Source organism: Gracilinanus agilis, chromosome 4 (genome assembly GCF_016433145.1).
Source record: "Gracilinanus agilis isolate LMUSP501 chromosome 4, AgileGrace, whole genome shotgun sequence".
Classification (NCBI taxonomy): domain Eukaryota; kingdom Metazoa; phylum Chordata; class Mammalia; order Didelphimorphia; family Didelphidae; genus Gracilinanus; species Gracilinanus agilis.
Genome location: NC_058133.1, coordinates 36,475,362 through 36,607,966, shown reverse-complemented (window position 1 = coordinate 36,607,966; position 132,605 = coordinate 36,475,362). Strand labels below are relative to the sequence as shown.

The 132,605-nt window shown below is 40.3% G+C and overlaps 2 protein-coding genes across 2 annotated transcripts; both read left to right on the top strand.

Annotated features, from left to right (window-relative positions):
- Positions 1 to 26,181: 26,181 nt before the first annotated feature.
- BRDT (bromodomain testis associated) lies at positions 26,182 to 84,421 on the top strand. The gene is made up of 19 exons (XM_044673142.1): positions 26,182 to 26,379; positions 28,244 to 28,381; positions 29,473 to 29,587; positions 31,612 to 31,787; positions 32,157 to 32,510; positions 34,472 to 34,600; positions 35,245 to 35,433; positions 36,174 to 36,352; positions 36,455 to 36,744; positions 36,831 to 36,944; positions 37,020 to 37,166; positions 46,326 to 46,387; positions 47,629 to 47,749; positions 52,116 to 52,219; positions 53,186 to 53,309; positions 54,942 to 55,033; positions 56,073 to 56,260; positions 57,376 to 57,529; positions 84,353 to 84,421. The coding sequence occupies exons 1-19, from the start codon at positions 26,191 to 26,193 to the stop codon at positions 84,419 to 84,421; spliced, it is 2,934 nt and encodes a 977-aa protein (XP_044529077.1). The 5' UTR covers positions 26,182 to 26,190.
- Positions 84,422 to 95,744: 11,323 nt separating this feature from the next.
- Positions 95,745 to 126,102, top strand: EPHX4 (epoxide hydrolase 4). The gene is made up of 7 exons (XM_044673541.1): positions 95,745 to 95,993; positions 98,196 to 98,281; positions 109,025 to 109,182; positions 109,715 to 109,843; positions 116,029 to 116,132; positions 123,925 to 124,073; positions 125,396 to 126,102. The coding sequence occupies exons 1-7, from the start codon at positions 95,745 to 95,747 to the stop codon at positions 125,625 to 125,627; spliced, it is 1,107 nt and encodes a 368-aa protein (XP_044529476.1). The 3' UTR covers positions 125,628 to 126,102.
- The last annotated feature ends 6,503 nt before the right edge of the window (positions 126,103 to 132,605 follow it).

Genomic DNA, 132,605 nt, shown 5'->3' with positions numbered 1-132,605 from the left:
GAGAGAGAGAGAGAGAGAGAGAGAGAGAGAGAGAGAGAGAGAGAGAGAGAGAGAGAGCTTCCAAGGAGCTCCCATAGATATTAATCTTAAAATTGCAGCCTAATTGTCCAGTGGCTAAACAGATGATTTGTCCTGTCTTGGGGAAAAACGTCTTCACTTAATTTTATTTTTCACTTGAGTATAATCTCCAGGCCTACCTGGTATGGTAGGTCTATGCCTTCACAATTCCAGAAACTGGAGCAAGGGTGGTTTTTTAGCATACTTTGGAGGTGGGGTGGGGTGAGGTGAAGTAAAGATGGTGAAGACAAGCAAGGCCTTCCTTCCCTTCCTCTCCCCATCTCTGAAGGCCTTGGACATGCTTCTGCCCTTTCTCTTTTAGCTAGAGGAGGTCCTTTCAAGCTTCCAATAGTCTGGAGCATGCCCCATCCTCCCATCAGTGACCTCGAAGTATCCCCAGATCAGCTGACAGCAGGTCCTTGTCATTGCCAAATGGAACCAGATAGGATTTTGTCAGTGGCAATAGCATTTCATTTTTTAAAAAATATATTCTATTTTTTCCCTTAATTACACATAAAAACAATTTTTAACATTCTTTTTAATAATTTTGAGTCTCAAATTATTTCTCTCCCTCCCTCGCCTACACTCGCCTCCCCCTGAGAATGTAAGCAATCTGATATAGATTTTACATGTTTTTACCATCTGCTTTGTGACTTCATTCTAAAGACTATGGGACATTTCCATCTAACTCGTAGCTGAAACCCTCCCTATGTGTTGTCTCCCCCATTAGAATATGAGCTTGTGAGGGGCAGGGACTATCTTCCTTTCCTATTTGTATCCCCAGCACTTTACACATAGTAAGCACTTACTAAATGTTTTTTCATTCACTCATTCAAGTAAGGTAACATGGGTTTAGGCTGCTTTAAGAGAGTCATATTTTCTAGGAATAAAGAGGTGATCATCCCTGGACCGATTCCATCTGGAGTGATTGTGTTCAGTTTTAGCATCTATGGTTAAATGAAGATGTTAATAACCTAGGGGATGTCCTGAGGAGGGCAACCAGGGAGATGAGGAACCTGGAGGAACTGGGGATGTCCAATCTAGAGAAGAGAAACTTAGGGAGATTTTTTTTCTCAAGTATTTTAAGAGTTATCATGGGGAAAAGGTATTTGGATTCCTCAACACAACCCCAAAGGACAAGCAATTGGGTGAAAATTTTCAAGAAACAAATTTAGGATTAAAATCCAGAAAGATTTCCTAAAAATTGTTGTTGTTGTTGAGTTGTTTTGGTTATGTCTGACTCTTTTGGACTCCATTTGGGCTTTTCTTGGCAGAGATAGCGGAATGGTTTGCCATTCTTTCTTCGGTTCATTTTACAGGTGAAGAAACTGAGGCAGAGTCAAATGACTTGCCCAGGGTCACATAGCTAGTTAAGCGTCTGAGACTGGATTTGAACACATGAAGATGAATCTTCCTGATTCCAGTGGAAAGAGTTTCTTTGGAAGGTAGCAGGTTCCACTTAAGCAAAAGCTAGATGGCCACTTTGGGTTTATTGCTGAGTCGCTCTAAAGTCCCTTCCAACTATTAAATTCTGTGATGATAAGACCTTAAAAGGATAGAGACTGTGCCTCATGCTTCTAGATCCTCACCAATGCCTAATGCAATACCATGCACACAGTAGGGATTCAATAAATATCTGTTGCATTGAATGTGACAAATTTGTCTTTTTTCAGTACCAAGTTACATGTTTTGCAGTTAATCTAAGTCATAAAAGTAATAATATCCAAGTGGATTGCTTTTGCAGAGCAGTGATTTTCTGCTCTCCCACTTAATGCTGTTTTCCCAGATCTATTCATCATTTATTGTGTACATACAGTTCCCACAAATACGAATGAGAATGTCATATGCAAACTCTTCAAAGAAAATACACCCCAAATGGTGAGCCACTTAAGAGAAAGACTCCGAAGAGAGTGTACATTCAGTAAGACAGTCCTTTAAGGAAGGGAGAATGATTGATCTGAAATCGAAGAAAAGGCATATTTTAAAACACCTTATTTTCTATTCTTCCCGAGACCATTGTTTCCAGTCTAAGGATGCCCTCAAAGGTACAATTGAAAGAGTTCAAGAGTCAAAGGACCTTGGGCAAGTCTCTGAACCATCTTGAGCCTCAGTACCCTTCACTTGAACACTGAAGATTAGAAGAGACAGGCTCTGAGGTCTCTAGGGCTATGATTCTATGGTTAAGTACATCAGGATCAGCCCGGTATTGACTAAGATCAGGCTGGAAAGGGTTGTTGGTTTAAAAAATAATAATAATTTAGACAATAGGGGTTAAGTGACTTGCCCAGGGTCACTGAGGCCACATTTGAACCCAGAACCTCCCATCTAAAAAAAATATTTTAAAAGATACTCAGAGCAGAAATCTGCCAGGATCCTGGGCACCCCAGGCCAAGCCCCATGAGGGATGAATCATACAATGTAGGAGAGGAGGCAGAGGACTTCCCACCATTGAGATCCCAAAGAAGTTCCCTTTGTTTTGTAGACATTCAGCCTCCAGAGACAGCAGGGTGGAACAGGAAACAGCTCCTGCTTCTGGACACTTTAGATCAGTGATTTCCAAAGTGGACACCACCGCCCCCTGGTGGGTGCTGCAGCAATCCAGGATAGCGGTGATGGCCACAGGTGCATTTATCTTTCCTATTCATTGCTATTAAAATGTTTAAAAATTAATTTCCAGGGGGCTAAGGAATATTTTTCTGGAAAGGGGGCAGAAGGCCAAAAAAGTTTGAGAACCACTGCTTAGATTCTTTTAATTATTTGATTTTCCTTTAATTCCTTCAATTCAGCCTCAGTCTCCAGTCTTGAATAATTTCCAGGAAAAAGTCTCCAAGTGCATCCTGGGCCGCTCTCTTCCCACTGCTCTGCAATTCCAGCTGCAGTGGTCAGCCCGCACTGACCAATCATGGCAGGGATCCATTGGTCTAGAAAAGAACTCATTCTCTACTTCTGAAGAGCAACATTCTGGAGAAGCAGAAAGTGTTGCGGAGACCATGAGGTTTGTTGGTCTATGCTGCCATCTAGTGGCCAAATTTAAAAAAGAATCAAATTATGTTCACCTTTCTCCAGCCAATTCAAATGGGCATGTGCCCATGAGAGGTGACCATGTCATTATTGGAAGGAGTACCCACATCAGAGAGATCACAGATCTATTGAAGGATGGAGCTCGCCGGTTTTATACTCTGCGTGTGTGTTCTCTTTACCTATTTACCAGGATCCATCCAAGAAAAGTACCTTAAAAAGAAAGAAGGGGGCATCTGGGTAGCTCAGTAGAGAGAGAGATCCTGGAGAAGGATCCTGGGTTCAAATCTAAATTCAGACCCTTCCTAGCTGTGTGACCTTGGGCAAGTCACTTAACCCCCATTGTCTGGCTCCTACTACTCTTCTGCCTTGGAACCAATATACAGTGTTGATTCTAAGATGAAAGGTAAGAGTTGTTGTTTTTTAAAGAAAGAAAAAAATTGAGCAAAACTAGCAAATACATCAATCAAATCTGAAACTATATGTGTATATATATACATACACATACCTATACATATGTGTGTTTGTCTATATCTATTTTTAGATGTAAATATATAAAATATATTATCTTCCACCCATAATCCTCCATAAATGCACAGAAGGGAACAAGGCGAATTTTCTCTACACTTTCCCAGAGCCAAACTTTAGTTATATTTATGTATACCACTTGGATTTGCCATTTCCCTCTTGATTGTTTTCTACTTTGTTCCAAGGTCTTTGCTGCTGAAAAAGAAATACTATTTAAATAGTGTTGTAAATGTAATGATCTGGGGCCATCTTGAAAGACGTAGGATGGGGAATGCTCTCCACCTCCAGAGAAAGATCTGTTGGAGTTGGATGGATGCGGATCAAAGCAGACTATCTTTCACATTCAGTGTATTTATGCTTTTATTTGGGAGGGGGGCTGCTTTTGGGGGGGGGGGTGCTCTTACAATGACAAATACAGTACTGTGTTTTGCATGATAACAAAAATAAAAGTTTTAAAAGTTTTGTAAATATGAAACCTTTTCTTAAATAAGAGATCATTGCTAACATTTTGGCCAAAAAAAATTTTTTTTAAACAGCTATCATGAGGAGTCTGGCCAATAAGAGTCCTGCCCCAAGAACATGCATAATATGCTCTACCTGCTCTGATACCATCATGGAGGCTTGGTGAACTTGTATTCAGAAATGGATAATAGTGGGGGCCTTTTCTTCTCTGCTTCAGGGGAGAAATAGGTTTTTTCTGCATCTGGAGGGCTCCGGGGTCTCAGCCACTCCTTCAGGCCAGGGGATATGGATCCAGAATCTAATGGACTCAGGAGGAAACAGAAGGTCCTTGAGCCAATGCTTAGCTTCATCTCGGCTGCCCTGTCTTGGGCACTGAACTCTAAATGATTCTGGCCCTAGCCAGGCCTTTGGGAGGGAAAAGGATGAGTAGGCTCAGCAAATGGTCCTAACTAGGAGAAGCACATCAATTCAACCCCAGCATCTCTCTGACCTTTAAACCTCTGGTCAAAGGCATCTCTCTCCTGTTTCCACTATCCTGTCATTTCCCACTTTTGCTTCCCAAATCCTTGCCACAGTTCCTAGTAGTCCATGAGGCAAAAAGCTCCAGAAAGGTACTACCCTTCTATAATGCCTTTCTTCACTTTGGACTTTCTCTCTAAACTGCCTTTTAGCAGTCCTTGAGTGTTCTTTGGTTGACAAGAAAAAAGAAAAATAATCTGGATTCAATAACAGAAACATAAGGGAGGAAAAGAGGCACCTATTTCAAACGTGCCTCATCGTCAGGACCCAGCTATTGACCTTTGGAAAGCAATTATGGCGGAGAGAAAAAAGAAAGAGCTACAAAAATGGTATGAGGTCCTTTCTATAATCACTCCTCAGCTCTCAATTAAATTTAGGTAAAATGATCACTCCTGATACACTGCAGACATCTTAGCCAACCTCGGATCTTTATACCCATCCTTCCATTTAAGTACTTCATTCTACAAGTCACACTCATAGAATATCGCTGAGAGAATATTGGTATTTAAGAGGCACACGTGTGTGTGTATTTAAGTTCTTTAAGTCCACCTGAGTCTCTCTAGATATGACTCACAGGGAGGCATAAATAGATATCTCCACTCTCCTCTGCCCACTCTGCCTCTCCAATATGCTACCCGACTATAAAACATTCTTCAATCTCCTATTCTGGTTTTCCTTTGGCATATCTGAATACAAATGATGCTTGTTAATTTTTCAATAAGTAACTCTTGAAGCTGGCTTGGATTTTTTACACGCAAATATTATAGCCATAATGTGATAAAATGGCCAAAAGAGATTATAATTTCCACTCTGTAATTGGAAAGCTTGTAGCTAGCCAATTCCACCACTAGATGACACCAATTAGGAAACTCTAGGAAATAGGATTCTTCTGCCATTTTTCTTTGATAGCTTCCCATTTGTTTTCCAGGCACCACTATCTTTCCGTTCTCCAAGGATGGAAATCCCAGGTTCATCCTGGATTCTTCACTCTCTCTTGCTCCGTTACTTGCCACATGTACTAGCAGTTGCTAGATCTTTATCATTCTAACTCCTGAAATATCCTGACCCTGCCCCACCTTCCCTCCTTTCGGGAAGCCACGTTGTATTTTCAAACCCATACCACTTTGGCCCAGGTCTGTTGCAGTGGCCTCTTAATTGGTCTCTCTGCTTTAAATTTCTCTCCACTCCAACCCATTCTCCACACTACTACAAAAGTGATTTTCCTACATTTCACCCAACAAATAGGAGGGAAAGGGAAGGAGGAAGAAGGAAAAAATTAGAGGGAGAGTAAATTAAGGCAAAGAAAGTAGATAGAGTACTGGATCTGGAGTCAGGTTACTTCCAAATTCAATTCCAGCCTTAGATTCTTTTTGGGTATGTAACTGTGAGTTAATCTCTGTATGCCTCAGTTTCTTCATCTATAAACTGGGAATGATAGCAACAAAGTTGTTGGGAAGATTAAATGAGGTATTTGTAAAAGTGCTTAGCCCAGAGCCTAGCATGTAGCAGGTACTATATATCTGTTAGCTATCATTATTATAATTTTACATTATTCATTCCCTGTACCCTTCAATCTGGCCATCCTGGCTTGTTTGCTGTTTCCTTAAATAGGACCATTAGTCTCCAGTGTGAGCATTAGCTGTCCTACTGCCTGGAATGCTTTTCCTTATCTCCTTTGACTCTAGAAATCTCTGACTGCTTCAAGACTCTGCTCAGGTGTTTCTTGCTGCATATAGTCTCTTTAAATTCTGTTCTTCATCTGCTAGTGTCCTCCCTTCCAAAATGACATTGCACTTTTTTAAAACCCTTACCTTCTGTTTTAGAATCAATACTGTGAATTGGTTCTAAGGCAGAAGAACAGTAAGGGCTGGGGGGTTAAGTAGCTTTCCTAGGGTCACATGGTGTCTGAGATCAGATCTGAACCCAGGACCTCCCATCTCTCAGCCTGACTCTTAAATCATTGTGCCACCTAGCTATCCCCTACATTGAATTTTTTTAACAATTTCCTTTTGTCATAGTTATCAGTTCTAAGACAGAAGATTGGCAAGGGGTTAAATTGACTTTCTTAGGGGCATAAAGCTAAGAAGTGTCTGAGGTCAGATTTAGACTCAAGTCTTCCAGATTCCAGGCCTGGTGCTCTATCCGTTGTGCTACCTAATGCCCCTACATTGCAATTTTTTGTTTTCTTTTTATCAAAGTGAGTATAGTGTAGGACTTGGAGTCAGGAAAACCTGAGGATGAATCTTGCCTTAGATACTTACTGGCTTTGCTACCTGGTATTACTTGAACTCTTTGTACCTCAGTTTTCTTATCTATAGAATGGGGATAATAATCATAACTTACCTCTGGGGCAGTGATGTGGCTCAGTAGATTCAGAGCTAGACCTAAAGACAGGAGGTCCTGGGTTCAAATCTGACATCAGACACTTCCTAGTTGTGTGAGGCTGGGTAACTCACAACCCCAACTGCATAGCCCTTACCATTCTTCTGCCTTGGCACCATACCTTGCAGGGATCAAACAAGATGGTATTTGTAAAGTCCTAAGCCTTGGCACATAGGAGGTGATTAAATAAATATTTTTTGATGGATTAATTGTTGACTGATAAGCTTCCTAATGGGTTTCCTCAAGCCTCTCCTACTTCAATATTTCACTCATTCTTCTGTTCTATTCCCCCTCAGGAATCTGTCCTTAAAGACAAAGCTAGCTTACAAGAGGCTGTCTCATTGGGAAGTTTTCGTTTGGGAAAGATGAAAAGAATTCAAGAGAATTTCAGTTATCTTAGGTTTTAGAGTTGTTGGATTGTTTTTGTTTGTTTGTTTTTTCAGTTTCTTTACTGAAACTTTTTGTACAATGCAACCTTCTTCCTCTTAACTCCTGGCTGTGTTATATTACCATTTTGTTATACTTGAAAGGGTCTGGGCTTCCAGGCTCGGGAAGGAGGAAGACCAGAGAAAGGGTCAAGTCCTGTTGATTCAACATTCTCTCATATACACTCCCTTCTCTCCTCTGATTCAGCCATCATCCTGGTACCTGTCTCATGCCCTCATTTTGGGGCTTCCCTATCCAGTTCATTCTCCACCCAGCCATGGAATTGATCTCCTCAAAGCACAGCTCTGACCATGTCACCCACATCCCCAATAGATGAGACAACATTATACAGAGCATATAGTAATGAATCCATGGTCCTTTGGGGAGGAGTGCGGCGGCTACCTGCTATGGTTCAAGAAAGGCTTCATAGAAAAGGTAGATTTTTGAGCTAAGTTCTGAATTCCAAGAGGCAGAGATAAGGAGAGAAGGCTTTCCATGTTTAGGACAGTCTGTTGCAAAGGCAAGGAGATGGGAGATGGAGCATGTGTGCCTCTAAAATCATAAAACACATGGAAGGGAATAATATGACTGGAAAGAAGGGAAAAAACCTGTTATGAAGATCTTTAAATACCAAACGGGCTTTTTTGTTTGTTCGTTGGTTAGTTAGTTTTGTTTTCAAATAGGCTTTTATATTTGATCCTAAAACTAAGGGGGAGCCACTGGAGTTTACTATTGGAGCATCTAGGTGGCTCAATGAATAGAGCCCAAAACCTAAAGTCAGGAAAATTTCATAATCTAGTCTCAGACACTTACTAACTGAGTAACCCTGGGCAGGTCACTTCGCCTCAGTTTCCCGATCTATAAAATGGAGATAATAATAGCACTCACTTCCCAGGGTTGTTGTGAGGACCAAATGAGAGAAAAAATGATAACGCCCTTAGCATAATGCCTGGCACTGTAAAAAGGAATTCTTTGTTCTCTTTGAGTTTGAGCTATTGTTGACTAAACCACTGCGGCAGGAGGCGGGGGCAGGGAGGGGGCTGTGTTTAATGACTTGGAACGAATGTCCTAAAATCTTGCTGACTAAGTGTTATGATTAATGTGCCCATCCCTCAACTGGCTATGATTAATGTAAAAGCCCCTCGGCCAATGGTAGAGTTTTCCCTGTTTTTAGTATTAGCCAATCATGAAATTGTACTGTTTCATTCCATTTTTTGTGTGGTCTCAAATCTACATAATTACTGGCAGTAGCAGTTATCCTGGATCAGGAGGAAGATTTGAGATCTTAATTATAGATTATTGCTCAGGTGACTCAGTTGCTCATTGTGGCTAATAGGAAATTTTGCAATAAGGAAGAGGACTTGCAAACAACTCTGTACAGATAAGTGACGGGAAGGATAAATAGAACAAAAGTCAGAAGGCACTAGAAATAAAGGGGATGGAGAAAGGCATCCGGAGGAAGGGGGAACTTTAGTCAAGACTCGAAGGAAACCAGGAGGTGGAGATGAGGAGGAAGAACATTTTAGGCTTGGGAGACAGCTGGTGAGAAAGTCAGGACCAGAAAGGACAGCCATGAAGCCAGTGGCCGTGGATGGAAAAAGACATGGAGGGTTTTTAAGTTTAAGAAGAATGGGGGAGCACTGAGAGCTGGGAGGTCCTGGGTTCGGATCTAGACTCAGATGCTTCTAAGCTCTGTGACTCTAAATAAGTCACTTAACCCCCATTGCCTAGCCCTTATCACTTTTCTGTCTTGGAACCAAGACTTAGTATTAACACTAGGACCAAAGATAAGGGTTTAAAAAGAAAAAGAATGAAAAGATTTGAGGTGGGGTAAGAGGAGGAGGTCTAGGGTATAAAGGGCTTTGAAGGAGGGTTTCATATTTAATCCTAGCTGTGCTAGGGAATCATGGAAGTTTATTGAGTAAAAGGGTGGCATGGTCAAGCTTATGCTGGAGGAAAATTGCTTTAATGGTTGAGACTGGAGTGAGAAGAGATCTAAGGCAGGGAGGAACACCCCTAAGCCCCTTAGCAATGTTGTTCAACAGTGGGGCCATGAGACGATGCTCCAAGCTGACAGCAGGGTCAGAGAGGAGGTAAATTTGAGAAATATTGCAAAGGGGTAATGGACAGATATCGGCAACTGTTTGGAGAAGGGGGCAAGAGAGAGTGAGGAACTGAGGAGGACATTTAGCCTCCATTGAGGGACCTAGAACAAGAATGAGGAAGTGTTGAAATTGGGTGGAAAGATGAGTTTAGTTTAGGACGTGATGATTTTAAGATGTATACAGGACATCCAGTTTGAGATATGGGAAAGGCAATTGGAGATACATCTGGAAAATAACATCATAACATAGTATAATAGGGGCAGCTGGGTAGCTCAGTGGATTGAGAGCCAGGCCTAGAGATGGGAGGTCCTAGGTTCAAATCCGGCCTCAGACACTTCCCAGCTGGGTGACCCTGGACAAGTCACTTGACCCCCATTACCTACCCTTACCACTCTTAAATCAATACACAGAAGTTAAGGGTTTAAAATAAAAAAAATTAAAATTTAAAAAAATAACATAGTATAACATAATATAGTATATGATATGATATGATATATGATATGATGTGATGTGACATGATGACATAATATTATATTGCATTATAGATTGTGTATAATGTATAGTATAGTATAATTAATATAATATTATTATGTTATATTATATTTTCTGTTATATAAGATATATCATGTAATAGTCTATTATGATATGATATAATATAATGTGATGTGATATCATATAATGTGATATACATCATGTGATATGATCTAAATATAATGTATGTGATGTGATATAATATAATGTGATTTGATAGATGATATAATCTATAATCTATAAATCTCATTATTGTATGTAACATAGTATAATAATTATACTATATAACACATAATAATAGTGAGGTGGAGACAGGATAGGTAGATTTGAGAATCATCTGCATATAAAGAAGGTAATTAAATTAATGGGAACTGATGTGATTACCAAGTGAAATAGTCTAGAGCAGTGATGGGAAAACTTTTTAAAGAGGGGACCAAAGGAAAGGAAATGCTCCTCTGTCAGTCTGTTTCTAAGGAGACTCTTTCGCAGTTTCACTGTATTGTATCCTACTCCTTGTATGTGTCAGATTAGGAATAATGTCCCCCAGCCAGATAGAACATTTCAGGGGGCTGCATCTGGCCCGCAGGCAGTGGTTTGCCCATCACTGCTCTAGAGGGAGAAGAGAAGGGGAGACGCCCAGGGTTAGAGGACATGGACCTAGATTGAGGTTCCAGCAAAGGAGACTGGTAGTGCCGAGACCCCCTGAGTGAGGGATCCAAAGACCCTCAGCTAGAAAGTCCCCAGCCGCATTCCCCTTCCTTCTCTCCTTCTCTGCCTGGGGCATTTGTATCGCTAGACACCCCTGAAGACGTCATGGTTGCGTGTAACGTAGGGATACCCCCCATCCTCGATGTATCTGATAGGTCACTAGATGACGGGTTCTTCTGGGATCCTCGAGGCTCTGTGGATCATTACTGGTGCTTGTTACCACGTGCATGGAAAGTCTGGAGAGAAACTCCGGCTTGGTGTAAAAGTCTCACCCCTCCCAATAAAGTTGTCATGGGTCACCATCAGCCCTCCTGAGTCCATTTACATTCTTAGCCCTCCGGACCCCGGCCAGGCGGGCCTGGCATGGAAGGAGGAGAACCAGGAGAGAGCAGCGTCCTGGAGACCCAAGAAGATGGTGATCCGATGCCAAAGACTACAAAGACGTCAAGAAAGGGAGGAAGAAGAAGATTAAACTTGGCTGCAAAGTCAGCTATTGTTTCCTAGGGCTGGCTGTACTCATTGGCAGTATATTAAGTTCAAAACCTTTGCTCAGATTTCATTACAATCTTTTCCTTAAAAATCATTATGGTTGAGGGGGCAGCTGGGTAGCTCAGTGGATGGAGAGTCAGGCCTAGAGACGGGAAGTCCTAGGTTCAAATCTGGCCTCAGACACTTCCCAGCTGTGTGACCCTGGGCAAGTCACTTGACCCCCATTGCCCACCCTTACCATTCTTCCACCTAGGAGACAATACACAGAAGTTAAGGGTTTAAAATTAAAAAAAAAAATCATTATGGTTGAGGGGGCAGCTGGGTAGCTCAGTGGATTGAGAGTCAGGCCTAGAGATGGGAGGTCCTAGGTTCAAATCTGACCTCAGACACTTCTCAGCTGTGTGACCCTGGACAAATCACTTAACCCCCATTGCCTAGCCCTATTAACTGCAAGACAGAAAGTAAGAGTTTATTTTAAAAAACTAAAAAATAATAATAAAAATGATTATGGTTGGAAACAGCTATGGGGCTCAGGGGATTGAGAGCCAGACCTAGAGATGGGAGGTTATATAGCATAGCATAATATATAATATAATGTAATATAGTATAGTGTATTATGATATGCAATATGTTAGAATATAATGTGATATGATATCTTATACTGTGATATATGATACTATGTTCGAATGTGACCTCAGACATTTCCTAGCTGTGTGACCCCCCCCTAGCTCTTACTGCCCTTCTGCCTGGAACCAATACATAGTATTGATTCTAATATGGAAGATAAGGGTTTATTTTAAAAATAAAATAAAATGAGTTCTTTAAAACAACATTACAGCTTTAAGATTTCTTCTGCTCTCTGATCCAGTGAACAAAATGTGAGTCAGAGTTGCCCACTTGCTTCAAAGAATCATCCACACCCATGTGCATGTACTAGTCAATAAACAAATATTTATTGTTTGTCATGCCAAACATTAGCCTAGATACTAGAGATAAAAATACAAAAGCGCCAAAGTGGCTAACTTACTCATCAGTGTTTGTGGAATAAATGAATGGACTTCTGGGTATTTACAGATAAGAAAGTAACAGATGAAAAAAGCAGTTATTTGGGGGACACTAATTAAAAGATGGGGTGAATCAAGAAAGTCCTTTTAAATTCTAAATCTTTTTAAAATACTTGACATTATCTCAAGGTCTGGTTTCCAATCCCACCTCTGACATTTAACACAAATAAACTGCCTATAAACGATGTAACTTAAAACTCTGTCAGGGGGCAGCTGGGTAGCTCAGTGGATTGAGAGTCAGGCCTAGAGATGGGAGGTCCTGGGTTCAAATCCGACCTCAGACACTTCACAGCTGTGTGACCCTGGGCAAGTCACTTGACCCCCATTGCCTACCCTTACCACTCTTCCACCTATAAGTATACACAGAAGTTAAGGGTTTAAAATTAAAAAAAAAACAAAACAAAACAAAACAAAAACTCTGTGAGCCCCAGTATCCTTCTATACAAAATTCAAATAATACCCTGGTTCCTACCTCATTAGCCTGTTGTGAGACTCAAATGAGATCATATCTGTGAAGTGATTTGCACAGCTTACAGTATTCTGTGAATATAAGCTATTTTTATAGTCTCCCATAAATAAGGAAACTGAGGCACCCTAGCTTCAGGGAAGTTAGGGAACTTGCTCAAGGCAAATTAGGTAGGCAATTTAGAAATTAGTTAGCAAGTAGGTAGGATCCAATTGCAGAACTTTGGGTTTCCTAATCCACAGATCTAACCACTAGCTGTAGAAGTCAGATGGCTCAGTTAGATAGAGAGCTGAGCATGAAGTCAAGGAGACTCATCTTCATGAGAATGAATCCAGTCTGAGACACTTACTAGCTGTGTGACCCTGGCTAAGTCACTTAACCCTGTTTACCTCAGTTTCCTCATCTGTCAAATGAGCCAGAGAAGGAAATGGCAAACCACTCCAAGATCTCTGCCAAGAAAACCTCAAATGGGGTCATGAAGAGTCAGACAACACCAATAAAAAGCAATTAAAAGAACAATTAAAGTAAAATGTACTATTAAAAATGTTTTAATATCATTTTATTTTCTGTAAAATATTTTATTTTCCCCCAATTACACAAGAAAGCAATTTTTAACATTTTTCCACATTCTCTCCTTCCATGCCACCCTTCCTCCCCTCTCCCTGAGATAGTAAGCAGTCTGATATAGATTTTTTTTAACCATTATTTTCTGTCCTAGAATCAATACTGTTCCAAGGCAGAAGAGCAGGAAGGGCTAGGCAATGGAGGTTAAGTGACTTGCCCAAACTCATACAGCTAAGAAGTATCTGAGACTAGATTTGAATCCATGACTTCCCAACTCTAAACTTGACTCTCTCTCCACTGAACCACCTAGCTACTCTGAAGTAAGTAATTATTATTATCCCATTCTATAAAGGAGAAAACTGAAACGCACAGAGGTTAAGTAACCCAAGATAGCAAAGCTAGTAAATGTCTGAGGTAATACATTCACCTAACCGCCCCCATGACAGAGATTTTACATGTGCAATCATGTAAAACACAAAACATGCTATTTTAATAGCATATGACAAGATGAAGATGGCAACAAGTATCCGAGTATCAAATGCATTCAAGTTTAGCTTTCCTCAAGGCTTCTCAAATGTGAGTGCTGGAGACATTTTGGGGTTGAATGAATACAGGAAAGGAAAAGTATTTGAGGGCTGGATGAGATTTTAATACAGGGCAGCTAGGTGGCACAGTGGATAGTGTCCAGCCTGGAATAAGGAAGAGATGGGGTTCATCACCACTGAAAGGACTTTACAACAAGAGGTCTTAATTGATCAGAATTCATCTTCTCTTACTATTTATTATTCATTGAGCACTTTCTAAAGCTCTGCCCCTCTGGATTTATCACAAAGAGAAAGAGACACAGACACAGACACAGACACAGAGAGACAGAGGGAGACAGAGGAAGATAGATAGATAGATAGATAGATAGATAGATAGATAGATAGATAGATAGATAGATAGATAGATGTGTACTATACCCTTTCGGTAAAAGTTAAACGAGTTCAGGAATCGTCTCGGGGGTTTTATAGTCCCAAATATTAATAGCTAATAACTAACATTTATATGGGCAGTGAACAAAGTGTGGGACCTGGAATCAGGAGGACATCTTCCTGAGTTCAAATCAAGCTTCAGACATTTACTAGCTGTGTTACCCTGGGCAAGTCACTTAATCCTGTTTGCTGCAGTTTCCCCATCTGTCACATGAGTTGGAAAAGGAAATGGCAGCCCAGAGCACCAGAAAACCCAAACGGGGTCACAAAGAGCCAGCCAGGACTGAAAATGGCAGAAAACTGGAAACATTTCCATAGCACTTGCTAGAAGCCACAGGGCTAAGCACTTAACCAGGATTAGCTCTTCGGACCCTCAGCCCAGCCCCAGGAGGTGGGCGCTATTGTCCTCCCGATGAAGGAGTGCGGCACAGAGAAAGCCCTTCCTCAGTGCTGAATTGAATGGAATTCCGTAGAACGCCTACTTTGTCTCTGCCATCCCGGGTGTCCTCTTTTCCCAGCTGCTACCTCTCGGGGCGGGGCGGGGCGGGGGTGAGAATGGAAAGGAAGGAAGGGAGAGGAGACGCAGAAAGGAGTCGAGGGAACGCTATGGAGTCCCGAGTTTCTAAGCCTGGTCTGACCGGGAAATGGCGGCGATACTGGCAGAAGGAGCTGGCGCTTGAGCTAACCATGAGCCCCCGCTTTAAATGGCTTGGTATTCAATTTACCAAACCCTCCGGCTCCCGCTAGACCCTCCAAAGTTAAGAGAGTTTCGCTGTACGCCTCAGGGGAATCCATTTCTTTCCTTCAGTAACTTGGTTAGAAGCTCCCCTCCACCCCCACCACCCAGTCGCGTTCCTTTTCTCCAGCTTCCTCCAGCTATGCTGCACGTTCAACCTTGACACAGTACCTGACAGAAGATGCTTAATAAAGGCTTGCTGAGGCATAGCGAGGTGGTTCTGTGGATAGAGCACTAAGCTTAGAGACGGGAGGTTTAAAAATCTGGCCTCAGCTGCGTGACCCTGGGCAAGTCACTTAACTCGCCTTGCTTAGCCTTTACCACTCTTCTGCCTTGGGACCGATACTTAGTATCCGTTCCAAATCAGAAGGTGAGAGTTTGTTTTTTTAAAAAAAAAAACCAAACAAACAAATATTTATTTTTTAAGTTGAATTGAACCTTTGCTTCTAGTTCGAAAAGATGGGGAAAGGGATGGCGGGACGTTGTCTCTATCGATTAACAAAACGCAGCCCTTATTTTCGATTATCCGCCTCCAGTTCCGAGATCTCTATGCTCCCCGTACCTTTAAGATTGCCGCCACTCATTTAAGAAAGGCCAAAAGACTTTGCGCAAGGATGGAGGAACTTTGTTCCTGCTGGAGGGACGCTGAATTTGGAGTCTGAGGGACCTGGTTCACATTCTGAAATATATGCACTTCATTCTGGCATTTTGTTAAAATTTGTCTTATCTGGAATTGCCGCTGCTCTCCTCTCCTCCTTTTTTAACGGTCCTAATCCCGCCTTTGGGGCTTATTGTAACACCTGGGCTTGTGCCAATTACTTAACCAGTTTCCCCTTAATTACTTAAATTTAACCCGTTTTCCGTCCATAAAATAGGGATGATTTGCACTATCTGCTTTTTTATGGGGAATTATGACTTTTTGCAAATCTTAAAATTGTTGTTGTTTTTTTTGGGGGGGGGCGGGTTGTTTTTTTTCCCCCCGAGGCGAAATTGCATGTTTTAAACTTTTGGTGTAGGTCAAACGAGGTAAGAACCAAAAGCGGGAGAAAAAGTCAAAGTCGCGGCAACTGTAACCCCCCCTTTTTGCAAAACATTTCCACCGCAATGCGACCATACCAGTTTACCCAAATTGGAGGGCAATGTTTTAACAGGAGAAATGGCCAATTTGAGTTTGAGTCAAACGCAGCCAAAATTGTCTTCTGCAATTAGCCGCCTTGTTTAAACCACCAAATCAGTGCTATACTCTGGGGTTGCAATAAAATTCGCGCCACTCCCCAGAAAACCCAGGTACTGCGAAACGACTCTTGGAGCACGTGCGCGCAGACTTCAGCTCGGGCCACAGCCCTCGGTGAGCCACGCCCTCTCGTGAGACACGTGATCCAGACAGACCAATGAACGGAGGGGAGCTGCGAGGTCGCCTATAAAAGCTCCTGCCGGAGCCCACTTACCGCCGCCATTTCGGGTGAGCGGTAACGGCGACGGGTGAGCGGCGTAAGTATCTTACCTTAGTTGGTGCCCCTCCTTCTCCCCTCCCCCACCTTCTTTATTCCCCCTCCCCCACCTCGACCTCCCGCAGTCCTTGGGGGCCCTCACAGCCGGGAGGACGCAGCCGTCGGACCCGCTCTTGGAGGGGGTAGTTGGACAGCCGCGGGAATCAGAGGGCCAGGCTGTGGCAGCGGCCGCGGCGGTTAACTGGAGCCGTTAGAGCGGGTGGCGCCGGCCGCGTGGGCCTGGACTGCTTGAGGCAGGGGGCGACCTACGCCTGCCGTCCCCGGCAAGTGCTTGTCCTCGAAGGTCGTGCTTGGGCCCGGGGTTCTGTTTGGCAGCTGCAGGCAATGGACCTCTGCCCAGGCGTCCGCGCTGGGCCTGCCCTCAGGGAGCTCCCGGTCTCTGTGTTAATTGTATACGGAACCTGACGCATTTTTTGCAATTTTTTGCCAAATGCAAAAAAAAAAAAAGAAAAAATATTGGGAAGGAGGGATGATTTTTAGCAGGTGTGGCACCCAAGCCGATTTCTGCAGAAATGTGTTTACCTCCAGGATAGACCGTTCGGGGTGTAAGGTAAAACCTCTCACTTGTTATATGTGAATTAATTGATTTGGAGCATTTTTTAATACAATTGTTTACATTATCACATACACCAAACTCTTATCAGAGTAATGTGATAGAATCCTTCCCCTCCTCCCTATTCCACTGCTTCCCTTCTAGATGCATTAATTTCATTTGTGCAGAAGCTTTCTATGTTTCATGTAATCAATTGTTTTTAAAAATTGAATTTTTTTTGTGACTTACTTTACTTTTATTTTGTTATACATTTTCATTTTATTATATTTCCTAATGTTACTAATATTTCCCAATATTAATATTATTTAAAGTGTTTAAATTTATTTTAGACTTTAAATGGTTTTGTTTACTTCATTATTTAAATATTTTAAGAATAACTTATTTGCCTTTATTTTTTGTTAAGGCTATATCCTTTCCAGAGCTTTTAAAGATAAATGATTTCTTCAATTTTTTTATGGTATCTTGAATATTAAGGCCATCTATTTTGAATTGATTGTAGAATGTGTCCCAAGATACTGGTCAAAGCCAAATTTCTGACAGTCTGCTTTTGATACAAGTAATAATTGATAAATGATTTAAGTTTTGCTTGTTTCGAATGATCTTATTTGGAATTGGCATTAACTTGGTCTATCTATTCACAAGTGAGGAGACCCAAGGTCCAGAAGGAGGCAAGAGATGGGCAAAAGAAGTAGTGGGTTTGGAGTCAAGAAATTGGGGGGGAGGGGTCAATTTAAGCTGTGTTCCTTACCTGCCCACTTGACTTTCAAACAGGCACCGACTCTAGAACTTGGTTTTCCTTTATGAAAGAAGTCAACTAGAAGATCTTTTTTCCCCACTTTTTAAGCTCTGATCCTATTATTCTTTGGTCACACACCTGGTAAGCATGGAAAGGCAAGGTTTAAACTCTGGGTTTCTCCTAATTCCAAGTCAGATATAAAAAGGACCCTCACAGGTAGGGTTTTAAATAAAATTTGGAGGCAAATTATTTCTTACCTTTGTGGTGCTACTCCACAGAATGTCTTTTGAGATGAAATAAAATTTTAATCTTTTAAACATTCATATCTTGTTGGGCTTTGGAATGTATTCACAGGAGTGACTCTTCTAATGTCTGTGATGATACAGTGCTGTTCATTAAACACTTTTAGATGATAAAAATCCACACAATACAGATAGTTTCGTAATCCATTAATGCAGGCATATTGACAACGTTAGGGAAATTGCCATCTAACTTCCGTGGCCCCAAGGTGGCAAATCAGTCAGTTCTTTATTATAAGCCAGGACCTATTAGGACTGCTAAGCTCTATGTGTCCTGTCTTCCAGGAATTTAAGTAGGTATAATATGTTTCTACAGCTACAGAAGCCCATTGATTTGGGGAGGGGCATAAACTCTTAGGGGATCAAGAAAAGCCAATGGAAGGGACACTTGAAGATGAAGAAGAAATTGAGCCCTGTAGAGACAGTTCCATGAGATGGAGAGGAGAGAAGGGAGAGCCTCTCCATGAAGATGCTACCAGTCACCCCGAAGAGTGTTAAGAAGGGCAAATACATGAAGTATGTCTGGAAAGGAGCCAGCTCCTAAAGGGCCATAACTGACATTGCCCCACCAGTAACAGTTAATGAAGAAGCACCCATTGAGTGCTGGACACTACTAGGGTGAGGTGTTGGAAAGACACAAAATTGCTGCCTACCCTTCTCCCTCCGCCCCCAAGTTGATATTCTATGGCAGGAAATGTGTAATTAAGGAAACAATTTTTATGAGCTGAATAATTGGCTAATTATTATTAGGGAACTAATAGCTTGAGGGTTGGAAAAGGCCTTGTAGTAAGCCAGCAAGTCTAGAGAATGACATTGCTGTGATTTAGGAATATCAGTTTGACTGGTCTGGTGGAGGAATTGGAGAGGATGAACCACAGAAGCAGGCACTGTGATGGTACACTCCTGCCCTCAAGCAGATGACAGTGATAGGGGAGACAAATGCACACATGTACAGATGAGTAATTTAGAGGAAGAAGGGCTGAGAAAGGCTCCCTGTAAAAGGTAGTTTTAATTGGGACTTGAAGGAATCCAGGAAAGCCTGAAGGGAACATCTGCCAGGCTTGGGGTTAGGGAACAGCTGGTGAAAATAACTACAACTGAGAGAACAACCAGGAGGCCAGTGTCGCGGGAGAGGGGGGAGGTGTATATAATGGGTTGTAAAGTTTAAGAATGAGTGGAGTGGGGTTAGGCTATAAAGGGCTTTGAGAGAAGTTTTTATAATTCATCCTAGATGTCCTAGGGAACCACTGAAATTTATTGAGAAAGGGGATAACATGGTCAGGCCTGTGCTTGAGAAAAATCACTTTAGTAGCCTCTTAGAGACTGGACTGGATTGGAGAGAGACTTGAAGGGTCAGACCTGCAATTGAAAGGAATGGAGGATGGACTAGAAGAGGGAGAACCTTGTGGCAAGTAGACAACCAGTAGGCTCTTTCACATTTAGGTGTGAAGTGATAAGAACCTGTACCAAAATCAGCGGAGAGAAGGGGAGATATCTGAGATGCAAAGGGGCAAAAGATAGATCTTGACAACAAGTTAGATTTGGGGGGGATGGGAGGAGGCATAGGGAGAAGTTGAGGGTGACTCCTAGGGTGTAAGCCTAGGGGACTGGAAGATTGGTCTTACACTCTATGAAATAAGAAAGTTAAGAAGTGGGGAGGAGTTAGAGAGAATGATAATGAGTTCAGTTTGAGACCTGTTAAGTCTACTGGATGTCTAGTTTAATAAGATAAAAAGCAGTTGAGTTTGTAAGATCGGAGGTCCACAGAGGCTTTGGAGTAGGATAGATTTGAGAATCATCTGCATAGAGATAATTAAATACAAGGGAGGTGATGGATCCCTAATGAATTGGCATAAAAGAAGAAGAGAAGAGGGTCCAGGACTAGAGCCCTGGGAGACACTCAATGTTATTGGGAATGTCCTACAGAAGGGTCCAACAGGGGAGACGAAAAGTATCAAGAAGAGTTATGCAGTTTCAAAGGCTGCGAGAGAGTAAGAAAGGTGAGGACTGAGAAAAAGCCTTTGTATCTGGCAATTAGAAGATCAGTTGTAACTTTGGAAAGTACAGCTTGGGTTGATGAGACTACAAGCATGATTATAAAGGATTGAAAAGAGTGAGAGGACAAAAGTGAGGGCACCTATTATAGGTGGCTTTTTTCAGTTTAGCGTCATAGAGCAAAAGAGAGGATGATTACGGGGGTCATTTATTAGCCAGTAGAGAAGGAGCTAGTAGAAAGGGAGAGAGTAAAGATAAAAGTGAGATCAGGGATGATGGGAATCTGTTGGAGGAGATGAGATGGAATCAGATTGCTTGTGCAAGGTAGAAAGGTTGGCGTTGGCAGTGAATAGAGCTGTTTGAGATGGGTAATGTAGGAGATAGTGGCAGATGAGGAGGGGGAAAGAAATCTAGGCAAATAGCCTCAAATTCTAGTTAAAGGTGAGGCACAAAGATCTCAACTGAGAGGATTGGGAGCCGTGTTAAGAATGGAAGAGAACTGGTAGAGAGTGGTTTATCCACTTTGTTGTTTTTATTCTTCCTTTCTTACCCCATGAAAAACTTGATTTTATTTAATTTTTACTTTCAATGAATTTCATTGTACCCATAATATATATTAGCATATTGGTGCCATTCTCAGCTCAGAGATAAAAATGTACAACCCCTTTATATTTCTATTTCATATTCTTCAGAACTTCATTTACATTTACCGTATTGTGAAGTTCTCAGAGGGAAGTAAGGAGTTGAGAATAACTTCTAGATTGTGAACCTGGGGGACTAGAAGGATGGTGACACCCTCTACGAAATAAGAAAGTTAAGAAGTGGGGAGAAGTTAGATAAGGGACCTGTTGAATCTACTGGACATCTAGTTTAAGATAAAAGGAAGTTGTCTTTGCAAGATCAGAAGTTTTGGGGAAGGATAGGTAGATTTGAGAATCATCTGCAGAGATAATTAAATCCTAGAGAGCTGATGAGATCCCTAACAGAGGGAAGGCATTGTTAGCATTGGGAGGGGGGGTTGAAGGAAGATGAAGAATGGTGACTTACAAAAGGGGAGAGTTCCACTGAATCTTGAAAAGGAAGGCAGGGATAGTTTAATTATTAGGTACTTTTTGTTTTGGTTTTTGTATCCCCAGAGCTTAGCGACATAATATGTGCTTGTTGAATGATTGCAATTTGAGGTTCATTTTCTCTTCCTGTTCAGGCCCAGCCTGGACTTTATAATTATAAAGCATTCCATTTTGAATTTGTATTTTGCCTTTACATTGCTATAGTCTTAGTATCAAAGATTTAAGAGTTGGAATGGCCCCCAGAGGGATCTAGTCCAATCCTCTAATTTTTCCAGATGAATAAACTAGCAGGTTTCAGTGTCAGATTAGCATATTGTCTTTACTGGTTCTTTGAACTTCATGTTCCATCAGTTCATATCAATTTTTCTATGTTCCTTATATTCTTCATTTCTTTGGCACAGTCTTAGTACTCCATTACAACAATGTACTCTAATTGGCCATTCCCCAAATGGAATCTACTTTGATTACATTTCTTAAACATGTTGCTATCAATATATTAAGTATATATGGGAATTTCACTGACCCTGGATATATGTCTTGTGAAAGGAAAGTCTTGGTTCTCTTTCTCTATTCTGAGTTTACACTTGTGAAAAGGGAATTCTTTATTCTCTGCCTAGTTGGAGTTAAAACTTTGGTTAACAATAACTTAAGCAAGGGGTAGCTGGGTAGCTCAGTGGATTGAGAATCAGTCCTAGAGATGGGAGGTCCTAGGTTCTAATCTGGCCTCAGACACTTCCCAGCTGTGTGACCCTGGGCAAGTCACTTGACCCCTATTGCCCACCCTTACCACTCTTCCACCAAGGAGCCAATACACAGAAGTTAAGGGTTTAAAAATAACCAATAACTTAAGCACCTCACTAGTACACCACACTTTAGTACCTCTCTAGATTGTGAAGACAGGATTAATTCGCCTTTGTCTGCCTTTTGATTGAATCAACACAAGCTTGAGCTAGGTGAGAAGGCAGTAAGATACTTGGAAAGCTACACTCTTTTTTCCAACCCAAACAACCAGAAACTTTTGAATTCTTTTAAGAGTTCACACACAGAAATGAGTGAATCCTAGGAGAGTTAACACCTTTAGAGGTGAGAAGTCAGTCCCACAGACACTGCCTCTGGGCAGTGCTGGACCATTTGGAAACTGGCCCCTGTGAAAAAGGGGCAAGGACTGGAAACCACCATAAAAGCCACAAAATCCTTGGGCTGAGGACAGTCTTGTGAAGTTGAGCCTAGTGGAGAGTGTCTCCTAGAGATAGTCTTCAAGGGAACTTCACTGGAGACTGCAGCTTGGATCATGGCTTCAACTTAAGATTCTGACTCCTGGACTACTTCTTTGTACCTATTTGTGTTTCCCCTATTAGATTGTGAGCTTCTTGAGATATAGGGACTGTCTTCTGCCTCATTTTCTATCCCCAGCACTTCTGGCCCAGAGTAGTAGATGTTTGATCAATGTTTATGGACTATACAGGCCTATGTATTCTCCCTAATTAGGTGAGATAATTTTTCCTAACCTTTCTTCCCTCAATCCCAAACTTTTATATTCTCTTTCCATGAAGTCTTTCAAAATGTAACTGCCATCAGGCCTTTCTGATTAAATGCCTTTTGTGATCCCTGATACTAGGGTTCTGAGAGTTCATGTGTATTGTTTCCCTATTTAGAATATAGAAATGCTAAACCAGGGCAATTTTATTTCAGTGCTTTTTTTATTGTTTCTTCATATTTACTTTCTTTTGTTTCCCTTAACTGCTCTTTTTGAATGTAATGATTTCTAAGGAAAATCTGATCTTTCCATCAATAATGCTTAAAAGTCCTTTTATTTCCCATGTAAGATTATCTTCAGTTTTAGTGGACAAATTATTTTTATTTATAAGCCTATCTATCCTTTGTCTTTTGGAATGTTATATTCCAAGTTCTCCACTTCTTCATAGTGGTGGCAGTTAAATTATGTGTGATCCTGACTGTGGCTCTTCAATATTTGAATTCTTTCTTTCTGGCTTCACAATTTTGTATTTGACTCAAAAGTTTCTGGATTTTCCTGCAAGTTTTCATTTTAGAGTTTCTTTCAGGAGGTAACTGGTGGATTCTATTTCCATTTTGCTCTTTGGTTCTAAGAGATCATCTAGGCAGTGTTCTTTTAAGATTTCTTGAATTATGAAATCTAGCTTCATTTTTTTTTCAGTCATGGCTTTCAGGTAGTTTAATGGTTCTTAATTTTTTTCTCTTCAGTTTCTTTTCCAGATGAGTTATTTTTGCTATGAGATACCTTGCATTGTCTTTTTAAGTGTCTTCTTGTCTTATGGAGTTATTAGCTTTTATTTGGACTATTCTGATTTTTAGAAAGTACCTTTCATGCCAAGCTATTAATCATTCCCTTTCCACTTTTTTTTTTCCAGATCTCTCATTTCTTCTCCATTTTTTTTCTTTAGTTCTTTCATCACATTTGCAAACTTTTTTAAAACTCTTTGCTTTATCTCTTCCAGGGATCCTATTTGAATTTGTGCCCAAATTTTTTCTTTGAGGACCTGTTGTAGATGTTTTAGAGTCATTTTTTTCTGGGTTCGTGGCTTGAGCATTCTTGACACCATTATAACTTTCTATGGTGGGATTCTTTTTCTGTTTGCTTATTCTTCCACAACTTACTTCCTGACTTTAGACAGTATTAAGGCTGGGCTCTGCACACATCTGGAGGGAATATTTGGGCTATTCTTGTTGCTGACATCTTGTAATATTGAGTGCTATGTTATTCCAATAGCAGGAACAGTTTAGCAGACATTCGGTGCTTCCCCTCCTTGGTGGGCTCATTGAGTGAAAAAGTATTGAAGGAGAAGAGGAGAGGCTTCAGGACAGCACTTCAGGGGATTTCTAAGCTTAGCAATATGATTGAAGCCCCATCAAAGAAGACAGAAAGGGAGAATGGTCAGACAAATAAAAGAGGAAGAGGACCAGGAGAAAGGTGTCACAAACCAAGAGAGTGAGAGCTGTGGGAATGGGAAAGGAAAAGGAAAGGAAGAAATAGGGAAGTGTGGAGGAGGGTCTAATATGTCTGTTTAGACCAGTGATTCCCAAAGTGGGAGCTACTGCCCCCTGGTGGGTTCTGCAGCAATGGGGGGGAGGGTGATGGCCACAGGTGCATTTATCTTTCCTATTAATTGCTATTAAAATTTAAAAAAAAATTAATTTCCAGGGGACTAAGTAATATTTTTTTCTGGAAAGGGGGCGATAGGCCAAAAAAGTTTGGAAACCACTGGTTTAGACATTACATTATGAGTTCCTTGATGACAGAGACTGTTTTGGGCCTCCTTTTTCATATTCCCAGCACTTATCATTGTACCTGGAACATCAGAGATGCTTAATAAATAAATGTTTATCAACTCTGACTGTTTTGTACAAGTTGAATTTCAAATGCCCATGGCCAGTTGGCAATGGAAACATGAACTTTGGAAGACAGGATAAGGTTGTAAATAAAGGGTTTGAGGGAATCTGCTGTATAGAAAAGATAATTGAACCCCTGAAAGCTAATCTTATGGTTAGCAAGAAAATGTAGAAAGGGAAAGAAGTCCAGGATACAGTTGTAGAGGACATCCAACACTGGGAAGAGAAGAGACCGGGGGGAAGGGAAGAGTTGGTAGTGTTGAGTTGCAGAAGTCAATAAGGACATGAAAACTCAGAAAAGGAGGATTTCTAATTTACCCTAGAAGTAATTTTCTAATGTTCCTGTAACTTTTTATTTCATTAAATAAACTGAAAAACTCAAGCACTGAATTTTAGGCACTTGACTGACTGAATAAAAACACTGGAGTGTTTTATGTGCAAAGCACTGGGAATACAAATAGAAGAGTAAGGAACATGCAGAACTCTTTATTACGTGTCTAGAATGTGCCAGGCACTGTGTTTGGCTCTAGGGAATAATTACCACCCTTGTGGAAGCTTACATACTGTTGGAAGAGATCATATATAATAGTAATACAAAATAAATTCAAGACTATTAAAAAAGTTTAGAGTTGAAGGAATCTGGGGACAAGCTTGTTGGGGAAATGAGACTTTTTTTTTAATGTGACCAATTGTAGGAGTTTACTTGATCATCCATATTTGTCACAATATTTTTTTGTGTGTTTTTCAAAGGAGGTTGGGGAAGGGATAGTTTTTTGTTCATTGAAGAATATTTTTTATTTTTTAAAAAGGCAGCAGTATGTCTGGGTGGCATATTTATATGAGAAATAGGAAGAAAGTTAAATTGGCTGGGCTTTAGAATAGCACATGAAGGATATAAATCTGGCATGGAATGTTAAAGCATTAAAATCTTTTTTTCTAATTCTTAATTTTTACCTGATTTGATATTGTTCAAAAGATAACCTTTTGATTACACTCACATCCATCTGGAATACATTTAAAAACTAGCACTTGTCTGAGTCTGTCTTTCTTTTTCTAGTAGGGATTCTTCCAAACACATGAACTCTGCAAATGTTTTTAGGAAAGCAGATGGAAATATTGTGAAAACTTACAATACTGAAACTCTGAAACCAAGGACTACACAATGAACAAACTTTCAGTGGCTTTATAGGAAAAAAGGTATCTATATAAAGGTGATGTGGTCTTTGAATGAATGGAACATTATTAAGTGGCTTCCTATGTGCCAAAAGCCCTGGAGATGCAAGTAGAGGAAGGTAGAAAGTCTTTGCCTTGCAAGAGCTTCCTTTCTAGTACAGAAGACCCATTTGTTGAGGGTGGGGTGCAAGTTTCTAAAGAGCAGTAGAGTCCCTGGACTGTTGATGGACTTCTGTATTCCAAAAATGGGAATTCATCAGAATCCCAGAGTTGGAGGGAGTGAGGAGGGTGACCAGTATGGTGTCCTGAGTCTGGGGTCTCAGCTCGATGTGGTCATCTCTTGCCCACTTTTTAATCTGAGGAATCTCAATTTAGTCTCAACCCATCTTATGTTTTCCCTTCCCAGGATATATGTGTAGGGAAGACAACACCTCATCAGGAAAGAGCTGATCAAAATGTCTCTGTCAAGTCGACAAATGGCTATTGTCAATCCCCCTCCACCAGAGTACATAAATGCCAAAAAGAATGGCCGTCTCACGAATCAGCTGCAGTACCTGCAGAAGGTGGTCCTGAAGGCGCTGTGGAGGCACAGCTTCTCCTGGCCCTTCCAGCAGCCTGTGGATGCTGCCAAGCTCAAGCTCCCGGTGAGTGAGGAGTGCGGGGGCCCTGCCTGTGGTGCTGCCAGGATCAGTGCAGGGAAAGGAGGTGGATGACATCTGCATTTCCAGGGCATCAGAGCTAGACTCTTACTAGTCCATAGGCTGGCGATGTTACTCAGGGATGTTCATGAGTTAATAATGTTAACTGTAAACTTGGTGCGAGCAACACACATTGCAGGCTCTCCCTAACCTGAGATTGTGTTTTTAAGCCATCATTTTGGTTTTGCCTGCTACATTCTAACTATACAGCTTTGAATTTCTAGAATTCAGGTCATAAACACTTTTCCCTAAGAGAAGTGATTAAAGTAATACTATATTAGAGGAGATAATCTAGTATAGTGCATAGAGGGCCACTGTCTGTTAGGGAGACCTGGATTCAAATTCTGATTCTGTTTATTGCCAGAGGTAACTTGCTGAACCTCTCCTCTGATCAGCTTTGACTTAGAGGCCAGTTTGCCATCAGCTTGGCTTCATGAAGCAACTTTCACACTAGAGAGTTCCCTATTATAATAACTAAATTAAATTCTGGTCCTTAATTTATATAGAATTTATTAATATTTACTTAAACAGGAGAAGGCAGACAGAAAAGAAACCTATTCTAACTAGCTAGGTAGGTGCTCACCATATGGCTCCCTCGGCCACCTTCCTTTTGCCATGTTCCTGAGAGAATAGAGATAGCCTACTTCCTGGAACCTCCCCTTTTATTCCTTCCCTTTTATTCCCAGATCAATTTCCCAATCATTTCCTGTTCAGGTGCCTACGTCACTGCCCCGTGACCTCACTGGGACACTCACAGAGTATGTGGCTCTCAGAGCACAGAGACACAGATCAGACCCAAATGCATGATCCTGGGAGGGGGTCCCCTTCACACACTATGTTGATGAAATCTGAGGTCGAGCCCACAGATGTAATAAGAATATGGTGCCTTAGGAAACTTGTCAAAGATTACTATCCCTCTCCCCCCAAAAACCCCTCTTTTCTTTTTTGAAGCCTGTAGCTCCTTTTTTTCCCCCCAGCCTTTAGATTGTAGTTATCACCAAAGTGCTGTTATAGTCATTTTATTCCTAAGAAACCTCTTTAATCAGTCCTGAAATCAGAGGTCTGAGAAGTCTTGGGTCAGTTCTCACCTCTCAGATTTCCAGGGACCTTTTTTGAATTGGCTTTGGTGTCTGGACCCTTCAGCCTTGCTTTTCTGCATGGTCAGTCAATAAATTTCTCTGATTTTAACGTCTATGATATTCCATAACTATGCTGTTTAATTATTTTCACACTCCTTTAACCTGGCCAGTTTGAACACTACTAGGAGGAAAAAGCAGAGGTTCTCTTGCCCAATTAGTAATTATGGTATTTAGGTAAGTTAGACATGAAAGATTTATGACATAGTGTGTTGAAGTTTTGCGCCCCCCCCATTCTTGCATCTAACTTCTTTCTACCTGAATGAAATCGGTTCTTTTAGAAATTTTGGTGCATATTGTTGTCTTTTGTTAATAAATATACATTGCAATTATATTCCCTTCTTGAATAGAATAGTCTAATTTCTGTTATATTTAGTATAGTACCAAATTTGTCACAAATCTGCCAGCTTTGGAATAAGGTTAGTTATGCAATTCTGTTTCTTTTTAAATTTCTGTTTTTATTATATAACTGAACCCCTTTCTATGTATAAGTTTGTTCCTGTGACAGACTCTGGATCTGTTATTACAAGGTTATTTGGTTTTCAGATCCCATCTTTACAATAAAACAAATTAAGTAGAATGAAAGTTAAATGTTTACTTATTTCATTTGTGCACAAATAATTATGGAAACTGTTCTTGTTAGAATTTACATTCTTCTCACTTAAACCCCACAGGACTATTATAGCATCATTAAGAAGCCAATGGATTTGAGTACAATTAAAAAGCGCTTGGAACATAAATACTATGTGAAATCATCAGAATGTGTAGAAGACCTGAAAACAATGTTCACCAATTGTTATTTATATAACAAGGCATGTTATTCATCTTAATCTTTGCTATGAGTAAATGGCCTGCCAAGTCCTAAAAAACGTTGTTTGTACTGTGTTATGTCTTATAAGGAGATGTGCAATTTATGATTTTAGTAAGAATACACATTCTTCAGTTTATGACTAATAATAATAACAGCTAACATTTTCTATGGTCTCCTGCTGTTCTGCCATGTTTGAGCTTTTAAAGACTAACATGAGGGTACCAATGACCACCTCCCCTGTTCATGGAGCAAACCAAGGTCCTTGTTACTTAGAACTTCCTGCCGTGGGGGAGGGGAAGAGCCATTGCCCTGCCATGGCTTATACTACACGATCTCTGGCTTCCTTTCCAGCTTCGTCATATTTTAACATTGTTAGGAGACACCTGTCCAAGGAAGGGCAGTTTACAAAAACAAAAATTTAACTTCCCACAAAATAAAATGCCCCAGACGTTCCTGCCTCCCCATCTTTGCTCAGATTCTTCCCTATCTCTAGAATGTGTTATTTTCCCCTTGTTCCCACCAATTCCTATTTCTATGAGATGTAGAGTGGCAGAGCCAAAGAACACTTGCTCTTGTTTTATAGAGCCTGGGTTGAAATCCCACCTGATAATGCTCAAATGATCTTCCCTGTCCCTCAGTCCCTTCATCTGTAAAATGAACAATCGGACTGCACCTGAGTGGGTCACCCCACCTCTGAAAGGGAGCATCCTTCCAACTCTCCACACATGCTCTACAGTTACTGTTAGACTGGGATACCCTGGACACCTCAGCTTCATCATCTAAAATAAAGGGCTAGACTAATTGATCTCCAGGCTCTTTCAGCTCTTAAGTCTGTTCCAATGACTTCCAAGGCTATACCTTCTCTTTCATCCCACATCTGCCTCACTTGGATTTCTCTTCTTCTGGGTTCTCATTTCTTTTCTAGAGATAAAATTGATACAATAATAACAGCAATAATGCATTATTTCTGTAGGAGAGTGTTATCTACAAAATTCAAATAGAAGTAATGTGAGAGGTACTGTAATTTTTCTGATTTGCTTTTTAAATCATGGATTATCTGAATAACATCATAAATTTTAAATTATTTTATAGCCAGGTGATGACATTGTTCTTATGGCACAAGCCTTAGAGAAATTGTTTATGCAAAAAATGTCTCAGATGCCTTCAGAAGAACAAGTAATAGGCGGAAAGGAAAGAAAAAGAAAAGGTAAAAAACAAAACATAGTCTGATTTGAATACTTTGTAAGATTTTCCCACATTTGTATTGTGTTTTGGTTTAAAAATTAAGGGGTACTGGTTTGTTAATTTTTGTTAGGCGCTCACATATCAAAAGCCCATATTAATATAATCATGCATGGCTTTTACTCAACTTCCTAAAGTTGCATGGTCTCTCTTGCAATAGACACTCGTCTAATTCTGCTAAAAGGAAAGGATATGATAAATTCTTGATTTAACTTTTTACTCTCAAAGTACTACTTGGGTTTCAATTTTTTTTTAACCCTTAACTTCTGTGTATTGGTTCCTAGGTGGAAGAGTGGTAAGGGTGGGCAATAGGGGTTAAGTGACTTGCCCAGAGTTACACAGCTGGGAAGTGTCTGAGGCCAGATTTGAACCTAGGACCTCCCATCTCTAGGCCTGGCTCTCAATCCACTGAGTTACCCAGCTGCCCCCTGGGTTTCAATTTTGACCAACGGGGAGGAACTGTGTGGAACCTTTATAGAAAATAACCTTAGTTCCTCATAGCCAACGAGGGAAATTATTCTGGACATTATCAGAGATAATTCTTCACAAAAAGCATGTTTTGAAATTTCAGAGAAAAAAAACAAATATCCTGTCACCTATATGTACAGTAGGAATGAGGGGGTCCTTAGTAACGAAATTCTCTCAATAGACTGTAAATAAAATAGCTTTGATAGCCTCAATTCCTTTTTCAGTATCAGGAAAGTAGCAGAAGGTGTTGGATGACACCAGTGTTGCTCCTGATACTTAACCATCCAGCACCAGAAGCAGTTTCAAGAACAGCCAGTCTCGTGAGAGAACAAATGGGGTTGTTGTGTGCTCTTGATTGAAGGTCATTCTGGTCCCTGGGGTGACCGTCCTGGCCTGCATGATCCCTCAGGATGGTTCCCGAACAATCACAGTAGCTACCCCCTTCTCAACCAAAGTCACTTCAGTCTTCTACTTGTGGTGTTGGTTCCAACTTTGATTTCTTTTTTTAGGACTTGTAGTATCACAGCTATCACCTGAAAGTAATGAATCCCTGGATTTTAGCTGGTAGCAGCATTCATAGAGAATCCTTTGGTCCTGTCTGTCACCAGAAGCCTTGAAGTCTCAAGGCACTGTGCTAAGTACAAGCACAAAGAATAAGCTTGCGTTCTAACACAAGTCAAATGAGAATACATGTAAAAAGGCTTGGCAAACCTCCAAGCCAGCTATGAAAATCCTAGCAATAAGGGTGGTAATGACTTCAGCAACCATTTTCAATGAGGGCAGTAGGTAACTATGGCTGTTGGTGATTGGCAGTCATGGCATACAGTTGAAATAATATCAATCCTGTGGTTTTTACATGCAAGTCTTCATAGACTTGGCATTAATCTAGTCTAGGGAGAAAGGGAGATATGTCAAACTGCAATTGTTTTTCTCCATATCCTTAGCCATCACATATACACACACTTGTGAGATTGAGGTAGCAAGAATCTTGAGCAAGAAAAAGATAAATATGTTAAAATGTAGCTTTAGGCCAACATTCCAAAACAGCAGTCACTATTCTGCTCTTTTCCTGCTCTCAAGGATGGGAATTCCAACACAGTAGTTCATGTCTTTAACCTTTCTCCTTCTGAGAACTCACCTACTGGAGATGTGCACTTGGATCAGTCTAGCAGTATTTATCAAGTGCCTCCTTTGGGCCAGTCACTATGCCTAAGAGCTGGATGGTCATTAGGCCATCATTTCTGGGATGGGGAAGGCTACTGTCTAAATAAAAAGTATTTTCCAAGTTTTGATTATTCTCTTTAATTCATCTCCTTTTGTCTACCATTCAATTTACTTTAAAACAGAGAAGTCTGGAGAGGCGTTTTAAACCAGAGAAGTTACTTTTTAATGATTTCAGTTGATCTATAAATTGTTGAAATACAAATGAAGGTGTGACAAGTAGATTTGTGTGTGCATGTATGTGCATAAAAATGGATTTCTAAAAAAATTGTTTGTAAAATATGTGAACTTTTTTTTCAGGTACTCAGCCATCTTCAGGAGTTTCTGCTATTAAAGAAAAACCATCCCCCAAGGCCTCTGAAATGATAGTTAAGCAGCAAATGATTCCATCTTCTGTATGTCCACAGACATCACTTTCTCCATTACACATGGCCAAAGCAGCTCCACTGAGCTGTACCACACAAGCTGTCACACAAGTAAGGCCTTAATCCTGACTCAAAGAAGTTCTCGACTCTCTCTCTCCCCCTTCCCCCAGATATTGGGCCATATCATGATTTAACTGTGTAAAGCAGAAAGTTTAAAATGAGATGGTAATAAAATCATCTTAAAAAAAATCTTAATTTTTAAGAGACTTCTGTGCTTGAATTAACTTTTCCTGTTTTTCATATTTTTGCAAAGCATTTTTAAGTCTGATTTCTTAAGTAAGACTTTTTGGCTTGTGCTTTAAGTGTTAATATTAGAATTCATGTCTATTTTTTCATCTTAAATGCCAGAATTTACATTTTATGTAAGTTCTGAAAAATCAAGCTCTCTGAGTAATGTTTAAATTCTGGATTTTCTTCTAGGTTAAAAGGGGTGTGAAAAGGAAAGCAGATACTACAACCCCTACAACTTCAATAGTGACAGCAAGTAGTGAATCTTCACCAACTCTAGTTGAACACAAATCTGCTAAAATACCACTTTTAAAAGAAAAAGTAGTGAAGAATATTGTACCAGATTCTCAGCAACAATATAAAGTTGTGAAAAGTATTAAATTAACTGAACAGTTAAAATACTGTAATGAGATTCTTAAAGAAATGTTTGCAAAGAAACATTTAGCGTATGCTTGGCCTTTTTACAAGCCGGTTGATGTTACTGCTTTAGGACTCCATAACTACTATGATGTAGTCAAAAGTCCAATGGATCTCGGAACAATTAAAGTAAGTAGTTTTGTCTGCTGTGGACCTAATTAATGGTCTTCTCAAGTTTTCGTTCATTGAGTTAAGATTTTATATTGACTTCTATTTTGTTGTAGCTTAAAGATTCTCAGACATTGTTGTTTTTGTGTGCTGTGTTCATCATGTATTCCCTCCAAAATCAAAAAGTGTTGTGTGATAGATTGAAACTGTAGCAATAAGGTTTAGTAGTAGTCTTGGACAAAAGAGTTAGTCCACTAAGGGACATGTCCAGAAATGGATGTTGTGTTTGCATCTGTCACTGCTGTTAGAGGGGTGATTAGATTTCACTCTAGGACTTGTTAAAGGTCCAACTTTGCAGGGAAAATAAATTATTCTTGATTATAAACTTATCTATTTGGCATTTTGGAATATTGCACTCTTAAGATCTGATTTCTGGGAGAAACTTTTGTGTATTAAGTGATCCTCACTGATTTCTTAGTGTCAACTCTCTTTTTTGTTTATGGTTTCTTGAAATCCAGTGTCAAGAATATTTTAATTGTTAAATGATCTCTCTTCAACCTGATTTCAAGTGAATTATTTTTGATATCTTAAAATCTTCTTTCTGTAGTCTCGTGAAGTCATAGGTTGGTTTAGTCCAGTGGTTCCCAAAATTTTTTGGCCTATTGCCCCCTTTCCAGAAAAAATATTACTTAGCCCCCTGGAAATTATTTTTTTTTATTTTAATAGCAATTAATAGGAAAGATGAATGCACCTGTGGCCATCACTGCTCTTCTGGATTGCTGCAGCACCTACCAGGAGGCAGTGGCGCCCACTTTGGGAATCACTGGTCCATTGAAGTTTTCAGAGACTGCATTTCGTAGATAAAGTCTGCAATTTTTTCCTTTTATGTGTTTCTCTATCTTCTTCCAGATATTTTTGTAGTTCTTGAGGGAAATCATTTTTCCTTTTAATCTGTGCTTGCAATTTTCTTCTTTGTGGCCATTTCTAGGATTGCAGTGATTTTTTTTTTATATATTTGTTAGTGTGTCTCTAATTTACTCATCTCTCTAGATTTAATTCCTGACTTGGTGCTTTGTTCTAGGGCTGTAATCTGCCTCCTTCCATACTTCTGGGTGGAGTAGTCTACCCTGCTTAGTCCAGCCTTGACTCAGCTGAGTATCCACACTGACCTCTGAGATAGGCTCACAGAGCTGAAGAATGAGAATCCTTATTGGCAGGCTCCCATTCCTATTGTTAGTGGGCTTCTGCCTGGAAGAAGTCTTTTACTGTCAGTTCTTATTGGATTGCTTGGTCTTTTTTAGGTTCAGGACAGATTGCTGAATTTTTGTAGGCACAGGTATATGGGGGCTGAGACAATCTTGTCTCTTGCTCCTACCCCTTTCCCCAACACACACACACACATTATAGGGAGCAGAGCTGCAAAGGACTTTGGGTTATCTGACCTGTGATCTGAGTCCTCATTCTGTCTGTCACCCATTCTGCCTAGCATTCTGCCTCAGATGAGTTTGTCCCATAGAGCAGGTTTACTTTAAATAAATGGAGCTGTCTATTAGTTCTAGAGGAAAGGAAAGGGAAACTGTGTGCCCAATAGTATCGTTCATTCATGTCCAACTGTTTATGACCTCATGGACCGTACTGTTTCTGGGGTTTTCTTGGCAAAGAAACTGGAGTCATTTTGCCATTTCCTTCTCAAGGGGATTAAGGCAATCTGAGGTTAAGTGACTTGCCCAGGATCACATAATATAGCCAGCAAGTGAGGCTGGATTAGAACTCGGGTTTTCCTTGACTCCAGGCCCAGCAGAACTCTTTCCCCTGAGCCATCTTTATTGCCACTCTTTTAACAGTATACTAAGATTGTAAAATTCATGTTATATGGACACTGACTTAAGAATTACTGCAATGAAATACTCAAATGAAGACATCTTTATTTCTAGTATACTTTTGGAATTCTGTCTACTTTAAACATTCTTAATTTTTTATAGAAAAAAATGGACAACCAGGAATATAAGGATGCGCATGAATTTGCTGCAGATGTCCGGTTAATGTTTATGAATTGCTACAAGTATAATCCTCCAGATCATGAGGTTGTGACGATGGCAAGAACCCTTCAGGTAAGACAGTATTTCATATCTTCCCATTTTAAGAATATAATCTTTTCCAAAGTATTTTAAGTATTGCATCTGATTAAAGCAACCTGTGAATAAAGTTCCTATCAATAAAGGGTTCATCAAAATGTGGTTGAGGGTGAAGCACAGGCCTTGTGGAGATCTATATGATGTTCTAGGATAGCGCTGGTGAAGGTTTTTCAAGTTCATAGGACCAAAGTGCAACTTCAAGCTACCTCTGAGCCCCTCTGCAGCCCAGCCCCCCCCCCACTACCCCAGAGAGCAGAGGATGCAAAAAATGTCCTCGGATGCTGGGAAAAGGGGGAACAGAGCAGCTCCCCCAGTGCCAGCTCAGCATGCATGCCAATACTTTGTCAGTGCTGCTATAGGGTGCTAGCTTCCTTTCATTAAACAGGAGACCCCTTCAGAAGAAACATGTTGAGAACACAAAGGAATTCAATCATTTGGGAGTCTGGGGGAGGGGGGAGAAATTTAACCTATTGAGGTACATAATGGGAGGGAGATCCACTGCCGGCTGTATTTTAACCATTGACAATGTCTACAGAATGTCTTTCCTTGGGAGTGATATCATTGTACTATTAAATCTACATTAAAGATAAAGAAGACAATTTGGTTTTTTGGTATTTTAGGATGTTTTCGAGATGCAGTTTGCTAAGATCCCAGATGAACCTATTGAAAGAATGCCCATCTGTTACATTAAAAAGGATATCACAAAAGCCTACTGTAGAGAAAGTAGCAGTGATGCCTCCTCTGAAGACAACTCTTCTGAAGAATCACCTGATGAACGCGTCCAGCACCTGGCAAAGCTTCAGGAGCAGGTAGGGCACCTTGTTTAGGCTGGATCAGTTGTGTCATTTGTGCACTATTAAATGTATTTTCTTCACTTAAATTAACCAGGCTATTGTTTTCACTAGGTCTAGGTAAACAGTCAAAGACATTTTAAATGGTTGATATTTATTTGAACCCCAAACTCTTTATTTACATTGAGAAATTTCCATATTGCTAGCTACACTGAGTGATGCAGTCTGATTTTAAAGAGTTTACAAGATAGTTCTGAAATGCTTCATGGATGAATGTCACTTCAAGCTTTTAGAAAACACATTTCCTTAGTTAATTGCTAGTTATAACCTGTTTTCTGCTTAAAATTGTAGACTTGATGCATGCTTATTTTGGACCTTCTTTTTAGTTTGTTGGGCAACTTCCGGAACTGAATTATGAGTTCAAATTAAATTTCTTGTTTCTTTAGTTTGTCTTTTTATTTCATGCCTGAAGGTTGGAGACCATTGATTTATATTTAATGGGAAGGAAGATACTTTCTCCTAGGACAGTAAATTAATAAAATTGAATGTGTAAGACTTCAAGGGAATGTGAGGGTCTAAGTTTGTTTAAGATAATATTCTGAATTTGCAGCGCCTTCATTTTTTTATAGGTATCTTTAATGTTTAATTTATTTTTTTTTAAACCCTTAACTTCTGTGTATTGGCTCATAGGTAGAAGAGTGGTAAGGGTGGGTTTAATGTTTAATTTAAAATGTTACATAAATATTTCTCTTTATTAGCTCAAAGCTGTTCATCAGCAACTACAAGTTCTGTCTCAAGTGCCTTACCATAAGTTAAAGAAAAAGAATGAAAGATCTAAAAGAGAGAAGAGGAAAGAAAAAAAGAAATTTATCAACAAAGATGAAAGTCAGAGGAAAAATTTTAAGCAAATAAAACTAAAGAAAAAGCTGAAAAACAGGTAAAATTTTTTGCAGTTAACTTTACTTCACATAGTCTATTTTATATACATGTATATATCACATTATATAAACTTTACTAAGCAAAGTAAAATTTGTTACAGTCAGCCAAAAAAGGCCAAGCAACAAATCTTGACATATAAATCTGAAGACGAAGATAACGCTAAGCCTATGAATTATGATGAGAAAAGACAATTAAGCTTGGATATAAACAAACTCCCTGGAGACAAGCTTGGGCGAGTGGTCCATATCATAGAGTCAAGAGAACCATCTTTAAGGAATTCTAATCCCGATGAGATAGAAATCGACTTTGAAACCCTGAAAGCATCAACCCTGAGAGAACTGGAAAAATATGTCATGGCCTGTCTGAGAAAGAGACCCAGAAAATTTCATGGTATGTATCTCTGCAAATTAGCAGCAGTCTAACTGGTATTTACTTTTGGTTGTGGTCATGCTCACTTTTTGTCCTAAATCATGCAGCTAAGAAAATAATGAAATCCAAAGAAGAGCTTCATTCACAGAAAAAACAGGAGTTGGAAAAGCGGTTACTGGATGTCAGTAACCGGTTAAATTCTAGAAAACGCCAAACAAAATGTAGGTGACTGTTTTAAAGTGTTGGTGCGGCTCCTTAATTCCACTGGTAGTTTAATCTCTCCCCCTGTTTTGCAGCTGAGAAAACTCAATTGCCCAAGGCAGCAGGAGGGGCCACTCGGCTAAGTGAGAGCAGCAGCAGCAGTGGTGGTGGCAGCAGCTCCTCAGGCTCGGGCAGCAGCAGCAGCGACTCGAGCTCTTCTGATAGCAGTGATTCTGAATCAGGTTAGCTGCCCTTTTTAAGTCTCTCTGTGTAGCTGGCACAATGTTCCTTGAAAGGCTAGAACTGATATCTTTAAGGAATATTTGTTGCATCTAACAGGAAGCTATGATTTGTACTGCCAGATCCGTGTTTGCCTTGTTTTCCATCCCAATCTCACCTTCCTGCCTTGAAGTATGTGAACTTGTATGAGTCTCTGATAGGCTTGTAATGTCCAAGAGAGAATTAACAGTTGACTAAAATAGAGACAATCGCTTAATAAAACATTTTCAAATGTTAGATCTACATTAGCTTATCACAAAATAAAGGGTCACTAAAGGGCATCTCACTTTATAGTGACTGTAATCTGGTTTATCATGGAAAGCAAGGTTGTAAAATGTATTCTCTGTCGTGTGAGACTTCATTCTGAATTGAATTAGTGTTTTGAATTGAGAAACCAACCATTTGAATTAGACTTACCTTTTTTATTCAAAGTATAGCAAAATGGTTGTGCACTCTAAATGTCGAATTCTCACTTGTACCAAATCTGTTATCTTGTACAGTTAAGTTTGAGACAGTTGAGAATTCTGTCCAAAGAAGTAGCTCATGCCTCATTCATTGGGTCTTTTGCTTTAGAAAATAGTCTTTACAGTTCACTAACAATCACTGCCACAAAACTAATGAGTTGGCAAAAATTTCAATAAATGTATTAGCCAGAAGTTAAAAGTTTGAGAATAGGGGTATTTTTTCATTCATTGAAAGTTTTCTTTTTCTTTGTTCATAAATGAATTGTTTCCTAAGTAGCATCAAGGCTGAGCCCTAGTTCATAATATAATATTGTCACATTAAAAATTCTTGCTTCTTGGAAGAATGTCTGCCTACTTAAACCTACTGGTAAAGTTCTACTGGCTTGCAAGTACCTATTTCACTTTTAGACATTAATTTTGTTTGAGTTTATGTAGTACTGACTTCTGAATTTCACATTCCTCAATTGTATTGTGATGACTTTATATTGCATTTTTATAGAGTACTAAGCATTTTGAACTTTAGTTAAAACTTGTCATGCTAACAGTTAAAAGATTCAGGATCCATTGATATTGTAAGACTTTTTCCCTCTATTTGACCTTTTTAAACATTACGCAACCTTCATAAAATTCTAAGTTGCATTTAGTGTTTTAAAGTTGTACTTACTCTTTGTAATTTTTCATCCAATAAAGAGCTTGTGAACTGATAAGGTAAATTGCTCTGTCTCTTCTTTAGTTGTAAGCTTTTAAAACTCCACATTATGGTTTTGACAAACTGCATAAATCTTGGGCATTTTGCAACTGCTTTTTTAAAAGTACTTTGATTTTTAGAAAAGTGATCATGTACATACAGGAGGGCTGACAGCATTATTTACAGGTTTTTTAATATCTATTTGTAATGACAATGATGTGTATACTATTAATCTTTACTCTTGAAATAAGCAAAACTATGGCAGCACATTATAGTGTATAGTCAGGAATGCCTGGGGTCCGGCTCTTGATTCCTCCTGGCTATGTGACTTGAGGCAAGGCATTTAGATTCTCCCTAGCAGCTCACAAAAGGACAATACATCACAGATATGATGCCTTTTTGCTTTGGGGAGAGAGCATTTCCTCCTTGGGGGGGTTCACATTGAAATCAGAAATCATGCCCTGGCATAGGTTCCTTACGGAGGTGTGTTCACCATCAGCCATGTCTACATTCCCAGTAACCAAAGCACCTGTGAGCACATCTTTCCTTTGGCCCCTAAATGAGGATCCAAATTACCTTTGCCTCAGCCTTACCTCATCAGCTTTAATTGAGTCTGTTTCCAGTTTTTATTTTCTGATTTGCTCTCTTATTGTACCTCCAACCTATTTTCAGAAATACTATTAAATTACATTGCTCAAGGATTGTGTGTAATTTGACTCTTGAATTTCTGCTTTTTTATTCATATTCAGGTTAGTGGCATGTCCACAATTGGTCATGTCACAAAACAGGATACCAGTCCTTTCATTTACATCCAGTTTTGATATTGAAAAGATACATTTCTTAGAATGGTGTGGGGGGGAGGGGAGGAATAATTAAACCTTAAAACGTCCTCTAAATCTCTACTTGTATATGCAAAACTCTTCCAATAAATTGGAGGACAATGGAAATTAATGGAAACGGGTGCAATTGAATTTCCTGTTTGTTTAAATGAAACAACATGAAACCAGTGAGTCAGGAATACTCTTTGTCCTGTTCTAATTAAATAGTCAAAGGTAGATATAGTAAGAAAAAAAAAATCTTCCTATGAAAAAGGGATTTTTCCAGTTTTGTGCTGTAGCTTGTGAGCAACATTGTCTTTTTTGTAGTTTTAACCATAATCCAAGACTCTAAAGAGTTCTTAATGGGGAGATAATCTTATTCGGGATGAGGAGTAAAGTTTGTTATCAATCCTTTTTATAAATGTGTGTAAACATTAAAAAATTAAGCACATCAACATCAAAGGACATTTTAATGACTTTTCCCAAAGTACAAATTACAGAGAAATTAAAGGTTTTCTAGGATTAATAGTCCAAAACTGTGCTTAATAGAATACTTTAGTTTTGCATAACCATTCTCTGACATTAGAGAAATAAATGATTGGAAAAGTAGGTGGTTTTGTTTACTAATAACAAAAGAGAGAACCAATTCCTTGCTCTAATGGTATCCATGCAATGGCAAGCAAATGCAAAGGTGCCCTTAATGTGGGTATTCTCCCCATGGTGGATTTATGGGAGGACATGGACAAGAGAGATAGGTGGGCACAGATGGATTATATCTACATCACTGGAGAAAAACAAGAAGACAGACTAGATGTTTTCACCAACAATTGGTAACTTGATACTAGCATGACACAACCAATTATTTTATCTCCAAAGGTTTGATGATAATCTTACACTGGTTTTTGTATTCTATTACCATTTGTATATCATCATGGTGCCATCTTTATTTAAATGATTAAATGTGTCCTGCCTTACAATATTTAATATACCATATGCACTGACATAAATATTAAAATTTGAGCTTTTTACTTCCCTATCAATATAGATTAAAATTAAGACTCTTATACCATTTAAAAGTATATTTCAAACTGAAAAGTAAAGATGATGTAACATTGATCTCTGAGGAAATCTACAGAAATTCAAAAATATTTCAGTTTCTATTTGACTAAAGTCCTATGTAGGAAGATTTCAGCCAAGATACCCATTAACCTGGGAGGGTAGAATCTGTACTTTTTTTTTCCTATCCAAATACATCTTTAGGTAACCTCTAGCTTTAGCATATCCTTCAATAATGAATATGGGCCACAAACCTTTTACTGAGGAGCCCATAGGCTTCACCAGACTGCCAAAAGGGGCCCATAACACAAAAAAAAGGTTAAAGCAGTAAAGTATTTAAACATACAGGTAATATACTAGTGAAATACCTGTGAGCTTGAAGAGGGCATAACAACTACCTAAATGTGCATCATACTCTTTCCATTCAACTAATTTGATGTAGTTAACAATAGATCAAATTTAAAACAAAAGCCAAAAGAATAGTCGTCGTAGCATTTCAATCTATATGTAGAGCTATTCCTGATATAAATAAGTATCAGAACTAAGGGAAGCCATTCAAGTTTGTAGAGGAAGCCCATTGCCAGTTATCACATCCGGCTGGTGGTTGTTGCTTCTTTGAGGACTAAGAGTTGTCCAGTGCAGGGATGTCAAACTCAAATAGAAACTGCCAGGCATCTCTTGATTTAGACAACCACAAATTAACATTATCTATGTTGAATTATAATTTTTTTTTGTTAAAACATTTGCCAATTACATTTTAATCTGATTTGGGCTGCTAGGGAGTTTTGGGAGGACCAGACTTTGACAGCTCTGCAGTGGACACCTAAGAGAATCTTATTGTGCAGGACTAAAGGAAGGAATGTGAAACCTAACCTGACTTACTGTAAGTAGGTGGTAACAGTCATGGATTAACAGAATTAGCCAGCTGGGCCCCATCCCCTTATTCAACAAGGTCATGCTTTTATCTGAAGGCACCCCACACTACTCTTCTCTAGTCATAGTATTAGCTCATATGTTTAATTGGGTAAAATGGAGACAACATTATTTCCAGCAACCCTATTGAGGAAACAACCCAAGTTTAAGGATGTAAATAAAATTTATTTAAGTCAGCATAATCGGGATGTTTCACAGCCAAGACCAGCTTATGTGCCCTATAAGAAAATAGCTATATTATGTTTTTTTAGTACCACTTTTTCTAGCTATTGGTGGTGATCCTTTTATTTTTTCAAGAAAGTAAGGTATGCTCCAGCCACCAATATTGTCAAGGTTATATCAGGAAACAGTGCTCTTTATCTAGATAATTTTTCACTTCCTCCATTTTTTGAGATTTATTTGATTTCTGAGCTATAAGCTCAGAAATCAATTTTATAAAGCCCTCAAATCTTCTGTTTTATAGTGACTAAATTAAATACAAAATAGCTGTGTTCTTTGAGAGTCTAGGACTTAGTTTTAATGGCTAATTACTTTCTTGTTCACTAATAGGTCCTTGGAAGAGAAGGTTTCAGTGACATTATACTCAATCCATTTCTAGGTTTTGGAATATCCCTTATTTGGGAGCTTGGGGGCCAGGTAAGATAGGTGAAGAAGGATACAGAGATCTGACCTTTGTTTACCTTCTACTACTGTGCCTAAATGCAGTCACAGAAAACATTAAACACTTACTATGTGGCAGCCACTGTCCTGAGTGTTAAATATACAAAGAAAGGCAAGAACAGTCCATGCAGAAAGCTTCCATTTTAATGCTATTCATAGTATGCAAACAACCGTGGGCACACCAGATTTAGTGTAGAGGGCAGGTCATCTAAAAAGGGAAGGCCTTTAGCAAGAGGTAGAATTTGAGATGAATCTTGAAAGGAACCAGGTGGAGGCAAAGAGGGAAGGCCTTCCAGGCATGAGGGGAAAGCCCAACTAATGGAAAGGCCCAGTGTCTGGTGTGAGCAGTAGCAGAAAGATCAGTGTGGTAGGATTGGATCCTCGAGTATGTTGGGGAGGGAAGCAAAGAAGAGGGGGCCAGTCTCTGTTCTTTGAGGGGCATGGGAGCTGGCTGCTAGCATGGCAGGGCAGGGGGTGATCTGGTCAGGCCTCTGCTTTAGGAAGATGGCTTTGAGTAGAATGAAGCAGGAAGCAACCAGCCCAAGATAGGGAGACCCACCTCTTCTGGCTATTGCAATAGTCATGGTGTAAAGTGATGGAAAGTCTTCACCCAGTGTGTCAGCAGTCACAAGGACAAAAAGGACCATGTACAAGAGATGTCATGGAGGTAGAAACTACAAGACTTGGCAAGAGATTGGAGATAAGGGGTGAGTGTGAGGGCAAAGTGGAGGACCACATGCACTAGCAATCTTGGGTGACTGGGAGGATGGGGGTGCCCTGGACGGGAGCAGGAAGTTAGGACACAAAAAGACTGAGGGTGGGGGGGGGGGGCGTTCCATTTCAGACATGCTAAGTTTGAGGCATCCAGTAAGCAGCTGGAGATGGAAGCCTGGAAGTCTAAAAAGAGGGATAGGGCTGATGGAATCTATCTGAGCAAGCTAGAAAAGAGGAAAGGGCCCAGGACTGAACCTCTGGAGACACCCACTAGTGTTAGGCCTGACCTTGGAGAAGACCCTCCAAAGAAGATTGACAAAATTGGTAGTAAAGTAAGGGAGGAGAACAAGAAGAGCAGGGTCATGAAAACCTGGAGAGAAAGTGCTCTCCCAGAAAAGAGGGGGATCCCCACTGTGTCAGAGGCACAGAGGTGAAAAAGGTAAAGACTGGGAAAAGGCTATTAGAATTGGCAGCTAGATCGTGGGCAACTGCAAGAAGAGCTTTTGCTAAATGATGAGATCTAAAGCAGGAACAATAAGAATCAGCTAGGGGCCCAGTATGCCTTCGTTAAAGTTTATTCTTTTTTAAGTAGAATTTCAAGCTATAATTTGTGTCTATTAGTAACTGATAACATTTCTCAGTATTTATTTAGAATTTCACAGTACATCAGGCAAGAAATTTGAATATTAACCTTATAATCAGACTGAGAAGCACAAGGCTTTCAGTCTGAAACCAGCCAGAAAAAGGCCTCTTCTCTATAGCATATTTTAAAAATTGGGCATGCTGTTTATGCATTAAGGCATTGCCTTCCAAAGCTGTACTGCCCATTCCACTTTGGGATCATTAGAATTAGCTTTCCTTGCTCCACTTCTATACTCACCTTTCTATATAGCTTTTCCCTGGGGCTGGGAGAGAGAAAGTATGCCCTCTTCTTTTAGGACAAATAACATCTCCCTTTTAATCCTCTTCCTCTCTTCTAGCTAAACGTTGCTAGTTCCTTAAGTCCATCTTCATGTGAAACCTTTACTGTTTTGCTTGCCTTTCTCAAAATGCTCTCTAGCTTACCAATATATTTCCTAAATTGATGCCCAGAACAGATCGCAGTTATCTAAATTAACATGGTAACAAATGTCCTGTTGTTATTCCTGCTGGGACTGTCTAACCCGAGGTGGCATTTTATTTTGTTTTTTTGCTTATCACTATTTTGACTCACTGAGCTCACATCCAAATAAAAATCTTCCAGGCTTCTTCAGATGAGGTACAGTCCAGCAGCGTCTATCCTAGCTTAGCACTCTTGATTAAATCTGTTAGCTCTTCTGTGCTTCTGCAGAAGCATGCTCTTTCCTCAGTCCTTCATTGGTTACCTCTTTCCAGTCTTTCAGTGACCACATCTGCTAGGTAGTTTTTTCAGCCTCTGAGGATACTGTTCACCTGGACCAAGTGGTATGGCTTTATCAAGGCCAGCCAAGTTCTCTCTAAATGTTTGCTCAGCTTCTGTATCAATTCCCTGCTGGGCACTTTTGTTCTAGGGTTTGTTTGTTTGTTTTCAGGTTAGAAGATGCTTTTCTGTGACACAAAAAAAATCAAATGTATTATTACCTTCTTGTTTCTACTTTTCAGGATCTTCTTCCTAAATCCCTCTAGTGTTGGTTTTTTTTTTCCTGTATCTTTGCCCTTGTTACAGTCTACATTAATTATATGTATGGAGGCTAGTCATCCCCTCCCCCTCCTGCCACACACATACACACACACACACACACACACATACATATATGAAAACACAAGCTTTTTAGGATTAACATCTGTAAGGGATAGATAGAGTTTTAATCTTGTCTTTGAAATTTAGCTCCCAGGTGACCATAAGCCAAGTTAACCCTGCCAGCCTATTTTGGGGATGGATAATAATACTTGTACTACCTACCTCACAGGGCTGTTGTGAGGAAAATGCTTTGCAAACCTTAAAGTATTCTAAAATAGAGTTATTGTTAGACGTGGCATTCCTGGCACAGTATAGTGCACCTGCAGTCTTATTATGGGTCTCCCTCCACCCCCAGGTGCCACAGAGCCATCCCTACCATTTCATTTGGGGCCTCTCTCAGCTGTCCTCCCATGAATGCTGCTTCCTGGGGCAGTCACCAGCCACGCATTGAAAGCCCTTCCTCTTGACCATATTGCACCAATATCAATGGAGCATGTGAGCTGCCCCTGGACACCTCATGACCTGACCACCTTCTTTTTCAGTCTTAATTCTCTCCAGAGATGTCTGCACCTTTGGGGATCATACAGTGTTGGAGCCTGCTTGTGCCTGCCAAAAGCCCCTTGACTTGTCTTTTGGGTGATAACCTACAACTTTTAATACCTTAGCATCTGTCGTGTGACTCACAACCATACTGCAGCATCAGGAGAATGTTGAATTTTATAAGATAAGTTTTGATGCCAACTAGAAGTTTAGAACTAAAAAAATGAGTTACCCGCCCTTTATTTTATTCTGACCTCTGTTTGCTGCCCCTTCACAGTATCTGTCCAACATGGTGGAATAATCTAGACCACAAATGTTCTTCATTTTGAACAGCGTGGTCACTTAGGAAATGTTTATGTTTAAATTTAGTGAGAACTACCAGAATATTGCCTTGAATTGCCACTGTTTTTGTAGTCAGTCTCCTCGAAGGAACGTATAGCTAAGGCCCTCCTTGCCTCCTTAATCATTCATCCAGGACGTGTATCCCATCCAGATGGAGAGACACATACACATAAGGTCGACGTTTTAAGCTGAAGTCACATTAAATGTTCTCCCCTTATTGGACAGAGTGCTCTTCCACCATCCCCAGGCTCCTGATTAATCCATACCGTGTGAAGTGGCATTGAGATAACACTTATTTCAAGCACTTGCAATTCTTTATCAACTGGAACATAATTTTGTCCTGTGGCAATTTTAATGTCTAGCATCAAACATTTTAGGAGAGGGAAGGACAGTAACATCCAGTGGAAAATGATGTCATTTGAAGAGGCAGAAGGTAATTATTGAAATTAGAATGGTTAAGCTAGACAGATATTGGAGATGAGGACCAATCTTAGGCACCATGGAACCTCCAGAGCAGAGAATGAGACCAAGGCAAGTGCTTGAGTAAGTCCCCTGCCCGTGTGTGTGTCATTGGGAAGGCGAGGCCTCGGGGAACTGTAGAGGGGCCTCGGCACACTGCTCTCCCAGCCACGTCACACCTGAGTTGTGGGCAAGGCCTGGAGGGCCATGTTGGAAGCGACCAGGAGCAGCTTGGTAGGCTGGAGATTGTGTCCCCCACCTTTAAAAGTGGCCCTTGCCACGGAGGTTGAGTCTAAACGCCTCAGTCCTAGCATAGACAGTCAGTGTGGTGCCATGGGAAGAACGCTGCCTTGAGAAGTGGCGCACCCGGGCTCCTCTGGGACCTCCGGCAAGTCACTGAAGGATAGACTAGGCGATCTCTTGGGTCCCTTCCAGTCCAAAATCGGTGATCCTGTGCAGCTGGGGGCTAAAAGTTTGACTGAAAATGAGTTGGTTTTGTGTTTTTTAATGGCTAGAAGTTTTGATCAATTGTAAAAGGGCATAAGCAATGCTACATAAAAACCTCTTAAAGCAGGAGTTGCGTCTTAAACCACTTGCCTTCAAATCAGTCTTTGATAATCCAATCTCTTTAATACAAATTATGGGATGTAGGGTAACCTTCTGTAATAAAGTGTTACAGGAAAAGTTGTAAAAACTTTAAGCTTCCTGAACGAATTAATACTGAGAAATGGATTTATGTACATTTGCAGAAACATTTCCCATTTTAACTGGAATCAGACAGAGTGGTTCCCCTTCCAAAGAAAAAATGAAGGTAAGTTGACTATAAAGTAATTTGGATTTTTTTAAGAACGTGAGCAGTTAAAAACTTTTTTATGATTAAAAATGTAGTTTGAAGTCTACTCTGCCTCCTTTAAAAAACCTAGGTTTACAAAACCTAGCCAATACGTGAGCCCATTTTCTCGCACGATGCCCTCCCTTCCCAGCACCACAACAGATGTCATCCTCCGTCTAGGAAGTTCTAAGTGTCAGTCCCACTCACCTCGAGGTGCTTTACTGTGTGACTGAGCCGAGTCAGTTAAGCATCTCTGAGCTTCAGTTTCCTCATCTGCAAAATGATCTTTGATTTTCACTTACTGAGTTTGGGATGTCCTAAAGACAGTTTGTGATGTGGAATTAGTGCTCCAGGGAGATGTGGGTCATCTTCATGAGATGATAATGAACCCAGGGAGCTCAGTAAAGCTGAAAGGGAACCAGAAGTAAACAGAAATCCGGAGAGGATCTAGAAGGGAGGGAGTGGAGTGGTCAGTAATGCCAAAGGAGTCAAGGATGAGGTTTGAGAAGAAGTTATGGATGGCCAGGGGGTTGGTGGGTCCCCCCTGGCAAAGACAACAAGGAAAGAGCCAGTTGGCAAGGTGAGGACTGAATATGAGCCAGAAGCCTGATGATGGTACAGAGGGCAGGCAGTAGGGATTGGGCTCTAACAGAGAAAAGATGTTGGCCTTGGTGATGAGGAAAAGGGCCTCCTCTCAAGAGAGGAATTTTATCTCGAGAGTCTATGATGTATCTTTTAGTTATCCTCATCTAGAAAAAGTCTTGTTTTTAAAATATCCAGACTGAATTATAAGTGGGTAATCAAGCTGAAATGATGCTCTTTGTTGTCCTGAGCAATGAAACTGGGCACTTTGGCCATGAATTGATCAACCTTGAAAGGTAGTCTTTCAAATAAGAATGACTTTTTTCCTAAGGACAGAAAGGATCCATTTGGAAAATGTACATTCTTTTTTTTTTAAACTGATTAATGGAAAATGTACGTTTTTGTTTATTTGTTAATGAATATTTTTTAGTGTAGTATTTCATGAGCAACGCCAATATTTATGCTGGACTTTGAATGTATGCACATATATTTTATAGTATGTGTGTGTATAATAGATCTAAAATACCTTGATTATCACTTGTGGTTGAATCTTTAATAGCTTATGATCACTTAGGTTGTTATTTAGCAAATATTCTTCTTAAAGGAATTATTTTTCTAATACTTTTCTTGGTTTTCAGACTTTGTCTTCCTGTAGAATATTAAATCAAGATCTGTTAGTTCCTAAGAAACACCAAGAACCTCAACAGTTACAGATTTTGCAAAGTCTTCCACCAGCACAAATTAGCATTTCTCCTTCAAGTAAGAATTTAAAAAGTTAAATGTCATCTGAAAAAATTGTGAATAGCACATGTATACATGTATATTAAAAGATTAAATTAGGTTAAAATTACTAATGATTAAATGATGGAATGATAACATTAATCAATAAAAATTGATTTATTAATTCATTAAAGGGGTTCCTTTCATCTTATTAATCCTTTGATTTTCAGGATTTCTTTTTGGTGTTTAATTTGGAGTCTAAAATTTGTTATTCTTTAAGTGATATGGTTATTGATCTTTCTTTTTTTAAAAACCAATGAAAGTGTTTAGAGATACAGATTTTCCCTAAAGTACTACTTTGGCTGCATTCCAAAAATTTTGGCATATTGTCTCATGATTGTCATTTTTATTAATGAAATTATTTCTCTGATTTGTTCTTTGATCTACCTATTTGTCCATAAAATATATGTTTAATATTTTACTTTTCTGCATTTGTTTGTGAGGTTTTGTGCCCTGGTACAATTTCTACTGAATTGTAATGCACAGCCAAGAAATTATTCATCCTCCTTTTTATTCCCATCCCCAGAATTCACTAAAGGTCCTTCATATCTAATTTGTTTTGAAATATTCAAGTCATTCTTTTCTTGTGTTAGATTTATCCAGGTCTGAGAGAGGTAAATTGAGGTATTTCACCTTGATAGTTTTACTGTCTATATTTGTCTCTCTAACTCAGTGTCTGCTTTAAGAATTTTTAGATGCTTTTATTATATGCATATATGTTTAGTATTAAGACTAATTCATTCTATATGCCTTTTGCCTTTCAACAAAATATTTATCCGTTTGTCTTTTTAATTAAGTCTGCTTTTTCTGTTATACTGAGGTCCTGATTACTGGCCCTGCCTTTATACCTCAGAAAGAAGCAGGGTAGATTCTACTCCAATTCTTTATTTTAACCATGTGCATCTGTTGGAAGTATTTTTCCTTGTTAACAAACAAAAATAACTTAGATTCTACTTTACAATTCATTCTGCTATTCTTTCCCATTTTGAAGGCAAATGCATTCCATTCAAACTTAAATTCCCTTATACTTTTCCTTTGTTTGAAGAAGAATAGAAGATGCAACTAAGGTGATTCAGTGGATTGAGAGCCAGGCCTAGAGACAGGAGGTCCCAAGTTCAAATCTGGCCTCAGACACTTCCTAGCTGTGTGACCCTGGGCAAGTCTCCTAACCTCCATTGCTTAGCCCTTACCACTCTTCTACCTTAGAACCAATACACAGTATTAATTCTGTGATGGAAACTGAGGGTTAAAAAGAAAATGAAGATTAGAGTAATGAATGAGCTCATTATCAGTGCTCTAGGTTTGTTGTAATCTGCTAATATTCCCCTGTTCCTCCTTTTCCTCAACCAGAGAAAACAACAGATTGTTATCCTTTCTTTTTCCTTAAGCTCCTCTTCAAAATTCACCTTCCTCAATTATTTTTACTTAAGATTGCTCCCTCCCTGAGTCTGGAGTAAGGAGCTTTACCTCCTTAGTACCCTTTCCCTCTTTCTTTCCTGATTCCCTCTAATGTGAAATGTTTCTTTTTCCAGTGGTATTTTCTTCCCTTTAATTTCTTATGACTAGTTCAGGTGAAAACAAGAGTCAAGTGTTACCTCTTCCCACTACTTCCTCTTTATATAGACTTCTACTTGGACATGTAGGATAACCCCCATCCTTCTCCCCTTTCTACCCCTATTGTATTCTTCCACTGTTTTTTCCATTTTTTTTTTAAATCATCAGGACATAAGAGAACCAAACCCAGGCCTTCTGTCTGAGAAGATTCCCTCCCTGAACTCTGATGATGTAGGGTTTAAAGGAGGCATATGTAGCCAGTAATCTCCCTGAGTTAAAATGTAAACAGTTTGTCCTCGTTTAGTCCCTTGTCATTGTTCGTGTTTGCCTTTTATGTTTTTATTGAGTTCTGTGTTTGTGTGCCAGAGTTTTTTACTTAGCTAAGAGTCTTAATTTTTTTCCTTGTAGGTTTATATCCATTTTTGCTGGGTAAGTTATTTTTAGTTGTAAGCCCATGTCCTTTGCCTTCTGGAATATTGGATTCCAAGTTCTCTGATCCTTTATTGTGATAGCTGCTAAGTCATAAGGCAAGTCTGACTGAGGCTCTTCAGGACTTGAATTCTTTCTTTCTGCCTGCTTGTAGTATTTTTTCTTGATCCTGTCTCTCTATATTTTGACTGTGATGCTCTCTGGGAATTGTATTTGAAGGCTTCTTTCAGGACGGGACTAGGGGTTTCGTTTTTACTTCCACTCTGTCTTCTGGTTCTGAGAAAAAATGGGAGGTTTTCTTTCATGATGTCTCAAGCTCTTTATTTTGTTCATGTTTGACTGTCCAGTGATTCTTAATTTTTTCTCCTCAACCTATTTTCCAAGTCAGTTGTTTTTGCTAAAAGATAATTTAAATTTTCTTTTTTTTAAAAAATATTTTTTGTTCCCTTTTAGAATCATTGGCTTCTGTTTTCCCTATTTTCAAGGAGTTTGTTTCTTGGAAAATGTTTTGTTTTTTTTTTTGTACCTTGTTCCAAGCTGTTATTTCTCTTTACAATTCCCATATGTTTAGCTCTTTTTAAAAATTATTTCACCTCCACCAGAAATTCTCACTGAAGTTGTGCCCAAGCTATGTTTTTCCTTAAAGCTTTACTTGTAGATATTATGGAATCAAACTTTTCTGAGTTTGTCTTGAATGTCCTTGCCAGCATAATAGCTTTTTACAGTAGGCTGCTTCTCGTTGTTTGCTCATTGTTTGCTAGGCCCAGACCCTTAGTTCTAGAGAGAACGTAGGAGCCATTTCTCTTGGGGTGGCGTTCTGGGATCCCAGGGCCAGCTCAGGCTGCGTAGCTGCAAGCTTTCACTGTGCCTGGGGAGAGTCATGGGCCGCAGGGCAGTCTGTGGGAGCCGCCGGCCCTGGACTTGCCCCATTGAAGTTCCAGTAGACTGCTGCCAGATCTGGCCCCTGGAGTCAACCAGGAAGCTCTCCCGTTGGGAGGGACGGAAGTGCCGGCTCCCTTTGGTCTGGGACTCCTACCCTGGCTCTTCTGCTCCAGGCTTCACCCTTGGACAGCCCCGGACCTGAGGGGGATCGGAGCCTGGGACGCCACGGAAGCTGCCCCAGGAGCCTCCCCCCCTCGCTCCTCTGCTCTTCCCGGGAATCTGTGACCCGGCCCTCAGCGGTGGAGGACAGAGCCGCCCTTGGGTGGCTGCTCTTGCCTCGGGCGCAGCCTTTCCCTGTCCTGCTCACACAGGATCCCCGTCTCCAGTGACTTCTCTGTGCCGACCTGCACGAGAGCAAGGACTCTCTGTGATTTGTTTATGTTTAAGATATCCTCATCAGGATCAGCCTGGTGCCTTTTCTACGTCTGTGTGGGTGAGTTGTGTTGGAGGAGCCGGGCCAGCCCCCTCCTGGCGCTCTGCCCTTGCCTCTGTCCTCATCAAGGAGAGGAGCCACGCCAGCCCTGCTCAGAGTTGGGGGGGGGGTTGATCCTTTTCCATCCCGAGATGAGGCTAGGACAGGAACACAGGGAGAATTTGTAAAAGCCACTCATCTTAGATGTAATAAAGGAAACGATTTGAGCTCTTCATAAATGGAATAAACCGCCTCCATGAGCAGGGCATGTCTTCCTCCCCACCATTTTTTGCAGTTGTCAACCCCAAAAAATCTGCATAGGCAAGCGGAGCAAACACTTGCATGCACAAAAATGTGTGTTTCATTCTGAAATTTGAGTCTATTGTATTTCTATGAAGGGAGCAGTGAGGTGGCTCAGTGGATTGAGAGCCAGACTCTGGAGACCAGGAGGTCCTGGGTTCAAATCTGGCCTCAGACACTTCCTATCTGGGTGACCCTGGGCAAGTCACTTGACCCCATTGCCTGGCCCTTACCGCTCTTCTGCCTGGGAACCAATACGCAGTGTTGATTCTAAGATGGAAGGCGAGGGTTTAAAAATGAGAGAGATACAGGCTACACGTGTCAGCTTCCTTCCTCCAGGCTGTCATTGAATTCATTGTACAGAGTCATTGGCCCTTTGAGTTATTTTTCTTTATTATAATCTCTAATGGACATTGTTTTGGTTCTGCTCAGTTTAAAGTTTCCATTTGGATTTAGCCTGGCTGGGAATTATCTTGCATTTATAAGAGCACCATCACTATGCAACGATCTTCCCTGCAACATTACACAAAAACAAAATTGTTTGTATTGAACCAATTAAGGAGGCTAGGTGAAGAATGTTTAGTTTTGAGGATGCTAAATAAGAAACTTTTCTGTTGACTTAACCTTATATCTGTTATGAGCCTGTACAAATGAGGGGGGAAATCTTTTATTCTCATGTGCAGTGTTGACATTATTTTCAATTATTAGGTCTCCCTGAAATCATGTCCTCAGTCGATATCACTTCTTTGTGGCAAAATGCCCCAGATGTGCTCACTTTCGAGGCCTTCACACCCATTCTCAGTGTTTCAGAGGTAACACTTTTTCTGCACTAAGTAGGACTTGAATGTTTAAAATACAGGTTCTGAAAATGTCCGTCTCTGACTCATTTTGTCAGAATGACCTTTGAGTTTTTGGCTATGAGTTTACCAATAAAAATCTGTAGAAATGTGGATGTGGTCTCGGGCTCATTTTGCATTCATCTAGCTCCTAAGTCAGCTCCACGTAGAATAATTAGTTCTTTTTAAAGAGTCTTCCTCAGAACTACAGCACCCACATGAGGGAGGAGGCCGAGACGAGCCATGGGCTGGGCCTCTACTTGCCTAGTCTGTTTTCCTCATCTGTGAAAAAGGGAGGGAGGAAGCAATGACTTCCACCTCTTGTCTCTTATTTTCTGAAAATGAAAACATTTTTTCATTCTGGGATTTTTGTACTTAAACTACCTTTAAGGAAAAAAGGTGTTGACTTCTCAGGGTATAGTTACAGACTTAGAAATTAAAGACTTCATCTTTGTAGTTATCCCCTTTTGGCATTTGAGGGAAATTAAAGGCCAGAAATAAAGTCATACAGCTTTTCAATTCAATAACCAACTCCTCTTTTATTTCATCAACATTTTATCATCCTCATTTCTGAAAAGTACTTATTAACACTGACTTAACTGGCTGCTGGTGGAGCCATCCTTCTATATAATATACACGCGGTCAATTCTGTTCTTTGTGAGTTCTTTTAATTCCACTTAATATAATTGTTGTAAAATTTGAAATCAAACCTGAATATAAAATTAGATGTTGATTTGAAAGCAGTGAAGATGCTTACTAGGAGAGGCTCACCATAGCCACAATTTCCTGTTATAATTGAAAATGATGGTTTTTAAAAAATCTTTGAATAATAAAAAACAACTTGAGAAACTGAATTGTGACTAAGAGCATCAAAGTCTACTATGATCCAGTTGATAGATTCAAAACATTATTGAACTATTTTGGGGTATATTTTTCCCCCAGCAAACCTCATTTAGTGGTGATGGAAAAAATGAGTGCACATCTATAGTGAATGCTGGAAAATCAACCCTTCTTATAACTACGATGTGGGAAGGACTCAACTCTAACACTGTGAAAAAAGAGGAAAGTAAGTGTGAAGAGTAATAATAAATGGTGCTTTGGAAGATTATAGGTTGTTTTTGTACCAAAGACTAAAAAAGGGATATTTGGTTTAAGCATTTGAAGTTTGCTAGAGATGTAACACGGCTCCAAGGGGTATGCATACTGGCCATCCTTAGGTTTCTTTGACGAGAGAGGCCTCAACTTTCTCCAAACCTTATAGGGATGGTAGTTGGAATTATGTTTCAGCATTGGATTTAACCAAAATTCTCTATTCTGACCTCAAATTATATTTGGGAAACATGGACCCTAAACAGATCTGTGCCCCTGCTCTTCTCTCCCTTCCAGACTCTTCCCCCATACTGCTTGTTAAACTGACAGATTTCTAAATCCAAATGTTTTCCCTCTAGTTAAAATATATTTCTTTTCCAAGTATTCACTCTCCAAATTGCTTACATTTGATTTTAGATGCCCTCTGCCTCCAGTAGGCTGAAAGAAGAAATAGTGTGCAAATATAGGTGAAAATCTGCATTTTGTACAACTCTGGACCATTGGTGATGCCTTTGGCATCACCAACCCTCCAGTTTCTCCTCTTGGAAAATTGGAGGTTACTTGTGACTCACTGTGTTCCGCCTCACTTCTTCTCAGTTATCCATTCTTGGGGCTCTTTGGAACTCGGCAGCATCTCTGGCATTTTCCCTTCTTGTCCCTCTCCTAATAGAAGTCTTCGTAACCACCTGCCTGGCACTGTGTAGGGGTCTTCCTACACCTCCTGCCCGTCACTGTTATCAGAATCCCCTTCCTTTGGCAGCAATTTAATTATGTCACTTCTGTGGCTGCCCAAGGAGAGTTAAGACTCCTCTGCCCCTTCCCACCCGTCACCCTGAAACGACCCTAGGGGACTTAGGGGGGCACGCACCCACATGGGCTTCTGTCTTGTTTGTCAGTCCTTCCATCCTGCCTCCCCTTCAGGACCTGAATTCTCAGACCTCATGACTTGCTTTATCCTTGACCAAGGGGAGGGGGAAAGTGGGGTAAGGGTTAGGGTTAGTGAAGCAAAATAACTTTTGGAGGCATTGTGGGTATTATTTCTATTTGATTATACGAGAAAACGCCTGGGCCTCGTTCTAAGTCTGGGTCAGAACCAGAATAATGTAGAATTCTGGGCCCAGCCCTCCCACCTTGGATACTACTTTGGTGTCCTTGTACCCTGGGGTGGGGGAGCAGGAGGAGCACATGAGGATGGCCAGAAGGGCAGGAGCCTGTTTTGTGAGAAGAGAAGGGCCAGATTTCCAGAGAAATGTGTTCTATGCTCTCTTCAGACTGAGCCGACCTCTAGGATTTCCAGGACAGGGGCACGTGCTGTGGTACCTTTTTCTGGTCGGATTTTGTTTACATCTCTGACCCACAACCTATTTTAGAGATGGAAAAAAAAGAAGTTTTCCCTAGACCACCACTTCCCGTCTCCAGAGCCTGAATCCAGCCCTCTTATTTTATGTATGAGAGAAGCGAGTTTCAAAGGAGGAGACGGATCTCCTAAGAAGTACGTAGAAGAGCAAAGATTTGAACCTGGGTCCTTCTGACTCTGGATCGAGCGTTGGTTCCATGGTGCCTCGAGGGGCGAATCTCTGAAGGGTGCGCTTGTTTGCTTGTTTTGCAGGAGCGTCCGAGCAGCCGGGCGCTGCCGCCTTCGGCCAGACTGCCCTGGGCCCGCGCGTGCCGGAGCCGGAGCTTCCCACGCCGACCAAGAAGGTGAGAGTCCCTGCAGGGCCTCGGAGCCGCGGGCCAGACCTGCCATCCTTTGTGCCGCTCTGGGGATGCCGCTACCGGGTGCCTTTGCTCTGTGAGGTGCCTTCATGGGGCAAAACGCAGACATGAGGCTCCTCTGAAGCCACCTCTTGGTGCTGTTGGCAGTCGGGGGATTCCCAGGGAAACCCTCGCCCAAGGCGTCCTCCTCCCCGTCAGAGCGTGGGGGCTGCCACACCGGCCTTCTCCCTAAAGCCATTTGACTCAGGCCGGAGCCCGACCCAAGAGTCGGCTGTCCCAGGGGTCCGCCAGGAAGTTCTTGAGCCCGGCGGGGCACCGGCTTCTTCCCGCTCCAGAGCGCCGCGTGTGATGTGGCTTAACCCAGCAAAGGACTTTTTAACATGTGGAGACGCTTGTCAGAAACCCGAGCTGGGAGTTCCGTAAACTTTCGCTTGGATTACCAGGAACAATGAAATTCAATGTTTCTTATTCATTTTAACTCATTTAAGCCTGACCAAACTGGACTTGGTTTGAATCCTGCCCCTGATACTCAGACATCAGAAGGGGGCTTCTGCCCTTGGGGTTCCCTGGACCGAGTCATCTTAGATCTGCTCTAAACCTCCTTCTCTCCTCTATCTCCGGCATCCACCTCCATCCCCCCCCCCCCAAAAAAAAAACAGCCCATAAGCAAAAAAAAGTTGTTTTTTTTTTTTAAATGAACTCTAAAATGTGCTACTTAATTCTTTGATCAGACCCCTTCCAGGCCTAGTAAAAACTGTTCTAAATCATTGTCTTAACTATCACCAGTAAGAGGGAAATGGAGATGTGTGTGTTTTTAGCAAAGCCTTTTGTTACTGATACCAGAGCATTCTTTTTGTGATCTGAGTTTGGATTGTTTTTTGAGGGCAGAATCCATGGGTGTATATCTTGGCTATCTGATCTTCATCTGGAATATTTGATGCAAAATCCTAGTTGTGTGTTCCCTCCCAGTTAATGCCTTTCCTCCTTATCCTGATTGCACCAACAACTAAAACGTTTCTTTTAGGACATAAAGATCAAGAATGTGCATTCTTGGACAAGTTTAGGAAAAACAGTTACAACTTCAGTCTTGCCAAAATCATCGGATGATCTCTTCCGGCAGTTCAGGAAAGCAGCTATGGAAAAGGAAGTGAAGACAAGGAAGCAGCTGGGTCAAGATCCAAAGGAACCAAACACCCATCCAGATAAACACAGGTCTGTGATTCCTGAGAGTTGTAAAGGCATCAATGTAAAATTAGCATTTTAATGGTTTGTACCAAGTAGTTTACACATTCATCTGTTTATATTCATAGTATAGTTTGAATAGATAGCTCAAATCTTAATCACAGAATTGCTCTTTAAAAGGAACAATAAAATTGGAATAGATTAGATTAATTTCTCAACTGACCATTCATTGCCTCTACTGTTTGCCCAGCAGGACACCTAGGTGGTGCAGGCCTGGAGTCAAAAAGACCTAAGTTCAAATCCAGCCTCAGACACTAACCAACTGACTCAGGACAAGTCACTTAATCCTGTTTGCCTCAGTGTCCTCATCTGTAAAATGACCTGGAGAAGGAAATGGCAAATGATTTGTGTATCTTTGCCAAGGAAACCCCAAATGGGATTACAGAGAGTTGGACCCAACTGAAAAAGACTGAACGACAAGTGTGCCAGGCTAGGTGTTAGGGGGGTGAAGGTGGCCCAGCATGGCCTCTGGGCTTACGGAGCCCAGACGCACCTGGGGAATCAGAGGTGTCTCCAGGTAAGGAAGGAGAGAACGCAGCAATGGGGGAATCATCCAAAAGGATAAAGCTGGAGCACCCCAATTTCCTGTTGAAGAAGAAGAGGCCTGTGCCAGGGCAGGGCTAAGAATGGTGCCCAAGCCACTGTAGCCCAGTGCCACCATGTTCCTTGGGTTCTCCGGGAGTCCTGAAGGACCCCTTGCTTTTGGCACTTTATGGATCTCCCCCTTCTCATTGGGAATTGGTGGGATGGGGTGAATTCCAGAGCCCCCCTTTCTCTCCTTCTCCTATTAGTCTGTGTCAATCTGCAGTGATAGATGAGAAGGGCCCAAGAGACACAGCCTTATTTAGGGAACACCATTCTGCCCCCCCCCCCTTGTCCCCAGGCTCTCTCTCCGCAACTTTCATGTAACTTTCTGGAGAAGAGAATAGCGTGGCAATGTAGATCCATACACCAAACAAAACCCCTGAATGGCCTGTTTTCATAAAGCTACTCACTTTATAGCCTCATAAAATAGGAGCTTGTTTCTTGTTTTAAAGGTATTAGCTTTTAATATTTTCTGATGAAACAAAAATGTTGTTTTGAAGGCACTTTGACAAGAATCCAAATAAAATTCAAAATGAGTGTTATCCTGAAGACCAAAAGCCACATCCAGCACCCCTAGAAGTGCAAGACCCCAGGCTCATCAAAGACCGTAACTTGGCAAGAAAGAAAGAGCAAGAGCGCAGGAGAAGGGAAGCAGTAAGTAAAATGGGTCTGTGGGCTACTTGCCCAGTGAGGTGAAACTAGGCTCATTCCAGACCCAGACCTGTCTTAGCCCGTGGCCTCTTCATGCCTCCTTTATGTCTTTTGGTCTCTGAGCCTCTTCTCTAAGCCAGAACCCCTTTGGCCTCCCCCCCACCTCCAGGCATTGAGACCCTTTGGTTCCTGCTCTCCCACCCTAACTCACTGCCTCATGCTGGCTCCCACTTGTCTCTTGGTTGGGGAAATGGTTGCTTTTATCTGGGTGCAAAAACCACCTCCAGGCAGGGCCAAGAAAGCTCTGTTTTCCTTCTTTATTTCTTCCCCGGTCTCATTTCTGGCAGAACAGTGTCCTGGTGCCCCTGCTTGCACACCAGCCTTTTGATTGTGTCGGAAGCAAATTTCTCTCTCTCCAGTGTTGCCTTTTTAAGGTCATCTCTCAGAGGTCAAAGACCACTGAGTAAATTCAGGTATGGGCAAGCCCGCAGAGAAAGGAAGTTAAAGAACCAACAAGACAGGATGCTAATTCCCCAGGCACTGCACCCCTGGGCAGCCCAGGCAAATTTAGAAACTATGATTGGTTCCTGAAGTGTGACATGTGTGTTAGTGGGTGAAGAAAAGAGCTTGTTAGGGGATACCCGGCAGCAATAAGGCTTTTTTGGCGTGAGCGTGGAGAGCAGAATGAATCCTTGTCGGAGTTCAGCTAGAGGCCCATGAATGGAGACCATAGATTAGAAAGCCACGTATCTCTCTACCACTCCTACTTTCCCCTCTCTTTACTACTCCTTTGATTTAATAAAGTTATTAAGCTACTACCAGCCTCATAATTTTAGTTATTACATTTGTTTGTCCAAGGTCTCTCGGGTGTTGTACCACCGCACTAAAAGTTGTTATCAGGGCACTGTTGGTCTCAAAGGAGATGCTTGGAGAACCCTCTTCTCATTGCTGTTACCAGGCCTGAAGTATTAATAGCTTTTTGTGGGGTTCATGGGTTCCCTTAGCCTAATTTTCGGTTTAATATACAGACATCAGCTGTATCCAGAGTGCAAGCAGTCCTACTCAGGTGTTTGAAGAAGTCAGAGGAGTCCAGAGGCCACCTCTGAGTTTCCTGCTTCCCCTGAAGCGAACTTTTTCTGCTTTGTCCTCCTGTCCTTCATGATCACTTTTTCTCCCTGTCTCATGGAGCTTTTTGGCTTTTCTTTTATAGGCAGCTTAATTTGTAGCTTACTGCCTGTGTTCCCAAACCCGGAGTCTCCCCACCCAGAATATGATGTTCACACCAGGCCCTTCAGTGACCATCAGCAATCATCTTGACTTTTTTTTTCATTATAAAGATGTTTTATTTTACCAATTACATGTAATAAATTTCCACATAAGTTTTCTGAAGTTAAAGGATCCAAATTGTCTCCCTCCCTCCCTCCCTTCTCCTTCCTGGTGCTGGCAGGCAATTCAGTCTCAGTCATAAGTGTACCATCATGCAACACATGTTTCCATATCTCATTTTTGTAAGAATAATCCTATAAAACCAAAATCCCAAAACATAAACCCACATAAACAAGTGAAAAATTGCATATTTTCATCTGCATTCTGACTCAACAGTTCTTTTTCAGAAGTGAACAGCATTCTTTGTCCCAAGTCCCTCAGAATTGTCTTGGATCATTGTATTGCTGTTAATGGCAAAATCTATCACATCTGACCATTCCAGAATATTGTAAATTATATGAAATTACATGGTTGCCGAAATTATTCTATCTCAAGTCAGAAATTTATTTACCAAATTAGAGGGGAAACAATAAAGTAGAGAAATGAGAGGGGTTAGAGAAAATACCTATCATACCTAGACTAGTCCTCTACCAGGAGGGCCAGTAATGAGTAATGACGAGGCCTCCTCCAAGATGGAAGCTAGTCTCTTAGGAAACTAGGAAAGGAGTCAGCCCTTTTTGCTCACCCAAAGAAGTAGTCCAGGAGTCAGAATCTAAGTTGAAGCCATAATTCATACCGCAGTCTCCAGCAAAGTTCCCTTGAAGATTATCTCCAGGAGACATTCTCCACTAGACTCAACTTCACAAGACTGACTCAGTCCAAGGATTTTGTGGCTTTTATGGTGGTTTCCTGTCCCTGCCCCTTTTCACAGGGGCCAATCACAGTTTCCAAATTGTCTAGTACTGTCCAGGGGCAATGTCTGTGGGATTGACTTGTCACCTCTAAAGGTGTTAACTCTCCTCCTAGGATTCACACATTTCTGAGTTGTCACCCAGTTTAGCAGGGGGTTGCAGACCTCCCCCCACTTAAGGTTAAGTAGGGGTGTCTTCCTTTTGGAGGTGCAAATTCCTGTAGTAAGCATTTGTGGGCTTCCCTTGCTTTAGGGTTAAGTATGGGTGTATTCTTTTTATTGATTAATTCAAAAATAGACAAAGGAGAGTTAATCCTCTCCTCACAATCTAGTGAGGTACTAAGTGTAGGGGTCCTTAAGTTATTGTTAACCAAAGTTTTAACTCCAACTAGGCAAAGAGAATAAAGGATTCCCTTTTTACAAGTGTAAACTCAGAATAGGCAAAGAGGACCAAGAATTTCCTTTCACAGTATTGTAGTTACTGTGTACAATGTTCTCCTGGTTCTGCTTATTTCACTCTGCATCACTTCCTGGAGGTCTTTCCAGTTCCCTGAAATCCTCCAGTTCATCATTACTTAGAACACAATCATATTCCTCATATTCCATCACCATCAGATACCACAATCTGTTCAGCCTTTCCCGAATGGAGGGACATCCCTTCAGTTTCCAATTCTTTGCCTCCACAAAAAGAGCAGTTATAAATAGTTTTGTACAAGTAGCCCCCCACACACACTTTTATCTCTTTGGGATACAGAGCTAATCGTGGTATTACTAGATCAAAGGGTGTAATTTCATAGCCCTTTGGACATAGTTGCAAATTGCCCTCCAGAATGGTTGGATCCATTCACAACTTCACCAGCAATGCATTAGTGTCCAATTTTGCCACATCCCCTCCAACATTTATCACTTTACTGCCATGTTAGTCAATCTGAAAAGTGTTTTAATGTGCATTTCTCAAATCAAGAGGGACTTAGAACATTTTTAATATGATTATTGATAGCTTTGATTTCTTCATCTGAAAACTCATATCCTTTGACCATTTGTCAACTGTGGAATGACTTATGTTCTTATAAACTTACTTAGTTCTGTATATATTTGAGAAATGAGACTTTTTCCCAGTTTGTTGTTTTCCTTTCACATTGATTTCGTTTGTAAAAAAATCTTTTAAATTTAATATAGTCAAATTATTCATTTTGCATCTTGTAATGTTCTCTATATCTTATTTGGTCATAAATTCTTCCTTTCTTCCTAGATCTGCCAGGCAAGCTATTCTATATTCCCCTAGTTTTCTTATGGTATCACCCTTTATGTCTAAATCATATGCCCATTTTGACCTTATCTTGGTACAAATATTGGTCCATACCTAGTTTCTACCTTACTGTTTTCCCAGTGGTTTTTGTCCAATAGTGAGTCCTTATCCCAAAAGCTGGGGTCTTTGGTTTTATCAAACTATAGATTGCTAAAGGCCATTTACCTCTACTCTATTCCATTGATCTACCATTCTATTTCTTAGCCAATACTGTATTATTTTGAAGATTACTGCTTTATAATACAGTTTAAGATCTGGTACTGCTGCTAGGCCATCCTTCACATTTTTTTTCATTACTTCCCTTAATATGTTTGATCTTTTGTTCTCCCAGATGAATTTTGTTGTTATTTTTTCTAGTTCTATAATGTTAAAGAAAAGATGATATAAAAGGTGCTATCTATCTGAGCTGACAGGCTCTATAATCCAAGCCTGCCAAGCTGGCTCAAGATCCTCAGGTGGTAGATGGATCTAGGCTAAGTGAGAGATGAGGTTGCCTGGGTGGTCACCAAATGTGCTAGTAATCCCCAGGATTTATGAAGTTCAGCTTAGCCAAGCCTATGCCTCTTTAACAGTGCCCAAGCCAAAAAATATTAAGTGAGGGGTTGTATGTATGATCAACAACTCCTTTAGCTCCTTGGCTTGGGGTTGGGTTTGATGATAAAAGGTTGGTTTGGGCTGGTATTGACCTGCTAAATGGATAATGCTAATAATCTGACTTCAGTTTGATAAATCCCTTTCCCTATAGCTGTAGTTGTCACTAGTTGGGAAAGGAGCACCAATCTTCAGCTGGATTAAACTGTAACAGGATTTATTGCTTATCTTAAGGGTTAGGAGCAAGGAGTCAGGATAGAGGTTTGGGAATACTATACTATGTCTAATTAAGTTAAGGAGATCTAAATCTATAGGTAACAGGTTGATATCAGGCTCGAGATTCTTCTCCCTCACACAATCCCCCATCTGACCCAGCCGTGGTGCAAACCAAAGGTCAGGGAAGGATAATGATGTTCTTCTTAGTAGCCGTAATGTTCTCTCTCAGCTCTATTATTAGTATCAGGAGAAATAAACTTCTGTGGCACTGAGGTATGGATACTGGATTTGCAGGTGTATGGCTTACCCTCCCATACACCTCCCTTCTCCAACTGAGACCCTGCGTGGTGCAGTCCAAGGGTATTTATAGAGGTGGTCCTAATTGTCTCTTGGCCCTGGCTCACGCCACGTGGGTAAATTCTAAGTTTTTTAACCGATGATCCTGTTACTCAAACTGTTTTCCATCTTGTCCCAGAAGTTCCTTATCACAATAACCTTCTATAATAGGTTCTGTAATAAAACTATAAAATAGTTTTTGGTAGCTTTATTGGTATGACACTGAATAAGTAAATTAATTTAGGTAGCATTGTCATTTTTATTACATTAGTTCTGCCTACCCATGAGCAATTAATGTAGGTCTGACTTTATTTGTGAAAAAAGTGTTTTGTCAAATGTTCTAAATCACTCTTGATTAAAGAAAATGCAAATTTAAACAACACTGAGGTACCACCTCACACCTATCAGATTGGCCAATATGAGAGTAAAGGAAAATGATAAATATTGGAAGGGATGTGGCAAAATTTGGACACACATTGCTGGTGTAGTTGTGAACTGATCTGACCATTCTTGGAGGGCATTTTGGAACTATGCTCAAAGGGCTATAAAACTGTGCATCCAATTATACCACTAGTGGGTTTGTATCCCAAAGAGATAAGAATGGTGGAGGGGGCTACTTGTGCAAAAATATTTATAGCTGATCTTTTTGTGGTAGCAAAAAAAATTTTGGAATTGAGGGCATGACCATTCATTGGGGAATGGCTGAACCAATTGTGGTACATGTTGGTGATGGAATACTATTGTACTATAAGAAATGATAAGCAGGATGATTTCAGAAAAAGCTAGAAAGATCTGCAGGAACTGATGCAGAGTAAAATAAGCAGAACCGAGAGAACACTGTATAAGATAACAGCAATATTGGATGATGATTATCCAAGAAAGCTTGGCTGCTCTCCGCAATGCACTCATCTGGGACAAACCTGAAAGACTTATGACGGGGAAGGCTCTCCACATCCAGAGAGACAACTGTTGGAGTTGTCTTTCACGTCAGTGTATTCATGGTTTTATTCTGGGGCTTTGGTTATGTACAAGTTTGCTCTTACAACGACCAATATGGAAGCATGTTTAGCATGACAGTAAAAAAAAAAAAGAAAAGAAAATGTTTTGTCATTGTGTTAATATAATTCCTATGTTTGTCAAAGCAAATCTATACTCAAGTGTTTTATATTTTCTAGAGCAGTGATGGGCAAACTATCCTGTGGGCCAGATCCAGGCTGTAGTTTCCCTTAAGCAATTCCCTAATCACTATATCTGGATGTGGGGGCCTGGATCTGGCTCTCAGGGAATGGTTTGCCTATCACTGTTCTAGAGCAATAATGGGCGACCTTTTTAGGGACCCTGTGCCATGCCCCATCCACCCCAGACCGTGCCAGTGCCCGCCCCCCATCACATGCCATGCCCCACCCCCTGACTGCATGCATTGGCATAGCCACCAAGGATACCAGTACAATTAGAGGACTACATCGTCATTCCTTTCCTGGAGGTGACAGGATTTGCAGTGCAATTTCTATACAGTGGATGAATCATATTAAAAGGAGAAGGGTCAGTGACCTTAGCAAAGCATTTATACTGGTAGGTCTGGGGATATTTAGTAAAAGTAAAAGGTGATTTCTTGGAAGCCTCAGGCATTTGGTCAGTCTTTGAAGCAGCTCCTGAGATTTTCTTCACAAACCAGGAGACCACAACTTGCTTCTGGGGTGGATAAAGGGTTTAATGCAAGAGACATAAATCCATATATTCTGCCCTTCCAGTTTTACATTGGTGGGGGTTGATAGGATGGCTCTGTGGTGACCCTCCCATCCATTAGATCTGGATCCCTCCCTTTAGACTGGGTGTGTGATTTCTTCATCTTCCTTTGAAGGATTAGGGAAGATCTGATTAGTACATCCCCTTAGGGCTTGGTGAATGGTGCTCAGCCCTAAATTTGCTCAGGGGGTCATTTTAATTAGGGTCAGCTCAGTCAGGAGGGCCTGGACCCAATTGATTCTTGGCTTCCAAAAGCAGGACTGTTACCTGTTCTGTTCACCCAGTGAGGGTCCACAAAGACTAAAAGGACTTTATACCTTTTGTAGGGTGATAGGTGCAAGAATCTATCACCAATCTGAGAGGAGTGACCTATGCTACTGAACTGCTTGGCTCCCTGGGGCTGGGTGGGGGGCACACTGGAGCATCACTGAGCCAACTCCCTACAATAGTGGAAAGAGGCTAGAATGCCCTACACCTTGCATTTGGGGGCAGGGCCTGCCTCCTAGCTGGCCAAGCTAGGGGCCTGCATGTGCCCACAGGGAGGCCTCTGCATGCCATCTTTGGCACACATACCATAGGTTCACCATCACAGATCTAGAGTGATTTTAAATTAAATTTCTTTTTCTAACTCTTGTTGATAATATATAGAAAAGGTGAAGATTTATGTGGGTTTATTTTGTGTCCTACAACTTTGCTAAAGTTATTATTTCAACTAGTTTTTTTTGTTGATTCTCTAAGTATAACATCATATCTTTATAGAGTGATAGTTTGGTTTCCTTGTTGCCTACTTTAACGCCTTCAATTTCTTTTTCTCTTATTTATTTATCTTATTAAACTGCAATTCTAGTACAATATTAAATAATGGTGGTGATAATGGGCGTCCTTGCTTCACTCCTAATCTTATTAGGAAGGCTTCTAACTTATCCCCATTGTAGATGATACTTGCTGATGGTTTTAGATTGATACTATTTTTTAATTTAAGGAAAGGCTCTTTTATTCCTGTGCTTTCTAATGTTTCCACTAGGAATGGGTGTTGTATTTTGTCAAAAGCTTTTTCTGCATCTATTGTGGTAATCATGTGATTTCTATTAGTTTGGTTATTGATGTTGTAAGAGTTTAAATTTAGGTTTTATGCAAAATATGAGAATTACAAAGTAATATTGTGCGCTGATTTAAAAATATGGCTTAATATAGCAGATTTTATTTACAAAGAGGAAGAGTGAAAGTGTAAATGTAGATAAAGAGACAGATTCTAATAAGCCTACCAGCCCTTCTCCTGAGAAGCCAGGCTCAGCCCCAGCAGGAGCTTCCCTAAATCCTTTGTCTCCATGTGGATTTCCCAATAATTCCCAGCCAGAAGTCCCAGTGGTGTCTTTAGCCAGAATTCCACCAACACAGCTTCCTCCAAAGCCAAGGCACAAATCTCAGCCACTCACCCAGCAAGCTGAAGCAGAATCCAGGGAAAAGGTGTCCTCCAAGCCAAGGCAGGGTCAGCCACTCACTCCAGAAGCCAAGAAAGGAATGCTCTAGACCATGCTGGTCTCTTTCTTTTTATGCTCCTTTTTTCCCCCCATCACTTCTTCTCATTCCCCCTTCTTCAGAGAAAACGAATGGCAATCTTCCAATTTGCCTAACACTGCCCTTGGTGGTGGGGGAGGGGGAGGGCACCATAGCTTTTGGAGGTGTGACCTTACTCTATGAACTCTCTTAGTGTTAAGTAGGTACTTTAAGTTCTTGATTTGATTAGCTAAAAATAAGACAAGGGGAGAGTTAATCCTATCTTCACAATCCCCCTTATGATTCTTTGGGAAATTAGTCTCCCCAATGAATCATTTAACACAACTAGCTTATACCTCTAAAGATTTTCTAGCTAAAGGTGCATACAATATTGCACTTTCTAAGAGGAATCTATACAACAATTGGAGATATGAGGGAAATAGAAGAGAGAGCTCAAAACCAATGTTTGCTAGGTTCATTGAGAAAAAGCCAATTAGGAGGCAGTCCCCTTTGGCATAAGGCTTTATATTTAGAATAGATGATATATTCAACCCCCTTTAGTGCAATCAATTACATCCCAAATTTCATTATGGATTTTCTGATGCAGTGTAAGTTTCTTTTTTTTTAACATTTAATAATAATTGTTTTTTAGAAAAGTTAACATGATTACATGATTCATGCTCTTACTTTCCCCTTCACTCCCCTTTAGCTCCCCCATATACAACACACATTTCCACTGGTTTTAACATGTGTCATCAATCAAGACTTATTTACATATTATTGATAGTTGCATTGGTGTGGTCCTTTCAGGTCTATATCCCCAATCATGTCCATCCCAACCCATGTGTTCAAGCAGTTGTTTTTCTTCTCTATTTCCACTCCTGCAGTTCTTCCTCTGAATGTGGGTAGGGTTCTTTTCCATAAGTCCCTCAGAATTGTCCTGGGTCATTGCATTACTGCTAGTACAGAAGTCTATTACATTCGATTTTACTACAGTGTATTGGTCTCTGTGTACAATGTTCTTCTGGCTTTGCTCCTTTCACTTTGCATCAATTCCTGGAGTTCTTTCCAGTTCACATGGAATTCCTCCAGTTTATTATTCCTTTGAGCACAATACTATTCCATCACCAGCATATACCACAATTTGTTAAGCCATTCCCCAATTGAAGGGCATACCCTCGTTTTCCAATTTTTTGCCACCACAAAAAGCGCAGCTATAAATATTTTCGTACAAGTCTGTTTATCTATGATCTCTTTGGGGTACAAACACAACAGTGATATGGCTGGATCAAAGGACAGGCATTCTTTTATAGCCCTTTGAGCATAGTTCCAAATTGCCAGCCAGAATGGTTGGATCAGTTCACAACTCCACCAGCAATGCATTAATGTCCCAATTTTGCCACATCCCCTCCAACATTCATTACTCTCCCCTTCTATCATTTTAGCCAATCTGCTAGGGGTGAGGTGATACCTCAGAGTTGTTTTGATTTGCATTTCTCTAATTATTAGAGATTTAGAACACTTTCTCATGTGCTTATTGATACTTTTGATTTCTTATCTGAAAATTGCCTATTAATGTCCCTTGCCCATTTATCCATTGGGAAATGGCTTGATTTTTTATACAATTGATTTAACTCCTTCTATATTGAGTAATTAGACCTCTGTCAGAGTTTTTTGTTATAAAGATTTTTTCCCCAATTTGTTGTTTCCCTTCTGATTTTGGCTGCATTGCTTTTGTTATACAAAAGCTTTTTAGTTTGATATAATCAAAACCATTTAATTTACATTTTGTAATTTTCTCTAACTCTTGCTTGGTTTTAAAATCTTTCCTTTCCCAGAGACTGACAAGTATACTGTTCTGTTTTAACTTAACTTATTTATAGTTTCCCTCTTTATATTCAAGTCATTCACCCATTCTGAATTTATCTTGGTGTAGGGTGTGAGATGTTGATCTAAACCTAATCTCTCCCATATTGTTTTCCAAATTTCCCAGCAGTTTTTGTCAAATAGTGGGGTTTTGTCCCAAAAGTTGGGCTCTTTGGGTTTATCATATACTGTCTTGCTAACATCATTTACCCCAAATCTATTCCACTGATCCTCCCTTCTGTCTCTTAGCCAGTACCATACCATTTTCATGGCCACTGCTTTATAGTATAGCTTAATATCTGGTACTGCTAGGCCACCTTCCTTCACATTTTTTTCCATTATTTCTCTTTATATTCTTGATCTTTTGTTATGCCAAATGAACTTTGTTACAGTTTTTTCTGATTCAGTAAAAAAGTTTTTTGGTAGTTTGATAGGTATGGAGCTAAATAGGTAAATTAATTTGGGTAGAATGGTCATTTTTATTATGTTAGCTCATCCTGCCCATGAGCAATCAATGTTTTTCCAATTGTTTAGATCTAGTTTTAATAGTTTGGAAAGTATTTTGTAGTTGTTTTCGTATAATTGCTGTGTTTGTTTTGGTAGATAGATTCCTAAGTATTTTATGTTGTCTAGGGTGATTTTAAATGTTTCTCTTTCTACCTCTTGCTGCTGTGATGTGTTGGAAATATATAGAAATGCTGATGGTTTATGTGCATTTATTTTGTATCCTGCAACTTTGCTAAAGTTGTTGATTATTTCTACAAGCTTCTTAGTTGATTCTCAAGGATTTTTTAAGTAGACTATCATATCATCTGCAAAGAGTGATAGCTTAGTCTCCTCCTTGCTCACTTTGACACCTTCAATTTCTTTTTCTTTATTTGCTACTGCTAGTGTTTCTAGTACAATGTTGAATAATAGAGATGATAATGGGCATCCTTGTTTCACTCCTGATCTTATTGGGAAGGCTTCTAATTTATCCCCATTGCTTATGATGCTTGTTGATGGTTTTAGGTATATACTGTTTATTATTTATTTTTAGGAAATGTCCTTCTATTCCTATACTTTCCAGTGTTTTCAATAGGAATGGGTGCTGTATTTTGTCAAAGGCTTTTTCAGCATCTATTGAGATAATCATGTGATTTTTGTTTGTTAGACTGTTGATATGGTCAATTGTGTGGATGGTTTTCCTAATGTTGAACCATCCTTGCATTCCTGGTATAAATCCCACCTGATCATGGTGGATGATCCTCTTGATCACTTGCTGGAGTCTCTTTGCTAGTGTTCTATTTAAGATTTTTGCATCTATGTTCATTAGGGAGATTGGTCTGTAGTCTTCTTTCTCTATTTTTGATCTACCTGGCTTTGGAATCAGTATCATATTTGTGTCATAAAAGGAATTTGGTAGGGCTCCTTTTTGCTTTATAATATCAAATAATTTGTATAGTATTGGGATTAGTTGTTCTTTGAATGTTTGATAGAATTCACGTGTGAATCCATCAGGCCCTGGCGATTTTTTCTTAGGGAGTTCTTTGATGGCTTGTTCAATTTCTTTTTCTGATATGGGATTATTTAGGTATTCTATTTCTTCTGCTGTTAATCTAGGCAATTTATATTTTTGTAAATATTCATCCATATCTCCTATATTGCTATATTTATTGCCATATAATTGGGCAAAATAGTTTTTAATGATTGCCTTAATTTCCCCTTCGTTAGAGGTGAGGTCTCCCTTTTCATCTTTGATACTGTCAATTTGGTTTTCTTCTCTCCTTTTTTTTATTAGATTGACCAGTACTTTGTCTATTTTATCTGTTTTTTTTTTCAAAATACCAGCTTCTAGACTTATTTATTAATTCAATAGTTCTTTTACTTTTGATTTTTAATTTCTCCTTTGATTTTTAGTATTTCTAATTTAGTTTTCATCTGGGGATCTTTAATTTGCTCGCTTTCTAAATTTTTAAGTTGCATGCCCAATTCATTAATCTCTGCCCTCTCTAATTTGTTAATATATGCACTCAAGGATATAAATTTCCCCCTGAATACTGCCTTGGCTGCATCCCACAGAGTTTGGTAGGATGTCTCATCATTGTCAATCCCTTCAATGAAATTGTTAAGTGTTTCTATGATTTCTTCTTTGACTAGCTGGTTTTAGAGAATCATATTATTTAATTTCCAATTAGTTTTTGATTTTCCTGACCAGGTGCCCTTCCTAATTATTATTTTTATTGCATCATGATTTGAGAAGGTTACATTTATTATTTCTGCTCTTTTGCATTTGTTTGCAATGTTTCTATGCCCTATTACACGGTCAATCTTTGTGAATGTACCATGTGCAGCTGAAAAGAAGGTGTATTCCTTTTTGTCCCTATTTATTTTTCTCCACATATCTATTAAATCTAATTTTTCTAGGACTTCATTCACCTCTCTTACCTCTTTCTTATTTATTTTTTGGTTTGATTTATCTAGATCTGAAAGAGGAATATTTAGATCTCCCACTATTATGGTTTTACTATCTATTTCCTTCTTGAGCTCTGCCAGTTTCTCCTTTACAAATTTGGATGCTATGCCACTTTGTGCATACATATTGAGCACTGTTATTTCCTCATTATCTATACTGCCTTTTATCAGAATGTAATTACCTTCCCTGTCTTTTTTAATCATACCTGCTTTTACTTTGGCTTTGTCAGAAAAATCATAATAGCCACTCCTGCCTTCTTTTTCTCATTTGAAGCCCAAAAGATTTTGCCCAAGCCCTTTACCTTAAACCTGTCCACCCATCTCATATGTGTTTCTTGTAGACATGTGGTAGGATTTTGGTTTCTAACCCACTCTGCTATTTGCTTCCATTTTATGGGCGAGTTCATCCCATTCACATTCAGCGTTATAATTATCAGTTGTGTATTCACCAACATTTTGGTATCCTCTCCTAGTTCTACCCCTTCTTCTTACACTATTTCCTTTTAAACCAGTGGTTTGCTTTAAGCCAGTAACCCTTGCCCCCTCCCTTGATTTACTTCCCTTTCTACCCCCTCCCTTATTATTCCCCTCTTTTTATTTTTAAGGCCTGATGAACTCGCCCTTCTTCTTCCTTCCCTTTTTTGACCTCCCTACTCCCCTGCTCCCCTTGGTTTTATAAACCCTTCTGACTTTCTCAGTAGGGTTAGATAGAATTTTATATCCCAATGGATATAGCTACTCTTCTCTCTCAGGGTTAATTACACTGAGAGTAAGGTTTAAATATTACCTCTTAATGCTCTCTTCCTCTCATTCTTATAATAGTATTCATCCCTTCCCCCTCCCATGCCCTCTTTGTGTGTAATAGAATATCCTATTTTTCTTATTCCTTCAAGTTTCTCTTGGTGCCCTCTACTATTCACCCCTCTCTTCCCCATCCCCATATCATCTTAGACCATTTAGTATTCCAACCTCTCCCTATGAATAATTCTTCTAATTACTATAATAGTGAATACTATAATAGTGAATAGAGTTCACTACAGAGAATTATACATAACATTTCTCCACATAGGAATACAAATAATTAGATCTTATTGAAGCCCTTAAAGAGGCAAATTTTAAAAAATATGAGTTTTCTTACTTTCCCTTCTGTTTCTTATTTACCTTTTCATGTTTCTCTTGGTTTTTGTGGTTGGATATCGAACTTTCCATTTAGTTCTGGTCTTTTTCTGTGCAAATACTTGGAAATCTATCTAGTTGAATGCCCAAACTTTCCCCTGGAAGTATATAGTCAGTTTTGATCTGTAGGTGATCCTTGCTTAAAGACCTAGTTCTCTTGCTCTTCTGAATATCATATTCCAAGCCTTGCAATCTTTTAGTGTGGAGGCTGCCAGATTCTATGTGATCCTGATTGGTGCTCCTTGATATCTGAATTGTCTCTTTCTGGCTTCTTGTAAAATTTTTTATTTTACTTGAAAGCTCTTGAATTTGGCTATTATATTCCTGGGGGTTGTCTTTTCAGAGTCTAGTGTAGAGGGTGATCTATGTATCCTATCAATGTCTAGCCTTTAGAGACTGGTTTTCCTTTTCAATCTCGTTGTTTCTGGTCTTTGATTTACTTGCCTCACTTTCCATTTGCGAAATTCTTCTTTTAAACTGTTATTTTCTTGCCAGATCTCTTCCATCTTTCTCATAATCTCAGATTTGAACTCTTCAAGACCTTGTGACCCATTTTCATTTTTTTGGGAAGGTTTGGCTATGGTTACTTGTTTGTTATCCTCTGCTGTTTGCTCTGTTGTCTGGATTTTTTTCTGTGTAAACATTGTCGAGTGTTAAAGGTTTCTTCTTCATCTTTCTCTTCTGGAATTCCTGAGTCTGGCTTGCCATTGTGAGCTGCGTGCCCTCTCAGCTTTATCCTCACGCCCAGGGTCTGTCTGCACTCTTTAGGCTCCTGAGGTCTCGGGTCTAGTTGTTCTCACTGTCAAGACTCCTGGTGGTCCCCTTGCTTGTTCTTCTGCCTGAAGCCCCTTTAACAGTCTCAGGGCACTGCTTCCACAGTTGTGCACCCCTCTGTGCTGGGTTCCCCACTCAAGGTCCACACCTGTGCTCAGGATCTGAGTCTGTGTCTCAGCCTGCACTCAGGATCTGTGTCTCAGCCTGCGCTCCGGATCTGTGTTCAAAGTCCGCGTGTTCTTTAGCCTCTTGTGGTCTTTAGTCCTACTGCCTCAGGAACAGGCCCTGGAGCTGCCAATGACTTAATGGGTGCCCCAAACTTGGCACTGTAGGTTGGGGGGGGGGAATGGGGTTGCTCTGCTTGCATTTTAGTGAGAGCTATTTCACCCCTTTATATCATGGAAGTGCTCCAATTCCACGTACCTTCAATGCTGCACCCTGTTGTGGGTTCCCTTTGTTCATCTGGATTTGTTTTTATGTCTTCTTGAGGAGTCTTATAGGTGTGGGTTAGGAGCGTTCAAACAGCTGCTTTTTACTCTGCCGCCATCTTAACCCGGAAGCCCTGGTTGATTCTGTAGGTTTCTTTATGGCACTTTCTACAAACAATTTCTTGATTCAAGGGGTCGGCAAGCTCCTTTTCCCAAAAATTTCTCTCAAAAAATTTTTAAAATCTTGGATTTTACAAAAATTAGACAATTTTCCCTGAGAAGGGTGTTGACCAACACCCAGATCAACTTGGGATACAGGGTTGAGTTATGGGGTATATGAATCAAGTGTCAAAAGGAAAAAAAACCAAATAGAAGATAAAATTGAATTTTGAGAGGGAAAAAAATCAAAATATCAAAATCTATGTATATAAAAATTATCAGTAAAAAAAAAACAATAAATCCATAACAGGTCCTTAAATTAGGGTCCAATTAAAGTGATTTCTGTCCCACACATCTGTAGGACAAATGCAGTAATATAGTACTTACCCATTGGTAGCCAGGACAACAGGAAGTTGCCATACTGTAAGAGAGAAAAAAGGGACTAGATTTTGATGTGAAAGGGAAGTATGTTATTCCCTGGGCTGATTTTATCTTCATTCATAGGGGTAGTGGAGCCAAAATGGCAACCAAACTAAGGTATTTGTCAGAATGTGGCATGTCAAACAGCTGCTACCTCAAACCTCAAATAAGTACTCTGTCTTGGCGCAGATCTCATTAATCCCACAAGAATTGTTGGTCTCCTTGACCTTGTGCTTAATTGTACTGTATAGTTATTAATCACAGTCCCACAGTATTTATCCATCAGTGGCAGGCTTCCATGATTTAAAGCTTTTGGGTATGTAGTTATATTAGAACTAATAGATATTTTAAATTTATCCTTCAAAATCTAAAGCCTTATTAATACTGGTTACATGTACTTCATGTACAAGAAATAAAAAAGGAAAAAACAATAATAAGAAATTCAAGAATTCAATGTGCCAGCCAAAACAGTGTCCACTTTTCTATGGACTTTTATCTTCAAAGCATGTAACAGGATACAGTTAATCAGTGTTAATAGAAGGTACTCATTTCACATGTGAGGCAATGAATTCAAGAGCCCTTTTCTCCAATTTTGATAGCTGGTGGAGTGGTTAATAGTACTTTGAAACAGACCTTCCAAGGCAGGCTGAGTTGCTCCAGTGAGCTGGAAGTTCTTTTGTTATTATAAGGAGTTTTCTTAATTTCCCTCTCTCTTTAGGGGTAGCAGTAACAGACATGTTGAGAGTTTTGTAAAATCTCAGAAAGTAACAGACAGATTAGCCCTTTGTCTCTTTAAGAGGCCGACTATGAAAGAAAAAAAAATTAGTTAATAGAAAGGGGGTCTTCCTCTCTGACTTCCTAGGGAGGAGGGGTTCTGTGTCAGTACTCTCTCAGTCATGAAGATCTGGCAGTTAACTGTTGAGAGTTTGAATTTAGATACTAATTTGAGAAGGAGTCTATTTCTGATGGGGTTTTCTTCTCAGCACTTTGAGTGAGAAGAGCCCAAGAGCTTTTCTCCTCAGAACTTGAGGGAGTAGGAGAATTATTTGTGTGTCTATGTGGCAGGCAGTTTCACTGTTATTATTGAGGAAGAAGAATTACTTTAAGGAGATTGTTGGAGAATTAATACTCATTGATTTAGCTTAGGTAATAAGCTAGATAGTGAATTATAATCTTAAAGTAGGTTGAGGTAGGCCTGGTTTGCCAGGCAAGAAGATTTAGGGTTTCTTAGAGAGATTTTAGTATAGGGTTTAGATTTTTAGGCAATATAAGAGTTATACTCTCCTATTTCCTTCCTCCTATTCCTATCCAAACCTCTCCTCAGTAATAAATAAATGTACCTAGTTTACCAAACTGATCTCTGGACATTTATCATAATATTAAATACCCCTCACAATGTACACCTGTCTCCTGGGTTTACGTCATGAAGTAAGAAGTCTGTAGGTACTGCTTGTACTGAAGCTCTGGATTCATGGAGTTCTCGCAATTTGATATGCAAATCCTATATTTTTGAAGCAATAGAGAAGTGTCCCACCCCCAGTAATGATCTGTATGCAGGAGAAAAAGACTTCGCCTGTATGAGAGGATGTCCAAAAAGCATCTCAAATGGTGAGATGTGTAGATCTCCCCTGGGCCTGCTTCAGAGATAAAGTAGAGCTAGGGGAAGAATTTCAGGCTATTTTAAGTGAATTGCAGTGCACAATTTTCCAACCATAGTCTTAAGATCTCTTTTCATTCCCTCGACTTGGCCTGAATTCTGGGGATGATACGGTACATGAAATTTGGGAGTGATTCCCAAAACACAAATAAATTTGAGACAAAACTGAATTGGTAAAATGAGTTCCCCTGTTTGAATCAATCCATGTTGGCTGGCCAAAAGGAGGAATAATCTCTTTTAGGAATATCTTGCCAACAAAAGCCATTGTGGCTCAGGTGCTAGGAAATGTTTCTAGCTATCTAGTCAGCTGATCCACTATGACTAGACATAATTTATAATTTGTAAGGCTGGAGCCTTTGGCATAGTGTTAAAGTCAATTTGAAGATGTTCAAAAGGTGTGTAAGCTAGAGGATGCCACCAAACACTTTACCATGAAAGGCATGTTGGTTATATGCGTGGCAGATGCGTCAGGCTGCACACACTTTAGAGGCTATGGTAGTTATACCAGGGGCTATCCATACTCTTTTAATAGAGTCTACAGTGCCCTGGGTGCCAAAGTGACCATTTTTATTAATGGATAAACAAATTTGATGATAAAAACTTTTAGGGAGCCAGGATTTTCCCTCAGATGACACCCATACTCCGTTGTTCTGTTTTGCTTTTAACTTTTGTTTCCATTTTTCCACTTCCTGTTCATTATAGGAAAGGGATAAATCTGATTCCTTACTAGTTGCCACAGTAAAAATTAATTCAGGTCCTTCAGAAACATCAAGCTTTGCTGCAGTATCTGCCTGGTGGTTTCCCCTAGAGATAGCGTCAGTCCCACCTGTTTGGGCAGAGCACTGAACTCCACAGCTAGGGCTTCAGGTAGCTGGAGAGCAAAAAGAACTTCATTAATGATTTCTGCATTTGATATACATTTCCCAGCTGATGTTAAAAATCCCCTTTGGAGCCATAGCATATCTACTGCTTGACATATTCCAAATGCCTATTTAGAATTTGTGTAAATTGTTGCCTTCTTATCTTTGGCAATTATACAGGCATGTTTTAGAGCTATCAGTTCTGCACCTTGAGCGCTTATATTTGAGGGCAGTGAAGCTGACCACACAGTGATAAATTCTGTGACTACAGGAGCTCCAGTGTAGTGTATGCCATCCTTTATGAAAGAACCGTCAGTGAATACAACTAAGTCTGTGTTATCTAAAGGAGGGTCCAGGAGATTATCTCGAGGCTTTTTAGCCATGGACACTAAAGATTCACAACTCTGTAATGGTTCCCCTGAAACTGGTAAATCTGGAAGCAAGGTGGCAGGATTAAGAGTTGTACTGTTTTATGGTAATATTCTCATTGCCGAACAAGGTTACCTTGTATCTTGTGAGTCTTTGGTCAGAAAATACCTGTGTTCTATGCCTTAGCAACAATGCTTTGACTTCATGTGGTTACATTATGGTTAATGGGCATCCCAATACTAAATCAGCAGATTTAGTTAACTAATAATGTTCTAGCAGCTAAGCCTTTAAACAGTGATGGCAAACTTTTTAAAGGGGGGGGGCCAAAGGAAAGGAAATCCTCATCTGTCAGACTGTTTCTAAGGCAACTCTTTTGAAGTTTCATTGTGTTGTTACGATTAAAAATGATAAAGACTGATAAAATAAGAGAAATTAATATTTTAATTGCCATGGCCATGTTGGTGAAATATATATGACCACGCTTGACTATCTTTAAAATTTACTGCTAGTGCCCATCCTGTCTCTCTCATCCACCAGCCAGCCATTCAGGAAACCAAGAGACTTTCTCTAGGCCCTCCTCCGAATTTAAGCTGCCCTATGCATGGAGAAGTCTGATGTCCCCACACCCCAAAACCAGAAACCGGAAACCCATTGGAATAACAGGAAATGTAGTCTCATAGCCCCCATATGGCCATAGGAAGTCTGCTAGACACTTCCAAATAGCACCTCCCTGAATTCAAAACAAACATTGTATCCTACTCGTTGTATTCGTCAGATTAGGAACAATGCCACACAGCCGAATAGAACATTTCAGGGGGCCACATCTGGCCCGTGGGCCATAGTTTGCCCATCACTGCTCTAAGAGATAGTGGTGCTCCTAAAGCTACTGGGTCCAGCTAAATCGAATAGTAAGCAACTGGGAATGATAAGCAATTGGACACTGGAAAGGTTGTAAAGTTTGAGTTAAAACACCTGAAGCTACCCTTCTCTGTTAGTGTACATACAAAGTAAATGACTTTTTGTAATCTGGGATGCCTAGAGAAGGGGTAGACAGGATAGCCTGCTTTAATTTTGAAAGAGCTGACAGGTGTTCTGCCTCTAATCTAAGCAGTTAAGGGACTGAATTTTTTGTCAGATGTTAAATGTAAGGCATTTAGTGATTTCCCCCATAGCAAGAGATCCACCATCTACAAAATCCTTTGCTCCTAAAATTGCTCTCAACTGTTTCATAGTGGAGGGGGTGCTTAATTTTTTATTATCTTCAATGCACTTAGGGGAAATGGAGTGGGCACCAGCAGTTAAAATGAACCCTAAATATTGCACTTTGGGGAGATACTACTGAACCTTTGCCCTTGAGACCTTGTGGCCTCTCATGTAGTTCTAAAAGAAGATGTTTGCTATCTTCTTGGTATATTGTGGCATTTGGTGAGGCCAGGAGCAAATCATCCACAAATTCTTTCGAACAGCTATTCTGAAATTTAATATTTGTTAAATCCTGTGTTAAAATTTGTGAGAACAATGTAGGACTGTCCACAAACCCCTGTAGTAACTGGGACCATGTTCTCTAGGAACCTTTCCATGTAAAGGCAAATATATTCCTGGAATTCTCATGAATTGGTATTGAGAAGAATGCTGAGCACAGATCTATTACAGTAAAATATGTGTCTGTGCTAGGAACAGAGGAGATAATTTTGGCTGGGCTTGGAACCACAGGATGTCTCTTTATGACATGATTATTTATAGCCTTTAAATCTCATACAAATCTATAGAGAAGTTTTCCATCTGCACCTAATTTTGACTTTTTTACAGATAGAATAGGTAAATTATATTCAGATTTGCATGGAATTATTCCTTGCTCAATTAGTGAATTTATTACTAGGTTAATTCTCCTCAATTGCCTCTTTTGATAGGGGATGCTGAGGGATGGATGGAGGCAGACCACCTTTTGTTTTCATTTTTACAGGAACAGCTGATTTGAGTAGGCCTACATCGGAAGATGTGGCCCAGAGAGACTCGGGTATATCAGCTTGTATTTCAAAGGTGGGAGGCTCCTTCACCTCCTGACTATCTGAAAGAAGTACAGGGAGCAAATTTAAGGATTCCTCAGGCAATTCTAGCATCATAGCACCATCTTGAGAGCATGTTATTGTGGCTCTAAGTTTACATATAAGGTCTCCCTCATAAAATTAATGGGGAATCAGGCATTAAATGAAAAGAATATTCTACTGATAGGGGTCCCACAGATACCATTCGAGGGGAAAGCTTTGGGACCTTTAAAGGTGTTCTTGATATGCTTACTACATTTAGAGAGCCAATAGAACTGCATTTGGAATCTGGTTTACTCACCAAAAGTGATCTGGAAGCTCCAGTGTCTCAGAGGCAATCATATGTGTTTCCAAATTTCAGTTAAGTGAGATTCGTTACTATGTGGAAGAGAATGGACTGGGATAACTGGTGGTAAGATTTCAAGGTCTGGGAAATAAAAGGTTTCATTCTGTGATTCCAGAGCCCTTTCTCCCCTCAGACATTTATAAAGATCCTTAGCCATTTTTCTGGAGTTCCCCACATTGAGGGGGATTTCCACTCTGAGTTTAGTATGGAAGAGCCCCATTTTGGATATATTGTTGTGAGTCTTGATTTGACTCGTTTGAATTATTATCTCTATCATTGTTTGTATTAAGATTATGATTGTTGTTCTATAATTATTGTTTTTTTCTGAAATTATCATTATTCCTAAAATTTATGTTATTTGAGTACCTGATTCCAGTTTCTGCAGTTTAACATTAAGAGACCTCTTTTTCCACATAAATAACACTTTGGTGTCTTATTTTTGGATTCTTGCAAAGGGGGTATAGCCACTGCTCAATTTGCTTTTGCTTTTTCAATTTCTTCTCTTAAAATTTTAATTTCTTTAATGCCTCTACTGAGTTGCTGTTATCTTCATCTTTCCTCTGGTGACCCTTAAATATGTAAACTGCTACTTTAAGGTCCATGCTAGACCAGTTCAGGCAGTTGGTTTTAAAATAGACTTTGACCACTTTATAACAGTTCTCTACAAATTCTTTTCTTATCTGTCTGATACCCCTTTCTCTGGAAAGATCCAGGTCTATATATCTACCTCCCAGCTCAATAAGTATATCCATAAAGTGGGTGGGATTTTCATTGTTTTTTGCTTAAGATTCTCAAACTTTGTCCATGTAGCAGGCCTATCAGAATAAGCTATCATTGTTAATAATGCCTCTCTAACCTAGCATAGTTTTAAGTAGTCTTGTTCATTATTAATATTCCATTTTGGGTCTTGCTAGGGCCAATGAATTGCTCTCCTTCCCCAGGCCTGATTGGCAAAAATTTTATTTTTCTCTTCTTCTGTCAAAAAAGCTTAGTGTAAATTTTCTATATCTAGAAATGAAGGATCATAAGTCCAATAAATGCTTTTAATCTTTTTAATAACTACAATAGGCTCATCTTCAAAGGAAGGAGCATTTTGCTTGAATTTCTCAACATCTTGGGGGGGTGAAGGGTGTATGGTGTCTTAAGGACACCACATCTCCAGTTTTATTGAAGGTGAGTACTTCCTTTAAGGGGAATAAGCTTTTAGCTGAATTATTTTCTGTTTCTGTTTCTTGGCTCAATGTTTGGGTTGCCATAGAGTGGGTGTAATGGGTGTAGGAGGGGAAATAGGTCAATTAAGAGGAATCTGAGTAGTTAAAACAGGACGAAGAACATGGAGAGATAAATCTCTCTTCTGAATCAGGGAATTTCTCAAGATTTTCTCAAGGTCTTTTATATAAGTCTTAAGACCTACCCCCACCAAAAAAAACCCTATCCTTCAGTTTCTTCTCAAGGTCACTTGAGGTATTTTCCAGTTGTCTTTTAAGGTGAGATTTTAGTTCAACTTTGAGGTCAAGGATTAATTGAGTAGTGGGAGGGGTCAGTTGAATTGGTTGGGAAATGTATCATATAGGACAAGGCCATGATGAATCTCTCATCTGAATCTCAAGGTTACTCATGCTATTCACCAGATTTTTTTTTTCTTAAAGAGGGATAAATAAGCTGCAACGTTTCTGTTATAAGTATGCCCAGAAACAGTGCTAAATAAAGCCATCATAAAATGTTCTCTGGGATCATAAGCCATTTTAGATATACAAGAAACAGCATTTTCCCCAATTTGGGATATGTTGGTCAGTGTCATGCTTGGTTGCCTATTTAGTTTTAAATTTAATTATTAAATTACTTGCAGTTCTACTTTTTGTCAGTAGGTGGCACTTCTGGCTAGGGGTTAGGGTTTCACAAAGCTAGTGGGTGGGGTCTTCCAGAGACTTCAGAGAATGAAAATTATTAAAAGTAAAGGCACACCCTAATCAATTAGCCTTTGAGTGGAGAGCTGGCAAAAAGCCTTAGCCTGAGACTAAATTTAAGAGTGACAGTAGGAAAAAGGAAAAGTTTTCTATTTTAGGCAAAGTAAAACACATTTTCTTGTAGGTAAAGCTTTCAGAGTCCAGCCTGAATTTTAGCTAAGAAGTTTGGGAGGGCTTCTCCCTCCTCCCCACTAGGGGTAAAAATGCCAGCAGTCACTTCTACCACATGCTTCCAGAAAGCCACTCCTCTAAGCTGCCCCAGGGGCAAAAAAGGGTTTGCTGATATTTTACTCTTAATGGACTTGAAAGCTTTTCAGGATTAAAGAAGCAGTTTTAGTTGCTCCTGCTTCCACTGACTGCTCTACCTAACACATCGGGTTTGGAGAGGCCTTAAAGAATTCTGGACTCCAAGATGGAAGCTTGTGGGGACAGGGTTGCTTCCCCCCTTAGTCACGGAGAGAGAGGGATGTGTGCAAGTATCTCCCCAGGTTGAGCCCTGAGGACCGTCTAATTGTTGCCTAAGGAAAAAAACAGCCGGCTTACCCAGCAACAGCGGGTAATTCCAGCTGTTTTTAATTTAAGGGGGAAGGAGAAAAAAATTTTTTTAAGATTTAGGACTTACCCTTCCCCACAGCAAACAGATCAACAGCTGTAGGTTTTAACCCCAGAATTGGTTTCTAAAAGTTGACTGAGGGATAGTTTAGAGATAGTAAGGTATAGGAAATTATCAGAATATTGAGGATGCTTGTCAAACCTTTGTGGGATGCCAATTAATGTAAGAGTTTAAATTTAAGTTTTATGCTAAATACGAGAATTAAAAAGTAATATTTTGGTCACCAATTTAAAAATATTATAGTTTTAAGTCAAAATGACTTTTAGCAGCTCTTGTTTACAAAGTGGAGGGAAGAATGAAAGTATAAATGTAGATAAAGAGACAGATGGCTAATAAGCCTACCAGTCCTTCTGAGAAGCCAGACTCAGCTCCAGCAGGGGCTTCCCTAAATCCTTTGTCTCCATGTGGATTTCCTGGTAATCCTCAGCCAGAAGTCCTGGTGGCATCTTTAGCCAGAGTTCCACCAACACAGCTTTCTCCAAAGACAAGGCAGGAGTCTGAGCTACTCACCCAGCAAGCCAGGAATGAATCTCCAGAACCAATCTCTTCAGAAGCCAGGAAAGGAATGCTCTAGACCATGCTGGTCTCTTCTTTTTATGCTCCTTTTATTCCACATCACTTCCTGTCATTCCTCTTTTTTTGCAGAAACCAGTGGCAGTCTTTCAATTTGCCTAGCACTTCCCAGGAGTGGTGGGGGGTAGGAGGGCACTAGCCTTTGGAGGTGTGGGCTTATTCTAGTAAGTGACTCATGAACTCTCTTACTGTTAAGTAGGGATATTTTTCAGTTCTTGATTTGATTAGCTAAAAATAGACAAGGGGAGAGTTAATCCTATCTTCAAAATGTTGTCAGTTATGCTAATAGTTTTCCTAATATATAAACCAGCCTAGCATTCTTGGTATAAATTCCATCTGGTCATAGTAAGTAATCCTTGTAATATGCTGCTATAGTCTCTTTGCTAGTATTATATTTAAGATTTTTGCATTAATATTTATTAAGGAAATTGGTCTGTAATTTTCTTTCTCTGTTTTTGGTCTTTCCTGGTTTAGATATAAGTACCATAAAAAGAATTTGGAAGGACTCCATTTTTGCTTGTTTTGCCAGATAGTTTATTTAGTATTGGGACTAATTGTTCTTCAGATATTTGATAGTATTCACTTGGATTTACTTAGCCCTAGCGATTTTTTAAGGAGGTGATTAATGGTTTGTTCATTTTTTTCTCTGAGATGGGATTATTTAAGTATTCTATTTCCTCTTTTTAATCTGGGCAATATACATATATATATATATTTTTTTTTAAACCCTTGTACTTCGATGTATTGTCTCATAGGTGGAAGAGTGGTAAGGGTGGGCAATGGGGGTCAAGTGACTTGCCCAGGGTCACACAGCTGGGAAGTGGCTGAGGCCGGGTTTGAACCTAGTACCTCCTGTCTCTAGGCCTGAATATATATTTTTTAAATATTCATTCATTTTGCCCTAGATTGTCAGATTTGTTGTAATATAATTGGGCAAAATAGCTCCTGATGATTGTTTTAATTTCCTCTTCATTAGAGGTAAATTTCCCCTTCATTTTTTGATACTTTGATTTTTTTCTTTTCCTTTTTTAATCAAATTAACCAATGTTCCATCTATCTTATGTTTTTTCACAAAACTAACTTCTAGTCTTGTTTATTAGTTCAATAGTTCTCTTACTTTCAATTGTATTAATTTCTCCTTTAGTTTTTAGAATTTTTAATTAGGGATTTTTAATTTGTCCTTTTTATAGTTTTTTAAGTTGCATGTCCAATTCATTGATCTGCATTTTCAGTTTTATTAATGTAAGCATTCGGGGATTTTCACTTACATACTGCTTTGGCTGTTTCCCATAAATTTTAATCTGTTGTCTCCTCATTGCCAGTCTCTTTAACAAAATCATTGATTGTTTCTTTGACCACCCCACCCCTTCAACTTATTTAGTTTCTCCTTTTAAATTTTGGAGGCGATACCATTCAGTTACATATATGTTCATTATTGCTATAGTACCATTTAAGATGTAATAACCTTACTTATTTCTTTTAATTAGATCTTTTTTTTTTTCTGCTTTACCTTCATCTGAAATCAGGATTGCTAATCCTGCCTTTTTTTATCTCAGTTAAAACCCAATAGATTCTGCTCCAGCCCCTTACCTTTGCTCTGTGTGTGTCTACCTGACTCAAATATGTTTCTTGTAAATGACATTATAGGATTCTGGTTTTTAATCCATTTCTGTTATATGGGAGAGTCTATCACATTCACATTCACAGTTATGATTATCATCTGTATATTCTCTTTCATCTTGTTTTCTTCTTTTAATCCTGCACTTTCTCCTTTTACTCTCTCTCTCCACAGAAGTGTTTTGTTTTTAATCACACACCCCCATTTCCCCTCCCTTATATTGCTACCTCCCCAGCACCCCCTTTCTTATTCCCTTTCTACTTCTCTGTAAGTTAAGATAGGATTCTATACCCTAAGGAGTTTAGCTGTTTTTCCCTCTCTGAGACAAATTCAGTGAGAATAAGGTTTTAAGTATTACCTGTCATCACCCTCATCCTCCTCCTCCCCTTCTCTGTAATAGATGTTTTATTGGGGGTGGTTGGGTTGTGCCTCTTAAGGTCATATAATATACCCCTTTTTTACCCCTCTTCCCTTTTTTCTTAGTGCAATCCTCTTTTTCACCTTTTGATTTATTTTTAATTTATTAATTTTTTGGGCAAAACATCCTAAACAATTTACTATACCATCCCCTCTGGAAACTGCCTCCTGTAGGGACTGCTGGTCCCCTACAGGGCTCAGAGCCCTGTGAGCTACAATGCCCTGGGGCTAGGGACTTTACCACGTGCTTGATGGGGTCAAGTACTACAGGCCGGGTAGGTTCTTAGGTCTCAAAATTGACTTGTGCCCAGGTTGGAAAACTGGAGCAATAGTTGGGAGGTGGATGGCTTGTATTCCTCAGTGCAGCTTTACTTCTAGCTCCTCTCTCACCCCATGAAATAGACCTTCTTTGCCTCCCTTCTAAGTTGTTTTCCGCAGAAGAGTCACTTCAACTCCATCCCCTTGTTGGTTCTGTCCCTCCTTTGTTCATTTGAGATGCTTTGAGAGGATCCTCAGAGCAGTTCCAGCTTTCCATGCTGCTATTCTGCCATTTGGGCTCCATACCCCCATATTGACTATTTAAAGACTGTTGTGGTTGCCCTTCCGATAAATATTTGGATGGGTATTTTCAGACTTGAAAATTTGGTCCTTCTCCAAATGCTTAGAAGTCTGATCTCTGCATCATTTTAGGTGCTTGGATACTTAATTAGATCAGGATTAAAATTGTTTTGTTTTAATACATAGAACCTATAAATGTCTACTTGAATGTTTCCCAGCCACTGTCACAGGCCACTCACAGTATTGCAATTTACTCTTTCTTTATGTGGCCTAGTACATTTGTTAAAATTAATAGTGCTTTCTTCACTTTTTTTATAAGGAGTAAAATTTTAATCTAGAATCTGGATGTTCAGAAAAGTAAAATTGCAATAATAAAATGCTTCTGGTAAAATAGAAAAGAACTAGGGCAGCTGGGTAGCTCAGTGGAGTGAGAGTCAGGCCTAGAGACAGGAGGTCCTAGGTTCAAACCCGGCCTCAGCCACTTCCCAGCTGTGTGACCCTGGGCAAGTCACTTGACCCCCATTGCCCACCCTTACCAATCTTCCACCTATGAGACAATATACCGAAGTACAAGGGTTTAAAAAAAAAAAAGAAAAGAAAAGAACTAAATACTATACAATTGATTCTGAATAGACTGCTTAAGGTTCTATTGTGCCAAAATGACTACTTCTGTCTTGTTTTTAAACATTTGTTTCCTTTCTTTTTTTTTCTATAGATGGCCAGCACCATTGATATGAATCTGCAAAGTGACATTATGATGACCTTTGAAGAAAACCTTGATTAAGATTGGCGCTCTGAATTTGTTGTTGGTTGGCTCATTTAAATTAGGTTCTGGGCTTAAATGGAGCACACATTAACATGAAAGCTCAAGCAGGGTGTGAAAGCAGGCCTTTTCCCACCAGTTGTCAGAGTTACATTGGGTTTATTCATAATGACTAAGATTTTGAACTATTTTCTTTAACATCTGGTTTCTTTTATATTTCCAATATTTTTTATATACACTATATTTACAAGGAATTACATGATTTTGTAGTGCTAATTGATTAGATTATGGGTGCTTACTCTGAGTAGTCTTGATGAAGCCTATATAGAAATATTCCAGAACAACTTAAAGGACTTACCCAAGTGTTTCTTCCTGTCTAATTTTTACCTTTTTTAAATCAAGCATTTATTTGCCTTCAAAAATGAGCACTTAGCGGCTAGCAGCAAATGTATGGTTCTTGACTTCCATCAGTGGGTTTCCATAAGATATTCACCTAACTGTGAGCACTTCTTTTTTGAGCTTTGTGGTGGTATTACTGCTTTAAACTTGAACAGAATGCTTTGATTTGAAATCGTCTGTATATAACTAGAGTCATAAATGCCCATTGTGTGAACATAATAGAACTCTTGGCCGGGATCAGACCTGTATTCCCAGCTTTGTAGTAGACCACACAGCTCTTTAAAATTTAGTATCTAGCAAACTAGATGTTTTTTTCAGATAGAATATTTTAAAAGTTTATTTTATCCTAATTATCTTCAGAAAGTGATTGGGAATTCTAAGTAAGCCAGACTGTTTTTGGTCTTGCTGATAGTCTAGGAGAAGACCCACTATTGCTAGTACAGCAAACTTGGGCAAAGATTCTGCCTCAAGATTTGTCAGTCTGAAATTTGGGTGACAGTCTCATCTTTTGGTTATCTACTGAGGTCATATATGAAAAGTACCTTCCCACGCACGGTGCCTGGCACATAACAAGTGCTACATAAATATTAGCTATTATCATTAATATCATCTAGCATTAAAAACCCCAAACCCTCTAGATTTAGCCCTTATACACCTTTAAAGTTGAATAACTTGATACATCCACATGATAGAAGCTGAAATGGAAGGGTTACAACCTTACAGCTTGGTTTTTTAACCTTCAATATAACTGCCATCATTTTGAACACATTTTTTTCAGGCTAGTTTTTCAGTTCCTATTCAGTCATTTAATAAATTATGTTTTAAAAAATTAATTCCATAAAATTAACCTGCAGTCAAACATTAATCTATAAAATAACCCACAAGTAAGAAGAATAATAGTTAACCCACAGTTAACAGTGCTTCATAAATAACTTGGAGAATTTAGCTTTTATAATGTTTACCGTATTTCTATTGTGTATATCTTAAGTTATCAAAGTTTAAAGTTGGATAAAGACTTTATAAGCCCTCTCTATTTACTGCCATTTCCTAGTAATTACTGAACACGGTTATGTCTGCCTATCCCTAACAGTACATACTTGAGTACATTATAGGAATCTGGGGCGTTCTTGATGCAGGCGCTCCTTCCTCTTCTGGAGCGTCCCTGGTCCTCGCAGACCCGCTCCCTGCGGCCAGGCTCCCCCCAAGGGCTCGTCCTTCCGTCTGTTCTACAGGCATTTATACTGTTTTTGCATAGCTTTCAAGAACCCCCGCCACGTCCAGGCAGACCCCGTCCAGGCAGGTCACGTCTAGGCGGGCCACGTCCAGGAGAACCACGTCCAGGCGTGCCTGCGGGAGCAGCGAGGCTCGGAGGAGGGATGTGTGGGCAGAGTGTCCCATGGCCTCCCCAGCCCGCCTTCAGAGGTTTCCTCACCCCAAGTGGCTGAGCGCGTGAGCAGAGGCCTTCACATGAGGAGGGCACGCGGGCCCCTCGTCCTGGACGGCCACGTGGAGCATCCTTTACCTTCGCCCTTGGGCACGTCCTAAAAAGCTGCACAGGAACGATCAGAGTTTTTCTGTTCTCTTAATTTTGAAAATGATTCAAAGTTTTGGTTTTAATGAATAATAAACATTGAAAGAAACAGGATTCCTTTCTTGTTGCCCACCTCCTGCCCCCTTCTCTAGACGTGCCCGCCGGCTGTGGACGAGCCGCTCCTCTTCCCGTGCTTTAGGGCAGGACTCCGAGGGAGAGCCGCCTCCTCCCCGTGCTGGGCTCCCTCCCAGGCCCTGGTGTGGCCTCTGTTCGGTGCCGTGGAGGCTCCGCTAGGTCCCAGGCCTCGGGAGAGCCGTCCTCAGAACGGGTCCTATTACTGCTCTGAGGAGGGGGAGACGCATCGGGCCCAAGGCAGCTTCCTAAAGGGGCTGCCTTTCCTCTGGGGGAAGCCATCCTGGGTACAAAAGCAGCCCTCCGTGCTGTCTGTCCTGCTGAGACAGTGACGTGGGCACGTTTCCCGGGTGGGAAGTTGGGGACGGGCGGGCTGAGGGTGGGATCCTCCCTCTCCGAGCCCCGAGAGCCGATGGGGGGATGGAAAGCAGCTCAGGAGTCTGTCTTTGAGGAAGACGGCGGCTTGACACTCTCCAAAGCCATTTGGAGGACACCAACGTTCCCTGGATGCCCACAAAACGCTGACGAGCTCGGCCCGCGTTGGGAATCCTTCTGAGAGGTGGAAAACCTCTGGGCGGCCTGCGAGCTGGCGGGGCCGTTGTCCGATGCGGCCCCCACTTGGCGTTTTCTGAGCAGACGCTGCAGGTTTGCCATTTCCTCCTCCAGCTTGGACAGGCCACAAGACAGAGGCCTGGCGTTCTGGCCCGTCACTCAGCAGCCCCGCTGGGTGGCTCTCAGGATGTCCCTACAGAAAGGCAGTCGGTGTGTCGCCGGTACCTTGTTTTGTGTATCATTTGTATAATTCTCCAGTTAGGGTTTTAGTTCAGAATCAAGATCAAAATTAATTTTTAAAAAATGTGCATGAGAGCAAGGACACAACAGACACGAGAAGGGGGACGGACCGGGGAGCTGTCATCCACACCGTCCAGAGGATGGACGCCTCCGCCAGACCACACTGCGCTCCGGGTCCGAGAAGGAGGCTTTGGCCAGAGGATGCATTTAGCCAGTCAGTGAGCAGCGCTACGGCCAGGCGCCGTGCTGAGCTCTGGGCCCACGAAGAATGGCAGAAGGTCCCCCACATGCACCCCCTGCCTTTGCCGGTCCATCTTCCCGGGAAGCGAGCCGGCAACTCCCCGCGCACAGGACACGGATCCCACCGGCCTCGCCACAGCCCGGGGACAGAGGCTTGGTGTGTGCTAAGGCAGAAGACGGTGTCTGGGCCCGTTGCATCGGCACCGCCGGGCCGTCCACTCACAGCCGAAACCCTCGTGGTGAGCTCCCGGGAACGGAGGCGGATACTTTCTGTGCTTTAAAAAATGCATCCGCTTTTCCCTGAATTGATCCCAACCACAGAACAAGCCCGGCCCTAGTCCTCCAAGGCACTCCCTTCTTTTCTCCCAGATACCATTAACTCACGCCAAAAATGTTCCTTCAGCACCCACGAATGCAGCCGAGGCTAACCCTGGGGAGAAGAAAGGCCAAAAGCTTGCGTGTAAAGAGGTGAGGAAGGAAGCCGTAGCGACCCACCGAGGCATGCAGAACACGAGGAGGGACATGAGTCGGGGGGCTTGGGAGGGTTAGGGTTAGGGGATGACAAATAGCCAAGATCATGAATAAAATCAAAATTTCTGAGAGTTCTGGGGGGATGGCAGGCTGTAAAATGGGGGTCCTTCCACTAGCTGATCAGCAGCTGTGTGTCCCCCGGTAGGAGCACCAGGTCTGGCATCCATAAAAGCGGAATTCAGAGCAAGCTTCAGACGCTAGCCGTATGACCCTGGGCAAGTCACTTAACTTGATTTACCTCCTTCCATCCCCTCATCTGTCAAACCATGAAAGGTCAGACTTGACTGAAAGCCCTGAAGAGCAACAAGGATGAATCGCTCTCAAAGCTAGGCTTCCCTGGCCGCCTGCTCTCGAGTTCCTCCCCATGACATCCACCTAATGAAATGGCTTTGACGCCGCAGGCATTCCAGTGGAAACACATTTATCCTTTGCTCTTAACCTGACCCAAAATTGGGGGGGCTTAAATCTCTCAAATGCTATTTTTTACAAAGCTTCTTCACTAGCAACATTTTGCACCTTCTTAAGATCATCCTGTACTTCTCAGTTGCCTTCGGCCAATCACCACAACTTGAACTCTTTGGAAACATGATAGTCTGAATTTCAGCCACATAATTGCTGAACGCATCACCAACGTTAGAAAGATGAGCCTTTGTTTCTCGGAGATGCTGACTTGTAGCTCTCTGAACGAGGGCTGTTTTCTGGGCGAGTTCTACAAGTTTTGCGATGAGACTTGCATAGCTTCTCCCACCCATTAAAAGGCTTCCATTTGGATATTCAAAAGCTCTCCGAATGAATGCTTATGTGATAAACCAGTATTCACAATAGAAATGAGGAAAGGAGAAAACTCATAAGATTTCATGTGTTCAAATGAGATTTATTAAAGAATGTTCTTCACAGCTGGCTAGCTCTGGGAGGAATTTTGTGGGACTCCAAATCTGTGTCTAGAATGTGGTGGTCTGACATTCTCCAAAGAAGGCTTTGCAAGTTGCCCCTTCTGTGCGATACGTGTGCTCAGGGTGTTCCCCAACTCTGGAAAAGTGTATTTTGATTGGTTGAGGAGGTAAAGGAGGGAAAAAAGATCCCTTCCTTAATGCTGAACCAATTCTGACAGGAACCTGCATTTTACTCACTTGGCTGGGTTTTTGAGGACTCTCCCCTGAATAAATGAACGTGATCTCATACAGAGAAGCAGAGGTGCCAAAGTTTGTTCAGGACTTACATTTTTTGTTTAACTCAGTTCAATTGTACCAGTCTCCAGTTTCTCACATTCTCTTAGAGACTTTTAGATGAGATGGAACAGTAGGCAATTTGCTTATGGCTGAAGAGACCCTTTCATAGAAGCTTGGGGTGCTTCTTATATTTTCTCTAAAAGAAATTCAATTACTTTTTTCCTAATCAATTTTGGATCCAATTCAACATCTATTAACAGTGCCCAAAGTGGAACAGCTCTATGAATTGTCCATCCAACTTCTTATGATATTCTGGTCAATAAGTATTCTTCAAAACTCTGGGAGTAGAAACATGGAAGAAAAACAACTGCTTGATCACATGGGTCAATTGGAATATGATTGGGGATGTAGACTCTAAACAATCACCCTAGTGCAAGTATCAGTAATACAGAAATAGGTCTGGATCAATGACACATGTAAAACCCAGTGGAATTGCTCGGCTATGAGAGAGGAGTGGGGGAGGGAAAAGAAAGAACATGAATCTTGTAACCATGGAAAAATATTCTAAATTAATCAATTAAATAAAAATTTCCAATAAATAGATATTCTTCATCCACTTGGTTTTTCCTCTGTAGATGATTAGTTTAACTCTTGAATAATTGGAGCTTGCTTCCAGGAGACTCTGCAATGGTCCAGGGCTTGATGAAATCGGCACAATATATATAGAAGCAAGAGAATCTGGAGGAACTCACCGCCTACAGGGATTTACCACTAGTTTGGACTAGGCACTTTGCATCATCAGAAATGGAATTATAACAAATATTGATAGTAGAAAGGCAGACCATGGAACTTAGAATGTCTTTGAATCCTGGCTCTATCTCTTACTAGGTGGGAAATAACTCTCTGAGCCTAGTTCTTCGTGTGTGAAATGGAAATAATAGTATGTGTGCTCTTTCAGAAGGTTGCTATGATAATGAGGCTTCATGTGCCTTAAAATACTACTAAAATGTTGATTATTATTCAGTAGAGTAATATTCATAGTATGGTCATAGAAAGAAAGCTTTATCTTTCAATCATCAGTGATAGCTTCTCACAAACTAAGAGCTTAGTGTTGATGGATTGATTGATGAATAAACATTTTAATTCAGAACAGCTCAGTTTCTTACTGATCTGTCCAGGGTCCTAGGCTCTACTGTCGAATATCTAGTGATTCCAGTAATCCTGCCACATATCTGAATTATACAGTAGGACAAAAGTCAGTTTTGGAGACAGAAGACTTGAGACCCAAATCTTGTCTATCAGTACATCAGTGATATTGGATAACCTTTTGGGGCATTAGATTCCTCAGAAGGTATGTAAATAAAAATGTTATACTAAGTGATATGGTCTCTGAAGTCTTCTCTATGAAATATCTTCAATCTTGACTTTCCCAAATGACTGATCTGCTCACTCACTCCTTTAGTCTCCTTGAAGCCCTGATAGCCAGGGGAGATTTCCTCATTTGCTCTATCCAGATCACTGAAGAATGGAATATATGAATGTTAGGGAGGCCAGAGATCAATGAAGTCAAACTGCCTATTGCAAAAGCATCTCTAGGCCAACTTGGTCTTTAGCACTTACACAGTTTTATACAACTTACTATTGTATATTTTTAACAATTGGCTTCATGCTTGTTATCTGGTCTACTCAACACTGGACTATAAATTACATGAGGGAAAGAATTACATTTTATACCTCTATGTCTGCCCCCAATGTGACTTTTTTCCTTAATGAACTGGTTATATAGCAAGAGGAAGGCATAGACAATGGAGGTGCAAGTACATTTCAGGGACCCCTTATGACACATTTACAGAAGACTAAGCAATGATCAAAGGTCAGACATCTGCTGATGAAAGAATGGACTTTAAAGGACTTCATCCATGTCTGTTTGTGTCTGTCTACTATATCTGTTTGTCTATCCATCTGTCCATCCATCCATCTCTCTAGCTAGCTGTCTGTCCATCTATCTGTCTGTTCATCCATCTGCCTACCTGCCCATCTATTCATCTATTCATCCATTCATCTATCTATCCATCTGTCTATCCATCTGTCTGTCTGTTTATCCATCTGTCTGTCTATCTATCTATCTATCTATCTATCTATCTATCTATCTATCTATCTATCTATCTATCACCTATNATCTATCTATCTATCTATCTATCTATCTATCTATCTATCTATCTATCACCTATCTCTGTCTGCCTAGCTAGCTGTCTGTCTACTTGTCTTCCCTGTTGAATATTAACTTCTTTCAACAGGGAAGACAAATAGGGCTTGGTTTCCCCCCTAACCTAGCACAGTGCCTGGCACACGATGGTGGTTATTCAGAAGTTTCAGATGTATCTGACTGTGACTCCATTTGGGGTTTTCTTGGCAAAGATAATGGAGCTATTTGCCACTTCCTTCTCCAGCTCATTTGACAGATGAGGAAACTCTGGCAAACGAGGTGAAGTGGCTTCCCCAGGATCACATAGCTAGTGTCTTCAGGCAGATTTAAACTCAGATGTTCCTGATTCCAGGCCCAGTACTCAGTCTACACTATCACTTAGTAGGTTCTTAATAAATAAATGCATGTTGATTAATTAACTTGATAGCCACCTCTGATTTGACTGTTCTGTGTTGGCAACTTGCAGCCAAGTACAAGATTCTGGCCTAGATGGATGGAGGTGGTTAAACACTAAGGTGAGCCAAAGTGATGGAGCTCAGTTACTAGGAAATCAGAAATAGGGCTTCAGTGGTGAGGCCAGCACTGAATTGCAGGGTCAAGAAGAGTGTCTAAACCAATCTTGATTTTCCTGAACTTGCCAAAGGAGTAGATCCAAGATGGTGATTCTAATCCTCCCTTTTCCTTTATCTCCAAAAGTAATCTGTTCCTTTAAAGTTTAATATTTTAGTTCACTTTAGTATTTTTAATTAATTGATTTAGAATATTTTTCCATGGTTACATGATTCATGTTCTTTCCCTCTTCTCCTCCTTCCCCCCACTCCCGGAGCCAATGAGCAATTACACTGAGTTTTACATGTATCATTGGTCAAGATCTATTTTCATATTATTCCATCCAACCATTCTGGAAAGCAATTTGGCATTATGCCCAAAGGGCTTTAAAAGAATGCCTACCCTGTGATCCAACCATACCACAGCTGGGTTTGTACTCCAAAGAGATAATAAGGAAAAAGACTTGTACAAAAATATTTATAGCTGCACTCTTTGTAGTGGCAAAAAAATGGAAAACGAGGGAGTGTCCATTGATTGGGGAATGGCTGAACAAATTGTGGTATCTGCTGGTGATGGAATGTTATTGTGCTGAAAGAAATGATGAACTGGAGGAATTCCATGTGAACTGGAAAAACCTCCAGGAAGTGATGCAGAGCGAAAGGAGCAGAACCAGGAGACTATTGTACACAGAGACAGATACACTGTGGCACAATTGAATGTAATGGACTTCTCTACCAGCAGCAATGATCCAGGACAATTCTGAGGGACCTAGGAGAAAGAACTGTGGGAGTAGAAACTCAGAAGAAAAAAACATATGATTGATCACATGGTTCGATGGGGTATTATTGGGGATGTTGACTTTAAATGATCACTCTTGCAAATATTAATAATATGGAAATGGGTTCTGAACACTTTAGTCTTTTTAAAAGTCATTACTAAAATATGATATTAAAAGATAACAAGATATTATGAAATTTAAAGGTATTAAAATAAAATGGATTAATCTTTGCATTACTGTATTTCATTTGTTCAAAGGCAACTAAAAAAGATATGTCTGGCCAACTACTCAGAGAAGACAGATTTTCTTTCTAATTGATCCCCATGTGGAACCTTGGAGCTAGACCAAAAAAAAAAAAGATTATATACATAATTATGTAGCTCCCCCAAAGATGAAAGAACAAATTAATCCAGACCCCTTGGACATAAAAAAGGACACAACTTCATAGAAGATGTGTCTGGTCTAGTATTTTGAGATAAATGACTTGGATGATCTTCCTCTTTTTTTTTCTCATTATTCCATCCTGAGAGGCAGATTTAATAGGAAGCACTTTCCCCTTAAAGGGGATTTAAGGAGAAAGCAATATGTCAACAGGAGTGAGGCTGGCAACAAAAAGCACCACCTCTCAGATGATGGGAGCCAAGCAAGAGGGAGTAATTAACTGTTGTTTTTCAGTCATTTCTGACTCTCTGTGTCCACCTTTTGGGGCTTTCTTAGCAAAGATACTGGAGTGGTTTGCCATTTCCTTCTCCAGCTCAGTTGACAGATGAGGAAACTGAGGCAAAAAGGGTTAAGTGATTTGCCTGGGGTCACTAAGCATCTGAGACTAGATTTGAAATCAGGTACTCCTGTCTTTGGTCTGGCACTCTATCCACTGCCCCATCTAGCTGCCCCAGAACTAACTAGTTCTCAAACACCACCTAACCCTCTCAGTGTCAAGACATATCTCCTCCATTGCTAGACCAGAATTAACAAAATCTAAGTGAGAATATGGTCAACCTTCCTAAGTCAATGAACTTTGCCTTAGTGAAAGAGGGATTAGGCAACTTTTTCTGAGTAATCTTTGCTTTGAAAATATTCTTTACTTCCTGGATTTCACTGATATGGATTTGTTACAGATTCTAATCTAACCATCCTCTGTAATTCTTGTCCATGGTTTTCTATAAATTCTCCATAAAAAAAATCTAGCTGGAAGGGATGGAAACCATCCTCTGAGTCTTACTATTTTGGAGATACTAGTGATGCCCATGAAAGAGCATAGGGGCAAATTCTTATACACATGCACATGTATTGATTATGCTATATGATATTCTATCTTGATTTAAAATTTTTAAAAGATAGCCATAAAGGAGTTGATCCTTAAATCTTAAAAGTTTGCCTCTCCTTTCCTAAGAGGCTCTCAATGATCCAGTGGGAATGGGCTCCACATTGTCTTCACTTTCCTAAATAGGGTTATCATCTGCCAAAGGCACATTTTTAAACATTCGTGTGTATTTCCCAAGCATCACTAGAGGGTGGAGAGAGATAAGTATAAGACAGTCCCTACCCTCAAATGGAGGAATTTAACTTTCTTTGTGACTCTGCTCCTTGCTAGCCAGTGTGTCATTTCTTTTTTTTCCTTCAGCTTAATTTTTCTTTTATTTTTCTCAATCCCATGTAAAAATTTTTAACATTCACTTTTTATACATGAATTTTTATACTTCATTATGTTATAAAATTTATTTATAAATTTATTTTAAATATTTTATATTTATAAGTATGCATAATTATAAATATTGTTTTATAACTTTTATAGTTTATAAATTATAAGATCTAAATTTTCTCCCTCCCCCCATTGAGAAGGCAAACAATTTGACATAGATTTGATATTTGTATGTGTGTAAGTGTAAGTGTATAGTGTTGGACCTGGAGTCAAGAAGACCCTTCTGAGTTCAAATCTGATTCAGGTACTTTGTAACTATGTGACCCTGGGCAAGTCACTTCACCCTGTTTGCCTCAGTTTCCTCATCTGTCAAATGAGCCCGAGAAATGACGATCCAGTATCTTTGCCAAAAGTCCAACAATAATACATGTGAAGTTATGGAAAACATTTCCATATTAGCCAAATGGAAAAAGAAAAAAAGCCCCCCTCCCAACAAAACAAGAAAAATAAAGTAAAATATAATTAACAAATAAATAAACAAAAACAAACTAATGAATGAATGAATGAATAAACAAACAAATAAATAAATGTGAATATATATATATATATATATATATATATATATATATATTGCTCTGCATTCAGACTCCCTCAGTTTTTTCTCCGGAGGTGGAGAACATTTCTCGTCCTAAATTCTCCGGCACGGTCTTGGATCACTGTGTATTACTGAGAAGAGCTAAGCCTTTCCCAGGTGATCATTGCCACACTGTATCTGTCACAGAGTACGACGTTCTCCTGGTTCTGCTCTCTTCACTTTGCGTCAGTTCGTGGAAGTGTCTCGAGGTTTTCCGGAAAGCATTCTCTCCGTCATCCCTTCTGGCACGCCAGCATTCCATCACCATCTTACAGCACAACTTGTAGCGGGGGCTCTTAATTACAAGCCCCGCCTAACTTGCTGATCCTTCAAGGCCAGCTTCGTTTGTTTCCCTTTTAGCCCGGCGAAGCTCTCTCCCCCGCGCCACGGCCAGCGTAGCCAGTAGCTGTGCGGAGCGGGCGGGGCCCACGCGAGCCTTTCCGAGGCTACGCCAAAGCTGGGCACCAGAGAGCTCCGTCCACTTGGGCTCCTGGGGAGCCTAGAGCTGGGAGTCCGCGTCTGGGGCTCTGAGGGAGGTTGGGGCGGGGGGGGGATCCCCGCCGCTCAGTCAGCGCTGCTGCTCGGTTGGACTCAGTCAGCCCAGAGTCGGTGCTCCCCGCTGGGCTGGGGGTTCGCGGAGCCGGCGCTCGCCAGGCTGCCAGCGCCTTCCATTCCCGATCTCAGGGTGCAGCGGCCGGGGAAGGGGGCTGAGCGGCCGGCGGCCCCAGAGCCGCCCCTCAGATGGCGATGGCGAGGCTCAGGGATTACTGGCCGCTGCTGACCGCGCGGCTGACTGGCGCTCTCCGGGCTCTGCTCTTTTGGTCCTTGGTGTATGGCTACTGCGGGCTCTGCGCCTCCATTCACCTGCTGAAACTTTTGTGGAGCATCGGGAGAGGACCGGGCCAGACCTTCCAGCGGCTCGTGCGGGAGAATCCCCCTGCCTGTCTGAACGACCCCTCCTTGGGAACCCACTGCTACGTGCGGATTAAGGTAAAGGCCAAGGTTTCCCCTGCCACAGCTCAGCCCGTGAGGGAGGGAGGGAAAGAGGGAGGGAGGCAGGCAGGCGGGCGAGCAGGCAGGAGAGCTCCGCAGGGACCCAATCGCCTTCGTGACCCGGGAGCAGTTTAGTGTCAGCCCAAGCGGAGGGACGCAGAGGCACAGATAGTGGGCTGCCAGCATCGGGCTTTCTCAGTGGGCAGCGAGAAGACGGATCAGGCTCGGAGTAGAGAAAGGGTGCCCGGGGCCAAGGTTCGTAGGTTATGGATGTACTCACGTTTCCCTACGTCCTTTCTACCCTCCTGTGTGTGTGTGTGAGAGAGAGACAGAGACAGAGACAGACAGAGACAGAGACAGAGGGAGAGAGAGAGAGACAGGGAGGGAGGATGGGGGGCACATCCGCACACTTAGATCTCTCAGCGGTCGGTATTGAAAGCTGGGGGAGGGGGCGGGAAGAGAATGGGGTTTCTTTAATAGGGATCCTGTCCTCAATTGCGCCCCCCCCCCCCCGCCACCCCAACACAGTAGTTCGTCCGTTTTCATCCGCAGAGCAGAAAGGTTTTCTTCAGTCACCTTTTTGCCCTTAGAACCCAAATCAACCTTAAGGGACTGAGTACGATACCCAAGTGGGCATGAGCAGGCTGGTCCTGCCAAAAATGCACGGAATGAAAAAGTAAATAGAGTAATTCATGGGAAATTTGAAGCAGTGCAAATTAGAAGAGCCAGGAATTTGTGCAATCCCCGATGCCCTAGAAATGATTAGCAAATGATTCATGGAACTCGGGGAGGGGGGGAAAGAGGGGACCGCGGCAGGACTTGAATTAAACGTAAGCCATTCATTCTTTCCTGGTGCTTCCGGATTGCCTGGCAGATGCAAGCCCCCAGGGCCTCTATTTCAGTGAGATGCCACTCGGGCAGACCCAGGCATACTGCACCAGGCAATCTGGCACTTGGGTTACTTGCTGCCACCTGGCCACGGATCTGCTCCCAAGCTCCTTTTGGAATCGGAAGCCCTGAGGCATCGTGACATTTTTACTGCACAGGCTTCAGGGCAAGGGAGTCCTCCAGTTCCGAGGAGAATTGTCCTGTAGATGGCGGGCGGGGCCAGGGGGCAAGATTTCTCCCAAATCCTGGTAGTCCACAGTATACTTAACTGGCAGGATCATTCAAGCAGTTCCTAAACATTAAGCCCCACACCAGGCGCTTAGGTGGCTGCATCTTCTAACCTTAAGACAAAAGTCGAACTGGTTCTCCTGGCCCAACTTAGACGAGCATTAAGCACAGCCTGGGGTCAGGGGTGGAAATTCCAGAGGTTTCCTTTTTCTTTGGGTACCTGGAAGGCTGCTCTGGTACGACCCAAAATCTGGTTTCGAACTTCCTGCCGTGGGCCTTTGATGCCTCGCCTAGCTTTCATTCCTCCCTGAACACGTATTTGCTTTCCTTTCTACAGCTTACTCCATCTTTCTTCTCTGTTCATCCTGTGAGTTTGGGTTTGTTTTTTGTTTTTTTCCTTCTCTGCCTGTCTCTCCCTTTTCCGATAATTTTTCTTCTCTTTGTCTTACCCTGTCACTTACCTATAAAGTGAAATGTTGAACACTCGGGGCATTCCGGCGTCAGGAAGGATTATTGAAATGGCCAGAGAAGGAGGGAGTGGGCAGCAGGGTGAACTGTATAAACAGCAACAGCCTGGGGGGGGAATGTGCGAAGCCAAGACCTAAAAACCAGGGAGGGGAGGAGAGGTGTGAATTATGTAACTGATGGCATAGATACCGACTAGTTTGCGGAGCACGTCGTGTGTTGAGGAGGTAAACAAGGCAGGGAGATACGTTCAGATTAGAATTCTTTTCTGTGCTTTGCAGCAGCACCCCGACTGATGAAATGTGACACCTTGGGAGGGTGAAAGTCACAATGGTGACCCCGCTTCCCTACCTCCGAGTGTGTGATCTGCCCTGAGGGAAAAACAGGGAAGAAAGTTACTGTGGAAAATGTACCCTCGCCCCCCTAACTCGTGGCCCCCCTAACCCGTGGCCCCCCTAACTCGTGGCCCCCCTAACTCGTGGCTTTGTTTATTTCTTGCTGATATTATGAAATAAACCAAATTAGCATTTGAAAAATCAGATCTGAACACTAAGTATCTTGTTTGGGTTTTACAAAATATCACTGAAACCCGACCTACAGTTTCTTTTTCTCCTGCAGGACTCAGGGCTAAGGTTTCATTACGTGGCTGCTGGAGAAAGGGGCAAACCACTTATGCTGCTGTTACACGGCTTTCCTGAGTTCTGGTAAAACCACTTCCCTTCCTTTCATTAGAGACTTCACTGAGCTTTCATGGTATGACCTCTCATTTTCAAGTCATGACATTTGACAGAGCCCTCTCTGATTTGTTTGTGATTTGCACCGAGTTCTTGACATTAGGCAAACTCTTCCTAAGTGTGCCTGAATGGTGGGGTTTTTTTCAGATGTGCATCGCCTCCTAGGTTTATATTTGAACAAAACAGATCTGTTTCCAATAGCAACTGCAAAGAACTTGGGCCACAGATTTCCATGTACCAAGAAGCTTGCTGTCAGGAGCTGGCATAGCAGATAAAAGAGTGTCGGAGTCAGAAAGTCCTGAGTTCAAGTCCTTCCTCTGATCAGAGTTTACTGTGTGATTCCTGTGTCACTCCGAAAGCAGTACAAATGCCATCGATGTCCTCTGAGTGTCAGAGCTCTTGGATTCTAATTGGTCCCTTCAGTTAATGCTCTGATAGGAAAATTTGTAAAGTAGAAGATAGATTTGTTATATATTATATAAAGACTTGTAGTTATATTAATATGTATTATATTATAATATATTATATATTATATATATAATATAATTTATTAGTAGTTAGTATATTAAGCTATATGATATGTTTCAGGAAATAAGTCCTTTCATTATTTAATTTATCACTGTGATCAGTCATTAGTCCTATTCCCAAATTTGCCCACTGAGTATGAAGTGTCAGCTCTGCTATGTTATGCATCTCCTCATAATCCAAGCCAATTTTTTCATTTCCAAATGTCTATGATAGATTCTCAAAGTATTAGGTGCATAATCTGCACAGCTAAAAAGTGATATATTTTCCTTGTTATTCAGTCTCTCAGGAGACGGGGACCAAAAATAAAAACAAAATTTAAAAAGTTTTTCAGTTCAATATTTGATATTCAATTAAGAATTAAAATATTTAGTTCAGATAAATGGCGGGGGGGGGGGGGACAGAGGGGAGGAAAGCTTGCTGTGTGACCTTAGGAAAGTCACTTCTCAATGCCCTAGATAATTCTAGAAATAAATGACTTGTTTGAATTAGTTAGAAGAGATCCTATACAGTGAGTTCCCTAAATCAAGGAAATCACAGACATAAAAAATATAATAATAATAATAATAATAATTCAGTTAACAATATTTATAAAGTGAATACTAGGTATAAAATACTGTTCTCAGATCTTAAGGGCCACGATGTGGAACAGAAGGCTAAGTAAAAGAAATAGAAGCCTGGAGGATGCTGCTCCTAAGAAAGCAGACTTCCTCTAAAGTCTAGGGAGAGAGATAAGGTATACTTGAATGGACACAGGCATTATTAAACACTTAAAACTTTTAAAATTAAATTAATTTATTATATTTTTTTACCAATTACATGTAATAAATTTCCACACAAATTTTCCAAAATTATATGATCCAAATTGTCTCCTTCCCTCCTTCTCTGCCCATTCCCAGAGCTGGCAAATGATTCAGTCTGGTTAAGCATGGATTAGCACGCAAAACATATTTCCGTAGTGTTCATTTTTGTAAGGGGACCATCTTAAAACAACTAAAACTCCAAGACATAAACCCAAATAAACAAGTGAAAAATCCTAGGCTTTCATCTGCATTCTGACTCCAACAGTTCTTTCTCTGGAGGTGGAGAGCCTTCTTTGTCGTAAGTCCCCCAGAATTGTCCTGAGTCGCTGTATTGCTGAGAGTAGCTAAGTCTATCACATCGACACTAAATGCTTTTTAAAATACGTTTTTATTTGCTTTCTATTTCTTACGTTATCATAGGATCCTTCCCCTTCTCCTCCCCCTTCCCAGAGATCTGTCCCATATAACAAATAGTAGTTGTTTTTTTAAAGATGGGAAAAAAATTCAGCCTAACTGATGGATACATTGAAAAAGTCTGAAAATATGTGGACCTCCCTCCCTCCACCAAGAGTGGGATGGGGGTATCTTCTCATATCTCTTCATTCGAGTTCTTCTTGGTCTTTATAATTTTGTTGCATTTATTGATTTTTAGTCATTCTTTCCATTTACATTGTTGTGGTCACTATATATATATAGTTTTTAAATTTTATATATGTATATAAATATATATTGTTCTTGGCTCCACTTGCTTCATTCTGCCTTAGTTAAAGTGAATCTTTCCATGATTCTCTGTACTTATTATAGCCATCATTTCTTATAGCACAGTAATATTCCATTATATTCATGTACCACACTTTGTTTAGCCATTCCCTAATCAATGGGCATCTACGACAAACACTTTTAACTAATAACTTATCATCAAACTGATGGATTCATCGAAAGTTAATGCCGGAAGGGGCAGCTAGGTGGCTCAGTAGGTAGAGCACCAGTCCTAGAGACAGGAGGTCTTGGATTCAAATCTGACCTGAGACACTTCCTAGTAGTGACCTTGGACAAGTCACTTAACCCCATTCATCGCCTAGCCCTTACTGCTCTTCTGCCTTGGAACCACTACACAGTATTGATTCTAAGATAAAAAAAAAAAAAAAAAGAAAACTTCAAGTTGGAAGGTATATCAAGACATCTTCATCCAACTCCCCCATTTAACAGATGAGAAAACTGAGACCCTGAAGCTGGTTGTCTGCTCCAATGAACATGTTATAGTATACTTAAATAGTTTACCTTTTCCTTTTGGTCATATGTCTTTATGGCTTATAATAGTGGTTAACACAGATTTTAGAAAGAAAATCTATAGCTCCATCACCCCCACCCCACTGCTAATTATTGTACAATTACTGGCAACCTGCTCCAGTTATAGTTGACAAGAAAACTGTCTGGTTTGGACAGTGCATCACAGTACAGAGAAAAGAATGGAAAAAAAAACAAAACAACCAACCAATCATTCACTTTTTTTAACCAGAACGGGAAAGATATTTTTTTCATTCTATCGAAAGGAGAAAGCTTTTTGATCACATCGGCTGGCCGTGATCTTGTGATGTTTCATAAGCTAAATAGGTCAGCCTGGTCAACATCTGGATAGAAAATCCAGAATTCAGTGAAGGGACACAAAGTCAGTGCTAAAGAGCCCTTTATGTATAGAATTTCATTTTAGTTAAAATGTCATAAAGAATGTTTGGCCATATTTTGTATATCTTCTTATGGTAAAGGGATTAATACCTTGGGCTGCCTGGGGAGGTAGAATAGATGGTGCGATTTGAGAGGTTCCCAGCAGGATACTATGCTTTGCCCCCAAATATCTTCCTTGTAGCTCTGAATTCTTGAAATTACTGCATTACATGACTAATATGGAAAAATATTTTACATGATACTTCTTAGCTGTGTGACCTTGGACAAGTCACTTAACCCCCATTGCCTAGCCCTTACTACTCTTCTGCCTTGGAACCACTACACAGTATTGATTCTAAGATAGAAAGTGAGGGGTTTTAAAAAAAAATCTATAGCAGATTACTTACTGTCTCAGGGAGGGAGAAGGGGAAAGAGGGAAAGAGGAAGAGAATTGAGAACTCAAAATCAGAAAAATAATAATAATAGAAATTGTTTTTACATGTAATTGGGGGGGGGGGGAATAAAATGTTATTTAAAAAAGAAGAAAACCGGGGCAGCTGGATAGCTCAATGGATTGAGAGCCAGGCCTAGGGAGGTCCTAGGTTCAAATCTGGCCTCAGACACTTCCTAGCTGTGTGATCCTGGGCAAGTCACTTAACCTCCATTGCCTACCCTTACCACTCTACTGCCTTGGAGCCAATACACAGTATTGACTCCAAGTCAGAAGGCGAGGGTTTTAAAAGAAGAAGAAGAAGAAGAAAACCAAGTCACCAATATTAAAAATGAAAAGGATAAATTCACCACCAATGAAAAGGAAATTAAAGCAATTATTAGTAGCTATTTTGAGCAACTATATGTCAATAAACTTAATAATCTAGGTGAAAAAATTATTCTAGTATAGATTAATTCAGTGCAGTTCAACAGACACTTAATAAGTACCTAATGTGTACAGAATCTAAATCTAAATTTAGAGTTGGGGGAATAAAAAATAATACACAGGTAACTGTAATGGAAAACAGTTATGATGAGTGCCGTAAGAGAGGGCTACACAAAATACGGTGGGAGCTTAGAGATCACATCCATTTGGAGGAGGATCGTGACTTCATGGAGGAAGGGGGCAGCATTTGAGTTGGGCCTTGAAGCATGGTAAGATTTGGCAGGCAGGCACTGGAGGCTTTCTGGGGGCGGGGGGGAGAATAATGTGAATAAGGGCAGGCCAAAAAGGTAGATGGAACATTTGGGGAATGGTGAGTAGTCAAGTTTTGCTGGAGCCAACAGTGCCTGAGGAGAGTAATGGGAAATAAAGCCAGAAAGATAGATTAAGGTCGAATCTGGAAAGCTTTGAGAGATCAAAGCCTCATCCCACAGGTGATGGAGAACTACTAAGGCTTTTGAGCAAAACGAAGGGCTCAGTCTGTCTTCAGGAAAAGGATTTTCTGAGGGACACAATCAGAGCTCAAAATGTGAAACATGCAGACATGTTATAGATAATCCAATTGCCATTCATTCCAGGCCAAAGATATCTTTCTTTCCCATCAGTCACTGGTGTTTTGGCAACCGAAATGTTTAGCAAAAGGAGTAAAAATATACTACGATATAGACGATGCTAATTTGTGGTCTTCTAAGTCAAAATGCAGTTTCAGAGATTCATTTCTATTTTGAGTTTGCCTCCACTATGGTGAGCACCCCCTTGTCCCAGGCGAAAACATTGCTTCTTTCCTTTTAATAATAGGGTACTATGTCAAAGCTGCCAGAAATTTTAGTGGAAAAGCCTTAAAGCAATACTTTAAAAAAATCTTTTCTAAATTTTACATTTTGAGTTTCAAGTTGTCTCCCTCTTAACCCCACATTAGAGAAGGTCAACATTTGGTATAGAATATACAGGAAACCATACAATAAATGCTTCCCTATAACAATTCTTTCTCTGGAAGTGGACAGCATTCTCCTTCATAAGTCCTTCATAGTTGATTGGAATGATCATATTACTCAAAATAGCTTAGTCATTCACAGGAACGCTGAACAATATTGCTGTTACAACATTCTCTTGGTTCTGCTTATTTCAGTCTTCATTATTTCGTGCAAGCCTTTCCCTGTTTTCCTAAAATCAACCTGCTCATCATTTCTTTTTTTCTCATTTGATTTTTATTTTTTCCAGATTATATGTTGAGACAATTTTTAAAAATTTTGATCTTATTGATAATCCCTCCTTCCCCTCCCCGCATCGTAAAAGGCATCATCTGGCAAAAAGTTCTGCATACAGAGACGATAGCTTTCGTGTTCCATTTTTTCAGCACATTCTCTGGAGATACCAGTACAATTTTTTTGTTTTTGTTTTTTTAAACCCTTAACTTCTGTGTATTGGCTTCTAGGTGGAAGAGTGGTAAGGGTGGGCAATGGGGGTCAAGTGACTTGCCCAGGGCCACACAGCTGGGAACAGTACAATTTTAAATAATCATTTTCCATCATTTCATACTCCATGTTGTCTCCCTCCCTCCTACCCCTTTCTCTCCCCCAGAATGGCAGGTGTTATGTTATAGGTTATACATATGTTATCATACAATACATATTTCCACGTTCATCATATTATGAAAGAAGACACTCAGTGCTTCCACTAGAGAAAAATTCATGGAGGAAATAAAGTGAAGAATGGTATGCCCCAAGCTGCGTTTAGACTGCCAGTTCCCTCTATGGCAAAAATAGCCTTTTTCATCATGCGTCCTTTGGAATTGTCGTGGATCCTTGCATAGCTGATAATCATTGTTATTCACGGTTAACCATTGTACCTTGTTGCTGCTACCTGCTCACCATTTCTTATGACACAATAGTTTTCCATCACAATCATGCGCCATAATTTATTGAGCCATTCCCCAAGTGAATTTCCAGTTCTTTGCCACCACAAAGGCAGCTGCTATAAATATTTTAGAACATCTAGGTCTGTATTGGCGAACCTATGGCATGCGTGCCAGAGGGGGCTGCTCCTCTTCCCTTCTCCATCCCACCTGAGGACATTTCTCCCATCACCTGCCCCTCTGCCCAGGAGCCCAATGGAAGCACTTCTTCCCTCCCGTCTGGGGCAAGGGAGTGGCTCATATGCAGCGTAAGGGTTGCATTTTGGCCACTTGGTCTCTAAAACGTTCACCATCACTAATCTAGATCCTTTTCCTTTTTCCCTAATCACTTTAGGAAATAAACCTAATAGTGGTATTGCTGGGCCAAAGGGTATACGCAGATTGATAAGTCTCTGAGAATTCCAAATTGTTCTCCAAAGGTCACAGAACTTTTAGACAATTGGTGAAGTTTAGGGAACATTTCTTAGAATATTATTTTTAAATCTATAGGATTACAAAGGAAATTAATTATATTGAAATATCAAATCAATTGATCAGTTTATCAAAAGAAGTATCGAATGTGTTTTAAACAGAACAAAATCAAGTTAAAGAGCCCAGATTAAGAAGCCTTAGCTCATACTGTCAGCAATACAATGATCCAGGACTTATGACAAAGAATGCTATCCACCTCCAGGGAGAGAACTACTAGAGTCAATACAGATTAAAGCATATGATTTTTCATTTTAGTTTATTTGAGTTTTAATTTTTATATGACAGTAACCAAGATGGAAGTATGTTTTGCCTGATAATACACATATAATCCTGATCAAATTGTTTAACATCTCTGGGAGGGAATGGAGGGAAGGTGACAATTATGATCTTCTAATTTCGGAACATATAGCTTGAAAATTGTTATTATATGTAATTGGAGAAATAAAATATCTTTTAAAAAAGAAGAGAAAAGATGAAATACAATTTTTTAAAAATTGTAGTTTAAAGAGTTTAAGAGTTCATGGTCACAGAGGGTGTTTAAACATGGCTCTTCTTGACTCTCTAACACATTCTTTACTGTACCACACAATGAGCTATGCTGTCAGTGAAAAATATATACTAAATTGCCAGGAAGGAAAGAAGGAAATATGATATTTGCCAAGCATTGTGCTAACTAAACGTGTTACAAACAGTATCTCATTTGAGCTTCACAGCAACCCTGAGAGGTAGGTACTCTTATTATCCCCATTTTATATTTGGAAAAACTGAGGCAAGCAAAAGTTAAATGACTTGTCCAGGATCATACAGCTAGAAAGTATCTCGGACTGGAGTTGATACAGATCATTCTGATTGTAGCCTTGACACTCTATTTACTGCCCTATGTAATTTCTTGAAGCCATGTAAACTAGCCAATATTCATCAACTTCCTTTCTCTTCTCTTTTCTAAAAATTGGGACATCCACCCTTTCCCCAAACCGTAGTTCCTTTCCCATTCTCTTTGAACTTTCTCAGAGCCTCCTGACAGTGGCTCATCCACCCTGCATTTCAGGGCCCTAAGATGTTGTTCATTTGGGATGGGTGACATGAACTCAGAAAGAGTGAACAGGTAAACAAATCTCTTATTCTCTCCCTATTTACCCCAGTTATGAATTCTCTATTTGTCAGTTCCCCCCGTCCCATTTTTCTAGCACAAAAATCATTCTCCTTGGTAGATAAAAGGTAAAAAATGAGCACTGACGAGTCCTGCCTTCTCTCTTTCCATCAGAGGGGGAGTCCTCTCCTTTCTTTAGTTCTCTTTTCTCTAATATTGCTTTTATGAAGAACTTAATAGTACCCAAAATGCTCTTCTTCCTGGCTACTAAGAAAGCAGGTAGTTCAAGTTACATTCCCCATTCTAGAGTCAGAGAAGGAGCTAGAGAGGTGCCTATCTTTGCCCAGTCACCAAGGGTCAGGCCCCTGGGATTCAAACCCATTTCACGGACTCCAAGATCAGCCCTCTTTCCACTAGACAACATAGACTCTCAGGCTGTGTCCTCATCACCATGTAAGGACTGTTCATGGAATAAGCTTATGGCTCGAGAGCTGGAAGGGGTCTCAGAAGCTATATCTAGTAGAAGCCCCTCGTTTTACAAATGGGGAAACTGAGGCCCACGGAGGTTAATTGATTTCTGGGAGCATAGATGGACATGAACTCAGAGGCCATGCAGCATAATCCCCTCATTTTAAAGATAAGGGAACTGAGTCCCAGTGAAGTCAGGTGACATCCAGGGACACGGAGATGGTGTTAGAAGCAGAATTGAAAAAAAATTTTTAATTAATTTTTTTTACCAATTACATGTAATAACAAATTTCCGCATAACTTTTCCAAGTTGTATGATCCAAATTATCTTCTTTCCTCCTTCCCTTCTCCCTCCTGGAGCTGGCAAGCAATTCATTCTGGGTTATGCATGTATTATCATGCAAAACATATTTCCATATTGTAGAAGCAGGATTTTAAACCCAGATCGTTAAGACTAATGGCATTTTTTTTTCCATTGTTCAGCTCTGCTGCCATTGACTTAGGAACTTTTCAAAAACAACCCATTTCCCTGTCCTGTTATCATCTAAAGAAAGCTAGCAAAGACATGATACAAATAAATACACACACAGGGGTAGCTAGGTGGCTCAGTGGATAGAACACCAGGCCTGGAGTTGGGAGGTCCTGGGTTCAAATGTGGCATCAGACACTTTCTAGATATGTGACCCTGAACAAGTCACTTAACCCCGATTACCTGGCCCTCACCCTTCTTCTGTCTCGGAACTGATAGTTGTATTGATTCCAGGGCAGAAGGTGAGGGCTTAAAAAAACAAAACAAAACAAATAAATACACATTAAGTACTTTGGCCAAACACACCTGAAAATGAAGTTGGCTTTTGCTGAAAGATGACATTCTGCCTGTCCTCTCCCCTCCTCCTCCTCCTCCTCCTCCTCCTTCTGAATCACTTTTAAAAATATTTTGAGCTGACAAAGCATTTTCCTTGAATGCTTAGAGTCCTCTTTTTCACCAGCTGTATAAAATGTATTCATCAAAATTCTTGAGTAAGGAGGCATGTGAGCATTTTACAAAAGGTTATTTATGCCACTGAGCACAAAGAGCCTGATCACAACAGCCCAGCCTCTACAAGACATCCAGAAAAGAAAGCAAAAAAGGATGTCCTGCATCTTAAGTGGGGTTTACCAGGGAAAGACGAGAGACCTTCTTATTTAATAGAATAAATCCTGAGAAAGTGGCTATTGTGTTGATAATGTCCCTAGCTGTTAACTAGCCTGGCAGAAGCAAAAGGAAATATAGATGAAAATAATTCAAAAAGTTGGTTAAAATAGCTTAATAGTTGGTCATCAAATCAATGAAAATTGTCCCAAGATTGCCATTTTTTCTTTAATTTCATTTTTATTGTCATGCAAAACCCACTTCCATAATGATCATTGTGGTAAGAGCACCCTCATACATGACCAAAACCCCAAAATAAAACATAAATACATCCAAGTGAAAGACGACTCCAACAGTTCTCTCTCCGGAGGTGGAGAGCCTTCCCCGTCATAAGTCTTTCAGGATTGCCCCAGGTCATTGCATGGCTGAGAGTAGCCAAGTTTCAACAGATAATCATCGTACAATATTGCTTTTACTGTGTACAGTGTTCTCCTGGTTCTGCTCATTTCGCTCTGCATCAGTTCCTGCATATCTTTCCAGCTTTTTCTGAAATCATCCTGCTTATCATTTCTTATAGCATCGTAGTATTCCATCACCAACATGTACCGCAGTTTGTTCAGCCATCCCCCAATTGGTGGACATCCCGTCAGTTTCCAGTTCTTTACCACCCACAAAAAGAGCTGCTGTAAATATTCTTGTACAACCAAGATTGCCATTCTTGAAGTCTATTTCATCATTGCAATGACAGCTGTCAAATTTTCTTGGGAACTAGTTTTCTTGTGTCTAAGTTTAAAATAATAACCAGTAAAAGGATTTCCTTTATCATCACAGGAAGTGGGCACTGGGATAATTTAATCAGTTTAATCAATCATTAAATATTTATTAAGTCCCAACTAAGTGTCAGAGACTGTACTAAGTAGCAGGTATATGTAAAGAGACAAAAGATAATTCTTGTCCTCAAGTTACTCACGGTCTAATGGGGGAGCTTGGAGTAGAAATGTACATCAGATGTCACAGTACACTACTTAGGACTGGAGCTTTATGAAGACAAGCGATTTTTCAATTGGTCTTCTGAATTTACTTGAAGAATTGTCATCCTACTTCTTGGAAATTTATAGTATATTATCTATCAAAACCTGAGGAAATATTTCACAAAACAGGGTTGCCAGAGTTATTACTAACAGTAAAAGTAGAGTTGGTCTTGTTTTGAAAAAGGAAAAAAAGAATTTAAGTTATGTGATACTTTGATATTTTAAAAGATGAAAAATTCAATTTTGCCTAAAACAATGAAATGTGATAAGTAGCCCATTGGTAGAATCACACCAAAATTTAGAATCATTTGTTTATTAAATATGTAAATAATAAAATGTACTATACTTTTATAATAAAGAAATAATAAACATTATTATGCATACATCAGATTTATCACTTGAAATCACAAGTTAAAATGTCAGTTGCTTAATTAAAACCAGAAAATATTGATTAGGCACCAACTGTATGCAAAAAATGCAGATAGTATTATTTTGAGAACCAAATGTGATGATATTTATAATGAATTTTATGAACTTTAAAGCTTTTGGTAAATAATAGTTATCCTTTTCCTTCATCTCAAATGTTTTATGAGTTTATGGTTTTTCACTTATTCTATAGTACTTAATAAACCATATTGACAACATCATCTCCCATGTTTCATTTCTCTTTTTGACACAGGTACTCTTGGCGTCACCAATTACGGGAATTTAAAAGTGAATATCGAGTCGTAGCTTTGGATTTGAGAGGCTATGGAGAAACAGATGCTCCTTCTCATCAAGAGAGTTATAAGTTGGATTGCATTGTTGTGGACATAAAAGACATTTTAGACTCTTTAGGTATGTGAACAACAAGAAGATAGCATTGTTTCTCTTGCTAAGTAAATCACTAGTGTGAATAAGAATTCAAAGGGGACTATTAAATCTATCTAAAAGAATTAAGGGGTTTAAAAATAATCTAGAAGTTCTCATTTATAAACAAGTGTTTTCGTTATTCATTCATTAAAAGATAGTCCCCTAGGAATCTTTATTTAGCAACATCTTATTAGCTGAATTTGGAAAAGGGAAACATCATCTCTCTCCATCTTTTTCTCTCTCTCCCTCCTTCCCTGAGTCTCTGTCTCTGTTTCTCTCTCTCTCTCTTCCTCCCTCCATCTCTCTGTCCCTGTTTTTCTCTCTGTGTCTCTCTCCTTCCCTCCATCTCTCTGTCCCTGTTTTTCTCTCTGTGTCTCTCTCCCTCCCTCCATCTCTCTGTCTCTCTCTCTCTCTGCCTCTGTCTCTCTATGCCTCTCTGTCTCTGTCTCCCTCCCCCTCCTCTTCTATAATATATGTGTGAATCTATACACATGTCTGTATTTGTCTCTCTTTTCAGGTTATAGTAAGTGTGTTCTGATTGGCCATGACTGGGGAGGGATGATTGCCTGGCTCATTGCCATCTGTTATCCAGAGCTGGTGACCAAGCTGGTTGTAATTAATTTTCCTCACCCGAATGTGTTCACAGGTGAGTTTTACAAGTCTCCTCTTGTAAGATGCCATGTTTGTGTAATAAATGATACTTAGTTGATCAAAACTGCAAAAACAGAAATTTACTACAACCTTGTGGTGGTGGACCATGTGGTGACTCTACAAGATTTATTGTGTATTTCCTGGGTGCCAGACCCGTGCTTGGTGCAGGTGCTGGGAAGAAAAAGACAAAAATGAAAGATGAGGCAGCCTTGCCCTCACTGTGCCTACATTCTGTTGGGGAGACATAGTGTACATATGTATATCACAGACTTACAAAAATGCATACACATGTACATGGGGCAGCAAGGTGTTGCCATAGTGCATAGAGCACTGGACCTAGAGTCAGGAAGACCCAAGTTCAAATCCAACCTCAGACACTTCCTAGCTGTCCTACATAGGGCAAGTCACTTAAACTCTCTGCCTCAGTTTCCTCATCTGTAAAATGAAGCTAATAAGAGTATCTGCTTTGTAAGGATCAAACGAGATAATATTTATGAAGCACTACCAGAGTGCTTGGCACATAGTAAGTGCTATTTATTTATTTATTTACTTATTTGTTTGTTTATTTATTTATTTAGATTGAATTGTTTTTTGGATTTGGAATGGATACTAAATATTGGTTCCAAGGCAGACCTGGGGTAAAGGCTAGGCAATTGGGGTAAAGTGACTTGCCCAGGGTCACCCAACTAGGAAATGTCTGAGGTCAGATTTGAATCCAGGGTCTCCCATCTCCAGGCTTTGCTAGGTGATGACCCTCAGCAATTTGCTTAACTCCAATGATCTAGTTGTTACCACGCTTCTGCCTTGGAACCAATATTTACATGGATTCTAAGACGGGTAAAGGTATATAAAAACAAATGTAAATGCCAAAGGAATTCCATTTTCAGATTGATTTCAGATGATTTCAGATTGATACAGGGATTTCAGATGATAGAGGGAGTCTCTGGAGTTTGAGTATTATAGTCCTCCGTTTGTTTTAGAAGTAGCTACATAGCTGTGTAGAGGGTAGATTAGAAGACAAAATCTTTACACGTAACGTCCAATTAGGAGAGAGTCGATGTGAAAGGAGATGAAGGTCTGGATTAGATATGAGTGGAGATAAGTGGACAAATGAGAGAGATGCTGTGGAGAAAGCTACAAGACTTAACAACCAATCAGATGTACGGGATGAGGGGGAGTAAGGAGACAGCGACAACTCTAAACTTGGGCAGCCAGCAGTATAGTGTTGCCTTCAACATCAGTGGGGTAGTTCAAAGGGTCGATTTGGGATGAAACATAATGAATTCTCTTACAGATATGTTGACTTTGAGATGCCATGGGAACATCTCTAACGGGAAAATCCAGGTTAAAAATTCTCCTCCAGAACCTTAGAAAAGCAGATCTTACCATATTTACTTATATAATTTTATGCAAACATGCACAAACCCTTCAAGCAACTCTTTTACTTATTTAAATGGAAGGTGAGGAAGGAAAATGCAGGAGGAAAGTCTTATGCAATGGCATTGGTTTGACAATAGTGAGTCCTGACAACTAGGAAACTAATTTGCCTCCTGGCTGATGGCTATGACTATCAGTAGTGGCAGCCCTGTTCAGAGAGCAAGTCTAAAGCTGTGATAAGAGTGGCTAGAGAAGTGGTCGAGCCAACTTATGTTTACTTTTAGCAAACAGGATTTGATGGCTCTTACCATGCATTCACAAGTTCAAGTCAAGCCAAGTCAACACATATTTATTAGAAGCTTACATGTGCTAGGTACTATGCTAAAGCAAAGACAGTCCCTGCCCTCAAGGAGCTCCCAATCTAAGTTTAGAATTCCTGATACTATGGAAGATAGGGAGTAGTAGGGGATTAGGGAATTATGTGCAGCAAAATCATTTTGAATGTCTCCCCTTCCTCAAAATAAACCAGGAAAGGAAAAAAGGGAAATATGCAAGGATCAGGGGTAGGAGACAGATGGAGAATATACCCGAGTAATTTTATTTATTTTTATATTTTATATATGTATATATATATAAATTTATAATATAATTATAATTTTAGAGTAATTTTAGAAATGAGCCCTGAATATATAGCCTGCTGCATTGTGAACATAAAATTTGAGTTGCGTAGAGGTCCAGCTGTCCTAACTCTGCAAAATTAGAAAGAGGGCCACAGAATCCCAGAACCTCAGAACTGGAAGGTTCCTCAACGCCCATCCACCAGGGATTCCACTAGAACCATGTTATTGAACCTATGGCATGTGTGCCAGAGTGTACCAGAGGGGGTTGTTCTCCCTCTCCCCTAGCATTTCTTCCATCACCTGCCCTTTTGCCCAGCAGCCCAGTGGAAGCACTTCCTCCCTCTCTTGTCTGGGGTAAGACCTGGGAAGGGGGCTCACATGTGGTATAAGGGTTGCCATTTGGGCACTCAGTCTCTAAAAGGTTTGCCATCACTGAACTAAGGTCTATCAACTTAAAAATATATATATCGATGACTGTTGAGTAAAATCAACAAACCTTTTTAAAGAAAATATTGTGTGCTTGACACTGCACTAAGTAAGCACTTGAAACTGTATTTCAATATAATTGGTCTCCCTTTTAAATCCTGTATTTTATTTTATGCATTTAAGAACATAATTTTGAGATGTTCGTAGGCTCTCCCAGATTGTCAAAGGGGACCAGATCAAAAAGACAATTACAAAACTCTCAAGTCCAGCCCATATTTACAAGAATCCCTCCACCTTTCCCCAGTATACCTAATAAATGATAATCCAGATTTTGCTTAAAGACTTCCAATGAGGGAGAACCTGTTATTTCCCCAGGAAACCTATTTCACTTTGGATAGAGCTAACTGAGAAAGTTCCTCCTTATACCGAGCCTAAATAAGTCCCTCTAAAATTTCCCCTCATTGTTCCTAGTTTTGCCCTTTGGGACCAAGCTGAACCCATCTAATCCCTCAACTAAGTGGCCGAGAATTAGATGAGATGCATTTACAATTGTTCTCTGTGGCCTTTTCCCCCCACAGCTTTGTAATGAACTATCTACACATTTGCCCAGTTGACCCAAAAGTCTTTCTTGCCCAGTTTATTCTTCCAGAGAGACAGCTGACTGATGAGTTCAACTAAAAGTTAGAGCTGCAATGTTTCCAGAGCTATTCTGCCAATAAGAACAAGGACACAGCTCGAGTCAATGTGAGCATCAAAAGTCATGTTCAGCAATCTAATTTCCCCCTAGACCTTGCCAACCATTTGGTATTAAAGGCAGCTGGATGATGCTATGGATAAAATGTTGGATTTCCAGACAGGAAGAACAGATTGTCCGAGGTCTCAGGTCTCTGAGTTTTGAGGAAAATAAGTGTCCCAAAGTCCATGGACGTAGTGCCTTGAGACCTTTGCCCAGACAACAGAATTAAATGAGAATATTAAATGCAGTTGGAAACACTCAAACAATTGTGAAAAGGGATAGCTGTGAGCACACAGGACGGAAGTTTAAAATGCACAACGGATTGAATCTCGTTCTATTAGAACACTGCATAATAATAGATCATAGATTCAGAGTTCCACAGGACCTCGAGTTCAAGTACATAGACCAGAGAGGTTAAACAGGAGCTCTATGCAGTCTGAACCACTTTATGTACAGGGAGACATTTCCACAGGGGAGAAAATCCTAATCCACGATCTTAATACTAAGAAGAAAGGTCCTCAATTTATCTTTATAGCCACATAAAAATGTAAGCACGCATGGACCCATTCTCCAATGAACAATATTTACATTCACAAAGGAAATATTCACCTGTAGTTTTTAAAGTCCTAAGTAGCAAATATATGGTTACATTAACTTTGAAAAGGGACATAATGACTATAAACCAGACACGATAGTTCCAGAAACAGAGACGTGGCTTTGCCAGGTCACTTAAACTCGAAGGTCCATCTTCCTCTGCCTTTTGGTTTCTTATCTATAAAATGAGGGTGTTTGGTTAGATGGTCTCCCTTCCCATGCTAGGTTTTGCATCCTATGACACTATGGAAACCTTTTAAACAGCAGCAATAACAACAAGTAATTATCTTCCCCTGGATGTCCCTGGAGACCATCTTCAGTCACCTTGAGCTTAAGAGACAGAAGTCTGCTTCCCTCAGGCTCAGACTGCATGTATTTCAGGGAAGATTCTGTATAGACTAACAAGAAAGAGGGCAATATCTGATCCGTCCTCCTTCCCCCCTGCAATATCCGGTCTCCATAATGGGTATTCCTGATTCCCTCAGAGGTTTTTGTGAATTTTGTGAATTCTTTTGACATCTAGCATACTCCTATTAAAAAGAAATGTGAAAATGTATCACCAAGACTCTTACAACAGGACCCCTTTATTGTTCTGTGATCTAGACAATGGGGTCATCTTAATGAATCAAATAAGAACGTTCATTAGGACTTCTTGAGGGCTGATAACTGTTCTAAGCCCAGGAAAACAAATACAGAGCAACCCTGCCCTCAAGGAGCTTATATATAATAATAAATAATCTCTAAATAAATAAATCTAAATAAAATAAATAATAAAGTCTCCCTAATATAGGGAGACTATCAGAGTCCAGGGAAGGGTGTCTTAGCTTAAGAATTCACATGAGGGGACAGCTGGGTAGCTCAGTGGATTGAGAGCCAGGCCTAGAGACAGGAGGTCCTAGGTTCAAATCCGGCCTCAGCCACTTCCCAGCTGTGTGACCCTGGGCAAGTCACTTGACCCCCATTGCCCACCCTTACCACTCTTCCACCTATGAACCAATATACAAGAAGTTATGGGTTTAAAAAAAAAAAGAGAGAGAATTCACATGAATGGTGACTATCACCAGAGGGTAGTCCATTGATAAGCCTTTTCTAGAAGCAATGATAGTGGTGACTTGATTACTGTTCTCAGAGTTGGAGAGCTGGGGTGTGAGGGTAAAGGGAATATGTCCACGGGAGGGGAGTGGGCAAAAAAATGGCCAGGTGGGTGGCAGAATGGGATCTAAAGCATGACTTAAGGTGAAATTTCTGAGATAAAATCACCATGTAACAGGACCGTCTTGATAATTCATTAACAAAAACTAGATGACAGCTAAGTCATTTGGTGATTAGAGTATTGGCTGTGGAGCCTGGAAGACCCGAGTTCATATTTTGCCTCAGATACTTGCCAGCTTTGTTTCCTTGGTCAAGTCCTACGATGTCTTTGAGCCTTAGTATCCTCAACTGTAAAATGGAGTCTTAACCTCATTGGATTCAGATAACGTATGTAAAGTGCTTTGCAAAACCTTAAAGTGCTGTATAAAAAAATGCTCTTATAATTTTTAGTCATTATTATTTTTTAAACCTCTTCAGGATATGGTCTAAAGTGGACCACATTCAGTTGTTTCTCAGTAATATCTGACTCTTTGTGACCCCATGGAGGATTTTCTTGGCCAAGATACTGGAGTAGTTTGCCATTTTCTTCTCTGGCTCACTTTACAGATGGGGAAACTGAGGCCAAAAGGGTTAAGTGACTTGCCATGAGTCTCACAACTAGTGTCTGAGGTCAGATTTGAAAACAGAAAGAAGAGTCTTTCTGGCTCCAGATCCAGCGCTCTATCCACTGGGCCACCTAGCTGCCCAAGAAGGACCTACTTCATATTCAAATCCCCTCTAGTTCTAGTGTCTAGTGTAAATACTTTTTGTATTTCTACCTGCTTGGGTATACTGGACTGGGGTATTTTTTTGTTAGGAGAAAATGGAGAGGACTCAGTCTTGAATGTGATTGGAATCTTCGCTATGGAGTGGAACCCAAGTGGCTGTTTTCTGCTTTTGTTGGCAGTTACTCATGGAGCTGGGGCAGAGACTGGCAGTGGGAGGGGGCATAAGGGACTAAAATTGGCTTAAAGTGGGGGGAGGAGGAAAGAAACCTGGGCTGGGAAATGTGTTCACCTTGGAAATGTGCATTTTGGTGTAGAACTTTTTTTCTGCCATAAGTGATACCAATAAATGTTTGTTATTTTTTTTAAAAAGATCATTTCTTATATATTAGCATTTCCTAAATGTACACATATTCCTGAACCTAACTCAGTTCCTGGCCCATCGTGGTTACTAAATGATAATTTATTGATTAACCTTCTTATAATCTTAACTCAAGTTATTTTTCTGACCAATAATTTTTTCCAGAAATCATTACTTTTTGCTTTTAATTCCTGGGCATTTTTGTTTCAGAATACATCCTCTGGCACCCTTCCCAGGTGATCAAATCTGGTTACTACTTCTTCTTTCAAATGCCCTGGTTCCCAGAATTCATGTTCACCATAAATGACTTCAAGGTGAGCTTATGCAAATGCAATTATTAATGTTCCTCAGAAAGATTTTAATAGAATTTAGCCCTTTAAGAAAAATCAACAGATGAGCAAAGAACTTGGTTTTCCCTTTCTAATTGCTTTGCTTATTTTCAAAATTTCTATTTTCTTCTTTTTTTAAGCAATGACCCTCATTCTGTAGTGTTCCACTGAGTACATTTCTGATTATCTGCATCATGCAGAAGGCCCTTAAAAACCTGTCATTAGTCTAGACACTTGGCATGCACTGGCACTGGAGCTTTCCCCATAAAAAGCCAAGCATTTGACACAGGTTGTGTTAGAAGTAATGGCAGGGAGGGCAGGAGATGTTAAATGGAGAGACAGAGAAAGAGAGGGCCTTAAGGACAAAGGAATCCAGAAGGATGATCACCAATGTGCCTATGCATGGCACACTGAAATGATGCCACCATTTGAGCCTTACACACATGAAAAAATTAGGCTTAAAACAATTTAAGAACAATATAAAACACTGTACAATAAAGAGTTAAGTTGAATAGAATCGGCCAGTACCCTGGACAGTATAATTGCTTTTTCAAGATCGTATCCCATCATTCCTTCTTTCTCTCCTCTTTGATTTTTAATCAGTCCCTGTTTACTACCTCTTTCCCTACTTATAAACATGTTCAAGAATCTGTTCTCCTTTAAAACGACTTTTTAGACCCTGATGTCCCTTCGAGCTTTCATCCTATAGCCTTGTAGGCTCTGAGTATCCATATCTCAATTCTGCTCCAACTGGGAAATCAAGTTCCCAAAGCAAGACTACATCTCCTTTAGGGTGCTAGGGGTACCCCTGAAAAGTTGAGAACATCCTTCTCTAAAGATATCTTCTTGAGACCCCACCGTGTTGTGTGTCTAGTTACAGTTAATATCTCCTTTATACATCATCATCATCATCATATCTAGTACTTAAAGTAGCTTCTATGAGCCACATACTATGCTAGGTGCTTTACAAATATTATTTCATTTGATCCACACAACAACCATGGGAGGTAAGCTTAATTATTATTATCTGTTGAGGAAATTGAGGGAAACAGATTAAAGTGATTTGCCTGGGACCATGCAGCTAATAAGTCAGAGGCTGTATTTGAATTTCCTGGCTCCAGAGCCAGAGCTCTGTCCATAGTTCCACCTAGCTAACTCTTATTATCTATACCCAGCAGAGATTAGTGCCCCAGAATTAATTAATTAGGCACCATTTAACCAATTAACATTAATTAGCTTTTACAAAGAGATATTTACTGAGAAGGAAATATAAGATTAAAAATTAATATTCAAATACTTCCAGTATTATATTCTTATAAGAATTTATTGATTAATAACTTGAAGAAAAAAAGAAAATGATAGCATTAGCAAAGAGAGAGTTGCCCGGACCACCAAAAGCAGGAAGAGAGCTAGGAGAAGAGCGCCGGAAGAAGAGTAAAAAAGGCGAGGTTACAGCAAACTTTTATGTACGATATGTAAGGACACTACATGGACAAAGGGAAAAGGATTCTGGGAGATGAAGTCTTTAGGGTACAATATTTCTAATTACATATTTCCCCCTGTGGTCCTTTGGGAGACCAGTCTCCCCAAGGGATCATTTTAAACATAGACAACTTAAAACTCTAAAGATTTTTAACTAAAGGTATATACAATATTGCAGTTTCTAAAGGGAAATTACAATAATTTGGGAATAAAGGGAAATAAAAGAGAAAAAGAGCAAAATCGATGTTAGGTGCATTGACAAAAACCAATTTGGGGGCAGTCCCCTTTGGCATAAGAGTGTACATTCAAAACAAATGTATTCAACACCCCATAGTTCAATTTCAATTCAAGCACATCCCAAAGTTCACTCTGGATCTTCTGGTGCAGTGTGTGGTTTCTGCAGGCATCTTCATGAGACCTTCTCCAAACAGTTCACTTTCTGGATTTAGGGAGGTAGCAAGTTTCTTATCCTAAAATTACTCTCAAAAGGATTTAAACTTTGCATTACAGGATAATAATACAATACAACAAGAACAGAAGTACAAACAGTTGCCTACAACCCCCTGTGACACACCATCCCCTAAATCACCTCTGTCCCTGAGAAGACTAGGTTTGACTTTAAAGCATTTTCTACATAGAATTTGTCCTACCAAGTTCACTTCTAAATGCTGCATGGCCAATGCAGTTGCTGTTATTCCCTCTTAACTGACTTCTCTAGGCTAAGCCATTCTCTGACAATCAGAAGACCCCTGCCACCCATGCAGCATGCCCACCAGCTTCCTTTGGAGAAACAAGAATACCTCTATGCCCACCCATTTCCAATTGGGCCTCTCTCTACAATGCTGGGTTACCTATTATGGAACACAAGATTCCTGTTGCCCAAGTGCCCAGTGGTTTCCAGTTATCCCCCTCTCTAATACTAAATAATAATAATAATAGTAAAGAGTTCACCACCCACCTCTGGCCTCAGGGGGACTGTACCTCAGGACCCTGACATCTTCTGAGCACAAGATTTATTCTACCTCTTAGCTCTTTAAGTTCTTCTGCAGAGCAAGCAAGGAACCCTGGCTTCCTGATCATCCTGCCATATCTCCCCCTTTTCCTATGTGCTATCAGGCAGGTCTGGTAGGACCTCCAAAGGCAAACCATCACCACCTGCCCTGAAGCTGAAATTTAAAGATGGACTTGCATAGCCTGATCTCATGCCTCCCTCAAAGGCTCTCTCTCCAACCACTAATACTCTGCCTGGACTCACTTCTTAGTGACTCACTTCTCAGAATCCCTTAGTGATTCTGAACCCCTGCCCACTGTTGTACAAACTCAGTTGTTATGCCTTTACATCCATCTACCTCACATCTGTCCCCCCAATAGCCCACTAGTGATCTGCCCACCTTTTCCCATCATGCTCTTTGAAATGCCTGTTCCATAATGAATGAACCTCCTTTCAATTTTTTATTGATTTGTTTTATCAATTACATGTAATAACAAATTTCCACATATTTTCCAAAGTTATAGGATCCAGATTGTCTCCCTTCCTCCTTTCCTCCTTCCCTTCTGGAGCTGGAAGCAATTCAATCTGAATTATATACATATTATCAGACAAAATGGAACACCTTTCATACAAAATCTCTTCCTTTCTTACTTCTCTTTCTTCCCTCGGGGCCATTTCTGGTGCCAGCTACTCTTTCTCTCATGCCATCCGACTCACTTGGCATGACAAGAGAGTAAGAATTCTCCTCAATCCCCATTGCCTCTCCTCTTTCAGATTCCCTCTCAACCACCTTCTCTAAGTAATGCATCCTCTTTAGTTTATGCTAGCCAAATTTATTACCTAGCCTATATCCTGGTTTGTTTCCTTTCAGCCCCAGAACATTCTCCTTTCTTCCTCAGTGAGTTGGCTTATTCTTTTTTTTTTTCTTTTTAACCCTTGCCATCTGTCTTAGAATTAATACTAAGTATTGGTTCCAATGCAGAAGAGTCGTAAGGGATGGGCAATGGGGGTTCAGTGACTTGCTCAGAGTCACACAGTTTGGAAGTGTCTGAAGTCAAATTTGAACCCAAGATCTCCCACCTCTAGGCCTGGTTCTCTATCCTTTGGGCCACCTAGCTGCCACCGAGTTTTTTTTATTCTTTATGTCATGCCCATTATTGAAGTCCTTTAAGGCCCTGTGCTAGGCCCTCTTCTGTACCCCCTCTATAATAGCTCTCTTGACAGTCTCATCAGCACCAATGGATTCAAATCTAATCTCTAGGAAGATGATTTCCACATCTCTACATCCAGCGCTAATGTCTTTGCTAAGCTACAGTTATGCATCACTAATTGCCTCTTGAGTATTTCGGACTGAATCTCCCACAGGTATCGCAAACTTAAGAAACCCAGAGCAAGAATTTGTCATCTTCCCCTCAAAATCTTCCCCTCTCAACTTATGAGAAAGAATCCTATCCGTACCCAGAGAAAGAACTGTGAGAGTGGAAACACAGAAGAAAAACAACTGCTTGATCACATGGGTCAATGGGATATGACTGGGGATGTAGACAATCACCCTAGTACAAATATCAATAATATGGAAATAGGTCTGGATCAATGAAACATGAAAAACCCAGTGGAATTGCTTGTTGGCTATGGGAGTGGGGCGAGAGGAGGGGAGGGACAGAACACGAATCATGGACATGGAAAAAGATTCTAAAAGAATTAATTAATTAATTAAACTTAACTAAAAAAATCTTCCTCTCTTTGTTCTGAACATCCCTATCACTGTCAATGGGTACCACCATCCCTTAGTCATCCAGGCTCATCAACTCTGTGTCATCTTCCACTTCTTCTCCTCCCTCAACTCCATCTGTCTAATCTTTTGCCACGTCTCTGTCTTGGCTACCATCACAGTTTCTGTTCTATCTTTGTGTGCCTTCCTTTCTAAACTCACAGCCACAATCCCTCAATCCCTCTCACCTAGACTACTACAGCCACCTTCTAAGTGATCTCTATGCCTCCAGTTTCTTCCCTCTCCTCAGCTGCCAAGGTATTTTTTTAAAAGTCTAGGTCACTTTTTTCTTTTTCTTTTCTTTTCTTTTCTTTTTTTTTTTTTTTTTTTTTTTTTTTTTTTTTTTTTTTGCATCTCTAGCACTTAGTAGAGTGTCTGGCACATTGTAAGAGCCTAATAAATGTTGATTTGCAGCCACTGCTAAGCTGGAGTCAAGAAGGTCAGTTGGGACTTCATTCCTCGTGGGGCTCAGCTGTCTACAAAATCTAGGATGGACTCCACCCTCTGGGTCTCTAGCAGCAGCTCTTCTCTCTTGTCCTCTTATAGCTCACAAGGTCACAGCCGAGAAGATGTTTCTTTTCCCTAAAGCTGGAAAGAACAAAAGCAACGATGCTGTCTCTCTAACAAGAGCAGTGCCCTGTGCTCTCTGTGCCTTCCCGTGGGCTAGATGGAGGTCCCCCTCCCACTCACAGGATTTCCCCAGCAGCTCATCTTCCTAGCTCACCACAGAGAAGGAAAAAGGACCAGTTACCTCCTTGGCTGCCTATCAGAAGGGAACAGGAGATAGAGTGCAGGGCCTAGAATCAGGAATACCCATCTTTGTGAGATCAAATCTGGCCTCAGTCACTCCCTATCTGAATGATCCTGGGCAAGTCACTTAACCCCATTGGCCTCAGTTTCTTCATCTGTAAAGTGAGCTGGAGAAGGAAAGGACAAACCACTCCAGTATCTTTGCCAAGAAAAGCCCAATTGAGGTCCTGAAGAGTCAGGCATGGCTAAAATAACTGAACAACACCATGGAAGAGCAGGATCACAGATTCGATCTTACCAAGATGAATCTTCATAACTCCAGGCCCAGCGCACTGGGCACTACTATGGTGCCACGTAGTTGGCCCTCTGCTCTGCCATGACTCTCCTTTAACCTGTCTGAATGTTCCTTTTAACAATGATGAGAACTAGCATTTATAGCCTGCTTTACAATTTGCAAAGTACTTTCTTTATGGTATCTCATTTGCTCCTCACAACAAATTATAGACACCTTTATTTTCACTATATTTCTTCTATTTTTAATCGCCTTTATTCATTTATTCAAGCCTTCCCTATGCATAGGTGATCCCCAGGGTTTTGTCTCAGGCTCCTTCTCTTCTCCTCCCGTTATCCCTCCCTTATTAATCTCATCTCCTCCTACATGTTTAGTTTTTACCTCTACCAGGTAGACTATTCCCAAATCTGTATATCTGGTCCCACTCTCTCTCCTGAACCCCAGGCCAGTACCACCAGCTGAAAATCCCCACCTGGTTGACCTGCCTCTTCGTCCTATACTTGCCAGGCATCCAAGTTTGAAACCTCAAGCATCCTTAACTTCACCCTTCGTTCCTCTTTCTCCCTATCCCTTGACAAGTTTTGTTAATTCTATTCCCATGGCATCTCTTACATTTATCCCTTTCTCTGTCTGTCACAATAATTCAAGCCTCATTACTTCTCATCTGAATGATCCTACTAACCTTCTAATTGGTCTCCCTACTTTCAGTCTCTCTTCTCTTAAAACTATCCTCCACGCAGCTGCCAAAATAATCATCCCAAAGTAAAGCCTGGGCCATGCCATTCTTCCCCTCAAAAATCTTGAGTGGCCCCTTATTTATTGCTTCTAAATATAAAATTCAGATCTTGTAGACTCACATTTAAAGGTCTTACGCAATTTAGTTACAACCCAGGTGGTACAGTGGATAGATTGCCAGACCTGGAGTCAGGAAGATCTCAGTTCAAACCCAGCCTCAGACTATTACTAGTTGTGTGCCCCTGGGCAAGTCTTTAAACCCTGTTTGCCTCAGTTTCCTCACCTGTAAAATAAGTTAGAAAATAAAATGATAAACCACTCCAGTATCTTTGCCAAGCAAACCCTAAATGTGTTATGATTAAAAATGATGAGGACCGAGATCAAAAGGGAGAATAGTATTTTAATAAAAGCCATGCTGATAGAGATAAAAATCATTAGACCACGTGCTGGTAAGAATTAAAAACTGCTGCCCCAGCCATTATTGTTACCTCCACGCGCTCAGGTAGCTAAAGAGCTAAAGAGGAAGTTCAAAGTCACTTCCCCCTATTTAAACTGTCCTTCTGCGTGGTGAAGGTAAATGTCCTTCTGCGCAGGCATCCCCACGCCCAAAGAACCGGAAACGGAAACCCGTTGGACCACGAGAAATGTAGTTTAATAGTTCCCATGTGTCCATAGAAAATATATATACACTTTTAAATGGCATTTCCCAAATTCCTATTCTACAAATGGAGTTACAGAGAGTTAGACATGACTGAACAACAACTCCATTTTCAGCCTTATTTCACATTCTACTCCTCTATTTACTCTTTGTTTCATACAAACGAAACTACTAGACATTGCCTAAACTGAATATTCCATCATCTGCTGCCGTATATTGATCTTGGAATGCACTCCCTCCATTTTTCACAAGTCCTGTCACAGAGAAGGTTCCTAATAAATATCAACTGAACAAATGAATCTCTATTCTTTCGATTCCTCATTCTTTTTTCAAGGTCGAAAGCAGGTGCTACCTTCCCTGACTCCCTCAGTTATTAGTGCTTTTTTCCCTCCTGATTATTCCTAGAGCTTGTTGTCCCTCTCTTTTGCCCCTTTCATATTGTATCTTATATTCTATTGTTCTGTTTAGATATTTTATCTCCCTAATAGTATGTAAACTCCTTGAGAGCAGGGACCATTTCTTTTTCTTCTTTTAATCCTTACCTTCTGTTTTGGGATGGATACTAAATATCTGCTCCAAGATTGAAGAGTGGTAAGGGCTAGGTAATTGGGGTTAAGTGACTTGCCCAGGGTCACACTACTAGGAAGTATCTGAGGCCAGATTTAAACCCAGCACTTTCCATTTCCAGGCCTGGTGATCTAACTAACGAGCCATCTCACTGCCCTGAGTAGGGACCATTTCCTTCTGTCCTTTGTATCCTCAGCATCCAGCAAGACTGCCGTTCCAAGTACTAGCTACTTAATAAATATTGGTTGAATCTAATTGAATCAGGGCAAGTTACAGGGTGGCAAGCCTCCTAGAACTGGAATGCACAGATAAGAACAGTTGCACAAACAAAGATGGCAATAAGTGTGGGGTATGTGATGATTTGGGGAAGCCCGACCTGATTGGAGTAGGGGGTACATGCTGCGTAGTTGTCACCTTCATCCTTCCATCAGAAGGCAATGACTGGATTTATGAGTCTGTTGTCTAAACTAAGCGGTGTAGACCTTTAAATGTGAGTTTACATATCTAGGATTTGCCTTTTCTTTCCCCTAGGCTCTGAAACACTTATTTACAAGCCAGAGTACTGGCATTGGAAAGAAAGGGTGCCGATTAACCACAGAAGACCTTGAAGCTTATATTTATGTATTTTCTCAACCTGGAGCACTGACAGGTCCAATTAACCATTACCGGAATATCTTCAGGTAAGTGTCTTTCAGCCAGGCAGAACATTCCGGTCCAGTTCTGGAGATCCAAGGCCTCATCTCCAAGACAGGAGAGAAGAACGCCATGGTTTTCTAGTCTTTGTGGAAGTCCAGTTCTGTCTATGTGTCTTTCCCAAGAATAATGGAAACTTTATGCTTATGAACCTCAATTGTCTTATTTATTTTTGTCTAAGAGAACAGGAATTTACCGCATATTGGTCTTGGGGGTGGGGGGAGACTCCAGTTTGTGTTATTTGCTGCTAACAGTTCAGGGAAGTAACATAAACCTGTATGTTTTCTGTCATGTAAAAGGAATGAATTAGATCCTAATTTATGGAGGAAAGATCATTACTATTACCATGAGGTCATCATTCTACTCCTTCGTTACATAGCTTGGGTGTGAAATAGTCCATCGATTAACCTGGTATGAGATAGGCGTTTATTTGAATGAATGATATTATTAGTAGTATAACGTTTCAGGAAGGATATTAAACCTTGTTAAATGCATGCAAAATTTTCTGAGTTTGGATGTTGATATTTTTTAAATCTCAGAAATTATTTACAAGCATTAAAAACAAAATGCAATTATGAGGAAACAGTTCGAAGCTCCCTTTCATCCCAACATTCTGGAATTCTTATGTATCTTTAAAAACAAGTGAATCTTCTTAATGGATTATCTAACTGGAATCAAATGTAAATTAAGCAACCACTAAGAGTCAGGAAGACCCAAATTTGAATCCTATCTCAGACACTGGCTATGTGAATCTAGTCCCTTAATATCTCTCAGCATCAGTTTCCTCATCTGTAAAATGGAGCTAATAATGGCACCTATTACACTGGGCTATTTAAAGAATCAAGTGGTATATAATACATGCAAAGTACTTTATAATCCTTAAAGCCCTACACAAATGTTTTGCTGTTATTCGGTCATTTTAGTCGTGTCCCACTTTCTGTAACTCCATTTGGCAATCTCTTGGCAAACATACCAGAGTGATTTGCCATTACCTTCTCCACTTCATCATATAGATGAGGAAACTGAGGCAAGCAGAATTAAGTGACTTGCCCAGAGTCACTCAAGCTAGTAAGTGTCTGAGGCCAGATTTGAACTCAAGAAGTTGTCTCTGACTCCAGACCGGATGCTCTATCCCCTGCACCACCCAGCTGCCCTCACACAAATGTAAGCTCTTATTATTTTCAGGAGCCTTTCTTAAAGAAAGAATCTTATAGATTGGTTTCCTGGGAGAACTGATGCTGCCGCATTAGAAAAGATGGTATATTCATTTTGAGAATGGATTGTAAGCCCCTGACTCTTTTCTTCACAGCTGCCTGCCACTAAAGTATCATCAAGTGACCACTCCAACGTTACTCTTATGGGGAGAAAGAGATGCATTTATGGATGTGGAGATGGCCGAAGTCACAAGGATTTATGTGAAGAGCCATTTTAGGCTAACAATTTTGTCCGAAGCCAGCCACTGGCTTCAGCAAGATCAACCCGACATAGTGAATAAATTAATATGGACATTCCTCAAAGAAGAAATGAGGAAAAATGAGTAATTTTAAGGACAAGTGATGTTAAGGACCAGAAAGCCTTTAGCAGCCAAAAAATGATGTGAAAGGGGATGTCTTCTTCAGCATTCTGTTTAGGCTTTGTTAAGCGAAACACTGTTTTCATTGTACTGTATCGTGACTATGCTGATACATAGTTGTTTCACTGTGTTGAAAAAAAGAAGATTGTGTATAATGTTAATGTGGGGTTTTCTTTCCTGTTCTTCTGTTTTGCACATAAAATAACTGCCTTAAAATATATCGACTGATATAAAAAAAAAAAAAGAAATCGTGGGAAATGGATTTTTTTAAAACTTTCTTCATTATGTTAACATGTGGTGCCTTTTACAAGTTTCAAATGAGAAGATACAAGTGTGCCATATGAAAAGACAGTTACATGATGATATCAGTTTTCATTTTTATGGTTGGAAAGTTTTGTTTTGTTTTGACTGTTTTTTTAACCATTAAAAAGTCTATTATCAAATCTTTGGCTCTCATGGCATGATAGCACGTTAATCCGAAGACAGTTATGTTTAGAGGCATTTGTGTTCTTTAAGAGAGTTATGATAGCTCAGTGGATTGAGAGTCGGGCCTAGAGACGGGAGGTCCTGGGTTAAAATCCGGCCTCAGACACTTCCCAGCTGTGTGACCCTGGGCAAGTCACTTGACCCCCATTGCCCACCCTTACCACTCTTCCACCTAGGAGCCAATACACAGAAGTTAAGGGTTTAAAAAAAAAAAGAGAGAGAGTTATGAATAGCCCTTTCTACTGTGAATTCCTTGCTATCAGTCAGTGATTTGTGAAGATTTATTTCACAAGTCCCAATGACTAGCAGAAAAATGGAGATTTCTATTCAGAATTTACTTATAAGTGAATGCTATTTAATGAGGCTTAATACTCTCGTGGTTATTAACGGAAGTGAAATTTACTATATTTCTAGAATAACATATTTCTTTTTCTATACCATAGTCATCTTAAAACATCTAAAATTGAAAAAAAAAAAAACAAGGGTGGGGAAGAGGGAGAAGCACACAGATAAGTTACTCATCCTAATTTATCCATTCAATTAGCCACATTAGAACATTTAAAAGACTCCCAACTCCTCTTGCATAAATGGGTGTTCAATGCAACAAATATTTTATTGAGTGATGAGTGTCTAGCTTTGTGCTAGATTCTGTGGGGAAACAGAAGTGTAAGCCTCTGCTCTCAGGAAGCTCAGAATATCTACGTCTAAAGCCCCAGATGCACTCTGTACAACACAGTGAAGGTTGCTTGGATTCTGAATGGTTCTCCTTTGGCAGAATGGAGGACCAGAAACAAGGGGTCAATGGCCATGGAATATCATGGCAAGCCAAAGCACAGCTAGAATATTGAATAATGCTTAGTAATAATAATAGCTCTCATTTATATAGAGTTTTACGGTTTTAGCAATGTATTTTATACAGGTTGTGATCCTTACAAGTCTAGAGCTGATAGATGACCAACTAGCACCATCTTACTGAGTTCAAATATGACTTCAGACACTCCCTGTATGATCCTGTTTACCTCAGTTTCCCCATCTGTCAAATGAACTGGAGAAGGAAATGGCAAATCACCCTAGTATCTCTGCCAAGAAAACTCAAAATGGGGTGAGGCGGGGTTGGACATGACTGAACAACTGAACCTCACTAGTCTGAGAGGTAGGTACAATTAAATTCCCATTTTATAGACAAGGAAACTTGAGGCTGAAAGAGCTTGAGTGACAGTCCCTAGGGCCATACAGCCAGTAAGTGTCTGAGGCAGGATTTGAATTCAGGTCTTTCAGGCTCCATCCCCAACACACTTACCATGAGTTTTGCATGGCTAAAGGAATCTAAATCTACTTAATTAAGATTCATTATGTCACAGTGCTAATTCTTCTGGGAGGAAGACAATGCAAATTACTCAACATGTTCTCATGAGTATTCTAGCAATGCACATCAAATTTCTTTTCTCTGCTTAAGATGCTCTGGTACCCATGCTACTACATCTGTTTTTTATTAATGCCTTAGTAACAATCCAGTAAACCTAAAAAGCTATATTTTGTAATCAAGGGTTTGACAATGTGCTCAGTCTATAAAAATGGAGAGAAGCCATTATTTTAATGAACAAATATTGGTAAAATTGGTAAAAAAAATTGGCAAAATATGGCTAGTAAGTATCTGAGGTCACATTCAAACTCAGATCTTCCTGATTCCAGATTGGGTGTGCTATTAGAGCACTAAAAAGATCTAAAATTTAAAAAATATTTTGCTCACAACTACATTGTTGTGAAGCTGGGAGACAGTGGTGTGTAGTGGATCTAAAAATCCAGAAGTAATGGGTTCAAATTCTGCCTTCAATCCATCCTTGCTGTACAACCATGGGGGTTCCCTTATTTGTTCTATGTTTCAGTTTCTTCTTTAAAATTAAGAGATCATAGTTTTAGCTCTTGATCTTTAAAAATCTTTAAAATTCTTCTGTAAAATGAGGAGCTCATGCTTTTAGCTCTTAATCTATAATCCTATTATTTTCCACATTTTGCAAATGAGGAAACTGACATCTGATTTGTTTAGGGTTACTTTGAGTCGAGGACCAGCCCTTCATGCCAGGCCTCCTGATTGCGAGACTGGTGTTTTAAATATGATATTGTACTCTACTCATGCTATGAAGTATGTGAAAACTCTGGCTCACAGCCCATTTGGTAATACACCCTCTAAATCTTCTATAGAAAACTGCAACCAAAGGTATAAACAAAGTATGGGCATTCCACTTGCATTCAACAAACTTTTTCAATAAAATTATCTCCTATGCTCTCAATAGATCCAGAATCCATATAATACCGACCCTTTCCATAAAGGAGTTTGTGCTTTGGGCTATCTTCAGAGTCTTTATGACTGGTTTAAATGACTGCATTTATATGGATTGCAAAACGAAAGCAATGATCCCTTGGCTAGCTGTGTCCAATGACATGGATATAATCTGATTCTCACAGTTTCAAACGTCATCATTTGGAAAATTACGTGAATGGACAGAGATATAGACTAAATGGTTGTGTGGAAGGATACTTAGAATGCCTCCCTCTTGCATTTTCCTCTATAGGTTACATAGGACAAAATAATGAGGAAGTAGTTTAGTCTTTGCTCCCATAGGAATGAGAAATCAATAATCTGAGAAAACAATATTCTTTGTGGAAATTTTCTTATTGAAGGCCTTTTTCGGTTGTGTCCAATCCTTTGTGAGCCTATTTGGGATTTTCTTGGCAATAATACTGGAGTAGTCTGCCATTTCTTCTCCAGCTAATTTTACAGATGAAGAAACTGAGGCAAACAAAATCAAGTGAGTTGGCTAGAGTCACACAGCTAATAAATATCTGAGATAGAATCTGAACTCGTCTTCCTGACTTCAGGTCAGTGCTCTTAATAGAGATTGCCACCTTGCAACCCCTATTGAAGGCCTAATAAGTTTTTAATCTATCACTCAACCCAAGGAGGAACTGTTCCTTCAATTGATTAGAGTAATGGCAGAGAGAAGTTTACCTTACCTGACTACTTAAAAAGTCTCACATTCAGGAGGGAAGCAGAATCCTTAGAGGCCTTGATTGTAGAAGGATTGAATGGTTTTTAAAAAAAATTATTCTCTAGGATGTGCTGATATTTTAAGTTAGTATTGTTCTAAGACTGTGTTACCTGAATTCAGAACCCTTGCTTAAACTTTATCATGGAATTTTGTTTGTTATTTGAGAATATTATAAAATGTAATTCCAAAATGGCTTGTGCTAGAGAGATTTTCAGAGGTATAAGGAAACGGTCTGTTTTTGTATCTTTTTGTCTGTCTGTAACCCCAAAACACTTAAAATTATTTAATTAATAAAATTGTTTCTGGCAAGTTTGTGCCTAAAATATAGAGTACAGAACTTTTTTTCTTGGTTCCACTTAGGGGTGCTGATAAATGTTTCACAACCAGCTCTCCAAAAACACTTTTTTTCTTGGTTCCACTTAGGGGTGCTGATAAATGTTTCACAACCAGCTCTCCAAAAACACTTTTAAGGTTAATTTGTGTTATTAACATTTTCTCCATCAGTTTGTTAAGTTGAGACAATCAACACAATATACCAAGTCTGATTTTTAGCTGGTATAAATGCTCACCCTAAAAATATATTAAACTGACTCTAGCTCACCCCATCCCTAGTTGTACTTCTAACTGTAAAAGTTCAATATCTCAGTTTTTACCTTCAATATTTTTTAAGGATTTAGATTTATCAGCAACCCAAGCAGGTCAAGATCAGCAGAGCTATTGTCAATTCCATCTTAGAGAAAAGCAATTTTCATTCTATTATTGTCATTGGGAGAGGCAGCTGTGAAGGAGAATGTACTCGTCTTGGAGTCAGAAAGACTTGGGGTCAGATTTCATCTCTCTACCTGAGGCTGTATGATGTGTAGGGGACCAACAAAACTGCCTTTGCTTCTGGCCATGTCTCCTGTTATAGAATAAAATGGAAGTATATAGGAAGTTAAGGAATGAATGGAGAATATAAGAAGGGCTGCTAATTAATTAGGCTAATCACAGAGGCTAGGTACTTGAGGGTACTGGGAGAAATAAGCTGGATCCTTCAGGCAGGGAAGCTATCTCTATGATATGAGAAGAACTGAGTCAGCCAGAGATGGTATGGGTCTGGCTCAAGGGTTTCTTCAGCCTCCTGCTGTTATTTCTAAGCTCCCTTGATGGAGGAGTCAAGAGGCCCCTCGCTGCTGGTGAAAACTGAAACCTTACAGGAAGTGACGGCTGGCCACTTCCTGCCCAGGATGGATGCCTGGGTTTGCCCTCAAGAAATAAAGAAAAGTTACTCCTTTCCTTCTTCAGCCTTTGCCCTACTAGTGGGTACAATGATTCTCTAGACACTCTTTGTATAAAATCAAAGGGATTGGAGGGTTCCGGGTTAAGATGGCGGCAGAGAAAGAAGCAGCTCTTAACCTCTCCTGACCAAAACACATAAAACTCCTCAAGGGGACATAAAAACAAGTCCAGACGAACGGAGGAACCCCACAACAGGGCACAGCGTGGAAGGTACGTGGAATCGAGGCATTTCCATGCTATAAAGGGGTGAAACAGCTCTCACTAAATCCCGGGCTGAGCAACCACCCCACCCCCACCCCCTCCACACACAACACCTATAGCGCCGAAGCCAGCTAAAAAGAAATAGAGCAAGTTTGGGGCACCCATCGAGTCATTGGCAGCTCCGGGACCTGTTCCTGAGAGCAGCAAGATTTAGGAACCCAAAAAGCTAACGAACGCACACAAAATTTGAGTTCGGGAGCAGGGCGCCGAGAGCGGACACAGAGCGCAGAGCATGGACACAGGCGCAGAGTGCAGGCTTAGAGCGAAGACACAGGCGGACGCGTGGGTGGAGCCAGACACAGCCACAAGCTAAAGCTCTGAAACCCTGAGTGGGGAACCAGTGCAGATGGGTATACGACTGTGGAAGCAGCGCCCTGAGACTTGTAAAGAAACCTCCGGCAGACGATCAAGCAAGGGGGTCCACCAGGGGGCTTGACCGCGGACAGACCCTGAGCGCAAGGATAAACCTGAGAAGCTGCTGGGCTAATGATGGCTACCCAGTCTCAGGAAGTTCAGAAGAGAAAGATTAACAACAAGAAAAAGAAATCTTTGACACTCGACAACTTTTACACAGAGAAAATCCAGACAACCGAGCAAACAGAGGAGGAGAACAAACAAGCATCCGGACCCTCCTCAAATAAGGAAAACTCCTCACAACCTATGGAAGAGTTCAAAACTGAGATTTTGAGGAAAATGGAAGAGATCTGGCAAGAAAATAACTGTTTAAAAGGTAAAATCTTGCAATTGGAAAGTGAGGCTCAGAAACCAAATGAACTGATAAGCAAATCGAACACCAGAAATGACCAGATTGAAAAGGAATACCAGAAGATTATGGCCGAAAACCAGAAGATTATGGCCGAAAACCAGAAGATTATAGCCGAAAATCAGAAGATTACAGCCAAAAACCAGAAGATTACAGCCGAAAATCAAAAGATCATAGCCGAAAACTGAAAGATTATAGCCGAAAATCAATCCCTAAAGGCTAGAATTGAGCAAGTAGAAGGTAATGATCTCTCAAGACAACAAGAACAAATAAAACAAAGTCAAAAGACTGAAAAAATAGAAGGAAACATGAAATATCTCAATGAGAGAGTGACAGACCAAGAAAACCGGTCTACAAGAGACAACTTGAGAATCATTGGTCTTCCAGAAAAACCAGAAATTAATAGAAACCTGGACTCCATACTAACAGAAATTATTCAGCAAAGACATGGGGGATGGGAAAGAGGGGGTGAATAGCAGGGGACACCAAGAGAAACTTGAGTGAATAAGAAAATTGGATATTCTATTACACACAAAGAGGGCATGGGAGGGAGAGGGGACAAATACTATTATAAGAAGGAGAGGAAGAGAGCATTAAGAGGTAATAATCAAACCTTACTCTTAGTGTAATCAACCGGAGAGGGAAGAGTAGCTATATTATCCATTGGGACATAAAACTCTTATCTAACCCTTCTGAGAAAGTTAGAAGGGATAAACCAAGGGGAGCAGGGGAGTGGGGAGGACAAAAAAAGGGAGGGGAGAAGAGGGAGAGAATTCATAAGGCCTTTAAAAACAAAAAGAGGGGGAAAAATAAGGGAGGGGGTAGAAAGGGAAATTAATCAAGGGAGGGGATAAGGGATAGCGGCTCAATAGCAAACCACTGATTTAAAAGGAAAAAGTATAAGGAAAAAGGGGGTAGGAAGAGGGGAGGATTCGAAAATGTCAGCAAATGCACAACTGATGATTATAACTCTGAATGTGAATGGGATGAACTCGCTCATAAAACGGAAGCAAATAGCAGAGTGGATTAGAAACCAAAATCCCACCATATGTTGTCTACAAGAAACACATATGAGGCGGGTAGACATACACAAGTTTAAGGTTCAGGG

Coding starts and splice junctions, on each gene's coding strand:
- BRDT (XM_044673142.1), top strand. CDS start 26,191: ATGTCTCTGTCAAGTCGACAAATGGCTATTGTCAATCCCCCTCCACCA. Junction 36,353..36,454: donor AAGAAAAAGCTGAAAAACAG/GTAAAATTTTTT, acceptor AATTTGTTACAG/TCAGCCAAAAAAGGCCAAGC. Junction 36,945..37,019: donor TAGAAAACGCCAAACAAAAT/GTAGGTGACTGT, acceptor CCTGTTTTGCAG/CTGAGAAAACTCAATTGCCC.
- EPHX4 (XM_044673541.1), top strand. CDS start 95,745: ATGGCGATGGCGAGGCTCAGGGATTACTGGCCGCTGCTGACCGCGCGG. Junction 116,133..123,924: donor TCACCATAAATGACTTCAAG/GTGAGCTTATGC, acceptor TCTTTCCCCTAG/GCTCTGAAACACTTATTTAC. Junction 124,074..125,395: donor CATTACCGGAATATCTTCAG/GTAAGTGTCTTT, acceptor TTTTCTTCACAG/CTGCCTGCCACTAAAGTATC.